Below are 121,896 nucleotides of genomic sequence, written 5' to 3'. Positions count from 1 at the left end.
TGAGCTTAGTTTTGACTCTCAGGTAAAGAGGGTTGTTCAGTCATGTTTTCTACAGCTGAAAAACACTCCCAAAATTAGACCTTTCCTCTCCCCAGCTGATCTGGAAAAGGTAATCCAAGCCTTTATTTCATCTTGAGTACTGCAACTCCCTCTCTTCCTGTGTAAACAAGAACTCCCTCAAACCTCTGCAACTGGTGCAAAACACTGCAGCCAGACTTCTTCCCTGCACTGGCTTCCGTTAACCTTAGGATTTATTTTAGGATCTTACTGTTACTTTTTAAGGCTCAACATGGTCTAGCCCCAAGTTACATCTTAGACCTTTTGACCCCAAACTGACGGTGACCGGGCTTTCTCCGTCAGAGCCCCTATGCTTTGGAACAGCCTGAGGAACTCCTCTTGTGTTTTGGGGTTGTTTCCTTTAGTTAGCTCAGATTATGTTCTCACTCCTGACAAACTGCACCACACTTCACTTGGAAGAGAACCAAGACTCGCATTTTCAGGCTCTCTGTGCAGTTATTTGGTGTGCATACTAACCCTAACCCGAGTTTGATTAAACAGATCCAAATATTTGGTGTGAAAGTGCCCTTAATCACATTTAGTATATCAACATACAGGTTCCTGGCTTTGCCTTTAATACATTTCCCAAAGGGGATTAATAAAGTGATATCTTATCTTATCTTATCTTACATACGTTTTTAGTCTCAAAACATGCATGTTTGTTTGTTTTTGATGAGCACTTACACACATTTAATTTAAGAACGCTTGCAGACTTTCGTTATTTGGTCACAAAAATATATGCCCTATCCCTCTAAGTATAACTGCAACAAATTGCTGTTATTTTTTTTTATCATTCTTTGTGCAAGGTGGTGCTAGGTTGACCTGTGTAATCTCAACACCTAGTTAGGGAGTGAAACCAAGTGTAACAGTGGTCTTCCAGAAACAAAATGGACATGTCCCTCCATATAAATATGATATGATTCACTCTACAATGAGACAATGACAAAATTATCAAGTGGTCTGGTCTTTTGTTGTGTAGGATTGATACAGTGGCATGCCTCTGAGCACCAGGACGACCATCAAGGGCAGCTAGCATTGATCCATATCACTGCATCACGGAATTAGATTAAAGAAACATTTAGTGCACAAACATTTAGACATCAAAACCTCAGCTGTTGCTTGGAGACTAGTCTCTGGTTGAGAGTGTAGGGAGAGAGAAAGAGATAGATAGATAGATAGATAGATAGATAGATAGATAGATAGATAGATAGATAGACAGAAAGAGAGAGAGGGCTGAACCTGTAGATGACATACATACTGAGAGGAGACCACAAAAGAATAAAATTGCCATTCTGTTTATCTTGATCGGTTCAGTTGTAACCTGTTATTCATTATTTGTGGTGAGGTTCTTCACATGATTATACTGTGAATTGGGTTTGGCGTTTCTCACATTTCTGTCATTGCAGAAAATGTGAAACTCTCCCCCCCAAAAAAAGGATATCATACTTTAACTCCACAGCAAAGATTTGTATATATACTTGATATAAAAAAAAAACATTTAAATAAATTGTTTGTGTCTAAGTTTTGATGTACTTGGTCAGCACCAGCATTAAATTAGTTGTCAATAGATTGTACAATATTCTATTTGAAAAGGAGCCTTTGTATGATTTGTCCATTCATATTTTATGACATAATCTCTCTCAGCAAAGCAGGACAGATGGAAACAAAAGATTCAAAAAAATAGTAAATCAAAGAAGAAAATAGAAATAGCTTAAAGCTTAGCACTAAATGTAAATGGGAAACGGGTAATCCAGATGAAAATATCTCCATGTTTACATTCTCTCTGTAAGAACTGTTGTTTGTTGGACTAAAACTGCAGAAAACAGTGGAAACACAAGAACAGCAATTGGCAAATAGGTAGGTGTTGCACTTTGCCAAGAATTTTGGACAGCCAGTTGGCCACAGAGCAAAATTTATCACAAAGTGAACTTCTAGGATATCTGAGGAAACAAAATAGTGTGGAAACACTTGGTTCAACTTACTTTCTGCTTGCTAATAACATAATGCATCACTTCACATCATATCCTATCACCTTCACTCCCAATGAGACACAACATAGCATAATTTCAGCAAAGGAAACAGTGGAAAATGTTAACATATGCATCAAATATTTGTATTTGAATCCAGGCAAAAGGTGCATGAATCGTTCAGATTAACGTAAATACACCAAATATTGGTTTACATGTACAGTTCAATGCCTTGAACGTATTCATAATTGGAGCCATCGCAAAAATAATACCGTCATTGCCAGAAACTGGGATTTTAAGAGAACCAAGAATATTACCATTTTATTATCTATGACAATCAGGCTTATGGTGAAAAGGCAATGTTCTCGATTCTCTTAAAACCACAATTTCATTGTATTTGTTTCCTTTGCATTATTGCATTACTTGGCCATCAAAACATAGGTATCAACATATTTTCAATCGTTTAATAATCAGTTCAGCATATATGGAAGAAAACCAATTTCCTGGCAATGTTGGAAAGAAAAATGACCGCCACGGCTTATCAGTACCGTTTCTGCAATGACTTCAAGTCTGAAAAAGCTTGGTCATCAAGCTGTATCCCAATTTTGGTGCATTTATGATTATGGCCTATTTCCCTCTCATTTCCCCTGGATGATTTGTATATTTTCTTGCATTGTGTTGTTACACTGTTGTAAATACATTATGTATTACAGAGGTTATCAAGTACTTTTATTATCATGTATTTACAAGACTTTTCCATAGGTTAATACACTGCAATAAAGGTATTGTAAAATGTTTAAAAAAAAATTTTTTCTTATGAGTTACAGTGAAAGTGCACTGTATTTTCACATGTAGTAATGGGACGGTGATTATTATTTTTTCTTTGAAACTTTAGAAACTGGACTCCAATGCCATCCTAGTGGACCACACATTGCCAGCTATGCCCATGTTTTCTGAATTACAGAATCACACACACAAAAAATATAGATGATATCAGGTTTGTTGGCAAAGAGTGAGAATTAAAACAATTTTAAATGGAAAATATTGTTCAAATCACTATTTGTCCTGATTGGTCCTGAGGACTTGAAAATCTCTGATGCCGAAAGATTCAAGTCTCTCACAGAATGTGTCTCAAACAGCCATAAATCTAAAACAATCCCTTCAGCTGAGGAGAAGCTATGCAACCTGTGCAGTCAGTGTCACTTGAAAAGTTGTTCCATTTTGTCTTAATATAGCGAAAAGAGGAGGAATGGGAAACTCTTCGTCAAAGGTTGTACAGTGTTATGGGATGATGGAGTACCTTTTCAAAACATATAACACTTCTCAGGTTGGTATTGGACTTTCATGGTGTTTTTTGCGGGTTACATTGGATTTCAGATATACTTGATACCTATGGCAGTGATGAATTAGGACAAAATTCCCACCAAATATGTCAGTAATGGACCTGATGAAGGACCTGTGTTGGCACTCAGCAGCTCAGAAAATGCATCAGGCCATGATGCAGAAAAAATATCATTTTCACAGTTAGACACAAGGCAGAAAGAAATAGATTAACATGGATAAATTTAAAATGAGATTGAGTTGAAATGAGTTCATCAGCAACTTAATTACATGGAATAAATAAATGCATAGAAAAGTGGATATTAAATGATTTTAATATTTTGTTGATTTTCATATCACAGATGACTATCTTGTTAACCATCCTTATGTAGAACCTTTCATTAGCTGTTCATGTATTACTTATGTCAGTTCTGACAAAGAAATTGAAAAATTTATTTAGCAAATAAATCTAAATTAAATTCCTTTTGACATTATGACTAAATGACAAAGCATTCAAAAGGGGCAAAGCAGTGGCATTTCTGTCGTCATTTAACATGTAATATGATTTAAATTTGGAGAACTGAGGTAAGGAAAAGACAGTTTGATCTTTTACTTTTCTTCATATTACAATTTCCACTCTTTTTCACACTTAGATGAATTTCATATGTGCCCAATGGAAACAAGAGAACACAAAAGTAAAGAAATCACAGATCTAAATTTCCTATTCCCTTAAAGGAAGCTACAGTTTGCGTCTACTAGCAAGGTGTACCAGAGACCATCGGCCCTAATGGCAAATGCCCAATCATTTTTAGATTATAATCCAGAATAAGTAACAATCAGAAGAGCTTTGCCTGTAGACATATGGCTGTGCTTATGTTCATAGACAAGTTTAGTTATCAACAACATTCTGAATTCAACTGGAAGTCAGTGTGAAGAGTAATATACTCTTTTTAATCAGTTCCTTGGGGCCGTCCCTGTTATTAATTCATACTTACAATATAATGGAATGACTTATGAAGATAAGGAAATATATTTAGTTCCTCAACTGATTCCTGTTATAGAATGTGTGGAGCAGCTTACAGACAAAATTAAATTGTAAACTACTTGAAAATGGATCACATAATTGTCCCCACTGAAAAAATATGATGTTTTCCATGTTGTTTGGATATTATATCAGAGAAAAAGTATTACAATATATTTTGGCAGTTTTCCAACTCTTAGTTAAGGTTAGAATTGGGGTCTGAGCAGCTGAACTCTATTCACAGCTCACACTGGAGAGCATATGACAGCAACAAAATCACGTTTCCAAGTCACCACAAGGGGGCATTTTCAGACACTTTGGTTTGAGACATTTCACCGGTTCAATAAGAATGAGAGGTACTGTGTATTATGGCTAACAATGAGCATGGCAAGCAAACAATTAATACAACAGACACAACTGTCAATTGAATGAATACTTGGTTATGTTGAAAAAGTGGAGTATTTGTATACCTAGAACATACAGAATAACTGTAAATTCATACTGTTGTACTTGTATATTTGTGTGTGTGTCAAACATCTTTTCTGAAACCCACTGATTCAAAATAAATTACTCCAAATTGTTATTGATCATGAGTACATACAGTAAGTGAACAAGTGTGTTTTATTCAGGCACAGCTTGCTTATAATAAACATATGAAAAACAAACATATAAACACAAATAAAATGTATAATATAAGCAGAATGTCTTTTGATTGAAATGAGGCCTCCCCCACTCCTATTCATTTAGCTAGTAAGTGGTCCTCACTAGCCCTTCTCTTATCTCTGAATAAAGCCAATCAGTGTGGCTGGCTGAGCAGTGGAAGTAGAGAGCCAGGGAAGCACCTGGCCTTGCAGGGCTATCTGATTAGAAGAGGTTGCAGGCCAGGCTAAGCCAGACCAGACCAGGCCAGGCAGTGGCAGAGGCAGGGCAGATCTGGAGTCAAATGAACTAAGCCTGGCTAATTCTATTGCACCATGGCCTCCCTCAGAGGCTTAGAGCAGGGAACAACGGGCTTCAAATCAAAGCAATGCCATAGCGTAGACCAACAAGGCCTTATCAACCCAGGAGTCAGCAATGAGGACACGCATCTCTTGGGACACCTTTGTAGCGGACAAACCTTAGCTTCAGTGGTTCAGAACCGCTGATTTGTGTTCTCTGAAGCATGTATTTAATAATTAATCTGTAAATATCTGTGCTGTCCCCAAGCTCCCAAACGTGTTTACTAGAGAGAGTCCCCTTGCATGTTTTTTCTCAACTGAAGATAGTAAGAATGTTGACACAGTAGAGGCTTCTGCACCGAGAAAATAAAGGGGAAAAAAGGGTTTTCATAATAAAGGGGTTTTAGGAGGTATTGTTCTGCTTTCATCTGTTTTCATCCAGAGAGGTGTTTTTGGAATAGTTGGGTCTGAGATGGTTTTTGGGGATAAAATATTTCAGGTGCATTTTTACATTTACAATCGAAAAACATTAACTTATTTGATAGACTAACTGATTATCTAAAACCCTGCTGCTTTAAGACACCTGTAGGACCACCATGTGTCCCAGAGAGGAACAAAAGGTCCAAACAAACTCTTGACAGGTTCTTGATGTGACACTTCCTCTGTGTCTTGGACAATAGTGGACAAGTCTAAAGAAAAATAAGCTTATATACCTGTGGAATATGTAAGAATCTAGGATTAGATTCAAAATCGGAGCAAACTTGCTGCAACCAGTGGCTACATGCAGAGCACGCATGTCTCCTGTGTTCGGACACGCCGATGGATAGACATATTCTGTCCGAATGCAAAGTTAGTCTTTCCCCAGGTCGATACACTTGAAGGGATAACAAAGTGTTGAAGTGGCCAGCACCAGCAGTTGAGAGCAGATGAACAGAAATCAATTCTTTACTTGTTAGGAAAGAGAAGCCTATGCATCAGCTATGTACGAAGAAGAAGGAGAACAAATCAGGGGGAAAAAACACATTGAGTAGACCAAAGTTAGGGCACTGGGGGAGGTGAGAGATTGGGAAATGCGAGCAGGCATACAGAAGGTCAATAGTTTACAGTTGTACCAGAGATAGTCAGCACCATCCTAAGATGTGGCCTGGTGTTGAACTTCGTGGGTTACTCATTGTGCCATGGGAAAAGTAGATGAGGCATATGGAAAGAAGAAGCTTAGATATTCTGAACAAGCAGGCAAAGCTGAACAGCCAAGGTACACCCTGTGGAAGTATGGCTGCTGCGGATTTGTAGCCACATCCACAACTAGTTTAGTGAGGAAGGTAGGTATTCGTCAGGGCTAACATTAGACAATAAAAGCGTTTTGGAAGCACTTGAGAGAATAGCCTGTGATGCAGACAGAAAAGACTTTGATGCTTGTTAATACAATGTTATTCCTGAGCTACTTTGAGGGCCATTTCAAGACAGAAGGGTCAGAAGTTCCATCAGTCTATTTTTGTTCAGTTTGGAAAATACTGTTGTTCAAAGTGTAAGCCTAAGTGTAGGCATAGTGTAGTGCCAGTGTAGGTCTGATCAAAGAAGTATAGAAAGGAGTCATTCTAGGTGCCAGAATTTACTGCTGGACCTCCTAGTGGGGTCATGGGCCTACTGATAACCCCATGAAGAATAGATGAAATACCCAGAAGTAAGCTGACTTGCCATGTGATTTCATCAAAACTAATTTGCGTACAAGGAAGATTACAGGGGTTTTAAATCACAGCTAAAATGTGAAGAGGTACAGTTTTATTACAGTTTTTCACAATTGTTTACACACATTTTCTGAATCTTTGGCTCATTTTCTTAAAACTCTAAACACAAAACACAAAACCATAAATACAAAATGCAAAACTCTACAAATCTCCAGCAAAAGCAAACACTGCATTCAAAACTGTTTTATCTCTTTCCAAAATGTTTTTTTTTTGCATCAAAATGACACACACACGCCATCATATGATTAGATCTTTCTACCAACCAACAACACACTGATGTGCTCAACACAAAACACTACTATGAATATCTTATCAGTAGGTTTATGCCTTTCCATTTTCAGTGTTACACTGTAGCCGGTTGTACAAGATTGTTACAGTAATGTATATCTACTCAAATATATATAAATAAACACACAAATGCAATACAGTAACAAATTTTTTTTTATTTTTTTCCAAAATGCAGTATTTTGGAACACTTGTGTTTTGTATATACAGTAACACTTTACATACCCAACAGGAGAAAACCAGGAAAAACATTCAGTAAGATAAATGGTTTTCTGTAAAAAAAAAAAAAAAAAGCGGTGTTCACACAGACTGGTCGTCTCTCAGTTCTGCAGAAGATCTAAAAACATGATGTGATTGGTTATGGTACAAGAATATTTCTATTTTTCAATATGAAATGACACATTACTGTAACATTGGCCAACCATCACTGAGTAGCACAGGCCTAGTGATATGTAGGACTATAGTGTACTATAAAGAACAGTAGCATGGGGTAGAGAGGCGTAACAGGCATGTAGCCTACTCTCTACACTATGCTACTGTTCTTTATAGTATACTGTAGTCCTATTTCTGGATGTCTGGATGATGGAAGCAGCAGCTCAGGTTGGACTGGACTCTCTGCCCAGCCTCCCTCATGCTCAGTCCATGTTGACCACATGGTGAACCAAAGTGACCTGGATCTCATCTGAGATAACTGTTCTCCTTGCTCTTCTTTGTCCTCTTCCTCCTCTTCCTCTCACTCCTCTTCCTCTAGTTCTCACTGCAACATTGGTTTCCAAAAACAAGAGAGCTCACCTGTGGCCTTTTCTATAGTGCTAAAGCTCTGATTTCTGAGTGAACAATTCAGATATTAGTGTTTATATGTGTGATGAGTGGATGTTGCCAATTGGTAAATGAATTTAAGCATTTGGGATGGCAGTGCTTCCAAATGAACATGTGATTTTAGTTTTTGATTGTTGTGCCTAAGGTAGAGAACTGTGTGTAGTGTTTTGCAAAAAGCGTGATTTAGAATTGAAAACTGAGTGTAAAGCAGAAATTGTGCTTGCAATTTTGCAGACTTGGTTTAGGGATTTGGTACATGAGTTTCAGGTTTCAGTGATTGCGTTTCAACTTCCAATTTTAGTGTGTAAACAATTGTGAAAAACTGTAATTAGATATAGAGAACAGACTTGATTTTGTACAAACAAATCTTTACCACACCTGAACAAGGTTTCATCTCACTCTCTGGCTTGCTTGACTTTGGCTCTTGAAGTCAACATTTTTTTTTTTTTATGTTCTAAAGTAAAAAAAAAAAAATGCTGTCTAATGGAAACACTTATTGCCCATGTGTTGACTGACAGAGAAGAATATATTTAATCACCTGTAAGGAGTGGTACAAGCATTCAAACATATGAAGTTCCTGTTTTGTCATTCATTCATTCATTCATTCATTCATAGTTGTCTGTCTTCTCTTCTCTTCTCAGTTGCCATCTATACTGCTCATACCGCTCTGCTGCTTATGTGGCCGCGCCCTGTTACAAGAGAGTGTGAAGGCTGTGCATGAATAGCGTGGTACTGTGGAGTGGGTTTGGTGAGTGGGTGAGCTATTTTTTGGGGGGTGAACAGTTCAGTGGCTATGAGCGGTGCTTCTCCCCCTCACCACATGCAGGAATGACAGAAAGCTCTAACTGCTCTGTGCACACCAAGATAAGAGTGGCAGGTATTCATATATCCATAATTTAGCTGTAATCATGTGGCTCAGTAACCTACAAAATGCAACCCCACCTGCGTGCGCCGACACGGAAACCTTTTCATATGATCACATTTTCTCAATTCTGTCTATCACGCGTGCGATCTACATGAAGCTCTGATGTAATGCATTGAACTATTTTGCAGTTTACTATTTATGCTGGGATCCGTTGGTGAGCTCTCTGGGCGCACCAAGCTTATGTTTAACAAGTAGCTCTGAAACACTGTCAGCTGATGAATCACCACTGTGACTTCTAAGGTGCCGAGCTGGTGTTACTTAGTGCTGCATTCATCTCTGCAGAAAAGCAGGGATTGCTCACTACAGAGGTCTTTGTTGCATTTGCATAGATACAGCTGCCTTTTGATGATTAATAATTTGTTATTGAGGGAACAGGCAACACCCAGGAGAATAGAGAGGGTGATAAGATAAGAGCTGCTTTGAAAGCAGCGACTGCTAAACTATACCATGTAGAGCATATCCAAGAGATTATGGAATTAAGAAGAGACAAGTGAAACAAAACAGCAAAATTAAATGTTACTGTAAGACAATCCTGTATTCTAAGAAAAAAGAACAGTTGAATCATGCAGCTCCCTCCCTTTCTGTCTCAGCTGAACATGCACAGACAGGTGTTACAGGTGTTGATGGATGTCCTCAGAAGGCCAGTCGTTCGTCTTCATAGATCCCTTTCTTTTGAAGGATTGGTGTCAAAACACTGGCTTCTAATGGATGACTTGTTCAGACAGGACCAAACACAGTTGTGTCTTTGACTGGGTTCTGTGTTTATAACTGTTGAACTCTCAGTTGTAATAATTATGTCTGCCCAGCTGTGCTTTCTACAACGTTTGGTACAATAATAATAAGGACTGTTTTCTCCTATTTGATTGAACATGTGTACAATTTAAGCACATAGTGGGTCCATGAACATGGTGTGACAAAGACTAAATGGCACCTGGTGTGTGTCCTTTAACTGGTGGCTTATAGTATAAACATTACATTACACTACATTTAAATAATTATTGTTGCATGAAAATGTGAGAACTCCCAACATTTTGTGGTAGGCTCAGGGATGTAGTGGAGGATAAACACACATAAACTCAGTTTACCAACCTTATTATTTCCAGAACAGAGATTATAGACCATTTGAGATAAAAGTGGCATAAAAAAACATCATGGTAAGTATCAAAGTCGTATAAGTTACATGGAAAGAGGATCTTATTAAGGGAAAAAAACATAACATTAATGCTTTTCTGAAAATATAGATTTTGTTTGTATTGGTGCCTGTTTGCCTTATGATGATAACTGATTGGAAGCCACAGTTTCACCTTTTTATTTACAAATGCATCACTGGGTGGGCTGATGATTATAAACCGACTCTTCACTAAGTTTCTCCACAGTCAATCTCTGCATGTAGGCCTGGTTTTAACAAAAGAATTCCCCTCCTCTCTCCCATTTGAATTCGCTGCGTCCTGTGAAGTCATCTGCTGCCTTCAAGTGCTGCCGGAAATATTGCAATCATAGATTGAGCGCACATAAATGAGTCGAGAAAGTGGTAAATACGACTGGGCAAGCGGGAATTTTCTGTGATACCCAAGATGTGACTTATAGGGGGCGTGTCTTGAGGGAAAAATAGCAATTTAGAAACTGTGTCAACAAGTGACATGCTATTGTCTGGTAATTATGTGAATTATTCGTATTGTTGTAGGTTGCTATTTTCACTCTTTGTCAGTTGTCATCTTTAACAAATAATTTAATTAAAACCACAACATGCCTGATGCACATTTCCTTTTCTTCACTCTACCGCTGCAGGGCAAATTAGCTCTGTGCCAGCTCATTTCTAAAGTTAAACAAAAGCTACCAAATAAACTGTTTTTTTTCCCGGTTTCCATTTTGTTATAATAATAATAATGAATTGTATTACTTTAAAATCAAACCAACAAAATCTCAAGGTGCTTCACAAGAGATAAAATAAATGTACAATCACAGTAAAACATTAAAACAGATCGGTTATACGGCAATCACGCAAGTAGAAGCTTATACTAATAATAAAGAGAATAAAATTACAGTTGGGACCCTTTTACAGCATTATTTCCGAGCACAAAAAAAGTGGGAATTTACGACTCCAGTGCTCGGAAGTCGGGACCTGCGCGGGGTCCGTGAAGGCAGCAATACTCGAGATTTTTTTGCCCCTTGTCCCCGCTGTCCAGGCTGGCTGCTGGGTTCGGGATGACGCCACCTCTCGCTCCGCCCCGACGCAAACTCGCTCTTTGCGTTCATTTCATTCCTCTTCTCATTCCGAGCATTCTTCGCATCTCTGTCAGTGCGCTAGCGATTCACCTACACCTTCCTGGCTGGCCCAGAAACACTAGAATAACTTGACATAGTTTTTTAAAAAAAAAAAAAGAAATTCAATAATATCACATTAAAAAAAGAGGGGGAGATTTTTTTTTTTTTAATATGAAATATCAGTAACGGAGGTGTTTGAGGTAAGTTTCAATGTAGTTAATGATATGCAAACTGATTGCAGACTTCTGTTAGAGCAGGTTTTTAGTTTATTCTTTTGGAAATACTGGGCAGCTGCGTTGAATTAAAAATGCTGACTTTATCCAGGTCTATACAGTTTAGCCCACAGCGGTAAATATGGTTAAGTATTTCCATCGCTGAGATAGATGGCCGATTCTTGTCGCTGTTGCAACAGGGTGCTCACTTTGTCCACTCAGTGTTGTAGCCTATTGCATTGACATAGCACGAAAATCTTTGACATTTTTTACATTTTTGGAGAAGAAGCCTGACCATACGCCCCTATTAAGCCTATAATGCAGTATGCCCTGTGCCAGGAGCTCAGAAACTCCCAGCGGGATTCAGGATATACCAAAACGTTAAAAAAAATACTGCACGAATAACAATTTTTGGACAAGATGACGGTTAAAAACGTTGCTGTTTTCCTCTCCGTAGTTGGATCAGCCGGGAGTTGGAGATTTCACCGGAGCATTTTCGGACCACCTCGAAAACATTGTGTTGAAAGACTTGTTGCTTCAACACATTTGACGGTGCATTTTTTTAATCGCCATCGAAGTTTTGTGTAAGTATGTTTTTTCTGTTGTTGTTATATTTGCCACAGCAGGCGACACCTCTCCGTGTTGTACTCTTACAAAAAAAAGCGATTCAAGCAGAGAAAGGTTAGCCCCAAACTCCTTTATTGTTTAATGTTGCGGGATGGATTAAATCTCGCCTGTTTTTAGATGAATTATGTCCACGAATCTGTTGAAAAACGACCACATTCACGAAAACAACGCAGCAAACTGCACATTTATGGGTCTCGGGTTCTTGCATTGCTGCGGGATTTTACAAATAATTATGTTATCAAGGCCTAGTCCTGTCTCAACTGAAGACTATCGATATCGACCCAGCGTTGAGGAAGAAAAGTAGCCTCCAATTGATTTTTTTTTTTTGTTGCGATTCCCTCGTTTTTGAAACAGACAAGGCCACTGTAATGGGAAGTATAAGCCATGATCTAAGAGACAAGACCGAGGTATAAGTAGACGTACAGCTGCTTAGCTTATAAGCTAGTTTACGGAGCTTTTATTTGGGATTTCCTTCATTGTTTTCCCATATCCGTCTCTCTCTCCTTTTTTTTCGGGAAATGCCTGCTCAGCTAAAACTGAAGTAGCTAGTCTAATCGTACGGGCAAGGCCAGCTGTGGCAGCCATCGGTGTGTCACAAAGTTTTTTTAACTCAGTTTTCCCCCCGACGATTTGACTCCCATCAGTCTGGAGTGTGGAGAGAAAAAAATGCCACTAGGTATTTGTGTGTGAAGGGTGAGAATTAGGCCAAAAGCTCTCATTAGCTTGTACAGCGAGAATATGGGTGGAAATCCTATTGCAGCGAGCAGTGAGAGTGAGTCTGTGTGTGTGTGTGTGTGTGTGTGTGTGTGTGGGTTAAGACCTTGGGCTGCTGTCTCCACTTTGCTCTGACACTCGACTGGAAATTTGCACTTAATGTTTTAAGATGTCAGATTTGCCTTGCTTTAAAACAAACAGCCCAGTCGGGTCAGCCAGGCCACAGCTTTGATATGCAGCTGTGATTCAGTCAAGATTGTTTTTGTCCTTCTTCTATTATTACAATTTGCTGAGGATTATAACAAAACAAAACAAAACAAAAAAATCTTGATACCACTTTGTTCATTGTACCTTGGGTTCTCCAGCAGTAAGTTTTCTCGCCTCGGCCAACTCGACCATCTCTTCAGCTGTCTCGCCATGTTGATTTTGATGTCTCATTGCTTCAATCATATTTCATTACCAGCTTGAGGGGAATGACTAATTGCCTGGTAAATAAATTGAATTCAGGGACAGTTGGTGTTCGCTCAGCTCAACAGGAGAAGTGAGTCCACTGAGTGATAGGGGAAAAAATGACCTGCAAATCCTTAAAAAAAAAAAGAAAGGAGGTGCTTGAACAAAATCCACTTTTCATCACTATTACTACTAAGTTGTTGGCTCGTCAAATAGGCTCCCCACTCCTTTCCATTTTTATGGGAAAGAGGCTGGTTTTGGCCAGTGGTGGAGAATAGAATTATTTTATGAAAACAATAATAATTTCATAATGTAAAAGATGTCCTTTGTTGCAGTTAATTATTGTCTCACATTTTAGTGTAGCTCTGTGTGGGAAAAAGAGGTCAGAGTGACACAATAGTTTTCACCAAATCCTCTAAAACGGCTATTATCATTTACAATAAACAGGTTGACTGCAGTCAGACATAATGCCAGACACATTACAATGTTAAGAAGTAAATCTGCTTGCTGGAGTGAAAAACAAAAAAAAAAAAAAATAGGGGGTAGAAATAGATGCTTTGTTTTCAGCTTATGCAACTAGTAGACCTGTTGGATGGCAGCCTGCATAACATTTTCAAGTGTAAGAATATGATGTTCTTCTTTGACCTTGTGAGTCTCTACTTTTGAAACTGGGATTATGAGTTCCTATCAATCCTCTTGCTTAATCGCAATGTTGACAAATATTGTCAGATTCTTAACTGTCACCTACAGCTTTTTTGAGAGACTATGACAGACATGTTGATTTTCACAGCTACGACTACAGTTATATCTGTGCGTGTGTTATGATATATGTTGTCCTATATGTTATCCTATATTTTTCTTAATCCATAGAATTAGTCATATGCAAGACATAATACAATCTTTTACACTGACTTATGAAATTGGCTTTTAAAATAAACTTAATGTAATATGATGTAAAGAAGTGAAATTCAACCAGATGCAGAGACTTATGTGAAAGATAAGGGATTGTGCTGTTTTGGACATACTCATATCTCATAATAGTTAAGCTACATTAAAGTATAATTGTAAATTCAGACAGCTTTTATCCATCGTTTTTTTTGTATTTTTTCATTTCCCCCCCCGCCTTGTTGAGGTTTCAGGGCAGGAGTAAAGAAAAATGTGGCCTTTCAGTTGTGAAATGTAGACAGAATAATGTGCCTTGCTGAGGTGGATTGTGTTACTTCTTGGAGCAAAATGAGACTCGTCTTTTCTCTAGTTGTCTATACTGAGAGTGTGTGAGGGTTGTTGACTTGCAGAGGACAATGTTGTCAGACTCACTCACAACTCCTTTGCTCGTTTTGTGCTCCCATAATGCAACAGTGCAAATATCAATGTTTGCTCTTGCTTTTACAATGCAAAAAAAAATCATGCTAACCGTCATTTGTCAAACTTCGCTTCCCACATACGGCATCAAGGCTATGTTATTGTTGTACGTGTGCGATCATGGCGCCATATGGCACTTGTATACTTCAGATACCTATCTCCTTACTTTATCTGTAACATAGTATTTTAAAATGCTCATTTGAAGTCAGGAACTCTTTTACTGTGTTTGTGCATGGAAGTGAATTACTTTGTCCAATTACATGCAATATTTGTAGTTTTTGTGCTGGCGCATTAATGAGAGTGTATGACCAGGTTGTACTTAAGACACATAGAGGTGTAATTACTGCACTTATCAAATAGTAGAGTTCAGGGATGGAGCCTGAAACAGAGATTTATTTTGGAACTGGCTCCATATAGCCACATTGTCCCGGATTGATAAGGAATAGGATTTTTGATTCCTCTTATTGATGCTGAAGTGTTAGAATGAAGACTCCTCGTTCCACAGAATACATCCAGACTGTCGCCCTAATGAGCATATCTAAGAGCCTTTAGCGATTCATAGTATCACCATTAGAATAGATGTCAGTACAACCTCTATATACCTGCCCATGCTGATGCACAGCACATTAAGAGATGTGCGAGAGGCAAGAGTGAGAGAGATGGAGAGATGCAGGTTGGCTTGCTTGAGTGAAAATGTGAGTTGTGAAGGGAAGCATGTGTGTATGGTGTGCTCCCTGCAACAGGTGAGAGACAACAACTGCAAGTGATCTTTTGAACAGTGGTGGTCTGCTCCCTGTAAATACATGGGATGGCCTCATGATTGCAGTGATTTTGTGGTAAAGCACGGATTTGAACATTTGATGGCCAAAACAAGTGCATGCTCACAGAAGAACAAAATTTAAAAAAAAATGTACAAAGTTGGATGCCTCCTATCAGATATCTAAATATCTGTCAGTCAGTTGTCAGTTTAAATATTGCTACAATGGTTAAGAAAGACTGAAAAAATCACACTGAAGGACACAGTAATTGAGTGGTATCTTCGGCTCGTAATAGAGTAAAAATGTGGGATGCCCAACAACTAACTAAATAAACAGCACACTGGATGCATAAAGTAATGAAGTACTGTAGAGCAGTAATGTAAATCTTCTTCAGGGTGCCTTCACTTTCAAAATAATAACATTTTATTTTAATTCTGCTAGTATTAGTGTTAAATAGATCCACAAATGTTTTTTGTGGTCACTCTGGTGTGAATAGAACTGCAATTTGAACTATATTTTTACTGTCTTTTTTATCTAAAAAGCTACAGTTAAATATGCATTTTAAAATGTTTGGATAAGGGAATCCTCAGGAACTGGAATTGTTAAGAGGAATTGGCTAGCTGCTGCATGAAAGTTAGCAATGGGTTCTGCTTACTCTGTCGTTATAAATCTGAACAGTTCTTTTTCCGCTCCAGAATGCAGTCAAAACTCGTGTTTAGCTGTCACCTACTGTGGGCTCATAGATCAAGAGACATGTGAGGCAGTTTCAGAATCAAAACATGTCTCCAGGTCTGTGTTTTGGTTTTGGTTACTGGGTTGCACCTCTGTTAACACATGGATTAACTGCTGGGTCTTTGACTGAGATGTTTTCATGGCTCAGATGTTTTTTCCTGTCAGAGATGAAGCTTGTCTCGTTCCCCATGTCCACATTTGTTGCATTCTTTATGGAGGGGAAACAGATGTTAGAAATAAAGGCTTTACCTGACTGAAACTGCACATGCATCTGAGGAATATTTTCTATTTCCTGTGTGGTAAGGCTCTGTGAAATTCCTCATGGGAATGTGAACGCACAATGTATTCCACAATTCAATTAAAATTATAATATGCAATATTCTTTTTTGTTACAAATGCATGAGTTAGTAAAAGATCTGTGATCTGTAATTTAATCTGGACACGGGGTCATTAATTGCGTAATTAGATGTGACATTTTGCAGGGGTAGAAGCACATCAAAACATCGGTGTTCTCCTCGGTCAAAGCATGCTTAAAAAAAGAGGACACGCCTGCAGGCTTCCAGACTGTGTGTGCCCTGAGGTAAACCCTGGTCTAGAAAGGGAATTTTAGAGTATGGGCTGCTGCTCAGCAGTTTGAGCAAGGCCCCAGTGAGGCCAGTGGAGAGTGCCACCAAAAAGGAAAAGCTGGCTCAAAGCCACTGACGTCATCTAAGTAAATCTGCCTCAGTACTGCAGCCATAAAATGACTGCCAGCTACCGAGTGCACTTTGGCCTCGTCAGCCACCTTAGTGAGCGCAACACCATTTCTTTCTCCATATTCATAATTATGGAAAACAGGCTATGTATAAGTCTACTCCCATTTTGCTTCAGCTATATACATTTTTGCCTCTTCATTCTAAAGAAAGTAGTGATCAAGTGGAGCCTTTCTACTGCAGAGTTTCACAGAAAGCACAAAATGTTGGAGCGTTCTGACCCTTTGAAGTCTTATAGTGTAATGAAACCCTTGAATCAGCGCTTTGCTATTATTGCCTTATAATTCATACCATCAGTCAGGCTCAGTCAGTTTCACAGGGAAAAAAATAATCTAGACAAAATAATGTCTTAATCACCTATGATTATAGTGCAGCGATTCAGAAGTTATTGGGACAGTGTGACATGTATTTTCTCTACCATCCATTTTGCCCCCAATTCCTATTTGTATAAAAAGACAAATAAATGGGCTGCCTCATGATCAGACACAGATGAAAAGCAATATATAATCCATGAATCATTAGATGAGTCAGTTTCTGAAACCACTATAAACATTTGAGTTCTTGGCCACAGTGAAAGCAGGAAATCCAGGCTTCAACAACTTCCTTTCCCTCGCTGGCCATAGTAGCGGCAGTGGTTTAGAGCGCTCAGCTTCCCACTAGCGAAAGGAAGATGTACGCCCATGGAACAAAGGCACACAGTCACTTCATTTACTGAAACTGTTTATAATTTGTGGCCTGTATTCAAATGTGGGTTAGCCAGTCTCTCTGGCACCGTATTCCCTAGTCATTGCTTGTAATAAATCCCCACAAGACCTTTCATCAATGGCTGCTGTATTGTTATCATGGCCGACACAGATCAGGCAGCCTCTCTCTGCCCTGAAGGTGCCCTGGATTCAGCCGAGGCACAGATAGACTGGAGGCTTCGCTCCCAACATTAATATGCAGCCTGTGCCCAGTGAATTAGCTTGGAATCCAAAGCAATGCACAGCTTTATTTTCTTAACTTAGTTATCTGTTTATATAGTAGGCCTATAATAGTAGGCATGTTCAACAGTGAATGTTGGGTGTGTCATGTTTACATCTTCTAAACAGGTTAGCTGCTCTATCAATGAACAATACATCTTTCATTGATTTGTTTTTTGGGCACATGTAATCTTTATCAGGCAAAACACTGTTTGCAATATTTTCTTTTCAGAGTTTCAAGCTTTCAAAATAATTAGACAAGTTGTATTTATTGGTAGCATATCCAGCTCCATCTTGCTTTATATAAAGGCAGCAGATTTAATCAGGTGATTGACTTTTCAGAGTAGCCAATCTCTGGGTCCTGGAGGAAAAATATTCAACAAAAACATGGATTAAATCCAATGTCATTCCCGAATGTTTGGAAGGGAGCAACATTGGCCACATTGAGAGCTACACATGCTGTCCAGGCATAGTGTGTAACTAAATTACTGACCTGCAGCTAAGTTACCCACAAAAATACTGTATGTCATCAGCCTTGGACCTCTTCTATTCTGATCTCCTCTAAAATTATCAGTTGAATGGCATAAAACTCAAATTACAGTAGGCTATACAAGTCGAAATTACTTTCTTGTTCATCTTCACACAATAAGTGCATTGATCGCAAAAACTCCGATTTTTTGATGAACAATAAATCATTAAAATAGGCAACTCATTGTTACTTTACTGCAGAACCTTTGTATCCTCTCATTCACCTATCCTGCTCACACAGGGAGGGCCTGTGTCTACCAGGCTCCGCTTGGCCTCTCCACAGGGGCATTTGGTGAAATTTGTAAGGCTACATTAAGCACAACATTGTACATTTGGCTTTATTCAGACTTCAGTTTTGATTATCATGCCAATGAACTTAGACATATTCAAGAACATCTCACAGTGTAGGCCAGCATCGTGGAGAGGGCTGTTACCATATGTGCAAGTCACAGAGGTTTTTAATTAATTTCCACATATTTGTCTTGATGACCTGCTTTTAACCGCTGACATCAAAAGGATCTGTCTGCTGTGTTATTATAGCTTGCCAATACAGGTAAACAAAGCATGCTGTCGTAGAGGGACAGATAGGTAAATTACCTGAGCCCCTGCAAATTTGTTTGAGCACAGAATTGTTGTACTGTGTGTGCAGACGTACTTTTTGAAGCATTGACTAACTTACAAAATCCATGTGATTGATTTCTACTGTATTTGGTAATCTATAATGAAAAAATGGAGGCGCTCTGAAAAGGGGCCCCAAGAACGATTTATAATGTGTATTTGAGCTGTGTAGTGAGTATCAGGGATTTGATAGGTTTCAGTTGGTTTTGTGATTAGTCTGCAGAGCACACTTAATCAGAAAGGCTCATGCAACGGATATAGGAAAGACTTTGTAGTAGATCCTTATTTATCCAAACACCATAGGAATCGAGAGTTGCTTGGGAGACGTACATATTCAGAACTTTGTGTAGTTAAATTGAATTCCTTTAATTGTTAGTGTTAATAAGATAATTCCAACAGTAATGCTCAGGATATATTTTCATAATGCCATATTTTTTCATCCTGCCTGTTCAATAGAGGATAGGTTTTGATTGTTTTGAGTTGATATAGTGAGTCTGTTCAGGAAGATTTATATGATGTTGTTCATGTAGTGACTCAATATCTACCCGCTATGCTGGGTCAGCGAGGAATTTTCTCCATACAATAACCTTGCAACTTACTAATAAACATTAAAAACCCAGAGAAAATCATCCACACAATGAAAAGCAAACAAATTATTTTCTACAAATAAATTGCACTCAACTTTCCTGCTGCTACCACATCTGAGGAAGCTGTTTTGTGACAGATGGATGTCCAGTCTGATATGCAGGACTTGCACAAGAGAAGAAGAAAGGAGAGGAAAATTTGGATGAGAAGAAATAAAGCAGTATTTAAGGGGAGGAAGGATGACTAGAGGACAGGAAAAAAGAGACGGGAGTCAGCGTGGATTGGCAGAGCCAAATGCAAATGGTGGCCTTCATGCTCATCACTGTGATTTGTTTTTTCATGCCCATCCGCACGCGTCCTGAATGAGCCAGCGGCCAGCCCTCAGCCTGCTCTGCTCTCATAACTGTCAGGAGATCCTTTATCTGACGGACCTTTATTTACAGCTTTAATTTCCTGAGCTTTATGTGTTCCGCTTTCGCTCCACACCAGTGTGACATGGGTGTACGCAGTCTGGAATGCACTGCACATTTTTTGAAAGGAGAATGTCTCCCGAGCTTTCATTACATTTCATGTTTGGATGGCAAATTGTGTTTTTATTTTTAGAAATTTTTGTTTTCAGATGCCCGAGGACAGTATCTATCAACAGAATGAGAGATTTTGCATCTTAGTTTTATAGTTTATTTTGCCCCCGATGTTCCGAGTGGAAGACCTTTAGCGATGCCTCTTTTCTGGGCTGCTGGCATATCTGATGTGTTGTCCAGGTCATGTTGTTGGTACCTGTTTCTGAGTCTGAGGCAGGTAGAGAGGGCTGCTTTGACAGCACCTGTAAATCAATCCCATTCACTGGCAAACAAAGATTGATCTCAGAGTGGCCTGATGGTTGTTGTGTGGCGGGATCCAGGCCTCAGATTTGAGTGGGATGATATCAGACGGATTCACTGCACCTAAGCCTGCTGGTTTAAAGAGGCATGAAATAAACACTAGGCCATTGCCAATAACAGAGGGAGCATTAGTAAGCTTTCTAGCTACTCCAATGGACCTTTGGAAATTGGTATTGAAAAGCTTGTTCATTCATTCATCAGTACTCCACACCCTGTAGATTTATTCATGAAACCTAGAGGAAAATCCGATACGAAATAGATCAATGGTTTTGTCTTGTGTACGACAAGAAATTCTTATGTAGTTTAATGATACAGGCTGTTTGAAAATGCTTCATTTATGGCTATGGTGATTAGTATATTCCCTGTCCTCCACGCTATATTTTCCTGTCTTTGATGGAATTGCAGTATGTTAAGTATGTGCACCAAAAATGTTTTTATTGAAGACTGAGGCTCATATTCATCCCTCCACTTGTTTTCAAGATTTTAATTAGTTTAGATAGTAGCTGTATGCCCTGAACTTTACCCTGAGTGGGGCTGCCATTTAAATTAACTAAATTCAAAGGATATCTCCATAGATTTTTCTTTGATTTTATTTTGGGTATTCTCTATACCCTGTAACTGTATCTCAAGGTCCTCAATCAAAGATGTGCTATTTGCTCTTAATTCCATGAACACGCTATTCCAGAGATAATTAATTTGTTTTAATGACATAAACTAAATGGAATTTCAATAATGTCTGTCATTGTAAATGTGCATAATTGGTTACGTGTTGCTCGAAGTGGAATACTTTTGACATTGCTGTAATAATTATGCAAAGGCCAGGATATGTCTTTACAACACGCTGAAAACATTGAGTTTTGTAATCACATGGTAATTATAGTTTTCCACAGCGTGGCCTTAACTACTGTGGGCCATTATGGGGTGCACAAAAGTCATTTACAGAATCATTATTGCACCCTCTGAGATAACGGCACAAAAGAACTCCACATGGAAAATTACATTTGAGACCTCTCATCTGCTATTTCATTACCTTGCTCTGTCTGATGGGTGAAATGGGTTCTCTTAATTTAAGGAGCTGGATTCCAGCTTGGCGAGTGGTTTATGTAATCTGACGATAAGTGTAATTTCCCATAATGCCATGTCACAGCTACTCCCCTGCCTAGCTACCACATTCACTTGTTGCATTGCAGGCCTCCTCTACCCCGCATCTCACAAATAAGACCATTTCCATGGTGTGCACCCTGCAAAGACAGGAGTATGCAATTATCTGTAAGCCTCAAGTGTTTCTACAGGTGACATTCATACCTTCCTCTGGCAGCCATAATTAGTCCACAGATACTGAGGCACTAAGAGACCAGTTCAATAGACAACTTGGCTATTCACACATCGCACAGCGCAAAAGCATCTGGTTGATGTCATGGGATGCAAAGGAACCAATGTATAGATGTTGGATATGGCTTTCAGCCTGCAGTATTTATATGTGTATGAGTTTTCCTTTTATTCATTTTTCCACCATATCCCACATTGGGCTGGTGATAGTTTGACATTTTATAAACAACATTTTAGTTTTGACAGTGTGGAATCTAGGAAGAGGAGTAGAAGAAATTAAAGAGGGAGATAGTGTTCTGTGATGGGGAGATAACTTTTCTCTCTGCAGAACAGTACATTCTTTGCAAAAAAAAAAATCTATATATATATATATATATATATATATATATACAGTATGACCCATTTAGGCCAAAGTAGAGCTGGCGCTGCAGCACAGGACATAGTGTCTCACAGATATCAGACGTTGACATTTAATTTTACGACGGCAATATAATGTAATTCTTAAACAGTAAAAGCTTTTCATGTACTGATGTAAATACTGTATGTATTTAGGCCATATAGGGTATTCCTCAGGTTGCCACATACTGAAAATGTTTACATAGTTCAAAAAGCATCCATTTACCCAAAGAATTTTCCTGTATTGAAATCTTTTTAATTGGAAATTTTAGTAACAAAATAACAATGGATTATAAGCTTTAAAAACTATGACTTAATGACAAATTAAATAACAATAACATATAAACATATAACATATAAATATTTGTAACTGAGTAATACATCATTAGTAAGGACAGTTAAATATTTTTAGTTGATTCATAAGTGAAGAACACCATTGCTAGTACATAATTTTGACATCATTATCTAATGTTAATACATGTATAATTAGACTTACATACCTTCGTTAGGAACCCAGTAGGCTACCATTAATTTTAGTATTCATAACCTTCATAAATCATTTACGAATGTTAAATTGTTGCACTAGACTGTACTCATGTTTTACTCATGTATTATAAATGAGTAGTTAGCACATTCTTTAAACATCTGTCATACAAACAGTCACACAGCTCACCACCAAGCTAAAGTTGCGAATATTCATCATGTACCAACATGTAGGCCTATGAGGGTTTTTAAGCCATTTGTAAGCTTTCATGTTTCCTAAGTTTCTAACCCTTCATGAATGTGTTCATAAATTGTTCATTAATAAAACTATTTCCAGCCCCTAATCTAAAGTTGCCACAAATAACAGTCTATAAACATTTAGAAATGTTAATCATCTCTTTACTGCCATCAAGATGAGGGAAAAATGACGATGCAGTGAGAGCATTCGCTTCATTCACATACCGGCATATTTGATTTACATCATCCTCGGGTGGGAAGCATTAGCCAGACAACAGAGGAGCAGATGGAAACAGGCACACTCAACCAGTCTTTGGACAAAAAAATGTAAATGTACAAAACCATCCTTAGATATCATTGAGACACAAGCAGAGCTGGAGGCCAAAATTACCCAAGCAGGTCCACATCAAAGGCTACAGCAACTGGATTGAATGGAAACAATTTGATGTTACATCTTGTATTTTTAGTACAGCATTCCATCTCTTTTCATTATCCTATTTTTTGATCGTCAGTCCACTTTTATAGACTTCATTCGTCATTCCTTTTTTTGTTGACACCTTATTCACTATCTTTATTAGGCTACATAATCTCTCCATCTTTAGAATATCTTATTTTTTGATTATCACTCTGCTATAGCTAAAAGTATAACAATCACACAAACGCCCACATGCATGCACACGCACACACACACACACACACACACACACACACACACACACACACACACACACACACACACACACACACACAGAGGTAGACTAATTTATTAGACATCTTTGCTGCTGCACAACTGCTTGTTGATGTTATGTGTTTGACACTGTTAGCTGATTCTTTTGGACAATGCAGTGGGCCATATTGTTTGATTATCATTTATAGGTTCTGAGCACTGATACCTTTACAGTAATCAGGAGAAATGAGTGTTGGAATGCATTTGCTTGACAACATATTTTACACATAATAACCAAAACAGAATAACAATAGCTAACAAAGTAGCACGGAATCTTGATGTAAAAGCAAACCTGTGGTAAATTCGTTGTCAAGCTAGTTGGCAAAGTCAACATATTCATTGAACTTACTTAACATCACCAATCCCTTAACCTCTGCAATCGGCACCCATTCAGTTTCTTTGTTGAATGGATGTTATGGGTCACACAGAATCCACCTGGTCTGTACGATAATATTCCCAAATTTGTTTCAGATCTCATTTTGAGACATTTTGACAAGAGATTTTGATTGGTATTTTGATTGGTATTTGCTGATACACTGAATTGTGTGTCATGAGTCAATGTCTTTACTTCTTCACAATATGATTCTATTGACAGATGATAAAATGATAATACTGAATTACTGTCCATCCTCATGTTAACGCCTGATTGGGAGCCCTTAAAGGAGTGCCCTGACACCTGCATGTCAGGGAATATTGCATATTGGTTAACTATCTCATAATACACAAAACTAACAGCTGTTACTCTCAGAAAATGTAAAGGAAGTTGAAAGGTCAGTCTATCCAGTGTTGTCAGGTTTGAGGTTTTACCGCACCGTCCTTTTAATTTGATTGATTTTCCCCCTTAATCTGGTCTCATTTCCCCTCAGATAATGCAGGAAATGATCAGCATCCTGAAGACACATTTGATCTGGTTTTAGAGAAGTGCCCTCTTGAGAAATATTGCTTATGAAATAATACCTGTAGAGGTAAATTATTCAAGTTTATCTCTTTCAGAGTGAATGAGTACAGAGTGATTTGAGACATGCTCGGTGATTTAGCTGCTTCAAGATTATTGATTTTTTTTTTCTTCTGTTTTTTCCCCCCCAGATGTTCTCTAACTCATGTTCAGGTTAATCGTCACATACATTGCCGTAATACATTGTTGTAATGGCAGCGGAAGGTTAAGCTCATTAATACTGGCTACAGACAGGGAGTGCTTTCCCCAAAGCCTTTCGGACGGAAGAAATCCTCAACATAGCCCCCGAATCTATATATAAATGAATTTGTTAAAATCAAACTAAGTAGGCCTATGGTGATAAATGACACAAACATGAATGCCTGTCTGAATATTTTAATGCTTTTAACCTGTACGGTGCTGATTTTTCCACTAGCAAAGACGGGAGCACTTAATCCTTTGCACTGTCCCAGTCTTTTCAAGTCTCTGTAATTACATGGCTTTGAGTCTGTATCGCCACTCCTCTCACTCAGATTAATGCTCCAGCAGATGTTTTTGAGTAGCATCGTCAGACCGAAAAGAGACAGATTTTGGGTTTGCCTAGATACGTTTAATTTGCAGTTGCATTGCCCTCTCTTAAAGGTAAACTGCTCAATCCTGCGGGTTTAACCTATTTTTTTTTATGCATTTCCCTTTCATTCTCTAAAACTAAAATGAAAACATAGCTTTTTTTCCCACATATTCCTGTATTTACCAATACGGCATTACAAGCACAATATTTCTCTGAAACAGCAGTTAAATAATGGTGGAAGTGTAGTTCCCAGTTGTGTGTTTTGTTGTCAGATAGAACAGAGGGTGGGGCGGAGGGTTCAATAATTCATTGCATGCATCACCGTAACAGTATTCATTTCCTGGTGTGACGTGTGAGGAAACCACCTGTGAAAGAGAAGAGGAAACAGTGCGTAAGAATCAAGCTGCTGTGATGGTCAGAGGGTTAGGGTTAGAGTCACTAAAGAACTCTTAAAATATCACTGCAAGTTTTATGGTTTAAATAGAAATGTGTATTTTCATAAATGATATGATTTAGCTAGGATTATGTCACATGAAGCGATAATGGCAGTGGATGTACACAGAATAATTATAAACCAATTCCATTCCTGCAAAAAAAACTTTTAAAAATGCATATGCTTTGCTGCTCATTGAAAATAGACAATGACAAGACAAGACAATGAGAAATAACCTTTTGATGTAGCTGTAGTTATGTATAAATGGGCATGTGAATAGATGTACAGTGTTACTGTCCTTTGGTAGGTTTGGTAGAGGGTTTGGGGGAGAATTGGTGTTTTTAAAAAGTTTTAAATAAAGCTTTAGTGGACTCGGCATAATAAAGCTTCATTCAAAATTTAAGAAAGAAAAAAAAAAAACTAGGGGAAAAACATATCTCCAAAGTCAAAGGATACATTTTTCAATGCTACTTCTTACAAACACTGTTCAAATTCAGATGTTTGGACTTGTTGAGGGTCAGACCAAATATTTTCTAGAACTCTGTCTTGCATCTTGCTGTGAAAGTGTAAGCTGGAAGTGATTACCAGTGTAGGTCATTATTCAGTTGGGATGAGGGGAGCACATCTAGAAAGAGTCCCAGCCTTTTAGTGGTTGAAATGGGAATTTTTCCCCTCCCTCATCAGTTTGTGAGTTAGTTCTGCAGTGTCAGCAGTCAGCACACAAAAACGGAATTCAGTAAAAGCTCTCTCTGCTCTCTGGGAGTTTTTTTTCCAACAGCTTGCTCCCATCCCCCCTTTCCCCCTCATGAACTGACATGCTAGAAGAAACATATGCTACTATTCCCACTTCCTGACAGCTTGTGCTGCTTGAATAGAATCTTGCTCAGAGAGGAAGCCGTTGTCTGGAGAGAGAAGGAAGAGATTAGGTATGGGGAGAAGCCTCAGTGAAGTGTTGGCAAAGTTTTTTTTATGGAAGCAAAACATAAAAGTAGGGTAAAGACAACAGGTTTGAAGGCTGTAACATGGAAATGGCTAAAGATTAGGGCTCCTCTAGTGCCACTAATATTTTTTTGTTTGAGGTACCAGCATTCATTTGATTAAAGTATTGATTTTGAATGTATCCAGTTATAATAAGTAGTCTATTGTTGGCATACCTCTCATCAATCTTGAGAGTTTGAGTGAAGGCATACCTTAAATAATAAATTACTTTCTTATTTTTGTACCAAAGGGGCTATCCAACACAGCCAAAACAGTATTTGCCTGCCATAAATGACAGGACAATTATCAGACATCTTCATAAATCCTTCTCAGGTAGATATATCACTTGCCTAACTAGATGTCACTACTGACAGCTCTGTGATTCTGTAATAAGGCTTGTCAGCAAAGTACAGTTGCTTAAACAAGTTCCCTTGACATTTTGCACCTCATAATCTGCCACAAAATGTTTTTAAAATGCAGTTTTCTTGTCTGAGACCTGCACAAAGTACCATTTTCTTTCGACTCAATCAAAGTGGAGCTGAAACTTTTGACTTTTGTGTGAAAGTATAAAAGTAAACTAACAGAAAATATAAGTTGTCAGACAGGTGTTGCTTTTTCGATTTTGTAGAAACTATGAATGGCTATGCAGAGTAGCAAGCATTTGTTTTTGAGGAATTGGTATGACAAGATGAACAGGAATATATTAAAGTGCGATGGTAATGTGTATCTGTGTAACAGAGCTGTTTGTGGAATGCTGTGTGAAGGTTGTGTGTGTGTGCTTGCAGGTTGTGTGTGTGTGTGCTTGCAGGTTGTGTGTGTATGTGCTTGCCACCATTGTTGCACAAAACGCCAATGTGGACTCTCTGATGCAAAGTGCCAAAGCAGAAGTCATCAACAAAATAAAAACATCAAATGATTTAAAAAAAACAACAACTGCTTAGTACAGAGCAAATAATTTCTGTATGTCAGGGAAACAATTGTCAAGCATAATATTGACTCGCATCAGAAAGACAGCCACCAATGACCACACTAAAGGGATATTCCATCTGTGAAAAACCATTTCAACCTTCAGTTAAATTGATTTAGGGAAACACAATATGGATGCGCTCACACCAAGTATGTTTGGAGCAATTTATTTGAACTCTGGAGCGTTTACTCCTTTAGTTTGGTTTGTTTGGGCAGATGAGGACAATGCCATTTCAACTCAAGTACACAGCGAATAACCACACCAAGACAAGTCACAAAATGCGGGTCTCGGTCCTCTTCCAAGCAAACGATAAACCAAACCAACTACAGAAAACGACCCCAAAACGCAACGGTTCTATGGGTATAAGGAGACAGATGTTGACGTCTGATACTCAGCAATTACTCTTGCTTGGAAAGCCTAGCATAATAAAATGAACCGGAGGCAAACCGCAGTCTGGACTCATGCTCATATTCAGCTATTTCTTTGTGTGTTCTTAACTGGTATGAGCACCAGAGAAGGTAAATTATGGCAAAGAGCGCAGACCACACTAAAGGGACACACACACACACCGCCGCCAAAATCTCTGACCTCATGGGATAATTGGTTAAAACTCTGTCCAATAAACAAGCTACTTGTGAGTCCATGTGACTTTTGTTTACAAGGCCTGGTTCACTTGTAATTGGGCAGTGTGAACCTAAACAAACACAAACACAAAAATGCAACAAAGTAAACTTTTCCACTATGGTTCAAACCAAAGAAAACAAACTGTAGGTGAGATCGCATCCTATAATACAGTATAGTGTGACCAATAAGATGTCTTTGAAAATGAATGTGACATGTCAACAATACTCATAGGAGCAGCTACATGAATATCACAGCAGGACATAAGAATGGATGGGAAAACTGAAGTTGCGCTTTCATTTTTAAAAGTGCCTCAAATTCTTGGGTGATAGTAGACAAAGCAACTGTGAGATCATGTTGAATTTCCAGTCTGTTTTTGTGTTTGGTCTTGAGCTGGACCATAGCTGAGAAGCCATTCTAACATAGAGTAGACATGTTGTGCTGAAGGGTAGAGTGACTTTTGATTGCATGAGAGGAAAGGGAAGGATTCTCTCTCCTAATTCTCCACCAGAAGTGTGGGAGGCTCACCTCAGAGAATGTCTTCTTCAGTGAGCGGTCAAACGAGAGCTGACATTCCTTGTTACTTGGTAACGTGATGCTGTGAATCTCCACTCCAAATGGATCTCGTATCCACTCGTTATCTTGCCTATTCCCCTCTGGGAAATAGTCAGAAAACTTAGCATGCAGTTTCATAAGATGAGCCTTCATCGGTTTTTTAAATGTATTTCTGCCTGCTGTGTCCAGTTGTTGTACCATGTGGCAAGTACTGGGAAACATTCAGGGCTCTATTTTTGTGATGGCACATTGGCGGGGCTTTGCACTGGTGAAGTGGCATTTTTGTTGGCCGCACACAGGTTTTTTCTCGGCTGCGAATTTCGAATTTTGGTAACTCGCCATGAACTTGACTAAGTGGGAGGCTAGGCACAGTAGGGGGTGTGTCAGCAGTGATCGAGCAGCGCAGTGCAATTCTGGTGTCAAGGATTTGTGCTTGCACCACCCGCCTACTCAGACCAGGTCAAAAGCGCAAGGCGCAATCGTGTTCTATGCTTTTTTGTGTGGCTTTACCAAGCGATGCACGCATGAACACATTGTATTCAAAAGCCTAAGCCCAAACCCTTTTGTGGATGATTTGTTAGCCAATTTCACTTTGATGTAAGTCCCTTAAGCAGGAGAAAATAAACATTTTCATTTGAACTATATACACATATGGCAGCGGTGAAAATGATTGTCATCCAACATAGAACTGTCAGTATGCACCATGACGCACGGAGTGGGGATTATGGAGGTGGTCGCATCCTCTATAGACGTCAGGGACTGGCTGGTGGATGCTCCCCCCCTCTGTCCCTGTTCACCGCCAACTTCTGTTTGGCTTTTCTTCCTACATTGGGCAACGACACTCCTAGGACCAGAACAACAAAGTAACCAAATGTGTCATCTCCTCCAAAGCTAATTTAATTTAAGGTGCCATATATTCACTCGTGGCAATACTGCGCCTCCCGCACAAGGATGTCAGTTTCCTCTTGGGAGAAGCTGTTGTGGTGCATCCGCTCCGGACTGTTCCCTTCCCTCACCAAATTGTCAGAGGGCCGTGGCACAGAGTGCATTGCTTTTAAATGGAAGGAAAAGAGGTGATTTGATTGGTCATGACTGATTCCAGCCGCTGTCACACCTACTGATAATGTATTCCTCCTAATCACACCCCGTTTCCAACTGCGTCACAGTTGTGCCACGCGCCTCTGGCCACGAAAGTACCAACAATCAGTCGCCATGTCCTGTGCGCTCACGCCATGTGCCTTTGACTGTGCTTTGCACCGTGTGCCATTGATTCACGAAAATAGAGCCCTCAGTCTCCTGTTGCCCATAGTAAAAACTATTTTCTCTGAAACTTGTTGAATTTATCTTCCTTTACTTGAACTGATTGTGTCCCTTTCCTTGCATAGACAAATTGATGGTGTTAAGAACCTGTGCAAGCCACATATTGTTGTGAAACAGCGCAGCAAGTAGTGAGTTGTTTTCTGAAAGAAAAGCTGTGAATTCTGTCCAAAACAACTTTCATAAAAGTATGATAAGCAGAAAGTGCCACAAGTCCATAAGAGAAAATGTTTAATTATTTAAACCCATAACATCCTTGGTAAATCAAGTCAACAACATGCTTGGCGACATCTTAGCTTGTTTGGCTGCGTCCCTTCATATTGTGCTCTCAATTGGGCAGCGGCAGCAGTGTGTTCTGTGTTTTTTTTGTGGAGGCAGATGTCTCTGCTGTTCTGCTGTGGAGACTGACGGGTTGGTTCTGTTTGTTTATTGGGAATTCCAGGTCTCTCCCTAGTCTGCTCCAGGCCTTAGCTTGGAGAGCCCAACCGCCACAATTGATCCCAGCAGCTGGAGCGGCAGCGAGAGCCCTGCCGAGGACATGGAGAGGATGAGTGATTCGGCAGACAAGCCCATGGACAATGATGCAGAAGGGGTGTGGAGCCCTGACATTGAACAGAGCTTCCAGGAGGCCCTGGCCATCTACCCTCCATGTGGGCGCAGGAAGATCATCCTCTCTGACGAGGGAAAGATGTATGGTGAGTACAGACAGAGTGTGTGCATGTATGTGTCTGCGTGTTTCATCTTTTTTTGTTTGTATGCATATGTCTTTGTAACACGTGAAAACTAAAGAAGCTTAAATAGGAAAAGTGCATTAATAAATGAGTGAACCAGTATAATATGTGTGAGACTGCCAATCACAAATTAACCTAAGATATACAGGCCCCTCCTGGCTCTCTGATGGTGGCCATACAACCACTACTCACACAAGTACAAGTCTATAAGTAAAGCAGCATGAACTATTAGTCAGTAGCAGATGGCACTGCGGCTGCCACCAGCTGTGCCCCCTCTCCTCCCTCCACTTCCCCCATTCCTGGCTGGGTGATGTCATGGAAAGAGGGAATATTTTCTCTCTGTGGTGTTGGACCGTCTCACAGCCTGTCAGTGTCAAGTGAAAGCAGAAAGCCCCTCAGGGCGTTTGCTTGCAGCTGTCATGTGACCCCTCCGGCCAAACAAAATGTAAATTCTAAGAGTTGCAGTGAAGCCCCTCAGCTGCCACTACAAAGACGTGGCCTCAGACAACAGGACCCTCCCCACTGCCCCTTCCTTCCCTTCCCTCCTCTCCATGCAGACTGAGAGTGCCAAAAAACCTGACTCACAGTCCCTCTGCTCTGGATTAGAGCATGACGATTAGGTTTCCTAGAGAGTTTTAAATGATCAACACAAAGTACAAGCCTCGCTGTTGTGCAGTGGACATCCTCAATATGATGCAAATGTTCAAAAATATTAAAATATTCATTTTATAAAGTTATGGAGCCGTTGGAAATACAGCCTGGCACATACTAGATATATACTTTCTTTAAAAATATTATGTGAGAGTTTCTTATTAATATGTTACTATCAAATCAGTTGATAGATTCTAATTATTGCAACAAACTATCATTGTTCAAAATAGGAGCCACAATTATCTGCATCATGATTTCAATGTGGGGTTTTGCAGAATAAAACAGCATACAGGCTCAAAAATGTAGTGCAGAACTCATTTGACATAATATATTTTATGAAAATTGTAGCACCTTCAAGTATAGTGCATCTTTCAAAGGTTTCGAAGTGTTATTTGAAGGTGCAATTATTAAGATACTCCCATAGGACAAAAATGACCATAGTATATCTGTGGGAGTCTGGTAGGGTTGTTGATCAATACCAATAACTTGAGTACTTGGCCATGTGCTGAGATATCTGGCCAATACTCTCTTTGGAACAAAAACTCCCCAGCCACTGGAATTTCAAGTCAACCCCCCCCACCCTCCCACCTACTCGATTCAGCTGCTCAACAATGGAGGACGGTGCTATGAACAAGCAACCAGCGTCGTAAGAAATTTTGTTTTCAAGCCAAAAAAGTAAATGACAAAGCAGACTTATGATTACAGTATTTTTCAAGACTTTACAAGACTATTCTTTTGGATCTCTGCTCTAATTCCTAGCTTACTTGTTTCTGTTCCGACAATGTGACTTTATTATTCATGCCAGTTACAGGCCGCTGTAAGCTGTGCCAGAGACCTGTAGATGTTTTTGCAATTCCTCAGTCACCGATAGAGGTTGATGAAAGTCATAGATTACTTAATGCACCTTAAACACGATAAAGCATGTTTTATGTCAATACAAACCTTGAGAGAATGGATAGGCCTAGTTACTGTAACAGGAATATGATAGAGACATTAGGATAGTGATTCATTTTTAAGAAGCCTGTTGTTTGTTAACACTGACCTTTAAAAGTAAGTGCACACAGAATTGTTTATTGCTATGTTTTTTTTGGTTTTATTATTGGGCGTTTTGAATGTACCTTGACCTGCTGAAGAGACATGGGATTGAACAGAGGTCAGTCCTGCCAGATGTGCTGGTTATCTTGTTGCATATTTTCTTGCCAGCAGGCCAATCCTTGGACTGGTCTTTCCTAGTCTGACTGAATCAGAACTGTTAGCCACTCACAGTAAAATGCTTGTGGATCTCTTCAGGTGTGAAAACGGAAGGGTCTGTAAACATAATGCATGGGGCATGGCAAAATGTGATTGCTACGCCTTTCTCTCTAATGAAAACAGAGTTGAGTGCCAGTGTTCAACCGTTGGAAAGAGCTACTGAAAGACAAGGAAGGGGAAACTACTACTGTTTTTTGGAGAGTAAAGGCAGAAGCAGGGGATGCAGTCCTCTCTCTTGACCCAACAGAGTTTGGTGGGACTGTGTAGCAGGGAACAGATTGAAACCAGTCTAATGTATGAGTGTTTTTTCTGGGGAAAGGGCTTGTTGCTCAGCCCTGCAGCTGTTGCTGGGTCCCAGTGCCAATCCTATCATACCATGAACTGTGACAATCCCCCAAAGCCACTGAGGCATTAAAGGTGCCGTGGGTCTTTCTTGAAGAAAAATTGGGCAGCGTTTTACTTTGAATAGTTTGAGTCAATTCATCTTGAGCACATACTGTTTACCAAAAGAGATTAGGGTCAGTAAAAAGAAATATGAATGTGATAAAATGTGAACAGACCCTATCCAAAGTAAATTTTATTCATGAAACATTTAATTTGAGATGGTAGTATATATGTATATTAGGATGGTTAGTTACTATGTATTGTACTGTACATGTATAGCCACAGGTGTTGTAAATAGTAGGGAACTTCATCAGGCATCAGGACAATCCAGCAGTACAGTGTTGAGTGTCTAGACTCACTGTAAAATTCTAGACTAAATGGTATGAAACTATTTTCTGTAAAATCACTAAAAGACAAAAAAAAAATAATAATGAACTCAGTCCTCCAAATCCTTCATGGAATGCTTGGAATGCGACTCGTCTCCTCTCTCGCCTTATTCCTTCGACGCATACTCATACACAACTTCAAGGTTTTTGTGAACAAATCTCACACAAAAGTGAGCATTTCACACAGTTGTCCGTTGCCTTATTCCTTGGCACTGCGTCTTCTCCTCTGGAGTGATGGCTGCGAGATGTGTGTGTCAACATGTGCAAGTCACATAAACAAAGAAAACACTCTGTGTTTGTTCTACATGTTGTTCTTGTGTAGTAAGTTGGGCCTTCTGATTATTAGTATGTGAGTATTATGTGAAGGCAGTCTTACAGATCTGTTCAATCCAAACAGCGCTTTCCTGTGTTGTTTCCCATCTAATGCCTCCACCCTTGTAGAGAAAGTCTTCATTATCCTCACCGCACTATTGTTCTGAGTGCTTGTGAATAATCATATGTGTGAAAATAGTCAATAGAGTTTTGATGGTGCTAATTCTCTCAGTGGATTTATGTAATAGCTATCTAATTGTTGAAAAGCACATTGAAGGAGAGGAATAGATACACACTTCTGGGTACTAGCACTATGTAGCCCATTGTTCTGACACTAATGGAAGTATTTTGTGTGGAGAAAAATGTATTTAAATATATAATCTTTAGGTAAAGCCATGGAAGGCAGTTAGAGTGTTGGAGAAATTTAATTTTTACATAGCAATGCTCAGTGATCTGGATTCTTGGCCTGTCTAGTGTTAAACTTCACTAATATGGCCTCTTAGGAGCCACTGTGTCTGACAGGAGAACCAAGAGGAATCTCACAATCGAGCCTCTTCATCTCCCCCAGGAATCTCACACCTACCCTCCTCACTGTGAGCTGTTGGGGTATAAGATGCCTGTTGCATTGTTGCAAGAAATTGAAAAAATAATCATAAAGAATTTGATACCTCTACAGTTAGACCCGCATAAAGCCAACATTGCTATTTAGAGGACTCAACTGTAAATATATTACTTACACATGCAAGCCCTATCCTGGGTGCATTTCTCCCTAAAAACAAAGCTTGCTTGTTTTTGTGAAAGCTCGCTTTGTTTACCACGCAAATGTGTGTTCCTTACTGCATGCCTCAGATTTCCATTAGTGAGGTGCTCCTTGCTAGCAGGGCATCTCTTTCAAATACCATCAGAGATGATGAGAAACCCATGAAGTGGTCCTCCATGCTGATACAAGGGATTGATTTGTCTAAAACATGACTGTGATTTGTCTTTTAAGAGGGCAAGGGCTCAACCAACCAGGGTGAGGCTGACGTGGCCTAGTAATCCAGGTCCATAGGGTTTATAAGAGACATAGACAGACAACACACAAAACCTCTCGTGGCATCTGAGATGTAAGTTGGGTAAAAGGAGACAGGTATTTTGTAGTGGAGAGACCCTGGGGATGGCATAGTGTTCCATACACAGAGTTCATCACAAGAGGAACCGCCCTGAGTGCCCTTAAGCCCTTTGTTATCCTGGGGCAGAGTGCAGTTAATTAGCAACAGTCTCTATAGCAACTGTCTTGCGGTACAAAACAATGTCTAATTTCTGCATCTTAGCGTATTGTGGTGTTTACCTGAAGTGTTTTCTGATGTCCTGAGACTAATGTAGGCTGGCACTGTGCCCATTCTGTGAGGCTAATTGTGACAGGGATGGAAGACACTACAGCTGCATAGTAGGCATTGCCCAGCACTTGCCGCGGCCCCTGAGGTTACTTGGGAGAATATCTTAAAAAGTAAAGGGAAATGGGGGGCACTGGCCCCTAGCCAAGGGCCTGAGACTCTGCACTTACATAATTCACCTGCTGTGCAAGGCTGCATTCATTTATCCCAGAAATAGGGTTGATAAATGAAACATCACGCTTCACTCAAATTGTATGTTTATTCATTGTGTTATGGATTTGCACTTGCCCCGCAAGCTAAATGACATTGGTGAATTTTTCCCTGTTACTGTAGAAAAAAAAGGCCAGAACTGATATTTTTTACTTAGTACTGACAAATAAATATGTAAATACATACTCTATTCTCTAGGTTTTCCCACACCCATACATAGTGGTTTTGTTCTTGTTTTTATTGTTTGAGGAGTCCAGCCCCTCAGTTGCGTTTGATACATAACCTTGAAAGCCCTTTCTAACGGTTATGATCGGTGAAACAACTGGTGACATAATCACCTCTCATGGGAATTTGGAGGCACTCTTTATGCCTATGTGATTGGGTCTAATCTGGCTCTGATCAGCAGCAACAATCATCACAATGCATCCAGTTAGCTTAGAAATATTCAACACAGTGACCAAATCAGTGCCGTCCCAGTAGGCTATTATATTCACCTTGTAGGCTGGCTGCTGGACACTGGATGGGATTCAGCCCATGCATGCGTCTGTCCTCACGTGTCTTTTGATGTAAAGCTTTTCCTATTACCACTCTGCTGTTTGCTCTGCCATCTCATCAGTGATCCAGCCTAGACCCCTCCTGTGGGAACTAAGTGGCACTTGGTTTGCAGAGATGCCAAGGATGAGTTAGATATAATGAGCAGACCTGGCTTGCCCCCAATGGCCCAGCACTGTGCTCCTCTGGGGCTCGTCTCACTGGGCCGAGCATGCTCCGAGACAGAGCGAGCGGACCTGAGCCTCCCTGCTGGGCGGATAATGAGGAATTCTGGGATCAGCTCAGGCTCCCTGAGTCACCTGCATTCACTCAGAATGGAGTGTGAGGAACTTCAGTGCAGGAGAGACATCACACACCTCCAGAATAATCCCTCATTTGTTCCTGTGCCATTGTCAGTGTAACACTGCCGTGTTTTCACACACATGGTAGGGAAAAAAGTCCAATTATTTTATATCTTGCTTCCCCAATAGGAGTAAGTCTCAAAGTGTAAACAGTATTGATGCTGGAATGATGAGGGAAGTAAGAGGTCATGCTGAATAAGGATTCGGTATTTAAAGGCTGAGGTTGTGAGGTTCAGTTATTTACTCATCATGGGCCACTATGGATGTGTCTCTCTTTCTCTCTTCCTGTCTCTCCAATGGTGCGACTGCCCCAATCATTCTGTTTAATTTTGTGCTGGGGACAAAGCCTTCAGTTGTTTGTTTCTTTTAAATTGAGTTTGACTTTAAAAGAGGCTGCGCTGATGCATTATTAAGGGCTCAAAGGCACATGACAGCCTAACTTGTAAAATTCGAAGAGGGTACCTTTTTCATGCGGTCTTTATACTGTCACTTTAAACAAAGCTCTTTGCTGACAGTCCTGCTGGAGCTTGTCTGCACCTGTTGTTTTGCACCCCTGGCAAGAGAGAGGAGGGAGGAGGAGAGACACACATGGCTCTGATATGCCAGTCAGAATGTTTGGACGGTGGGTGAGACAAACATCCAGATGATAGATTGCTGAATTCACCATAGTTGTGGAACCATACTTGATTCGATCCCTACATGTCTTTGGCCTATCACCCATTTGTGTTTCTGTGGCAGTGAGAATGCAGAATTAATGAAACTCAGCCTAGGAATGGATCTACATTTAGAGCTCCCCTGTTGCTGAGCAGCAGAATTGATTTTGAAGTGCATATTATTTCACGGCGGTCTGTTCAGGGGGCAGATTTCATTTCTACCTTGTGTCCATGTTGTAGTGACCAGGCAGAACATGTTGGCACTTGCCTGAGATTCCAGTCTCCTGCCCACTGCCTCCAGTTGTTGGGGTTTCATGCTGCACATGGCTCATGTTATTTGTTGACCAGGCTGTGATGACATTTTATTGGCAGGGGCTTTAATAGTGCAAAAGAGTTGACTTTCTTGCTGACACAACATGCGAGCCAGAGATGGTGTGTTGTGCGTTTGAATTTTGCTGAAAAAATACATATGGTGTGTTGAAATAAACTACAATCCTTACAAATAATTTCCACTGGTTTGAATTGTTTGAGTGTTGGGAAGCATTTTGCAATGCAAAATTAGCTGCATTGTTTGGTTTACTTCAATTTTTGTTTTTTCTGGCCCTGCGGCTTGAGTGCTTCAGTCTGTCCTGGGCTATTTAGTAATTCTAGTTATTTATTTAGAGAACTTTAGATCCCTGAAAATTACCTCTGGCACAATCAAATGGTATTCTGTATCACCCTAAAAATCTGTGGAAATGTAAATATGTCTTGCACAGATTATTTTACATTTTCAATTATGTTAAAATTTTAGAAGTTAATTTCCAATTTTTAATGCTTTTAACTGCTTTGGAAAGAGGCCAGACACAATGATCAGTGAGTCTGTGTGTGTGATTTGACCACATTTTCTGACACTCTCTGTGTGGAACTGTTTGCACTGAATGGTTGGATAGCAGGCCATAGTCCTCTGCCTGAATCAGGAGTGTTTGGGGTGTGTCCCGGCTCTGAGGTCTGTGTGAGGCCCTCAGAGCCCAGCTTCTGGTTTCAGGTTGCACGTTCCCAATTGGCTGCTTTTGTTTGACTAAAACACAGTGGAACTCTGGGCTTCTTAAAGATGCAGTGTCACTTTCATGCTCTGTTCAGGAAATCATCCGTTTCATACTGATGACATCATATTCCATTGATGAAACACTTTTATACTGATGAGATCATTTCATACTGATGGAACCATTTTGTGTAATCAACATAAGAATGGCATCTGACTGACTGTATTATTCTATCATCCAGAGCACTGGGACTACACTCCAGCGCTAACAGACACTGTTGATGTCCTCTCTTCCTACGCTGCCCATGGAAAAGAGAAAGGCTCTCAACTCAGAACAGCATATCTGGAAACAAAGAGCGGACTGAAGATTATTTTGTAGCCATAAAATTACTCAATGCCACATTGTGGTCTTACCCTAGTATTCCATACGATCATTCCTATCAGCATCAGTGGAATGTAGACTATAACAGAGACCATAAGAATGTGCGCATTGGCCATGTTTATTATGTTGCGACTGTATCAGGGTTATTTTCACCATTGACAATGCAGCGGCTTTACTATTTTGGGATCTTTTCTCTGGTCAACGTTGGATTCAATTACAACCTTGAGAAAAGACCCTTCTGCTCGTGCTTGTGATAACAAGAGAATGGTGAGACAGAGGAGCACATCATGACCACAAAGTTTGACTTTTCATTTATACATATTGGTCACTGCCAACACGTCTTCCTTTGTGCTCAGATGCCGAATTGATCCTGAGAGATTGAAAATATTGATTTGACTCTGTGTCTTACTTTGTTGTGGAGAAGAAGGGGGGGAGTGCACCTTCCTGACTGTCAGCGTCATGTTCACACATTGGACTTGCCACACAGCCAGTTGCTCAGGAGACTCATAATTACAGCCGTCCTCTCAGATTAGTCCAGCAGCCTGTCCAACTGTGGCTTGACTCCCTGGTCATTTATTTCATCCCTTCCCCTCTCCTGAGAGGCACACCTCAACACAATGACCAGGCCGGCCTCTACAGTAATGTACTGTATGTGATGATAAACTCAGTGGCTCCTAATTGATAGAGTGATTCAGACAAGGGCTGGCTGCGCAAATTGGTCCCCTGTGAGTGTATTGCACCGAGTCGGAACGAGCGCGTTCAGCTCTAGCCTCGTCTGAGAAGGGTAGACCAGGGAGAGAGGAAATAGAATGGACTGGACCTGCTGAGTGATAAAGAGGCTGCCTTTGCCTCCTTACCCCTGTCTGAACACAGGCACAGTTCAACAGAGGTTGGCTGCTGTAATGCTCTCTGTGTCTCCAGGAAGGCTCAGGTTAGTGACCTGCTGCTTTCTGATGTCTTGTAAGATTTTGAGAGAACACCTCACCTTTAATCCCCCACTGTTCAACTAACACATTATCTCAACCGCTCCTGACCCAGCCCCTGCAATAAAGCCTTTTATCCAGCTCAATAAGGTCATTTTAAGCTAAGTATTGATTTCTTTTGGTGTGCAGAGAAAAAATGGATTTTTAAAGAGCTGTTAATTACAATTGCACACAGCATTATAAGGAGAACTTAATTTATCAATGGTTGGATTTTCAGACCCAGAGTGAAACTCGGAATCATTAATTAAGTTTAAAGTCTAAACAGCTTTGATGTTTGTTCGTTGAGTTCTATTCAGTTGACTTGAATGTGTCAAGAAACTAAGCAAAGCTTATTTAGCCAGCCACTTTCTGGAAGATAAGAGTGATGGTCTATTACAACTGAATGCTTACACCTAGGTGTTTGCATATCATGCAGATATTGTAGGATGCTTTACAGCAGAATGAGAATCATTCAGAGAATCGGATTCGGGTCCTGCAGCAGTGTTTGTCCTATGTTGTATTTGAGCACAGATATAGCTAAAGCAAGGAAGAAGCTCTCTAATCACCAGAGGGAACTGCTTCTATTTTCTTAACCACTCAAGTAGTATGAGGAGAGACCAAAGGAGATTGGTAAAGAGCTGTCTGTTCGAATTGATAAAATAAACCTCCTATTCTGTACTGTCATTTTCATAAAAAAAGAAATGTTTTAAAATCACATAGCATCAAATAATACACAGTTATACAGTGGATTCAGATGAAACAGATTAAAACCCACTGAGTGATTTTTCTTTGGTCTTTGCTTATGAAATTCCGAGTCTTTGACTGACATAAATGAACTTATTGGTGGGCTTTGTCTGGATACAGTTGTAGCATATGGATTTAGTAGGAATACCCAAGTACAGTGAGGCCAGAACTGAAAGAGCCAGTGAGGTTTTTATGAGACATTAAAGAGACTGCGCTGCATAAATTACACTGAGGAACACAGCATGTTCTTTAAAAAAAACTTGGTTACCATAATTAAAAACTTCCACCATAGTAAAAAACAGTATGAAGTTCCACCAAGTAAAAAAGCTAATTAAAACTACATTGCCACACACACTGCAACAATGAAAAGTTAAAGTATGTGAATTTCCAGGAATACACAAGTGGTTGTCACATTGAGGTGTGTGTGTGTGTGTGTGTGAGAGAGAGAGAGCGATAGAGAGAGGGGGAGAGCAGAAGGAAATTGGGGACTGCCCAAAAACACATAATAAATGCAGTGACAGTTTATTGGAAAGATGTATGGGCTTGAACTTTTCTGTTTCAGCCAGCAGGCATTGAGATGGTTTAGAATTGTGTGTGTGTGTGTGTGTGTGTGTGTGTGTGTGTGTGTGTGTGTAGGGGGAGGGATTACTATTGTGTCTGTGAGAATAGCCCTAGTGTGTGTGTGTGATCATCATGGCTGCACGCATGCGACTTTAGCCTTGAAGTCTTTCTTAGGGACCCACGCTTCCAAAGTGAGGGCCCCACAATACAGGAAGTTAAGCCACCCGTAATAGGCGGCTGGCGGCCCGGAGTCAGATGTTACAATCAGCAGACATTATCCTCTGTCATTCACAATGGATTTCGCTGCAGCGTGGGCCCGAGCTCCTAGCAGCCCTGACCCTGATTATCACCGAACGGAGATGTTGGTGCTTCACCTTCCTTTGGGAAACACCTGCAGGATCTGGCCCGCTCCAGCCCTTTATTTTTAGTTGGAAGTGTTCATGCTTACATCATTGACCGATTGTGTTTTCGCCGCAGCACTTACGCATGATCCATGCCAGTGAAATTTATCACACAGAACTTAGATGTCAGCCGCCCAACCTGGGCTAACATGATGACAAACTGATATCATAGATTGCCCCCTCCTCAAAAAAAAAAAAAGGGCAGCGTCGTTTTCCTTCCAAGCCACAAGTCACAGGTTCTCCTCCACTTGGCAAGCGGTGGTTCCCCATTGATATTGTGAGTAAAAGGCTTCCTGCCCCTGCCTGCTATTCCCAAAACCTGGGACGAGGGACCCTCCTGCTGAATGCCTTCATATTGTTGGTTTAGTCTATTGTGATGCTAATGTCTGCCTGAGACCCTTGAGTCATCTATCACGGATGACAGGAAAGCTAGGGCCATTGTGTGGGCCCACTACTGCACACACACACACACACACACACACACACACACACACAAATACAATCTGGGCTCTGGCCTACATAAGATTCAGGGAGAAGAAACCAAACGGAAAGGATTATAGTACTGTAAATGAAAGGTTTTCCTCCAAATAATACAATTGAAATAATACAGTTGAAAAAAATGTACAAAGAATCTGACAAAATGATTGCTTGCGTGAGGGTAAAAGTCATTATGAGCTGTCGAAGTTATTAGCTGTTAGTCGGTTAGTTTAGAAAGTAGTAACATTGTTGGGGATTTAATGTGATGCTTTCACAATACTGATTAAAGGACATCAGATGTCTATTTTCCCTAATTGGCCTTAAAACTCAGATCTAGCAGGAAATATCTTAGTGTTTACATTCAAGTAATCAACATACACAGATGTCAGAGCAAAGCAGGAGGCATTAGTCTCTCTGGAAAGAACCACTGTGTTGGATTTTTCATTCAATAATTCATTAATTCATTTTGAGTGTGAAAGGTGAAAATGTGAAATGTGCTTATATTCTTTGGTTCTCCCAATATTACAAGGTCATAACTATTGTGTTTTGATAATAACTAAATACATCTTCAAGCCTGTTATGCTTTAGCATTTCCAATTTATGTCATATTGTAATGATAAGTGTCAGTTGAAGAAAGCAACTGAAAGGAGGATTAATGATAGACGAGTCTTAACGGGCGGGGCAGGGGTTCGCTGCCCTCCCATGCCCTGCAGAAAGAGTAGAGCGGTGGAAGCCACATGAAGCGATCCGCTGCGTGTTCGACTAGGCAGTCTGCCGTCTGACTCTCGGCCAGGCCGGCGCTGTCTCACATCCACTGACATCATGGCAGAGCGCTGGGCCAGATGTGACTGTGGTTGTGCTTGCGTTAAACAAAAGTGCTGTTACAGGAAATGGCCGCTTTTAAAAAGAAGAAAGAAAAAAAAACCTAGAGCGAAGCGGCAAAGTATTGTTCTTGCCACTCAAAGGACATAACCAAGGCAGTTAAAATGTTTAATATGCCATTACTTAAATTAGCCTCAGTGTTTATGTTATGCGGGTGCGTAAGGCTTTGGTGCTGTATTCATATCAAGCCTTTGTGTTTGCATGCCAGTGGAGACGGTACACTGCTTCATTTAGGAAAATTATGTAAATCAAAAACACACAAAATTAATCTATAGTATGAATTTGCCTGATAATCGCCACCTGAATATTCCTATACTTACAATATTGTAAAGCTTATTTTTTAATGGACAGATGAAATGGCAGGTAAAAGTGGAGCATCACCTTGTACAGATAAAAACATTGCTGAAGGACATGTAGGATAACCTCATCATCTTTTTATGTCCCTCAAAGCTGGATTCTCTTTTCTTATTCATCTGTGTATCTGGCTACTGTAGGATGATATATTTATATAATAATCATTATCCCCCAATAATTTTGGCACATTTAAGATGTGTGGCAGTCAAGATATGTTTTAAAAATACATGTAGATATTTTTAAATGACTATTAAAGGTTTAACATGATCTATTAAAGGAAAAATATAAGCTAAAACACTTTAACACTGTTCAAAAAGCTAGTCACATCTAGATATTTCCAGCAGGAAATAGCAGAAATAGCAGAAAATTCTTCAACTACCCAAAACATCAACGGCAAAGGTCAGGTTTTGGTATCAGTCCCTCAGATTTGAAGAGAAAGGGCTTCTTTGTAGACTCACCATTTTGCACCAACAATCATACAGGCAGAAATCCATTGCAAAAGAGGAAGAGAGACCAATTTCTCCACTGACAGTAATCTCAACAGACCATAATGCAATGCAGCCATAAGACATGTTGCGTTTTGAGTAAGAGGGCACGACTCTCACTTTCTCTCGGCTGGGAAAACTCTCGCTCTCTTGCTCTTACTATGCTATCACTATCGCTGTTGCTCTCTCCACCTACAAGTTTAACCCACAGGCTGAATGCCCGTTTTCTCTGGGTTGTCAAAAGGCATTCTGGGAAATGTAGGAAATCATTAACCGAAGTAGGCTGGTTGAAGGAAAGTGGTTACACCGAAAAAACGAGGGTGGATTTTTCCTTAAATGTTTTTTACTTGGTAGCACTGATGCTCCCAACCTCAATATAAAATACATAACTTTTACCATCAGGTGTTGAAATGGCTTCCATGCTCTCCATCCTTCTTGGCAACTTGGGTATCATAGAAAATCCTGACTGCTGAGTCGAATCAAACTGGTGAGTAGGGCAATCTGCATTGTATCAAAGTGGCATTGCACTCATATTCACCTTATTCACCGAGTGTTGGGCAATTTTACATCTCTTCCAACTGAAAAATGTCAAGTTACTGTCGAGCACAGACAGTGACATTTGAGCAGTTTGAAGCACAGAATCAGTTTTGCTTTTGTTTTCACAGTAGGAGGTTCTGTCAGACTGGATGAGATGCAATAGGGCCAAAAGCTCCTTTCTGTTGCACTGGCACAGCGCTAAAACAAAGTGTGGAGTTACATCTCTCTGATGCGCGACTCCAAGCCTCCTAACATCAATACGGTGATCGGGGGAATTGCTGTTATAAAAACAATATTGACCTTTAAAATAGTAGCCGGCTAGAAAGGAGCGTTGTGTGTGAGAGTGCGTCTTGTGAGAGGAAAGCTTAGGAAGGGGATTTCATTTTAGCCAATTAAAAGAACAGCTTTGAGGTTAACAGAGTCAAGTTGGCGTTTGATTGGCTAGAACAGAACAGATCACAGGAGGGGGGTTGACATCCTTGCTCTAAAGAAGTTACTCAAAACAAAGTCGCACCAAGACAATTATTATAGGCAGAACAATGCCCCAAATTTAATTTCCAGGTTGCACAATTTAAATCATGGTCGCTCTTAAGAGTCGTGACATTGTGTATCTGACGAACCCACAGAAAACCTCATAATTAAATGAGAGGGAAATGAGCACTGAATAATAATCATGAATTTGATGGAATACTATTAGAAAAAGCCTCAAGGAAATTGTGGAACAGAAATAAACATGCTGTGGTGTCGACTTTTTTCTTCTTTGCTCAAAGCAGCAGGCACAGAGGACAGGTTTCAGGTAGGGATGCTCATAAGTCCATTTTCTCATGGTCGACTATTCAGTGTGGAGTCTAAATGAATATTTGAATATTCGGTGCATGTTTAGAAAGGTTAAAGTAGATTATGGACAAAAATAATCATTACTTTCTGACCACTGGCAATGAAGGCAGAGATTCTCTCAGCTCAGCCTCTGTCACCGTTCTGAGGAGCTTGTATAAATGGTGTCATGCAAGTTTGGCTCGGTCCATCTTCCCCGCTAATAGAAATAGCTGGATGCTTTTTTAGATGATTCAGCATTGTTGCCATGGAGCCATCATACAACAGCACAGTTCCACATACCTTACACTGAATCAAATTGTCCTTTACTTTCTTGAAGTTTGCTCACACTGGGCTTTTGTTTGGCATTGATAATAACATAATTTCTACTGAAAGCAGCGACCAGAGGATGAGTACAAAACAATGGCAGAGAGAGCGTGGAGGTTTTTATTCTTATATGACACAAGAAGCCATCTAGTGGCTGGTCTACAGCCATAGCTCTTACTCAGCTTGAACACAACATACTGTAGCTAGTTCCACTCTGTTAAAGTTGTTTCAGTGACATATCTCAGCATTTACAAAAAAATGTTAACAGCCAGACTACAGAAGTCAACGTTGATCTCCGCAAACAAATATTTGAATATTCAGTTTTTATGACCCATCCCTAGTTTTCTGGGAGGAGGAGGAGGAGAAGGAGGAGGAGGGGGAGGAGGAGGCGGCTGGGTTGGGGGGCTGAGGAGAGGCAGAATAGATGGGAACAAGCACACACAGCAGCTGTGCAAACCCCATCAGTCCAGGGAAGGACTGAGAGGGGGGCTTTGCAGCCAGGTTGGGCAACAACTACTCTCTCTCTCCCTCTCTCTCTCCTTCCCTCCCTCTCTCTCTCTCCCTCTCTCTAACTTTTGTAAAAAAGAATGTGTGCATGCTCTTATTTTGTAATAAGGTTAAAATTGTATATGTTCTTACAGTTGCACAGTTTAATGTATAGAATGCTGATTTAGGCACCACAGGCCTCCTGGGGTGTTTTATGTGGGTGTGGTTTCTCTGAGGTTGGTCCTGAGTGGACTGCGACAGTACACTCTGCCACGGAGAGGCTATTGTTATTCACAACAGAGGGAGCCTGTCCCAGGTTCCTTGGAGAAAGGATGCTGAAGGCCAAATTGGATTTCTGACTGAATGAGGAATCAGCTGCTAGGGGGACGAGCAGGGGAAAAGTTGAGCTACCAAGTCTTTGTGGGCTGCTGTTGGAGTGCCATTCAAATGCCCCAGAACCTCCGGGGTCATTGAGATTCAGGGGAGAGTTCACTGTGGCCAGGTGGAAGGAGCACACGCTCCTCCAGCTGCCGAGCAGCATGACTGCTCTTGGGGCTCACACTATAAATATCTAATCCTTTTCCTGCTGCTTTGAGTGACAACAAGAACACCCCTTAAAGAGTTAATTCTCTCGCTGCTCTCCAGCCGTCGCCGCCGCAACTGCAGGGCTCGACTCAACCAGCAGGGATCGACTCAACTGTAGCAGAGTAGCTCTCTTTCAAAACTAATAATGATAATAAAACTACATTTTAAACGAGAAGGCGGACTTAGCTGCAAAAGCTGTGAAAAAAAAGGCACAAAGGACAGAGAATTCAAATAAACTGCCAAAATTCAAAGTTCAGATCTTCAGCTTTGCCCAAATTATTTCCTGCAATTCCTATTGAAGTCCTAGCCATGCTGCATTTCAAACAGTATATTATAACTTTCTCTCAAAGAGCTTAATTCATAGATTTGTGATTTTTATGTTTTTCATTTCACTACTGATAATATTAATACATTATAGTTAAAGGGGCAATAAGTAATCCATGACCTTTCTGAACCTCTATCAGCGACCAGTAGGAACTGCAACAACATTGTCTCAAGCACAGCACCATCCCCTCCTGTCTCCTCCAGTGAAGTCACATTTTCACAATAGAGACCACTAAAGTTGTTACTTTAAAACTTTTATAAGAAATCACAACTACTATTTTGGAACAGACTCCAAAATGTTCCAAACTGACATTGAATACATTTTTTAATTTCTGTTATCAATGTGTCACAACGAAGGCACATTTTGTTGCAAAATTTGTTTCATCTATTGCTTAATCAGGCTGTCAAAAGTGTCGTTTTTTTTTTTTTTTTCATAATGCAAATAAACAAATCTCCTTGCCTTTTTCATGTGCAGCATGTTCATAATGAAAGAGATGGATCTCACAGGTTGGAAAGAGAAACTGAAACTAGAATATTCAAAAGTAGTAATTTCTAACCTGTGAATGTGTTGTTTGTGGGTGGTGGTACTATTCTCTGTGGGCTGCTGTTGGAGTGTTGTTGGATACTGTTCTGTTTGAATACGTTCGTTGATACATAATAGTGGCATTGTTTTGGAGGCACTGAAAGAGGTCTGGCACGTATGCTGTTATCACATTTTGATCTAATGCCAGATTGTCCAAGCCATGTTAGTGATTGTAGTGTCAGCCATGAGCTTACTTTTCATATCACATTAGCGATCACAAACCCGCAGTAGGCACTGATGGTGCTCATGGCTCCACCTGGCTGCAGACATCGTCTAGGATCACTTCTGGGACAATAATCTCGATTGGCGTTGTTTGGTAGACATGGCCTGCTATCTAGCTGCCATCAAACATTGTTAGATATTAAATGAATGTCAGCAGTCAGCAGTGTTGGTGACACTAAGGCTAGAACGTCTGTTTCGACAACTCATGGTAATTCTGTGTGCTTTTGGTTGTGTAAGATGAGGAGCAATCTTCATTGTTAATTGATTTGATAAAAACGACTGAGTGCACAAGCTTTTCTAGCTGCGTGCATGTGAACACAGCCAATGGCACAGCAATCCCAGCAAAAAATGGCAGAAGATGGGAGTGGTGTTAATGTAGAGCCTCAGGCATTGCCAAATGTTTTCATATCGCAAAGCTAATGAGCCCAAAACATGTATACTTTTGCTAAATGTAGATTTATCTCTCTGAAGCCAGTATATTACGTGAAAATGAACTCCAGGCGTTTCCCACTCTAAATGCTCTTCCCAGTGTGAAAATTACCATCAGTGTGTGCATCTAGAATGTGAAACTGCTGATCCCTTGACTTTCTCTTACACGTCTAAAATGTGTAAAGCCTTTCAAAGTGAGTGTTGATCAAATTCAATACTAGAATCAATGGCTCAAGAGGAAGATTAACAGGTGAGAGTAGATATGATTCAACACTATTTCCCTGCTTTCCCATATATAGGAAAATAAAGCACCTCTGAACTCATTACATTTTGTTCAAGTACCATGAACTTTACTGAACTTGTCTCACAGTCAGCTCCAATTTTGCATGTGCAAATTTGCTAGTTACACTGTAATAATTTTGCCAGTGTATTAAGCATGGCCTTCTGGATTTTTGACCAATCATCAACTGAAATGTTTTCATTAAGATCAATCTTCCATTTATCTAATTTAGGATGGATTGATCATAGCAAGATACAAGCATGTCACACAGCATGAAATCAAATGGAGCAGACCTAAGACTTTATCTGTCTTTGTCCCTTTTCAGCTCACTTTTGAAAGCCTGAAATACTGTACCAAGTGCAAAGTTAATATTTTTGCTGGCTTTTCTACCTGAAAAAGGTTAGAGAATAGTTTGATTACCAGTTTTGAAAATCTTTAGATAATCAACATCAACCCAAATTGTCAAGGCAAATCAGAATTGGCATTTGAAATGATAAAATCATATCAACATCCACATACATTCACCCGATATCCCCAACCTCTACAGAGGTAACTTTTTTATTCTGCCACAAAGGGTATTAATTCTCAGAAGTTTGTGGAACATTATTACTGTATTTAGTTTGTGGATCAATATTGCACCTAATGCATTTCAGGTGGGAGGTGTGGGGTTGTGTCTAGAGCATTTTTAGTCCTGAATGTGGACAGTCACATTTTTTTTCTGCAAATGTTTTGCTGTGCAAACACAGGCAAGAAGAAAGAATGCAGGCTGGCCAGGACCCACTGAGCTTTTTTCCAGCCTGGTGAAAAGAATGAATTATTCAACAGTAAGCAAGCTTTCAGCTGGCCATTTGTGTGCTTTGATCTAGGAATCAGGCGTTTGCATGAATGCCTGTATTGTCATGTTATGTGTACACAGTGTGTGAATTATTGAAAATAGTGAAGGCCCCAGCTTCATCTGGTAAAGTTTACACTGCAGGCACACTGGGCGACCAGGCTGGAATTGTAAATCCCCAGATGTTGTTTATTTGTCCTGGGGGGTCACATGACTGGGTTCACCCAGGCTGGCCTCACCTAAATGTTCAGTGTGAGAAGAGCTTCGGGGTCAAAACTCCCCCTGGGGCCCCACCTTTAACAAACTACCCCCCCCCCCCCCCCGCACAACAGATGTCAAGGTGTGGCAGACACACACACACAGACAGGTGTTGCAGGTACAGAAAACATTGCCTGTGCTTGTGAAAATGTGTGTATATGCTGTAAATAAACTTGGATTAAACTCATACAGCTTAAGCGTTACAGTTAAACTCATACAGTAAGCTTTTACCATTTGTTGGCCAAGCACCTATAAAATACCATGTCAGCCTGAAAAATGATCCCATCTGAAACTAAGGTGATTTTCCTATTATTTCAGTGAATCTCCTTTTGAATGGAATTGTTCATGTGGAAATGCCCCATGCATTCAGAGACCTTTAGCTTCACAGAAAAAGAAGTGTGAAACAGAGTAAGAAGCAGGAACAGAGGTGGAGGGCTGGTCGGCAGGGGGCGGGGCGGCGGCAGCGGTGGTGGTGGGGTGTAATTCAAGCAGCTGTACCCAGACCAGCCCCCTCTTCATTTGGCACACCTGAGCAGAGCACAAGCCCTGCTCCCACAGCAGGCCGAGGCTTCAGGCTAGCTGCCTTTATGTTTCCATTACACAAACAACGGGCAGACAGCACATCACTCACGGCTCTTCTCTCGCCTGTGGATCTAACTGACATCTCTGCTATGCTCCTTTATACCTCACATATTTACTCAGCCGCTCCGTTGTCACATTATGTGATCCATGTGCTGCCTTTGAGAGGAAATGCCTTTTTTTCTGATAACCTAAGATACCGCTCATTAGCACACATACAGTGTATTGTGATCCCCAAGTGAAACATAGAAGCAAGGCCTTTAATTGAGAATGAAGTGAAATTAAAAAATGTTTCATTATGTTGAGGACTTGGTGCATTACATAGAGGCGTAAAGCAGATCCATGGCATTGGTTGGCTACAGCTGGACACATAATTAGAGTGCCTCCTTACCTATAATTTGTGTAATAGTTTGGGGTTGGCGGCATGTTATTACCATATGAAAAGACTAAGCAGGGGTCATGTGCATCGCTACAGCAATTAGAGCAGAGCTGAGGGCAGAAGAATGTTTGGAGCCGCTGTTAATTGGAAATCTCTACAAAGCTATGCTTTAATTATAATTTAGTGAGAGCTGCACTGTTATACCAATATATTCGGTTGCCATTATTTCCTCTAATAGTATGAATGACTAGGTCTGTTTCCTTTCAAAGCATTGGGCTTTGAAGAGAATGGGATTGAATTAGATTAATTTGAAAGGCTGTGCTGAGGTTTTTCATGCTAATGTAACATGGTGTTCTCACAAGAAAACTGGATCCTGTTTGTTTATTTGTTGAGATGTACATACTTTATGATATGCATGCACTTGAAATGTGCTTATAGAGGTTTCACTCACAGATTTCATAATATCTATTGTGTATGAATGTATTACTTTGAAAAGTTATGGTTATGAAAGCCACACAGGGTTTTGGGGTTACAGCCCATATTAGAATGATGACTATTCAAAATTCATTACTCAAAATTATTATCGTAATTATTATTATAGGTAAAATTCATGAGAATGGCATCTCTGAGAATTTGACTGATAAAGTGATGATTGCCAGTAATTATTTAAATCAAAATCATTGCTATCAAAAACAGTCTATATTCTGGCAAAATTAGCAAGCAGTTGTTGCTGGAATTCCTGTAAACCGTTTGGGAATTGTTCTCCTGTTTACTTTGCAGAAAGATGTTTTTCTTTTGTGTATCTCTCCTTTTGTAAACTGATTCAAAATGAATTATTAATATGTGCCGTAGTTATCGATTCAATACAGCAAAGATATCTTTGAGCTGGTCAGTGATTTTATACAATTGCATTCATTTTTGATTTGATTCAGTGCCATGAAGAGTAATGCTGAATTTACTTGTTGTGTTGTCCTTATTGTGACTCTGGTTGGGACTTGTGGTTTAAAAAAAAAAAAAAAAAAAAAAAACATTATCCAGCTGAGTCACTATTATCCAAATAACTGAAAGTCTGACCAATTTCACATTTTACTGTGACACATAATGTACCTTTGTTTGATATTTTTCTGGAGCTTGACAACATAAATTAACTTCTCACTGCCCTGCTACATTTTACATTCTTTCAGCAATAGGAAAATATAAAAATCAATAATGTAGGTTCCAGCATACAGTAATTTACAAAAGAGCATTGTTTTGGCTATTTTAAATTAAATATATTTCTCTCCTATTTCCTGTTCATGCAGGTCGAAATGAGCTGATAGCCAGATACATCAAGCTTCGGACCGGAAAGACGAGGACTCGGAAACAGGTAAGAGAAGAGAAGCAATGTCTGTACTGCATGAATGTCAGAGGGCTGCCACATATGAATGTGCTAAGACTGGTGCCTTTGCTTCTGCAGGAGAGAAACAAACCTAGTCAGAGAATCACACACACACACACACACACACACAAACACACACACACACACACACACACACACACACAGTGGAAAGCTATAAGATAAAGCCCTGGATATAAGAAGTGCAGAGGGGTCGTCTGAGGCTGACAACACCCCTCTCACTGTTGTGTCCCTGGATTATGGGGTTCCCAAAATTGTCCCCCTCAGATGCACTTAGGTACAGTGCATGTAAGAACAGGACTGTAGTTGTCAAAGATTTATACAGGAGCTGGCTATAGTTTGCATTTACAATCCTTTGATTCTCCCCTTTTAAAAGCTTTGAACAGATGCCAACTTTTTACTTAAAATGTAGCCTTTTGTTTTTGTTTTCTACAATGAAACAGACATTTGCACACAATAAATACAAAGGCACCAATAACTATGCATGTGCAAAGAGAGCGGCCACTTAAAAGTGCAAGTATTCTTTCATGTGACTGAATTATTGAGGTTGCACACTTGGCTGCAGTAGAAGCTTTTATTTATGGGCAGGTGGAGGCCTAAATAGATTGGTACCATCTCTGATCACAGAGACAGCAGAGTAGTCAGGGCAGTCAGTGCTGCAGAGTGCATCCTGGAGTGGTATATGTCCTCTGCAACACGGTGCAGGCACACTGCATACCAGTCTTATCAGGGACTTGGCACCCAGATTTCCAAATCAAACTGTGACAAAATAGATTACAATACTTTGCGCTGTTACATCTGTCTATATTTACTATAACATACCAAACTTCTTAAATAATAATCTGAAAAATGTACGGAATTGTGCTTAAGCTTTCTGAAAAAATACACAGTTCTTCAGAAGTACAATTCATAGGATTTATAGTTCTTCAATAAATTGAGGGATAGAGTTGATTCTTGCATTCAAATTGCCCAACAGTGAGCAGTAGCTTTGATGATGCTTTACTAACAGTATGAGGTCCTCTGATCTCCTCCCAGAGCAGGAAATTCCCAATATGACCACTGACTTGGACGACAGCGATAAACAAGCCTGTGTCTAGAGTGACATTCGATCACTGTGTGTGAATTGATCAGTCTGGACCAGAAAGGCCATGTGGTTTCTGTCTCTGTGACTCTCCCCCTCAGTGGGGAATCAGTACAGCCAGAGAGAGTTGTTTACCTACAACAATACAGTTTAACACAGGTCTGGTTCTGCTGTTGCGGTCACTTTAAATGTATGATGCAAAATGTTTAATGGCTGTGTTATTTATGTGTAAAGATCAATAGTGATGCATGTGTTAGAATATGAAGAATATGGATCTTTTCTAAATGCTTACCTGCAGAATAAGTGCTTGACCACCATAGTGCTATAGTGATGGGGATGACGCTATTCCCATTAACCTACTCCACTCCTGTTAGCGCGCTCACCTAGGGTGTGATCTGCCTGATTAATACCAGAGGACAAAGGAAATCTGCCCGCACAACATGCACTGTCATGACCTGAGTGAACACACGTTGCATCTCTTCAAACTGCAATTTGCACTGCTGAATATTTCAGATTGAGAACATGAAATATTTTTGGACTGTGTGAACGTTCAAGGCAAATTTGGCCAGTGAAATGCCTTACCCAGCTCCCTTAAGGATACTAGACTAGCCAATTCTCATTCAGTACACAGCAGATCACATCTGCGCGCTCTTAATGTGTGCTAAAGGGGCCTGCATCCTCCTTAATCAGTTCACTTAAGTGACGACAACAGACAGCATAATGCTTTATTGGCTGTAAGCTTGGTGTATGGTTTGGAGATGCTTCTGTTATAGAGCATATCTCCCTGAAGTGTTTTCAACAAAGAGATGTGTAATCCACTTTGTACTTTTTGGTTTTTCTTGTTTTTTCCTTTTCTCTTTTTTTTTTAATGGAGGTGTCTAGTCACATACAGGTCTTAGCAAGAAAGAAAGTTCGAGAAATCCAAGCTGCCATTAAGGTACGTCTGGCTTTGCCCAGTTGCAGGGGGCTTTTCATTGCCATGGTTACAGGCTGTTCCTTTGTTTTCCTCCCCTCCCCTACCCCGCAGGTGTCTAGTCACATTCAGGTTCTTGCCAGAAGGAAATCTCGTGAGTTTCATTCCAAGCTAAAGGTATGCGCTTTTCTGCTTTTGGGCTTGTGGTTGCTGTGCGTCTTACTTCCTGTTTCCCGTGGTGACAGAGTGAATGCCTGGTGCTCTGATTTCCCCTAACCCAAATTCTCTGCTTATCATAGTCTCTGCTAATCATAGTCTAGAATTTCTAACCCCCCCGTTTCTCAGTCTATCACTTACCCATACTCAAACACGCTAAATTACTGTCGCTGTCTACTTGTTTTCGTCTACGTTTATTCATCATTCAGCAAGTGCCTTTGCTTTGAGAACAACTGCTCATCATACTCATGATTTAGTGTAAAACTAAGTAAACAAGTTCTATTGTTGTGGTCATAATTTGAAAAACAACAATACTGTGATAACAACAATAATAAGACAACAACACAGTACGTCATACATTTTGCAATCAAACAACAATAACATTAACTGTATGGATTAATATCAAACACTTCAAAGCAAATGGTACTGGTAGTTTGTAGATTTTTTTTTTTTTATTATTCTATGCCTATTTGGAATAATAATGTGAAACCAAAATCAAAGGATGGTACTGTGTGCCTATGTTGGGAAGCATGCTGGCAAGATGCATTGGCTGTTGGTGAGTGGCTGAGAGCTGAAGGTCAGAGGTCATCAGTCTGCTTACATCTCTTACCAGGCAGACATTGTTAAAAGGGCATGTTGAAAGGGGTCTATATTTAAAAAATGAAGATGGGTTTACACCTCTACTTCCTTTGACAATGTAATCCAACTTTTCCCCGCTGTCAAAGGCTCTGCGGTGTGCATTCAGAGTGGAGAATGGCCGTGAAGCTGGCTGTTTCTGAAATACCCTCTCTGCTTTCTTGTTCTCCCTTCAATCTGTTGATAACTCCAGGCTCTCACAATGACATGGCTGTCAGTCGCTTTCCTTCCCCCCCGGTTCAGATGTCGTCATTTCAGAACATTCTTGTCAGTTATTTCAGCAATAGCGAAATCTGTTAAAATCACCGAAGAAACCCTTTCAAAATGACAGATTAAAATGGGAAAAACCATTGTGAAAGAAGTAATCTTGAATTATATTGACCTGTAATTTAAGGCATTTTTATAAGGTAATGCTTGTATATCAAAGGACACTTTTACCTTCACCCATATGCCATTTTCTTCCTTTCATGGGGAGGCGACTATACTTTTTGACTTTCACACTTTCCTCCACTCCCAGTATTCAGCAAGGATTAATGGCCCCTCATTAATGTGTGTGCGTGTGTGCGTCTGTGTGTGTGTGTATGTGTGCGTGTGTGTGTGTGTGTGTGTGTGTGTGTGTGTGTTGAGAGAGACAGAAAGAGTCAGCCAGGCAGCTAGCCATGAATGCCTGGTCTTTCAGGGGCACAGGCGGCTGTCTGAGTAAAAACAGACAGCTTTTGTATGAATCTCTGTCTATTCTCATCTAAAGCAAATTAGAGTTCAGTGGCAAAGAGAAATACAAGTGCCCCCTTCATTTTAGGGGGTATCGATGAAAAACCGCTGCTACTTCTCTTGTCTGTGGCATTTTGAGTGAAATTACAATCATTATGTTACTGTTCTCTTGTGTTGTCTTGAATGATAGCCGACCACTGATCAGATTGTGAATATGATAGAGGGCAAGACATTCGCCACGGTGACTCGGTATATGTGACTCATTTGCAAATCCAAATTTCATAATCCCTTTGTTATTAAGTATTCATTAGCAATCTTTGTTTGTTGTATTGTGTGAAGGTGGTGGGACGTTGACAAATCAAAATACAGTAGAATGATTGTTACCTGATGTTTGTGGGTGTAACTGTATGAGACTCTATGTTTATGCATAGCCCAGACTGTTACAGATGCTGAAGTACTTAGCCTCACAGCAGATGAATTGCACATTTACAATTAAACCTTGTTTGTTTGTATTTAGGTTACAAGCATGGTAAGTATTTATTTATTTTCTGTGTGTGCTCCTGGCCCTGCTTCAGCCAGGACCTGCATCCTCCTTCAGCTGCTAGTTTAGCATCTGTGCTTCTGCCATAGCTGCTGCCCAGTGTTTCCCCGGTCTGTTGGCATCTCCATGTGTCATCATACTGTCATCATACTGTAGCTTCATTTTGCTCCACCAGCAGCCATTGCCAGCATGCTTACCTTCAGCTTCTGCCACCAATGAGTCTGCATGGTTTTGTAGTGCTGTACGGCTAGACCAAGTGCCAAGTGCACTCTACTGCAATATTAATGTTGAATTTAGCAGTGGGCTTGTATGACTTTATATAAATACGCTAATTTACATTAACAAAGGATTGTGTCTAAAACATAATGTACAATGTCTAGTGTACTTCTGCAGGCTTTTTTTTTGCTCCCTTTAATTCACTATTCCATATATTTGGCCTTTAATGATAGAACATGAGATGAAAACATTCAGCTGAAATGAAGTTCATATTGACCTACATATTACCTACATTTACCCTAATTTAAAACCTCTTGTTCAACGATAAAAGAGAGGGACTAACGGGAGCTGCAAAAAGACTCTTAACCAAGTGGGACTTGTGTCCTTCAGTTTTCCTTCAGAAATTCTTCTGCAATGTTTGGACATGCAGGCAAATGCAGCCTTGATAAAAGTGCTGCTGAATGAGGTTTTATTGAAGTATTTTAGTGGTAGATTAGTCAACAAGCAAACTTTCTTTTAAGTGCATACCAACGCTAACCATTGTATATAGGAATTCAATTCTTATTGTTTGGCACATTCCTTTTTTGAAAACTACACTTAAATAGCTATGGTGATGTATCCTCTTTTAACCTGCTTGCTGTTTACCATTGTGGGAGAGAGGTCAGTAGTGCTTTCAGTGTGTTGTTTAGAGTGCGGTTGTTGCTACTTGTGCAACCATGCCCCACCCCCCCCTTCTCTGTGAGTGCTAAGCCTTTTGTGACTGCTGTTAAAGGACCAGACCGTGAAAGACAAAGCCCTCCAGAGCATGGCCTCCATGTCCTCAGCTCAGATCGTCTCTGCGACTGCTATTCACAACAAGCTGGGCCTGCCAGGCATCCCGCGCCCAGCCTTCCCTGGAGCAGGGGTAAGAGCCCCACCGGCACCCCGCTATTGATCCACCCTGTCCAGCTTCACCGAGGCCGGCCAGGGGGCCAACCGCACTGACACCCCGGCCAAATCACATTACACACCACAGCTTTGCACAACTGCCCCTATCAGATAAGCGCATGATCAAAAGGAATGGTAGTCAAGATAACTACATCTATTGAACGTGGTGCTGAGAGCCATTTTGATCTCGTTGCTAACAGCTGTACATGATTGGATGCTCTTTGTTGTTTGTTCTTTGTTGTCTATTTACTTATCTAATTCTCCAGTTTTGGCAGGGTATGATATCCACTGGTCAGCCAGGATCCTCACAAGAGTGAGTATGATATTCTCTTCTCAGAAAAAGACAAGTTAAGTTATAGCCATGTTCCAGAAACTGAATCAATGGCTAAAGAACACATTTGCCTTAAGAAGCCTTTACTGCATGTCAGAATTAATCTATTCAGTATGTTATGCTGTGTGTGAAGTATTGTTTTTCTGATGGGTCCCTCATTCTCTGTTTCAGCATTAAGCCTTTCGCCCAGCAAGCCTATCCTATCCAGCCAGCAGTCACAACAGCCATTTCAAGTGAGATTTTACCAGAAAAAAAAACTTAAAAGGAAAAAACAGCCCCAAAAATGAACTTAACACTTCTTGTGATAGTTTGTTGAGTCTGAAAACTGAAAACATCACCTTTGTGCATATAGTGCATCATAGCAGTTTCCATTGTGGCAGGCTTTTAGATGCCATGCCTGCATAATGCTAGTCTTACTCAAAGAAAGGTTCATTTTAAAAGGGTGATCTCTGTAGCCAACAGCGCTGCCTTTGAGAGCTCCAGCTCCCATTAGGTTTTACTCAAAACTTTGACATGTACCTTGCTCTTCACATCTCCTCTCCACCCTAACCTCTTTATCCAGTGCGATAACAGTAATTTCTATGTACAACAAGGCAAAAGGAGCTCACAATGTTGGTTAACTATGTCAAGCTCGACCCCCTCTCCACTTGACCACTTCCCTGCTTAGTGTAAAACATTTCAGAACCGCCCCAGTTGTGCCTCCTGTCCCTTTTATCTCAACAAATGACAAATGCCAGATTCTCTTGCAGTGAAACAAATGTGCTGATAGAGAGAGGGCTATCTTGCCTGGGAGATTACTATGATAATGGAGCAGAGTCTTTACACTTTGACCCCACCTACATTTCCCACCTTGTCTGCTCTGTTGGTTCCAATGGGCAGGCAGCCAAGTGTATATTGGGATTTGAGGATCTGGTATGAGACCAAAATCGGATCAGTTTCATCAACCTTGATTTTTAGCAGTGACGTTCAATTTTGAAACTTATGAAAGTGGATCGCTATTTGGGTTTATTTCTCCTTTAGCTTATATGAAAGAAGCAGTTTGTTAGATTTTAAGAATCTAATGATTGCTAAAATGTTGTGAAGGGACATGAAGTTATGATGTTATGATGTTCAGAAGGGAGCAATCAATGAAACTCCTTTGCAAATCCTGTTGTCAGAGAACACTGTCCCTTAATTCATTTCGGTTGTGCAGTTTGTGTATAGCTGGGCTTTTTCACCATTAGAAAATCAGTAGGGAAGCTAGTAACAACGTCAAAGAGAGCATGTCCAAACAAACCTCCACTCGCAGCAACACTTCCCCAAAAACTTACAAACTGCATCTTTGCCATGACATGAAGCTTTGATTTGCTTTAGGATTTTGTCTTAAAATGAACATGTTCATACTGTGCCTTGAAACGGCTCATAGAGAGGGTGCAGCTGTTTGAAGGTTTCTGATGTCCCTGCAGGCTACGAGCCCACAGCGGCCCAGGCTCCCACGGCACCAGCATGGCAGGGCCGCTCCATTGGTACATCGAAACTCCGACTGGTGGAGTTCTCCGCCTTCCTAGAGCAGCAGAGAGACCCAGACTCAGTAAGTGGAGCGCCGTGCTGCACCATGGAAAATCACTATCTCATCGTTTTTATTCCCAGCTCTTATCATCCAGTCCCTTCCCTTATAAATCCATAGGGACAGTTTCCCAGGCATAGAGTCAGCTGAGAGTTGGCCAAAACAATCTCAATGGAGACAAGAGAAGCGCAGCCTGAAGAAAACCTGAAGCAATAATGAATGACTATATATTAATCAAGTCCTTAAAAGATATGCCAGACTATATTTACACTACAGACTAAGGCTTAGCAAGACAATCCACAGACCCACTGAATCATTTGAAAAGGCTCACAAATCAACAGCCTCAAGTCCGTGCCTCACATTTTTTATTGTTTGCTTTAGATGGGAGCAATCTGTCAATGTGTGTCTACATTTTCCTGAGAATTTTATTTTGCTATTGATACCACATGACAACAGCCATTTATCTTATATTTAGCTTAATATTTGGAATTCTTACATTGCCCTGGCGGCCACATGTTAGAGAGATTGCTGTGAAACTGCTCTTGAACTAAAGTGAAATAACCCTCATGACAGAATTTGATATGGTTGCAGCAAGGGCAAGGGCCCCGTGATAATGATGTTAGGAGGATATTCCCTGAATTTCTGGTATTCCTCCTGTTTTTGGTTATGCATCATACGTTTGAAGTGTGTCACAACACAGTTTCCATTTACCGTGTCCATTCTCTCAAAATGTCCTTGGTCAAAAACAGTGCATCTGATAGAAAATGAGGCTCCAAGTTAGAATGGGTTGACTGCATACGTTCTTCAGATAAGACAAAAGATGCACAGGGAAAAATATTTGTGCTCGCACTTGGTATTAGAAATATTTAAACAATCAGTCTCCACTGCTTGCCCCCTGGGTTGCCAGGTTTTATTATTAAAAAGTTTTTTAGGGAATAGGGTTGTAGGCTGTCCTTTTTTTGATTAACTGCTCTAATGCATATTTGCCACTGCAGTAGGCTCATCTACCATTAGTATGTAAATTATTTGAGATGATAAATTATTTTACTGTGTGACTTCTGCCTGTTTTTAAGCTTGATATAGACCTATCTTTGCTGGATTCTGTGTTTTCTCAGTTTTCTAGCCTATCTGAAAAAAAAAAAGAAAAATGTCAAAATATGAGCTATAGGCTTTTGGATGAAGCAGCCTGGCTTGGCTGGCTTATTTCAATACAGTTAGGTGAATCAGTTTGTTTTGGGTTTCAGTGCGGAGAAGGTCTTGTACATAATGAAATAGAAATGTTGCTATTGTCTTCAGCCGTAAATGCAGATATCCAGAATAATGTTGCGTAGGCCAATTTCTCATCATCAGAGTCTATTGTTAGTGGTCTAATTCTGGCTACCACTTGTCTGGGAGGCCTTCAGCTACTATCAGTATTTATTTATTTGTTTATTTTACATTACTAATCCTTTTAAAATCAAAGTGAAATTCAGATAAGAATGATCAGTAATAATCTTCTGCTATTCAGAATCGCATCAATGTTAGCCCTCCACTCCAAAAGAGGACACTTAGCCTGCAGTACCTTTGTGTGTGGTTCTGGCATTTCAGACTCCATAAATTTACCTCAACTCTGAATTGCAGCCTTTTTAAAAATGCTATTTTTTTTGTGTTTCTGTTTATTCTTTCAGTACAACAAGCACCTCTTTGTGCATATCGGGCAGACAAACCATTCCTACAGTGATGCCCTGCTAGAGTCGGTGGACATTCGTCAGATTTATGACAAATTCCCTGAAAAGAAAGGAGGACTGAAGGAGCTTTTTGGCAAGGGCCCCCAGAATTCCTTCTTCCTCATAAAATTCTGGGTGAGTGTCACATGTTCGCTAAGTACTATAAATACATGCTCTTTTTCTGCTGAATAGTAGTTGCATGAAAAAGGAGGTAAAGAAAATAAAAAGGATATTTTTCAAAGAAAATAAAAAAAATAATAGTGTCTCAAATTGATTACATTTTACATACATTGGTGTCTATATCATATCATAGCCAGTTTCTAATGGCAGATTGTCAAACATTCGACGGCAGAATCCTGTCCAGTCTGTTCAGGTTCATCTTCAGTGAATGGATGTAATCAGTCTACACAGAGAAGATTGCACTCTTAATGTTTGCAGAATGCACTCGGCTATATTTGGACTTGCATAGCAGGAGAGCTTGTGATCAAAGCACTCTCTAATTCAGTGTAATATCTCAAAACAATGGAGTGACCTGGTTGCACTCCTAATGGCTGTTTAAACATTGCATGTATTTCCTCCCTGATGCAAAATGCTAACTAGCGGCAGTCAACAAAGTACTGCCGTATGCACTTGGACCAAGTCCCTTCAAATTCCTTTTGAAGTGACCGACCAATCTAAATTTCAAATGAAAGGCAGAATCTGCACAATAATGAATGTATAACTGCTTTGCTTAATGAAGGAGGAGAATGTTGTAGAAGGATGTCTCCTCTTTTTGTATCCATAATGAACAGGATGTTCTGGGCATAGAAAGGCTGCCCTCCGGGAGCAGACCCTTTCAGCCTTGTAAATCAGCCTTTTAACATAACTTCATTTAATCCTCTTTAGAATCTTGTTTCCAATGTGGACGCATTTACATGCTTATTCAGATGTTCTCATTTGATATTAGATGTACATGGATAGGCTAGACAGCTCTGTAATGAGGCCCAGACAAGCAAATACTTCATTCAGAGATTTATCTAACGCCTTTTTTTTTTTCCAAGATACCACATGCAAACCCAATTCTGACGTCCTGTAAAAGGCCAGGAGCATAAAGATATAGAGTCTAGTCATGTGACATAATTTGGATCTCCTGACACATTTCTACTTCGTCTCTTCCTCTCTTTCCAAACTGACAAGTGGATTTTGACGCTTTGATGCTTTGCACTGTTGGATAGATATGCAAAATCATGTCAGACAAGCTGGCACCATCTTTATGCACCTGCTCCATTGGTCCTGCAAATCACTTTTCGCTAGAGGGCAGTATGCTCATTTCTAATATATTCCGCTTTTGTTTTTTTGTGTTATGTTTTTGTGTATCGTGCTACTTTCATGTCTTAGATCCCCTAAAATGGACCCTAAAAATAAATGTTCTTTCACTGAATGTTCTTTCTTTTTTCTGGCTCCCAGGCTGACTTGAACTGCAACATTCAGGATGACACAGGAGCTTTCTACGGAGTGACTAGCCAGTATGAAAGCTCGGAGAATATGACCATTACCTGTTCGACAAAGGTGTGCTCCTTCGGCAAGCAGGTGGTGGAGAAAGTGGAGGTACGGACCCAACTGTTGACTATTTAAATGTTCCAGTTCTGTGAATCAGAATAACTGTTAATAACTGTATTAACACAATCAGAATCAATCAATCAATCAGAATAATATGTATACAGAAGTATTTCAATCTACTGTAGTGTATTTCTTCATGTCCTATTTTTCATTCCATGTGTTTTCGGTCTTTTTGTTCTCTTTCTTTAGACTGAATACGCGCGGTTTGAGAACGGACGTTTCGTCTACAGGATAAGCCGGTCTCCTATGTGTGAATACATGATCAACTTCATCCATAAGCTAAAACATCTGCCAGAGAAATATATGATGAACAGCGTGCTGGAGAACTTCACTATCTTATTGGTAATCATTGCTCCTCTGCTGCCCCTCTGGCTGTCACTCTTCCTTCCAGCCGTCTCCTAATAAGCCCCAGCGCAGCGCCTCGCTGGCTCTAAGCGGGCGAGGCGAGGCGCTCCGTAGGACCCTCATTCCTCCCGTCTTTGCTGCCGGGTGTGTCGCTGGGCCCTGGTGGCTCCAGCTGGCTTGAAAAAAAGGGGTTCTGGCTGGGCCTTGAGATGAGTTTCCTCTCCCTGGTCCTGCATTCCTCACATTCCACAGGGGATGAAACACAGTGTGAGGAGCCTCATTATCTGCAGGGGAGGAGGGAGGATAAGAGGGGGCAGGAACCCCTGTTATTAGCCATCACATGGGGTCTTAAAGTCTCATTCTCCTCTGCCGAGAAAGCAGGGAAAAAAAGAGAGGCATAGAATGTCCTTCTGTCTGATGCGTATGTGGGTATGTGCACTCAAAATAATGCCCAGGTTTCTTTAGGCTTTTTTTTCTTTCTGTCATGTTGCACTGTTTCTCTGGTTGACAACTGTGTGGGCTGGTTTGAAAATATAGCGATACCTTTACTCCTTTCTACTCAGATTCAGATTCAGAAAAAGCTTTACTGGCAGGAATCAAGTAGTACTGAGTGTTGCCAAAGCATATTACAATAGTACAGGATAAAATATGGTACAATTTAGATGAATATAGGAATTATAGGAAATATATGAATTAAAAATTAAAATATAGGAATTCCTAATTGTAAAAACTCAATTTAAGAAATTGTTTATATGATAAATATGGTTCTATGCAATGCTGTGGACAATACACATATGCAATGCATCCTAGACAATTTAGTCACTAATTATCATCCTTGAGATTATAACACAATGAAACATATCTGGCAGCAAGTGTCTTTGTTTTCTCCTCCACTCTTCCACTCTGCTCACAATATTACATTGAGCGTAATGCTTTTCTGTGTTTTCTTTATGTTGCAGGTGGTGACGAATAGGGACACCCAGGAGACTCTGCTATGTATGGCGTGTGTGTTTGAGGTTTCAAACAGTGAGCACGGCGCCCAGCATCATATCTACAGACTGGTAAAGGAATGAGAGCCCCAGCACCCCCCCACCCCACCCCACCCCTCAACCCCCACCCCCTCTTTTCATAGACTTACCAACCTCAAAACAAGTGGCAGTGCCTCTACCTGAAAGTCACACCTACAATGCTTTTTGGTCATAGTATTGGGTGAAGTCAGTTGTTATAAATTCGTTTTGTTTTTTGTTTTAATTGTATGTGTTTGTTATTTGACTGCAGCTGTGAATTGCGGTACAGTTGTTTTATGTTTTAATACAAGAGTTATTTCTCATTTAAAATATGTTGAGTCGATCTCTGTTGGATATACATGTGGCCGTTCATAAAGAATTTACTGGTTGAGATTAATTTGGTAAACAGAAACGTGTGTGTCGTCTTCTTCTGCTTTGTCATGTACACTAAGAAAAAAAAAAAAAGGACACCGGCCTTTTTTCCCAACGGCCTGACGTGGTCTGTGTAATATGTATGAGTGTGTTTTGTATGTCTGTGGTTGATAACTTGTGAGCATACATACTGTAGACAAACATACACCCACAGCCAATAGATGTTCCAAAGAAACAAAAATATCACAACACAAGACTAAGATAGTTGAAGGCAAGTGACAAAATCAGTGCTCAAAAAAAAAAAAAATCAGCTTTCAGGAGAAGTGTTTATCCCTGTTGAAGCACTCCAAGTCTTAGACACTAACAACAGAATGAATGCACTGTGAAAATACTACAAAGTTTTACCTGCATCTGTTCCATTGATCTAGCAAGTCTTACCACCTGCTAAGCGGTTCTGTGCTGCAAATGAGTCTTTCTCCTGTGACAACCGATAAGAGAATTATTTAGGTTTTTAGATCCGTGAAAAGCACTACTTCAATTACTCTGACTGGGCTCTCAGCTTGTCCAAAGCACTTTGTTCCCCTTCTTGGACATGCCTTAGTGATGCTAACTTTTTTTTTTTTCTTTCTGTAGCTCTGTGGTTTTTACTTAAATAATCATGAGACAATAGATCACTTCTAGACGGCAGGCCTTGTTCAGTATGCTGTGGCATTGACCCCCTGAATGATGCATTTTTCAGCCTCAGAATATTTCTCCCTCTGGGTATCGCGGTGTGATAAGTCCAAGCCAGAGTGTTGCTGCCTTTATGTTCACACTCCCCCATGTTTCTGTGGCCTACACCAATTTCCGAGCCTTAAACATGCTATAGCTGTGTGAACTCCAAAAGATGCCACTAAAGCTGTGATCTCTTTGCGGGAAGACTCTTTATAATGTTTGCATTGTGTAAGAAATTCACAATACAATCTGCCAAAGTGTAAGTGTACAGTGCCTTAGAATATATTGTAACATTACCCATACTTTGTTTTGAGTCTAAAAACAGTTTTTTGTGGATGAGAAAGATAAAAAATCACCAGTATACAACTTGGTACAACATTTCCACATCTCTGAGAAATTATACGTTGCTTTTAAATGGTACACTCTTAGAAATACAAAGGTTTTTTTTGTAAGGTAGTACACTTCTGCTGCATGAAGTTTGCTGATTGAATGTTTATTAACTAGGGTTCTTCACATCTTAAGAGTTCTAACATAAATTAATACAGGTTCTATTTTTTGAGTCTCTAACTCTAAAAAAGTTTAATAAAATATCAACCTTTTTCTAAGAGTGTACTATATACACAAACTGACTTTGCCTTTCCTGTTGTAAAAGACCAAAAATACAGAGATACAGTCAATCTTTTGTCAAGTCCTGCACTGTAGCAAGGAAGTGCCTTTGGTTTAAAAAAATTCCAGCTTCAAAAAGACAGAAATTATGAATTTAATGTTGCTAGACCAAATATGAGACATAAGTGAAACCAATCACCACATTGCCTTTTTGAAGGTTTGTAATGATGGCAGGGGACAGCTGGTTACTGGTAAAATAAATTATATATTCATTCTTATGACAATGTAATTTGATTTCAGAACTGATGTATTTGAAGAAAACCTATTTCTTTGTTGAGGTCAAAGACTGAAAGACCTGTTGACACGTACAGCCACTGACTGCATGCAGGATGTCAACTCATAATAAATGCAGCTGTCGAAAGTCATATGCTTCGTACACACTTGCAGGTTTAAAGGGTTAAAGGGTTTTTACAAGGTTTTGGAAACATTTTGGTTTTGTATTTTCGGCATTTTCGCAACTTTACAGTGACGACATATGCACAAGATCTGAAAACCACACAACATTAGTTATAAGAATGTTCATGATGTTACTGTACTATATAATGCAGACATAGCTACGTTGTCAATGAGGCAGGCACCCAACACGTGAGCTAATATCGCTTATGAATCTTTCACTGTTTACTGAATTGAAAGCAAAGTGATTTGAGAGTAGGCCATAATTAAATCTACTAATACTAAAATTAAGTTTGGAATAAATCTAATTCAGTGTTTTGGAGTCTACATGATATAATTTAATGGACAACATATCAATAACAATTCTTTGGACAAGAACGCCACTGAAAATCGTAAATGGCTTTCAAACTGTTTCCAAAACCAGGTCCAAAGTGGCTGAAAGTCAGATTTGTTGGATTTAAAGAATCATTTCCCAAACGTTAGAAACTGCTAGTGTGGACGAAGCCATAGAGGTTAATACTTTTCACCATAAAGACCATAGCTACTCACACATATATTTACTGTTTCTTACAAAACTATATTCATCTGAAAGTATCTTAATCTAAGAATTTCTAAATAATTACAGACAATGTCTCTGGTGGATGCAGACAAAGTAAGTTCAATCATTCAGTATTTTGCCACAGTCCTATGGACACTGTGGAGTTTTAATAGGCTTTTTTTCTTGTTATGTTTACCCTGTGTATCTGTTCACATTTATTGATTACTTAGTGAGATGTTCCTGTTTTCTTATTGTACTTGTATACAATTGTACTTGGTTTTGTGATGACATTGTCTGTATATTGCAAGCCCAATAGGATGGTAATGATGTTACTGCTGCACTGCTGGTACATTTTGACATGTCATTTCAACCCTAAAACAGCAGGACTGATGCCTTTGATGGCATGAATGTCTGGTGGACTATTTGAATACAAAATGGACACAAAACACGGCTAAGTCGAGGAATCATGCCACAAACATATCAGCAGTTTAGCTCTTGTTATTTGTAATTTTGTCTAAGAGTAGGTACTGGTACCTTTTTGTTTCATTACCATTTTCAGATGTTGGCTTTAAAGTGATCTTTCACATAGCTCAGATAGTATCATACACACATTTGGGTTTTGTGTGCAGACTTTTTTGTAAAAAGGTGCTTTGTACAAAATTATATCTTAGCTTGGTACAGAAGTGTGATATCTTTTCATATCCATGATGACAGTAACGTGTGGGAGCAAGGGAGAGAAAAGAAACTCTGCTATGTTTATGTGTTCTGCATATGGTCTTGTTTTTGCTCCGTAACATTATGATGCCTTCTTGATAATAGTAGATATTTTGTAGCTTTCTAGATCCTTTGTATGTATGCAATATTGAAGTTAAATAAATCTGGAAAATATTGTCTCTTTTTTGTTGTCACTTTAACAAATAATAATAATACTATAAGTAATTTCTGTGCACCAGACATGAGCACAACTTGAGTATCCACACAGCCAGAAGTATTTTATAGAAATATGGATTGTGCTGTATTGTATAAACTATATATTTAGACACCATTTTATAGTATACAAAACTTACCAACAAACGTTAACTGCACAAACACCAGATTAACAGCAGATGGAGCCTCTCACTTGCTTTATCTCAGTGTGTCTGTCCTGTTCATGCCTCTCCTTCACATTTTAATGCACAGTACTGTAGTAATGGAATCCAGCAGCAGAGGGAGACATTGCTAAATTAAAAGCAATTGCATTAAGATTTCCTTACCTGCTAAACCTTCTGTTACACCAGCTGTTTGACAGCTGTTTGACATTAAAAATTGATTAGGCAATAAAACCTTTTCATACTACCCTTACTGAATCTGTATGGATGACCTGAAAGCATGCATTAGTCTAAATTGCCATGGTCTGTATAGATTTCAGCTGCAGTGGGACCGCCTGCCTGGTCCCTTATTTGCTGTCTTTTATGTGATGTAGGGGGTCTGCCTGAAGAGAAATGCATTGACACTTGGCATTTTTCATTTTGAAGCAACAGAATTTAAGTCGAGGAATAGGCTATACCTTAATATATTATTCACTGTGTCATATCTTTAGTAAGACCTACAGGGGTTTATTAAAAAAAAGCAGAAAATCATAGGAAAAACAGAGCTGGGATAGCGTTTTACAAAGATCCATTTTATTTTGGTTCAGGATTTATTTAGTAAAGAGAAGAGTGGCAGCCTGAGCTTAGTGGAGCTAGAAGACAACTTAGGAAAGGTATAAGGTATATTGAGATTGTTGTGGAAGCTCATGAAGTTAGCATGGAAGAAGCAGTTTATTCCTTGATTGTGGTGTACAGCAGGAGGGAGTTTCATTCCCACTGAGGAAAATTCTGTGGATATTAGTCTGTTTCAGCCTATTTGCTTCCTTAATGTAGAAGAGTTTCTTTAATGCGGTGGCACAGAGGCTGTCAGGTTACTTAGAAAGGACAAGGTATATACTCATAGTGATGATTGGAAGTTTGAGTACTTTTATTATGTTTGTCTACTGTTTCTGTTGTTTCTAAAATGTGTCAAGATGGATGACTCTCTACTGCAAACCAAATCTACCTACGGGTACAAATAAAGTAACCTGAACCTGAACCTGTATTGATACAAGAGTGAGGTGGAAAGGTGGAATACCACACTTCTGGATGCTAAGAGCACACAGGTGTGATGTGGCACCAAATTCAGTCAGCAAACTGAATTTGATTCATTATAGGTGAAACTTATGCTACCAGCTCCCCAGAAGCTTAGTCAGTGGGTAGGTGAGGACCCTCCCTGTTCCTTGGGTTCAAGCACAGCTAATCTTAGGGTGTGTTCACACCAATCATATTTTATTCAAACTCTGGAGCGATTACTCATTTAGTTTGTTTGTTTGGCCAGCTATAGACAATGCCATTCAAACTCCAAAGACCCACACCAACACCACCTTCCTACATTCAGACCAACTACAGACGGATGTTGACATCTGACAGCTCGTCATGCTTGGAAAACTGGAAACTGGCAAACTACAGTCTGGACTGATGCTCATATTGGGCTATTTCTTCATGTGTTCTTAACTGGTATGAACACCATGATAAATAGGGTAAAGAAGAAGGTAAAGACCTCACATTTTTCTACAGCCATTATAATATGCTTTCAAAATTAATTTGAGCGTGATATATTGAGGAAAACATTCTACATATTTAAATATTTAAAAACATCACAGTCTTTTCCTGCTGCCACCTGGGGCCGTCAAAGTGCAACTATCAGTATAATCATCATCCCTTTAATGTGCTCACATCCTTCTTGACATCATGGTTGAGATTATCATGTAAGCCTCTTAAAGTACTAATTAATTTGATCTGAACTAAAGATGAAATTTATAATTACTAAAGAGGCAGCGCCTTCACAAAAGCTCAGTCATTAGGAATACATGTGTGCAATTATTTGTTTTAGTTCTTTAATTCATAATTAAATTTTCTATTGTCCACTCATCCTCAAATTATGAAAGGCCCATCATCATGTTGATGCTGTTATTGCCATGAATATTTTTGTAAACACTCAAGTAAAACATCTGTAATCTTTGTTGGATTACAGAGTCTCACGCCTACTAAACTCTCAAGACATCTAATGTATAGTCTTTAACATTTTTTCAAGAAACAATAAGCATCATTGCCGTGATCACCACCATAACACCAATTAATTGCCAAGATGCCACAGAAGATAAACTATGCTGTGCACTTTGTATCCTGCAGAAGATATTTACCTGTCCTCTCTTGCTGACTCTCTCAACACATCATCACACAACACAATGTGCAGGCCTCTTTACCGGTACTTGCCCTATTTTAGGAGCAGTCACGTGGTCAAAGCAAAGGCAGTCTTGTGAAAGCGCAGCATGTAGGCAGCGCAGTTAAAACCAAAGTGTTTACTTGGAGGAGTCAGCCACAGGAAAGGAAACTGAACCAAGGGACGCATGGACCTGCAACATCCAGCCTATCAGCAGCTTGACAGAGATGTTTCTTGCACATAGAGGACACACACATGTCCATGCATGAAATAAGTATGGGGAGTGTTGCTTTTTATTTTCGACATGCGGATTTATTTCTATTTCAAGAACTGTTTATTCTCGTTTTAACTCATTAGAACATACAGTTTGGCTTCAGTTAACGATGGAGTCGGAGGAAAGTAAGATATCCGTGTGGGTTTGCCGCGAGGAAAAGCTCGTGCTCGGCTTGTCAAAGCGCACTACCTGTGCTGATGTAGTCAAGGTGCTTCTGGACGATCAAAACTTGCTGCTCAGCCTCTCGGCGGCGATGCTCTCCGGATCGTCCCAGTCCTATTGCATCGTGGAGAAATGGAGAGGTTTCGAGAGGATTTTGCCCAACAAAACCAAGATTTTACGCCTGTGGGGCGCGTGGGGAGAGGAGCAGGAGAATGTCAGGTTCGTGCTGGTGAAAAGCGAGGCGTCCCTGGCGAACCACGGCCCCCGGAGCGCAGAGGCGCGGGTGGTGCTGAGCAAGCAGAGCCCCTGTGTCTTCAGGGGCCCCGCAGCGGCTCCCATGGGCCTCATCTCCCCGGAGAAACAGCGGCGGATTGTCAGGAAAGCTTTCAGAAAGTTGGAAAAGATCAATAAGAAGAGAGCGCAGGCGGCGTCCCGAGACACGACGTCCTCTGCGGAGAAAATTGAAACTTTGGTTCACCTTGTGGTTTCCCAGGATCACACGATCCGCCAGCAGCTCCAGAGAATTAAAGAGCTGGACACGGAGATTGAAAAGTACGAGGCAAAAGTTCACTTGGACAGAATGGAGAGGCATGGGATTAATTATGTACAAGACACGTATTTAGTGGATGCTGCTGGGACTGTTGATGCGCCCTGCAGCCACGAGGGAGAACCACTGTTGGAGACTCTCGCCAAGTTTGAGGACTACGCGCGGCGATGCGAGGAGGTGGTGAGACTACAGGAGGAGCTGTCGGAGCACGAAGCCCTCATGGACAACATCACCGTGCAGATCCAGGAGGAGCTGAACCACCGGTGGATGAAGCGGAGACAAGAGGAGCTCCACTGCAAAGACGCCGAGCCCAGGACCGGCGAGAGCGCATCACCCGTCCCGACCTCGGACAGCGAGGCGGACACTTCATCAGAAAACGAGCTGGAAGAAGAAGAGAGGGTCAAAACGCAGCTTGATACGAGTTTATACATTGGGCTGCGCCTCAACACGGATTTAGAAGCTATTAGGGGCGATTTAAACCTGACCCAGGAGATTTGGGGGGCGAGGGAACAGGAGATAAAGGATTTGCTGGAGAAAGTGAACACGTTGGATATAGAAGAAGGGACACCCGGTGAGGAGAGATGTAACTCGGTGACAGCTAAGACAGGGAGGATGTGCACTTTGGAGACGAAGAGCGGGTGGGTGGAGCAGGCCAGGGGTTTCTCCAAAACTCACAGTGTTAACGACGACGACTCAGACACAGGTTTAAGCTCTTTGCACAGTCAGGACTCAGACAGCCAGCCTGTGTGTGAGTCACTGGTCTAGGATTTGACCAGGAGGGACTGTGGTCATTTTTGACTAAAATAAATAAAGAACGTTTGTATCTATACAGTCTCAGGGATCTGGTTTGCTTCAGATTTATTAGAGTTTATTTCAAAAACAGGTCTCAAAATTAGGTCTCTTGTATTTTAAGGCTACCCTAACGAAAATTCACTATAATATTCCTATAATATAGGGACTTGTGTCAATAGTGAGTTTATAGTGACTTTATGGTATTTTTGTATCTTTGAGATGACTGTAATATTCCCATGATATTCCTGTAGGATATTGTGATATTTGTATAATATCCTTCTAAAACTTATTATAGAATTACTATAGTTCTTTTTCGTTGGGGTAATGAGCGTTTATACATGTCCAAGGAATAATCAAACTCATCACTTTGTTAATATGCACTTATGGTTTCTGGTATTTGGTTGGGGGGATTGATTAGGAAGTGAGAAAAGAGGAGAGTTTGCTTCACATTGATTTCTATGGGCACACTGATGCCTTATATATGAAGGTGTGTGACATATCAATAAATCTTTCTTATGAAGCATGTTTATGAGTTCAGTCATTGACATTCCCTTTAATTTTTGTTATGAGTTTGTTGGTATAAAAACTGATGTGATAGCTGAAAAGTTACATTAAGGAAAAGTATATGTTTGTGGAAGTTAGAGTCACTTGCAGAAATATGAAACACACATCACAGAGGTCTGCAGGTGCAAGTAAAGAGGTGCAATGAGATGAAAATGTCAAGCAGATGCCAAATCGCCACTATGATAAAAGCAGGACATTTACATAACATCTTCTTGCCAACATACACTTAAGAGATAGCCCATAGGGAAACAATGCCAAACAAATAAGGTGAAGTCACATAGAGGGAAAAACAAACAAACAAATAAAACTCTCAAAAATCTATAGTCATGAAGAGGCTGTAACAACATGTATGAAACTCCCTTATAAACATTAATAACAAGCTAAAGCTACAGTATGGTACTCAGTGTATCTGCAGGTTTTGGCATGGTAAGACTCTTTCCTACATTGACTTTATTATTTCACCATGAGGGTAATAATCCCAATGGGAAGTGAAACACTTAAACCTTCACACAGGGAAACATTATGCATACCTTTGTAATTTTACTAGGTCAAGAAATTAAAAGAACTAGAATGCCTCAGAATTACTTTTCCTGTTCCTTTCTTTTCTGCAATCTCTCTCTCTCTCTCTCTCTCTCTCTCTCTCTCTCTCTCTCTCTCTCTCTCTCTCTCTCTCTCTAAATAATAACTCATAAAAATATATGAGTTATACTCTGTCTGTTTATCTGTTTTCTCTGCAGGATGAATGTTTGTGTTTAGCAGCCAAGCAAAACATCATCAAGCCACTCTACTGTCCACATCAATAAGCTCCAAGCAGCCTGATCCTCTACATTAAACCTTTTACATAATTAGGCTACAGTCAAGTTGAATTTGCATAGTTTTATTTTACTGTGTGATTATACCTGGAGTCTGCTGCACAGTGGAAGCATGGGAATTACATAGTAGACAAGCCATACACAGCAGGCATGTAGCCACTGATCTATCAAAAATCTACAATCTGTTATATGAGGACACTATAGTTGGACTGCGTTGATCATTATTCACCAAATTCATCTCCATCCCCAAGGATAGAGACACAGCATTTTATACATATGAGAATAAATGTCCGTATGCCTGTTTCTGCCTTTTTGTACACAGCTTTTTATTGAAGAATCAGTGCAGTGTTTTATAAATGATTCCTCTATCACCCACTACAAGAGCCATTGATAAACAGGTACCAATTGAAATAAAAAAATAGTGATATCACTGCTCACTGCTGATTTTATCTCCTGTCAGAAAAAAAGTTTCTAGGCCTGGCTCTATTCAAATAAAAACACATAAAACAGCAATAGAAACTGCACATGTTTTCCAAAGTACTCCACCCTAGATAAACCTGTCCATGTGCTGTACTGATTGCACAGTGAGAGGCAGGACTACATAAGGGCCTGTATACATTACTACCTGTATAGTCTCATGGCCCTGGAGGGAGTCATCTGCCTGCTTGATATGTAGAGTGAATAAATCAAAACCACAGGGAGGACAAAGGCTGAACAAAGCGGTTCCTGTGACATCTTAACACAGCTGAGTGGCATACTGGCAAAGGAAATGTTATATAAGTCCTCTTATGTGTGAATATTATAGAGGAACATTAGGGATAATGCCCTGTCCCTAGTGTACCATATTATACAAGATGGAGTTTTGCATTGTTTAATATTACAATGATAGTGATGAAGTCATGACATGACACTTATTATACCTTCAATTTTTACTTTGCCTATTGTATGACAGTGTTCCATGTCATTAAAGCCGGTAAACATAATATCTAAGCTACAGTAAATTAACTCTTAAAATGTTCTAATTTCAGCAATGCAAGGTAAAAAGTACATGCACTGTACCTTTGTATCAAAATATGGGAACATCAGATAAGCTGGGTTTAATGTGTCTCATATAACAAGTTATCCAGTTATCCGTTATCCAAACATCTAAATATACAATAACTGACACTTAGAGAGGAATTAGCACTGAGAGCAGAGAGACAAGCCAGAGAAAATCAATAAAAAGCTATTTACACTTGTAATTACTCTCAAGTAGTTTAGAGAACTCAACTCAGTCCCTAATAAGTACTCCATTCTTTAGTGTTTTTCTGTTTGTCACCTTACATCATTATCACCCATCTTTGTTTCAGTGTTGCTCCAGTAAAATTCTTACAAGATCATAGAAGTAATCACTATGCTGCATGTGAAATTCAGATTGTCAAAATATTAGAAAAACAAAAACAAAAGTGACACAGTTACAAAGTTAAAAAGGGACACAGATGCTTAAGAACAGAATTAGAGCCTGGAGCCAAACAAATTGCAGCTCTTGGCAACAGCAGTGTGTGATTCAAGGCATTGTTGTGCTGAGTTTTGATTATTCAGCATATTCTGTCAGGACAAGGTTTTAAACATTCACATTTTGAAATAGAGAACAGGAAATTGTGATTGTGTCTTATCTGAGGTCCTTGACAAGTTAAATGTATAGATGCTAAATATGTTTAAATGTTAAAAATATATGTCAAACTAAGTCATACGACTTCTAATAAACATCTTGCATGTAAAGAAACATTTAACGCTTCCCTGAGAGCCAGAAGTCCTGCAACAGTCATTTTACATTTTACAAAGTTTTACTTGTCTGACAAAATGAAGCCTGAGAAAAAAAAAATCTAATGACAATCCATAATGCATGTTACATTTCAAAACTTTATGCAAAAAAGCAACAACACAAAAAAATAGCATTGAGACAGATGCGGACAGGCATCAGCTGCATGTTCTACACAGGGACAAAATGCAGATGAAATCACTAACCACTCAACCTGAAGATGACATAGTTCTACTGACAAGAGAGTTTCACTAAGGGTCAAAAGGAAAATAATGCTTGAAAAAAAAAAATGAAATTAAATCACTAAGACATAGAGTGTCCAAAATCCAAAGACATTAAATTCACTATATTGTCCAAAATCTTTAAAACATTTAAAACAGCTAATGTGCACCGACTGAGGAATCTATAATCTACCACATGAATAACACTCTCTGAGGCCTGGACTGCACTTCAAACACAACATCAAGTGGAAGAAAAAAAGAGCAACACTATACAACTGGCAAATTAAAAGTAATCATGATAGTAGTATGCCAAATGTGACAGTGGCCCTATAAGCTTCTCCCTGTCTTCCTGTCTTCTCTGTTCCTGCATTTGTTATTTGTTTTCAAATCCTTCTGTCATTTTATAGATGTTTGAACAGGCATCAGTCCCCACATGGTGCCAAACTGTGCCAATCTCATTTGCATGAGAGATATTGGTAAATCAGGTGCTGAAAGACACCAGCTGCAGGTGCTATGCGTCTGTCTTAGTAGATACAGGCATCAAGGGGTTAAATAGCACCTAGTCAAGGTAAATTAGCTCCCTCTTGCTTAGTAAATCATATGCAGAGGGTCATTTGATTAATCTCTTCTCTTTCTGTGTTGTACAGCTAACACATGTCCAAATGCATATTAACCAGCTTAGAAGTGCAACAATTCTGTGTCTGATTCTGTTCCATATTTTACATACACTAAATCCTTCAGTATCTGGTTCCTACATGAGAATCTTTAATTTTTACACACAGGAGGTCCAGCGCAGTTCTTTAGTAACTCTGGGTCTGAGTATGTTAAAAACACCTGTAGTTGGGTTTACCTTCAATTCCCCCTGCAAGCACCAGTTTTCATTTTAGTTTCACTGCTTTTTTCTGGTCTTTCAAACCACTTTTCAAACAGTGGACAGCACCCACAGATCATCTAGACCTAAACAAGCACCTCTCTCTTCATGGAAATCACTGTGACCTGAGTGCAAGAGCTTCCAGCCTTGTCTGCCCTGTGTGAGGAACAAAACATGAGGGAGTTCAGCCTTGAGACAATATCTCTTTTTCCCATTTATATATGTGTGTAACTAAACAAGCAGGCTGGTGATCCATCCTGAATGGGTGGGTGAACGGGACGTTATCTGTGTCTGCAAGGTCTGTGAGCAGGCTTTGGGTTTCAAGCAGAGGAACAACAACATCCTCTCCTTATCCTGGCATTGGATGGTTAATTGCAGCCAATGAGTGGACAGTATTGGGCCTGGAACATTTTGTGATAGTGAGGTAATGTTCCGTCTTCAGATTTGATTGTTGAAACTCCATGACCAGCGTTCCAATGTGATAAGTTTTAATAATGTTTGAGGAAAGAAAGAAGGCTGAGAGAATGGGACCTCATTGGGATTTTGACTAAGGGAAATTACAGGAACCGAACAACAACAACACAGCTTTAGTGTGTGGTATAGCAGAGAAGTGCTGCGTGAGAGCGCTCCAGGCAACTCATGTTGAGTAATGTGTCCCAGATCTGCTGCTTCTCAGAGGTTGAGATTTGTTTGTGTTCTGTGAGTTGTTTTTGTCTTGCTTTGCAGCTGATGTCTCGGTGACAGCTCTCTTTAGAGGAGACAAAAAAGGAAGTGATCTGAGTGCAAACAAGTTTTTTCTGAGAGAAAGCAAAGGCACAGCGAGTAGGAGGCGGAGGGAGAGGGAGGGCAAACACTCGCATGAAAGGCAGAGGCTTTCAGCGGAGCCACCGAGACACTCTGTGCACCTCTCAGTGAGAAGGAAACACACGTGACACTTGGCTGAGTCATAGCTGGGACAGTCAAAGATCAGCCAGAGGAAGTTAGGACCACCTATAAAAACACAGGTAAAGGTAACAGCTGCAGTCATTAGTTTTAACCACAGTACTGGACCGATCACCAATAACTCTGATTCTTGTCAAGAATGATTGTCGTCACAAGAGAATATACACAGTATACTCACTGACTTTTTAAATTATACACAATGCTTTCTCTCCTCACGTTAAAACTTTAATTTCAAAACAATATCCAAGTGACAACACATAATTCAAGCATGCCAGAATAATGTCAGTTGTCATATAACGAAAAACCTTCAGGAAGAAATACACATGTGAATTTCTTTGAATAATTGAGGGTCTAACTTGTAAAGAAAGATTAGATTTCCATCTCTAAATAGATAAGGATGTAACAGCGCTTCAACTTCAGGAAGAATGCAGAGGAGAGATATGGAATTAACTAATAAATATCAAACACAGTTTTAAAATACAACATATACATCTCTGTCAGAAATTAGCATAGCAGACAGACTAATATTAAGGTTAAATGTAAACTGGGATTATTTGCTTGTTCAGAAGCAAATGCATCAACATGTTGGATCTACTCTATCAAATGTTACTGTTGGTCATTCTCCCAGGTAGTTCGGCCATGTTGAGAAGGGACCTCTGCTTCATGTTTGAATACTGCACATATTACACTATTTGCCCAAATATCTCATATTTTTACTTTCCTGCTTGGTATGACAAGCGCCAACATTTTGGCATCCGTTGTTTATGACAGGTGAAGTCGTTTTCCATCTGCCTGCTTCCACTGAATCTTGTGCGTATCGTTCTCCACAAAGGAAAGAGATGTGAGTTTCCAGACCTGATGGATCTAACAATCTGTTGGGTTAAGCCACTGTGAGAATTGACCAGGTTGACCTACTGAGTCCCAGTGGCTCTGCACAGCAGGGATTACATTACTACCTCCGAGCCAAGGCACGTCTCTCCATCCTCTGTCAGCAGATTGTAACAAGCTACTGCCAAAGTCAAGCTGTAATACTTTAAATAGAGAGAGAGAACAAAGAGAATTAAACAAAAGTAAAAGAGATGATAGAAAATCTAATCACTTTTGACAAGCAATTATGAAGATTTAGCTGCAGAGAACTCCTGCGTTACTGTCCACTGGACAAACATATTAATATTAAAATATTACCTTATACCATATTACACTTAGTCATAGGTTTTGCATTTGCAGGTTTTGCAGTCATTGGTATATGAAGCAACTTGCATAGTCTGTAACATGATTTGTAAGTAAAAAAAAAAAAAGGTTTGGACTCTACCTCTTGAGAGCAAACACTGAAACACAGTGATGATGCAAATCTTCAGCAGGGGAAGAGTTTCAAAGTGTTTAACTTTGTCTTTGGAGGGAATGTGGTGGAACAGTGAGGAGGCAACTGAGGAGGCAAAACGCCTTGGGACCATGCAGTCTGCTGTTCGACTGCTTTTCTGTGCAACTGTTCCAAAACTATGTTATTGGACAACAAACTTTTTTGCTCTGGCTCCATAATTTAATTTTTGGTAAGAAATGACATAATGAATGAAAAGATCATCCCCCATCAACCAGAAAAACATTTGGAATTCATACTAAAATGATTACTTTACCAAATATAATCTTAATCTGTCCACTTTTGGCTGCCCTGAACAAAGGGGCCATAGACTTGACTAAAAAAGAAGCCTCACTACAAAGAGGACAGATTGCACTTAAATTTAATTGTAATTATCATATGATTTCACAAGAGTATAGTGTCAAAATGAATAAGTGTGTTGCCGTCCAAACGCTTTGGGGCTCACTATAAACACTACTGAGAGAGGTTTCACTTCCTGATGTTCTTGGTGAATTATCCATTGGAGAACCTCACCACACACACACACACCCACACACACACACACACACACACACACACACACACACACACACACACACGCAACACACACAAACACACATTAGCCATCTTAAGTATCTTTGTCACAGAGGGAATTTAGGGCAGCATCATTATGGAACAAGGGGAAGTACTGTATTACACGGCCTGTGAATGGCAACTGTCTTCCTGCCTCTTGATATACGGCAGCACTTCCCACTGTGCTCAACTCTCTCATGCGGCTCTCTTTTCATTTGACACTGCTAACATCATTTAGCCACCGGACCTGAGAGAAAAATCCTTTATACCATATGTGGCAAGCGAGATTTAATACCTATACCGAATATTCTCTGAGCGAAGAACGAGCACATTCTTTCCCTTTTTGTTTTAGAGGTGCAGTTGTTGCAGAGTGTTTCCCACACCACTGAATGAGGTTACATAGGGCAAGTTTTGATTATGTGGAGTTTTTCCAGAACACTGGAGCCACTTGAGAGAAAATGGAGGAATCTGGAGGGTCCTAGTCTCAAGCATTTCTCCGAGCCGGCCTGATTAAGGAGACAAAGGGTTTTCACCATCGTCAGTCATAATTTTCCTGCATCCTGCCTCTTTTCTATATCTGCATCACAAGCTTTCCACCACACAAGCATATCCCACATTCTCTGTCTCTTCTGCTACCACTCCCTGGTGTGTAAATGTACATGCACAACTCACATCCCTCTGCACACACAAACAAACACATGGAAGGCCCTGACAAAGAAAATGGCCCAGTCTTTGTTGTGGGGTCATCCTGGGGTTCATGGGTCGGATTAGCGGAGGTTAAAGCTACTGAAGCACCACTGCCTTCTGACTCGCTCTGCTGTGGGGTCACACAGGCCAACAGTTGGGAAGTAGGAGCCGATAAAGGAAGCACACTTTGAGCGGCAGGACTCCCTGACTCTGGCTCTTCACAGGCGGGGCACGGGTGTCCTGTGGTGGGGCAGGAACAGCGGGGCCCCGGGGACCAGAGGTCTCTACACGGCCACTACATCATTATGTCATCTTAATCAACTCCATAAAGAGCGGTGAGAGCCTTCCCATGCTCCTCTCTGTCTAATTAGAGAGGAAATGACAACCTAAAGAATATCCTCTTCTCAGTAGGTTTTCACCAGTCAGCATCTATCGGCGCAGGAATTCATTTTGTTGTATTTTATTTTATTTGTTGAGATGTTAAAAAGGAAGCTGAGGATGAGACAATAATATACTCCAATCACTCCATATAAACCCAAACACTTGAACTGTTTTTCTTTCTCAGGACAGGAAAGCAAGTACAGACATAACACAGACATGTATGCATTGCGACATTCTGCCCAGTTATATCTACACCAGGGTTGGAGTCAATTCATGAATAAACTCATCAGTTCCAATTCAAGTGAGGAATTGGAATTTGAAAAAAAACCCACATATGTGTTATATACATTATTATCAATACTGAATATCATAAAATGTTAAAGGTACCTTTAGGTGGTATTTGATGGATAACATGTAAACGTAATAGGCTACATACATTATGATTGAATGTATTTGATATGTTTAAGTGTCTTTTATTTGATTCATAATGTTTGATTTAATGTTAAGTCACGATAATCTCTCTTAGAAGTGGAATTTCATGAAATTTAATGGAATTCAGTTCTGTTTCCTGTCATTCCAATTCAATTCCGATTCTGTTTCCTTAGAGCTGGGTGACATTCCAATTCCAATTCCAACTCCATGAACTGAATTGGAATTTACCATGAATCCTCAATTCAATACCATTCTCAGTTCAATTCATGAATGGCCCCGACCATGATCTATACCACTTTCAACTTTAAAAGCTGCTCCAATTAAAGTCTTATAGACACACAAATACCTGTCTTATGGCAATATATGTCAAACTACATTAAACTACAGACTGAGAGAAATGCTGCCTCCTCAAATTAATTAAAATGAAATACATGATTTTTCTATTGTCAAAGCAAATTCCTTGCATGTCAGGAAAAAAAATCCACCTCTTTTAATGGTACAATCTGTCAGTGCTCCCTAATCCCTGGAATGTGTCACTTTGTATTCCTGCAGCCTTTGTTCGGTTTCAGAAAGCGCTCTGCCACGAAGTCACTAATGAAGGTATTGACTGGAGAGCCAGGACTTCAGTTAAAGTTCAATAACAGCGCTGAGGTGCGAGCCACTCAGAAAGCACTTGGCCTGCTGGTGACAGACCGGGGCCGGCGGTGTGCGCTCATTAGGCCTCATTGTGCTGGTGGCAGGTGTGTTAATCCTGCAGGACTGGGTGCTGACCCCGGACCCTGGCCTGTGGGGTACTGTACAACCCCTTTCCTATACTGAAGGGCTGTCACATCCCTTAGGAGCAGACGCAGCCCAGATCTGTCACCAACAGGCTCATTACCCTCCACTAGCCCCCTTCAGACGAGAGCTAGTTCGCCATTACTCAGTGTACCGAACCTCATAAAACTGTATCACAACTGCTGCTGCGGAGATCTACGTACAATCTGAATGAGTCATGCAAAGTCATTAATGAAGAATTGATTGTTTTGGGAATGATTCATGTTTGTGCAATCACTCCCATTAGAAGTAGACAGACAAATCAACAAGTCATCATGATTCATGCCACAACAAAAGAAATTATTTTCTTTGGCTGATTCAAAGTATCACAGGCACACGCACATCGTCTCATCACTAGCATTGCTCCATAGCAGACCTATAATTCAACATTTCAAGTAAAAGCTAAATAATATACCATAATACAAAGCACAATAATACCAAATATTGTGCTTTGTTGGTTACTGACTATGGTTACTGAGACCCTGAAGGTTATTAATGTTTCTGTGACTGGGAAAAGTAAATACAACACTGGAGTCATGACACCAGACAGCAGCTAAATCTCCTCTCCTCACCCCGATCCCATTTAGGAAATTTCTGTCCTCAACTGTCGACATGAGAATGGTTGAGAATGTCAGGAATGTTTCTCTGTTACTGAAAAGCTCACTGAATGTTTTGTCTATGTTAACAGATGTGTGTCTGCTGTACTGTGAGAGTGTTACTGCATAAGCCCAGAAGAAAAATGAACCTGCATGGCTGACACCTAACACTGCAGCAGGAGAAAAAGTCATTTGTCACTACAAGTTAAGACTTATTTGTAAAACTGGCCCTGTTGCATGAGCATTTAACAATAAAATATAGCAATTTTTCTTTAGAGGTGGTTTAGAGTTTTTCTTTTACATCAATATTTCATTGTCAAATTATTTTGATTTTAATTAATTTTGTTGGCACAATGGCAGTGTCATTTCTTGGGGAGCATGAGGTCATGGTTTGTGCCCAGTCCCTGCCACATGTTACATTGATGTCACAAGTGGATGGTGTGGGGCGTCCTGGTGGCTCAGTTGTCTAAGTTGCGTACCATGTAAACGTGACATCCTGGGTTCAAATCTGGCCCAGTTGGGATAGTGTAGCAACCCTGGAAGAGCCCACTAGCTTCTCTGCCAAATGGGAAATCCCTGTTGGCACGGTGTGGTGTCGTTGCTTCAGGAACATGAGGATGAGATTCTGGCCTGGTCCCCACCAGACACTTAAGTATAATGAATGTGAACAACTGAGAAAAATAGTAGCCTGCACATGCTGTTTTACATAGAAACTGATGTAATTTTTGTGTTATTTCAACATTTATTAATTACAAAATGGTTACCCAGTCCATAATTTATACTAATGACCAGTCAAATATGTAATAATTTTTAAATGTATTACATTATTGTTTTTATTTGTTATTATTTTAACATCTTTAGTGCATTTATAATTGCCAGTGCATTATCAGCATTTATTGGGAAGTTATTACATTAGGATGTTGATACAAAATTGGCTGTTATTATATTCTCCTAGGTTCACTACTAAACTACAAATACATGTTTTACTTTCATGTTTTAATTTCAAGGAGGAAAAATGGTTTATGCGGTATAAGGACACTCTGTGATTGTGAAAATGGTGATTTCAGCAAAATGCACAATGCTAAAGTAATCATATGAGGCCACACCCATCACTGAAGAAAGGACAGCTGTAAGTATTTTACAGCTCAGCATGTTGGCTCAGTTATCTCTTCCAACAGCACATAGATATTCTCTTATCATGCATAACAGAGGATTTCATGGGCGTGCTTGGTGTATCGGTTACAGAAAAACCCATGAAGACGTCTGGGTGTTTCTGAAATTCACAGAATTATCTTCCTCTCCATAAAAGTGAATGGATTCTGCCCCAGGCGAAACTCACAAGATCTTGCTCCAGAACAATTGCTGTAGTCCCCCTGCTTATCACTTAATGGGAAAGTTTGGTTTCACATACAATGGGAATGGATCGTGTTGCAGTGCTTTTGTGGGTCACACTATTTCCCCATCCGAAACACACACTATGTACAGCGGAGGCTGGAACAGGATCAAAACAATGAGGATGTAGCAAATTTCCAATTATGCTGCACCACTTAGCTGCAGTGAAACATTATCATGGCAGCAGTTGTTAATGTGTTCACTCACAAGTGAAGTGCATGCATCTAAGCTCAAGCATCTGAGGTATATTTAACATCGTAACTTCACACATTTATGCACATATCCATTCGATATGTGTATATTCTTTCACAGGCTTTCAGATCTCAGAAAGAGCTTTGGGCAAGGTGGGAAGCAATAAAGCAACAGCAATAAAAATGCAACAGTGAGAATGTAACAGTATCCATGATGACATAAATTAAACATGTTGTACCTGCTATTTACTGCAAAATAAGATTTATATTGCTATCCAATCAGGTGACTGTACAGTATAATCTGTGAATAGACAATAGTTTAGAAAATCCTAGGTGTGTGGATGATTTGTGTTATCACAGTGGAGTCATGAGTTCAACTGTGTGCTGCAACTCACCACTGTATATCTCTGGTACAGCCTTAGACATTAGACATTGGAAACACAACCAATTATGCAGCTATATTTCTGGAGAAATTATGTTTGATACATTTTTAAGACTGAATACCTGTTCAGCCGTGCTCAGCATTGCTCCTATATGGCAGAGACAGCAACAAAAAACTGGACTTGGTGCTACGGCAGAAATAGCTGCCACCATATTGACTCAAGTCCTTTCTATGGGATACAAGACTGTGATCCTCTGTCCAAAACCCCTGTCGCAAGTGAAAACTGCAACCTGGCCTCACTCAAACAGATTAGTCTCATTCTGATTAAGCTGAAGAGCAAGAACCTCTTATATCTGACTCTGAATTGTTTTATGATGAGCTTCAACCTGCCTGAGTTGGTGAAGCCTCTGTCTCATACAGATATCAACTGCAGCTCAGTTTGCATCTTTGCCCTGTGCCACTTTACAAACAGAAGATGTAGTAAAATGCAGATATTTCCCCCTCAATGATGAGCTTGTCATCTAGACTCGACCCCGGCCTCTTGGCTTTGAGCATCCCATGAGCACCAACACATTGGAGCTGGTGGAAAATTTACACCTGCTTAATGCACAAGCGAATACTGCATGGACATGTAAACTGTCCATTATTATACCAGTGTGTATGTCTCTTCATTGGTGGGGGCAGGACAGGACTGGTTCTCTGAAACAAAATACAGACTATATGGCTAAATAAACATATAAACGCAGGTCTTACACTCTAATGAGCATTGTCATGTTTGACTTGCCTCTTGCCAGACAGCGCAGTGCCACACACCCCTGTGCACAATAAAAGCTCACATGAACTAGTCATTCCACATATTTGGAAACAGTTTAAAGTCTATTTTTTACACTCCATGACACAGGCAGCAGCCCCCCACCTTCACAGCTGATGCTGTAGGCTACTCATATAAAATGGTAGATATATTTTAATTTTAAAGAAATTCATTGTTGTGCGTTACAGAAAGTAAAGCTTTCAGTGGAATGTCACCATTGCCACTTCTTGTCATTTCAGACATAGTCAAGTTTTTATCAATACATTCTTTGGGGGTTTATGTGAAACACTCAAAGTTTGTTGACATAATTTGTGACACATTCATGAATGAACATTCAATATTTACCATATTCATGACATTATGGGGGGCATTGTTTACTACACCTTGACAAAGACCAGCATAATTGAAATATGCAGGTGTGTAAACTCAGATTTTCCATTAGTAGGCCTATGCCTTGACTTAACCATAACCATTACCAGGATATGACCAATCAAAACAGAAAATCTCAGTGCTTTGGAACCAACAGAGAACACTCCACTATGTAAACAGTGACTTTTTATCTCTCGTTGCTCTATGATAGCATGTATTTGTGTGACCCAAAGGCCGTCTTCATTTGTGTAAACTGGAGATTATACAGTCAAAACCATATGTTAGTATAATTTATCAGAAAAGTAAAAATAGATAATCATCAAAGAGGAAAGGACTAAGGATGTCACAGTCAGTTCTCTCACTGTCAGTATGAATCATAGGTCGTTATATGTGGTGATGTTACGTCATTGTTTGTCTTATCTGCTCCTCCCTGTCCTTGGAGCCACGCAGGGCGCAGAGTTCTGTGTATCCAGACGGCGCCTGGAGAATTGTTGATGTTAAGTCTCTCAATGTCGATAGTCTCTCAATGTCAGACTGAAGGCAGGGAGACATATGGTAGCTCACAACTGAATATTTCCTCCGACTGCACTTCTGCTATTAATTTGAGGAATTATTCTAAATTTGCTGTAGAAAATAACACTCTGAATATTAGCTAGTTATTTTCACAGGCCATTTGTGAGGAATACTGGGGAATAAGTTTCTGTAGTTGGTAGTTCAGTTTACCAAAATACAGCTTGCTAGCATCTCATTAAAAACAAACTGCAAAATGTTACATTTCATTGGTTGCTTATTTCAAAGAGAAACGCTAAGGATCTTTTTTGAGATAGGTGAATGACAATTATAACATTTTCTGTGAGAAAGGGCCCAATGAACGAAAAAGGAGGCTGCAATTCAAAATGTCAAAGTATACCTTTAAAACTCCTATCTTCTCTGGACTTGCGTCCTATGATATTTTCCCACCATGTTGCATCAAAATGCATGATATTATATAGGGGAAAATTACTGATTTTCAGCATTCAAATATGCTTTTCTAAGAATCAAACAAAGATCAAAAAAGATTTTGACAGTATCTGGGTTGATTTTCTGGATATAATTTTCTCATTCAAAAAACTTAGCATTTATATAGAATAAGCATATTTTCAGTGTAAAATCTCAAAAACTGAACATAACCATGTGTCTGCGTCCACAAAGTCAAGCTCACATTGACTGTCAATGGCACTGGTGGGAGTGATTCATCTGGTGACTTATTTGGATGTGAATGGACTTAAGTTTTTCTCTTGGGCTTTGTGGAATCTTTTTCATTCAAGCTGCATAAGCATGAGCACAGAGGAGAAGAAGAGACAGCCATTGTTGCGATATGATCTCAGGTACTCTGCCTTCCACAGATGGGCGGTCCCTGGTTAAATAGTATTTAGAAATGACAGATTGGAACCTGCAACAGAGTTCACTCATTCAGGCCAACATTGGAGAGCAGGCTGAAAGCTCTTATGCTGCAATGAGAATACATCTGAAGTGTGTGTTGCGTGTTTGGGGGCCTCTCGTCAGTGATTATTACATATAATGAACACCCAAGTGCACTTTCTTATCCTCTCCTTCTCTCTCATAATCACAGAGCCCCGTAGATTTGAGACCCAGCTCCTCCTGGGTGAATTGCTAGGGAGGATGGAGGCACTGCTGTTTGTTCATATAGAAGAAATAGCATGCTTGTTAATCAGGAGTAGCTGTTCTCAGTTGACACCAAGTAGTGCTTGGGTTTTTCTATAATCTATTGTTGTGTATTCACTTACTTTGTTCTACTCTGGTATTCTATATGGTATATTTATCGATTCAAACATTCTTGCAATATTTGCAATTCTGTCCATAGAGTTCAGGTTAATAACGTTCCTGATGACAGAATATGCTTTGAACCCAGTCCAAACTACTCATTTTTCATCATCATAACAAAAACACAACATACAAACTTCATTGTATGCACTCTTAGTATATGACAAAAATGCAAAAGTTATTTCATGTAGCGTAGACCCATTGGTATATTTTTGACGATTCACAGTCTTTTGTCGAAGAGCACTCCTCCCACATCCTAGTGTTTGAGTGCAGAAGCCACACAACAAAAAACACAATATAGTTTGATTTTCTTTCTCTTTTTTTTTTTCAATAATCTATTCTAATAAATCCTTCTAACGCACTGTATGTAACCAAGCCCATCTTATTGCCACCTGCTAAGTAGATATTTGATCAAGAAAGATTTACACAGGAAATTATAACTGCCACATCACACAAAAATACTCTTACCAGTGAGGTTCAAGAAAACTGATGTTTATATGAGAATAATGAAAAAAAAAAACTAATCACGTATAAGCTGTCATGAGATAATCATGTTGGAATGATAATTCCTAAATAGACAGTAAGTTAATGTCAAAATACACTAAACATGAGCTATTTCCTTTGTCATTTTTATTGCTCAGTGGAAGGGAGAGATGGTGCTGGATAGTGTGTATTTATATTGGACTTATCAGTGGAGGAAGATGGACCAGACAGCCAGACTCAGGGTGGCTGCTGACTGCTGATGTCTGACCTCGAAAGGTATCGCTTAGTGACCTTTCCTTACAACAACACATCCGCTGCATGGCTCAGCAGCACTCTAAACTTATCAAGTCCTGGTCTACGATCTAATTCCAGCTGAATGTGTGGGGCTCCATCCAAATCCCTGACTGCTGATCCCCAAGACAGAGAGTCAGAGATGTGGGGTCACACCTGGGGGATGGGGTGCAGTGTTAGGGGTTCAAGCCTGTAGGCCTGAAACCTTGTTCTTCTTCTTCTTCTTCTTCTTCTTCTTCTTCTTCTTCTTCTTCTTCTTCTTCTTCTTCTTCTTCTTCTTTTTCTGCCCTTCCATCATGGTAGTTTTTCCACCATTTCAAATTTTATGCATCCTATTTCTCCTGGACTTCCTAGATTCCAACAATTTACCTAGAGTTAACATATAAAGCTGAAACGTGAGTTTATATAACTTGTGCCAGTGGTCTCCAAAGTCCAGAAAAGTCAAATACAATGTGGATGTGACTGGAAAAGAAATAGATTGAGCCATACTGTGGATAAAGCTTCAAAGTCTGCACATTTCTATCAAAGTCCTCTCCTTCCTAGCCCCAACCATAACTCTTTCCCAGATGTTTTTACACTATTGGACCATATTCTATGATAGAAAAGGAACTAGGACCCACAATAATAATTTTGGTATGTCTCTAGAGTGGGATCTATACTGAACATCAAGTCAGACCTACAAAATCACACTAACACAGAAGTTTGGGTTTGTCCTTCTTGGTTTCTCATCAAATAACTCCATAGATGACAAATACTTGAACTCTTCCAGTCATAGAGAGGGCTTTTGACAGAGAAACACAATCATCTCCTTCTAGAGGCCATATTGTAAAGCCAATTGTAGCTGTGAGTAAACCCAAAAAACACAGCTGTGAATGCAGAACAGCAGAGACGATTATTAACAGATGTAAATAGTTCTTTCATTAATCACACCTGTTGAAAGGTAATATGTCATGTAAATGGGATACAATTGCATTGCAGGAAATCGAGCAATGTTGAGCAACACATTTAACTGTGAATCAGTTTTACTTGATTATCAAACGCAATATGCTGCCTTTACATATTCTGCTATCGAAAATGATATTGTTGTAATTGGGACATTTCTTTTTTTCTCTGTTTTGTCTCCCTCCTCCTCCCCTCTCTCCTCCCTCCAGTCAAGAGTCAGACTCCCTCATGGCTGTAGGAGTCTTAGTGCCTCCCAGCATCTTATCTTCAATCCAGAGAGAATCTTAATCAGTTGAAGCCAAGGTTGGGGCTTTCAGGAGCTGCAGTCTCTCTGCAGACTGGGATGAAGAAGCGAGTTTATTAACATGAGTATTTATAAAACACATATCCAATGGTGCTCATCTTCTGTCACCAATGTTCCATTTAATCTTTATTCCTCATATCATCACTTTCAGAAATTAAAAAAAAAATATTGAACCTAGTTCAAGATAATGCCTCAGAGGACAAGCGCTTGAAAACAACATGCCGGGATACTGCTCCTCAAAACCTCCTCCTTCAAAAGCTTTTCTACTCAGTGTGCAAATGGGAAGAATTTCAACACGCAGAATTTCAGCCAGAATTTCAGCCAGATCAATATATGCGAGCAGGAGAGTGCTCTTGACGCTCAAGTGCAAACCTCCCTAAGACCACGGAAGGTGAGGACTCTTCTGAGGTGAAAAGGTAAAGACGTGTTGTCCTGGAAACCAGTCATCTGGACATCTGTGGGAACCCATGCACTAGAAAGAAGCTGAACTCCATGAAAGGAGATCACCATCTTCAATCCGTTTAACAATTGTGGGGAAATATCTAATGCATGCCTTCTTTGAGCCGTTGGGTTTTCTGCTATCAAACTGTGTTCATGTGGCCTTCCTCACTTCATGCATTCATGTCATCTACAGCACAAGTCTGGACCTTCAAACAACTCAGAGGGATGACTGGGATTGCTGAAAATGTAGGAAGAAAATACTGTAATTCACTTGGATGATCTGAGCAATTTCATACCAAACTGTTGTTATATTCTTATACTGTCAATATAATGTGTTCAAAGCCCAAGGTTAGGTTGTGGGAAGATTCAAATGTTTCTCCAGATTATTCTAGAAGTCTGAAAACCACTAGCTTTAAGACACACATTATATACCTCTCTGATTTCAGATATGCCATGTAACTGCAGTTGGGTTATATTTCCATTTATGTGCTGAGTGTCATGAGCCTTGGACCCTTGAAACCTGTTAAAACCCCAATATATATATTTCCAAAAATACATGGGTGTCAGTGAAAAAATAGGTATTATTTATTTAATTCCTGAAATAAAATAGTTTTTTTGTCTGTCAATATGCAGTTCTATACACACAATTTTGACTTATTACTATATTTACTAAAATATGACTAATATATGACTTAAAATGAATAATACAATATGACTAATATATGACTTAAAATGAATAATACAATATAACTAATATATGAATTAAAATGTATCCATGAGTTTGTTTTCAAAAATCCTGTTTTGTACGCCATAGGTTAGATCAGCTAGGCAGTTAAAAACTATATTTTGTATATCTGTCCTACTGGATACCCTACAGTGAAAAGTGTCAAGATAGATGGGACAGAAGAGAGGGCTTGCAAACCAGAGAGATCTGAACACAGTGCTGCAAGCAGATTGCACTATATGTGCTAATTAGTCAGAGACACCAACTTAGCATGAAAATGTGTCCTTTTTGTTATTTGAGTGCATTGACTCTCACTTTGAAAACTCCTAAGCCTTCCTAAGCCAGATAAAATGGAACCTGAGCTCCACTATCATGCAGTGTTGAGAAGCAAATACACACAGATTGCAATCTGCACTAAACACAAGATTTAAGGCGGTCATGTGACCTAACATGACAGCCCAAACTTCCATATGTTCGATAAAATTATGATGCATTTGGAATGATGAGCAAGGCTTTGATGGGATACGTATGGACATGCTCACATATGTTTCTCTATTCAACAAATAAATGGTGCAAAAACACATTTATTAATAGCACATTTCTTAACTTTTGTTAATAGATGAAGCTACAAAATAATGATCTGTTGTACCATATAGCAGGCATCAAAAGGGGCTTGAGACTTGTCTCACAGCAGGTTATGCTTCCTCATAATCAGCCTGATGAAAGCAGTAGTGCAGGACAGGGTCTTAAGAGTGATTTCATCAGGAACACAGGACCTGGATTTCCATTACCTGAGAGTGGGACGAGACCTGTTTCATGTCTGGCTGCTTGATGGTGTGACGGAGATAAGAGACCACTGAAGAAGTCATAACCAAGCTTTAATATTGCACATTCTTGTGGTTGTATTACCAGCACAGTCTGACTGGAATACCGGCACAGTCCAATTTCAGCATGTATAACTACGACCAAAAAAACAGCAAGAAAACGTAGTGTGAAAATAGTGTGAAGTGGAATAGTGTGAAAACTACAAGCATCAAGCTATGAACAAGAATATTTAGTCTTAAGATTTTGTTTTGACTAGTTCTGGATCAGATAAACCGTGTGATTCAATTTCTTTAATTAATCAGCCTGCACAGAGTTTTGCCTGCACGACATGGGCAGACAATAACAGAGTTTACTCATCAGCTGGTCCCAGTTGCCAAAGAAAGTTTCTTTGAACAGAATTTCTCTAAGAATCCCGATCCCAACATGCCCGTGGGTATAGTTAGTTTACTTTACTGGGTATGCCCAGAAGGATCCTGTGGGTTTTTTGCTTTTGCCTTATGACTCACTCTTGCCAGACAGATCGTGCACACTAGGGTCCTTGATAACAATTAAGCTTTTCTTTTCAGTGGTTGGAACGGGGTTTTCCACTGAACAAATGTTTTGTATTTGCTATGCAGCAAGAAATAAGCATTTAGTAAGTAAAATGTTAGAAATTTACAATGCCAAAGGTTTTCCAACAGCAAAGAAGACTAAAATTTAATAAAAGTTTGGCAATATGCTGTAGGTTCTCTTTCTGAATTTTATGTAGCTCAATCCATAATCATATGGAAATTGAAAATGAAAATTGCACAACCATGCAACAGTCGTCTTAGTTAAATAAACTCCTTAATGTTTTTCACTGTGAGGCTGTGGCTATATAGCAATAATCATTAATGGAAGGAGGCACTTCACACACACACACACACACACACACACACACACACACACAACAGAAACATTTCAGGGGAAACAAGCAGGAGTCTCATCAATTGAAGTGAAATTGAACAAAGGTTTTAAAGGATAGGGATGTTCAGTGTATCAGTGTTCAGTAACAGGACAGACTCTCCAAATGTTTTTAATGCAAAATCATGCAGTTTACCATATAGCCAGACGAAACCTAATGCACGTAATGATAGTTAACATTCTTAATGACATTAGATTTGTTCATGGATCTTACTCTGGTGCAGCACTGGGTCTATCAAGGCTTTATTTTGATGGGCGTTACCAAACATATGTGCACACAGAGCCATCTTTGTGTTTGTCCCTCTAGAGGTTAGCTAAACAGGTAATGACTTTCCTCTTCATGAAAGGAGCCTTCTACAGACAAGAAGGGATGCACTGAATACTGGACATGTTTGACTTTGTCAACTTCTGCTGTGGCATGGTCAGCAGAGACAAAGCTGCCCGTCGGGAGAACACGTCTCAAATTACTTTTGTCTCACTTAGACACTTGACCTTTTGTGTGGTTGCCTGTTATCTGGTTTCACATTGTGTGGTTCCACTGGTACTCTATAGGGCATTTCACTAGCAACAATATGACTTGCCTCTTTCAAAGTTTTGGCTACATGAAGGCCGCTGAGTGATTAAAACATAAACAAAAAACCCATAGTAATTGTATGTCACAGTGTTACCAAGGCTGCAGGCAGACTCCTGACTGAGTCCCTTTGATACACAAGACAGAACTACTGTACATTGAATATGATGATTTTCAGGTAATGGTAAATCAAGAGCAGAACCTGGTGCAGAACTGGGGGGCAGCTGCATACACTTTTGTGCATGTGGAAATGGTTTGTGCCTTTCTCAGTTGATCCAGGCCTACATGGCTTAGCCCCAGCTCATATTACAGAGTTTCTAACTCTTCATGTACAGAAGTGTCATTTTAAATGTACAGACAAAGCTGTTTTGACTGTTTCAGGTGATCGAGCATTCACTATTAGGGCTTCTGAAACATCTGAGCAAGTTTCCTGTCTATGTATCTTCTTTAAAACACGACCCAAAACTCATTTCATATTGCATTTAACTAATATCCTGCTATGCCCACACTATCCTGTATGAGTGCTGTTTTACCAAGTGAGCCTTTAACAGAACGCTTGAAATGTAAAATGTAAAAAGACCGATAAGAAACAGATCACAAAATGGGAGTGTTATTTAATCCTAGAGGTTTTTTTTTTAGGATTTAGAAAATGCTGCATTAACACAAGCTATTTTCCAATTGATTTCACACTTGTCAGTGTGTGGTATAATGACACTATATCTTGTAAAAAAACAAAAAAAAAAAAGAGCAGATGGGTTGAATGGGTGGGAGTTAAATAAGGTATAATGTTGCTTGTTCACATCACTCTGGCTGAAATATATTGAATTAGAAGATACAAGAGCCCGTCCTCGCCCAGCTGTTGACAGAGAGAGGGAGAGAGAGGGAGATAAAGAGAGCAAAAAAGCAAAAAACACTATTCTGAATCCATCGATTATATACAAAGCCATTGCGTCATGTTTTTGCCCTGCAGCTAAAACGAGACTGGTTGGCACCACTTTTAGGCCAGTCCTTGATTATTGTGATATTTAATATTCATGTGACTCTTCCCAAGATCTTTGTGCCTTGGAGGATGGGGTTTACTACTGGCTGCAAAGCTTTCACTCATCATTGTACCTTGTGTTGATTGATCTGCCTTATTATTTATGCTCCTATGTCTTTAGAAAATCATTGTCTGTAGTCACAGGACTTGGTTTTGCTTTCTCTCCCAGACTGCAGAACTGGATGTAGGTAAAAGGGCTTTCGTGTATTCTGCTCCCTGGAACTCACTGAAAAATGATTTATCAAAATAGTCGTTGCAAAATGAAACAGCTGATCTTTCTTGGTGAGTTTAAGATGATTACTGTATGAAGCATCTGGAGAAAGGCTCACCAAGAAGCTGCATGTGTTTTTTTAAGCCAAGATCTATTTAGGCTCTGCCTTTGATCCTGCTAGTCTGCTATTGGAGAACTGGGGACTATATGGATGGGTCTGTCTGTGTATTATTCACATGCATGATATCTTGGAAACTATGGACCAGGTTTTGACAAAACTTGGGTGAATGATGAGTCTTGCCTTTCAGATGGCATTTACAAATTCAAACCAACAACGGCAAAGTGACAACATTCTACTCATTTTCCATAGAGAGGAGTGTGGAGGGAAGGAGACACTTCTTTACTCCAAAAAGTCAATCAGAGCATAAGTGAATGAAGGCCTTGTGATGTGTACAGATATACATCAAGCCCGGTCCAGCTCTGCATGATTCCACTTTCTATAAAGATTGGAATAAAAAATCGGTTGTGGGGAAGAGCGTCCTTGAAATCCTATAGGTAAAGTATATGCTATGAAGATAGCAAAGCTGTATTGTGGACTGTGTTGTGTCTTCTGCAGGCTAACTGTGTCTTAGGGAGCAAACTGACTATTGACATGAAGACAGAAACCAAGTCACTGTCGTTACATTGTGAATTACTGAGGTACTGAGGGTTTCAGTGAAGTCGTCTTCCTTTTAGTCTATTTTTAGTACAACCACCTTCAGTAGCTACAGTAGGTAATTTAAGAGCACTACAGCCCATATCAAACTTATTTTCTGAAAGTCTCTGCAAGTATTTCGTAGCTGATACATGAACTGAAATGAAATAAGTGGAATATATGAGTGTAAGACACAAATGGCTCAGCTTATGCCGTTCCTATTTGCATGACCTGTCATCTGACTAGACGCAGCTGACTCTGAGCCCATCCAACCGCTCTGCTTCACTTTCCAGCCATTGTGGCATATAACACACATGTGCCCCACGTGTATGTGCGTGTGGTGCATGTGGTGTGTGTGTGTGTGTGTGTGTGTGTGTGTGGTAGATCAGCAGCTTTCAAAGTAGGATATGTGCTTACATTTGCTATATTAGTTAACCATCCACAGAAGTCTGCCTGGGCATTTAGGAGCCTCTGGGCTGCTTGCGCCCGACTCAGAGACAGAGAGGCTGCCAGGCAGTGGAAACGACACGGACAAAGAGATTAATGGATTGACAAGCCCGACTTCAAAGCTTCAAATACAGTTGAAGTGGCCAAATATGTCAACCTCAGCCATCAACCACCGACCTCAAAAGTCTACCATAAACTCTTTGATGCCTTGTAGATTACCAACATTTTCCTGCATCTTCTGTGGCACGGCTTCCCTTTTGTTCATGTGTGGACTGAAGATTGCACCTTAGATATTTCATTATATTTCATTATACACCAGCGCCACCATCTCAAAGAAAGAATCCATAGATCTCAGTAGATGCCAAACTTAATTTGTCATCTGGCTCCATTATCTAATGCTATCCAACCAGAGCAAATCTTCTTCCCAATAAAAGTAAATGCAAATGAATGAACAGTGGATTCAGAATGGTAATTTTTCCAGCTTTGTGTTCTTCTCTCTGTGTATTACAATTTGCATTTTTGTAGTTTACAATCTTATACATTAATTTGCTTAAAGATTTTCATTCAAAAAGGTGGGAAATACATGTTAAACCTCTTGACGTTTAAATAAATGTAACCTTCAGTATAATAGTGGGGGGAAATGTAGATTCTTCATGTGTTTGTTGGACTCTACTGCCGGCCGGTGGTGAGAGGAGGGTAAGAGCAATGATGCCACCAGTTGTTGAAGAGATGATCTTTGTTCATGGTCTCAGGATGGAACAAGATCTCAGGATGCACAATAATAAATGTTTTATTTAATGACAAGACAATGAGTTTGCTTGACTTTCAGCTTTCTGAAACTTTAATAGCCTGAGTGTGCTCAATTCTTTCTCTTCCTCCTCTACCTCTTTTTCTTTTCTTCTTCTTACAACAACAATAATATTACTACTACTACTACTACTACTACTACCACTAATAATAATAATAAATAAATAAATAAGAGTAGGCTAGTAGTATTTAGTGGTAGTGATGTGTTTGTGGTGTTCTAACGTTTTAGAATAATCATTGATCATATAAATAATCATCATTGATCTCGTGCTTCCCTCTCCTAAATGACAGTTTTCTTATAGTTGGTCAGATAGTGAGATTCCAAAGAAAGACATGCAAACCTCCAGTCAGGGATGTAATGGAGTGTAAACCCACTTAACCTCTCCTTATACAAACCTTTTTATTTGCGGAATATTTGTCCTATATCCTACTGGTTGGCATATGACGTGAATCAATATCAAACTGATGTAGAATATGGGCTTTTAACGGGTGAAGCACAGATTGACGCCTCTCTGTAAACACCGCCTCACAGCCACTGGTCCAGCTCGTCTCATCCTCTGGCTCATCGGCTGAAAGTGACAACACGAAATCAGTTGATTTGCCGGAAGCTGCCTTCATCTTGAAAGCAGCCAATTGGTCGAGAATCTGGGTTAGTGGTGCAGCGGAGAGAAACTAGGTCACACTGTGATCTGACTGTTTATCTGTGCCTTATCTGCGCCCAGGCGACACTAACGTAAGTATTACCATTTCGTATATTACGCATTGTGTACCATTACTTCATACGACCCCGCAGAGGATGTCACTGTGGTGGTTTTAGCCTATTTATTTGTCATATCTGGCAGGGTAGGCTATATAAGCCTTTTCCGCAGGCGCAGCAGTTTTACAGTGGATAGGATTTTTTCTAAATACCTGCTTAATGATTGCCTGTAGAGATTTGCATTTTGATAGTGTTGATAGTAGGAAAACGCCTACGACAGCCCCGAAGTGTTTAACCAATGCAGCTTTAGGGAATTATTCACAGTGTGGGTGTAAGAGCTTGTTGTCGGCCATGGTGAAATTACAGGATAATTAGCCCATCAGTCGATGTGCAAATGTCGCCTTCCTCCAGTCAAGCCGCTGGACAGCGTCTGCCCCCTTGTCAACATGCACAACACGTTGAAATGCAGGATGATGTCTATTAGTCTAGCAGCCGCGGAATTAAATCATACACCGTGTCACTGTAAAACAAAACGCTGAATCTGAAGTATTTTTCCTCCAGTTGTGTGCAAATGTATTCAACATTAACCCCCACATCTCCACCACTAACAGATAGGCTACACCTGCTGGGTTTAGGGCTATTGAAGAATTCACCAAGGCTATAGCTATTATTCCCATGTTCTAGTTGACAGCATTTGTGAATGTGAAATACTCAAGTCTCAAGCTTGTGAAAAGAGAACCAAGTCTCTAATGATGTCATCAAGGTCTGGATCCGCTCTATGATTATGTGACTTGAGGGGGTGAAATCTCACTAAGCTGACTGTGGTGTCTGTCACCTAATGTAGGAAAGTGATAATAATATACAGCTAGCAAAACAAAATGAAAGTAGATATGTAAAAGCACTGCTGTTTAAAGACGTAAACAGAACAAACCTTTGACCTACTTCTGAAGACTAAACTGTGAGCACAGAGTGAAATATACACACAAGATACAAAGTCTGCTGCCACAAGTTGCTGGTGCATGCAACTGAAGTATGCACATCAGTTAAGTTAAAATCAAAAATAATGAGCTGGTGGTTGCAGACATTAATTCAAGACAAAAATCAAAGATGAGCTTCTTTTCTTACAAATGCTCGTAATTTTAATTAATTTTTTTTCCAGCTCTTTGAGCCCCTTCTTCTTCCACACTTTTTTGTATATTTGTAAGCCTTTAATTCCAGACACCAAAGGCTCTTTGGCTTGACAGCTGTTCATTTAGGCTTCATTTATCTAAAAATATATTTATAAAAATATATATATTTATCTATAAAAAAGTGAAAGAAAAACAGGCTTTACTCTAGCATTGGTATGCCTGTCCTTGGACATTAGTGATAAAAACACTTGAACGTTTGTAGCATTTGTAGTACAAGAGATGCAAAGTAACACAGCTGTCTGCAAGTAATGAAGTTATTATGTTGTGTGCACCAGACAATACGCACACATTGTATGAAATTGTTTTTATTTATCAGTGAATTCATGCCCACCAAATAATCAGATCAAGAGAATGAAATGTGTCATCTGCACAGGCAGTAACATGTCATACAGTGAAAGAAAATCATGGCTATGACTTCAGATATAATTTCGATGCCCACAGCACAGATCGCCCATCTGAGCCATCGAGGAGAGAGGCCACTTAATCAGAGCTCCCATCTCTGCTCCTGTTGATGAATCACTAAATGAATCACTAATCGCTGCTTGTGCGTGTGTGTGTGTGTATGTATGTGTGTGTGTGTGTGTGACACAGCCTGATATCTCCTCCATTACCGTCACTCTCCTCCTCAGACTCTGTTTATCTCCCTGCATCTGGGAAAATAAGTCATCAGGTAACACACACTGAGGTATCCGCTCCCCAACATCCACCAGGGAGAATATAAACACAAAGGTCTACAATTTCCTCAGCAGGAAATATTGTCATTTGTTTGGAGATGATTTGGTGTGTGTGTGTGTGTGTGTGTGTGTTTTTAATCAGTGACACACAGTCATCTGTTTGACTTCTGAGCAGCCACATGAGAAGTTTTGGCCTAAGGATTATTGAAGTGAATGAGGCAGACAACCATCATACTTAAGGACATCGTCACACACAGTCTTGGGAATAGACGTGCTTCTGATTTTAAATGCCCTTGTGTGTGTGTGTGTGTGTATGTGCGTGTGTGTGTGTGTGTTTGTATGTGTGCACAGGATGTGTGTGTGTGTGTGCCTTGATGGCACACTATACAGTATAGTATCCTCTAGCCACAGTAATTACGTGGGAGCAGACCTACTTTCACTCATAGTAGAAAGGATTGAGAGATAAATTCTTACATATAAAACAAAGTTTTCACATGGAACAACACAACAATCCAGGTTCAGTAGTAGATTATTAAATGTTTTTGAATTCTCTGATGCAGATACCAATGGTCCCCCCACAATTTTTCAAGAAATATGGCAAACCTATATCCAAATCCTCCACCGAATTTCCAGAAAGGTCATGTCTTTCACCTATATGCCAGTTCTATTAGACTTGATTATTTCATCTCAACTGCCATCTCTTTTATTCTTTCATTCAGAAATAATTACCTCTTTTACCCAAAACAAGACTGAATAGTGAACCCTCTCTATTTTCCCATAAATTATCAGCAGGCTGATGGTTGTTTTTCTTTTATCTTTCTTTTTTTGGTACATGATGAACTATACTTGAATGCATCAGTAAGAATCGCATTCTACACACTGTATTCTGAAAAAGTGCACCCCACAAACCCCATTAAGATACTGGAGGGGTGTGGTATGTGGTTTGTTTGGTTTGCCAGAAGGAGAGACTGGGAATAGTTTTAAAAAGAATATACTGTTTAAATCTACAATATATGCAAATATACAGTATATGAACACTTCTACAAGCTATCTTATTTTAATTTAATACCAATTTCTAAAAAAGAAATAAAAAAAGTTTCACTTTGATAGAATATAACTGAGACAACAAGTTCAAATAACAAATAACTTTGTAGCTCAACAAAATGTGCAGAAAGTCAAGACGGCTGTTTTGTTTTTTTACCCCCTGCAGGGAAAGTCTCTTTGCGTTTCCCTTCATACACAGAGAGGTCAGAGGTCAGGATCAGCTGCAGAGCAGCACCCTGGAGCTGGTAGTGCCCGACATTTAGCACTGAAAAAATTGCAAAATTCACTTGCAGAGCATTCCTTGCTAACGTCAAAAGGGCATAAGTTCACTTAGATCTTTGTGGCTCGAAATGCCAAATGCCAGTAGCACTTCAGAACAATAAATTGTGTTTGATGCTTGTTATCCTGTGACTAGCTTTGATAGTTATGCTATGTATCTGAGGTCAGATCAGAATGTGATGATGAGGCTTGTGGTGATAAAGTATCTGGCACTTCCAGGAAATGACTTGGTTTGAAGGTCCCATATTATACTGTTTTCAAATGCTCTGAACTGGCCTGATTGGAAGGATTTCAGCAATTATGCGTTTACTGAAGTTAGTCTGAAACTGCCTGTAACAATTGGAATTTTGAAAATGCAATAACTTTAAATGGAACCACTCAAACAAAATCTAATTTTAACAGGTGCCTTCATTAAACATCCTTGATAGAGGAAGATTTGAATTCCTGTAATATGGGACTTTTAATTCAGTTTGATTCGATGAAATCACAGATGCTGGCACATAATGCTGAAACAGTGGAGGAAAAATAGGTCAGTGAAGAACCAAATTATGACAAGAAGACTTTAAGGCAGAAGGGAGCATTAGTTCTGGTCTGATTACAGCAGCAGCAAGCTACGCCACATTAACCTTTAGTGTCAGTGTTTTTAATGCCAATCAGCTGTTTTTCAAGACCTGAAAAGCTCGCCATCTATGAGGCTAATAACATTTTCTAATTGGGCTGAAAGGAAAAAGGATTGTCATGTTTGGTAACATGAGGCGGTTGTGTTGGAAACTGCGAGGAGCAAACATTGGTGTTATCCCAGGAGATAAAAAGTGAGGCAACAAAAAGCTCACATTACTTACTTAGATAATGTGAAGATAAGATACACAGGCCCGTGATGAATGTGATCTCTCCGGCCCCGTGTTCACTCTTGATATTTCCTGATATTTCCTCTGGATTTTCTGGTCATATATGAGATACTGTATATTTTCTATATGTTTAATGTTACATGATTATTTCCCGTGATTTGTTTATTTGTATTCCTTTGGCATGTAAACATTTTGTATGCATATGTAAGCATATCTTTGTGGTTCATGCTTGCTGGGGATAATGTGAATAATGCTGTACAAAACCACAACAGAATGAATGCAGATTTAGCCTTGGTTATAGCTGTTTCTATTGTTCATATTTTGATAGTGTGGTTTTGGTCGTCCGCCCGTTTTGCCTATGACTGTTGGTCCATTGCAGTGTCTGATCTGATAACATTTGTGTTTCTAATTGGCAGGTTCAGCCAACCCTTCACTCTATGATTTTTGCCACATTGCATTTCTGTTGTTGAGATTCATGTAAGATTAGAAATGATTGGGCGAGATGTTATGGCCTTTAATGTAGAAGTCACATCAGTGTATTTTAGGTGTGGTGTGGTGCGACTGTTGCTGAGAAGAGAGCGTTACTGTGAAGTCTTTTAGACCTGTTGCGTTTCTCCGTTATTCCTCACTCTATTTTAATATTGCACAGGATAGTTACATCAGATCCTGCGTATTGGTAACTGTTTTTAATGTTTCCCTCCTTATGCAAGGCTGATTTTGATCTCCAGTGCAGAGATGCATATCCCCTTACATCATTTTAGGCTCCTGAATTAGTCATCTTACTGTATCTACCGGACTCGCTCAGCTTAAAGGGCTTTGTCATATCTTGATCGGGCTTCAGTTTCCTCTTTCTTATATATCCCATGAACTGATGCTAAGCTGCCTTGTCTCTCAGGTGGGAGTACTGGCAAGCGGGCGAATAAGATGAGAGCCGCTCCCCCGATGAAAACTTGAGGTGAGTGTTACATATAAAACAGCTGTTGTTCACCATGTGGTGTTTTTAACTTGATGTGAAATCTGAATTCCACTCTCTGGTGCTCAGCTGCTTTACTTCATGTCCTCAGTACTCGTATCAAGTCATCTCCACATGGATGATCTAATGGCAGACCAAAGAATGGACATTTCATCCACCATGAGTGAGTTCATGTCCCCAGGATCCACCGGCCTGATCAGCAGCTCCATCGGCACAGCGAGCATGGACTACACTCGCAAGAGGAAAGGCAGCTGCACTGTGTACCAGTAAGTCAGATGCCAGTCTGTAGACACTGTCCTATTGCCACCGGCATGATGTTAATGTCATGTCTCTTTCTTTTTGGGTTTGTTGTAATTTATTTGGATGTTTGTTACATTTTTCGTTGTTTGAATAAACTATTTACTTATTGTTAGTAAAAACCCGTCTGTTGAGGGGATAAGGATATTCCAAATTAAGATTTAGTAATGTAGACTTTTTACTGGATCTGGTTGCAAAATTTGGAATGACTACTCCTTGAAATAAAATATTTGGAGTTTAAGATCAAATATTCTTGCCTTCACAGAAGTGATGGATTTTGTTTGGATTTGTTTATAGATTAGCTCGGAAGCGGTATTATTGCATTCTTATGCTCCGCAATAGGTGAACTCATTTATCAGACCTGCTAGCTTCACACACAAAAAACAGAAAAAAGATAAAGTTGCATAAAAACTTAAAGTTGCTTGTGGCTAGACTGGCCGGTGGCCCATGGAGGCCAATTCCATCACATCACACCTCAGCAACTTGGTTATCAGAATTTGCTGATGCTACATTAACACATGTAATGACTAATGACAATGTAGTTTAAGGTTACAACCACATGATTTATTATGTAATGTGTTTTTAAATACACATACTTGTCCTTATGTGGTTTACAAAAAGTGTGAAAGCTGAATGTGAGTAGAGAGTAGTCTACTACAGCAGATCAGATGTGAACTATGTTTAAACAATGAGCTTTAGTACAAAATCTTTCACTTTTGCCAACATAAAGGCGATGAGGTCTGTAAAGACACATTGCACTGTTTTGACACCTTTGCATGCACCCTTTTATAGAATAAATGATTTGAAATAATAACCAGTGTCAGATGGTACAGTCAGAAACAAATTGAATGCAGTATTGCAGTTCTTACAGCATGTTGATCAAATACTCCATTTTGTTTATTTTATTCTTAGTTATCTTCATTTTTTCATATTACAATTTATTACATGACAAATTTTGTTGGGATTTGAAATCGTGATAAGTTGTTTACTAACATAGCTGTGCCTTCTTAAAGGGATGGCACAGACACGGACAAGGAGAAACATATTGCAAGGTAAAGTGATCTAAACTATCTGTTAAAGATCAGAATACTTGATATACTGTTTTTATTTCTGTGAAACATGGATTCAATTATTGCTTCACTGTAGCTTACAATCCATCCAAAACTAACTTTCTTAAAGGAGGCTGATAAATTGAACTCTATTTGTTAAGTCTAACATGCTTTTTGAATCCCATCTTATCTCTGCAGAGACTGTGGTGACCAGCAAGGCCGCATAAAGAATGCCAGGTAACCAAAGATGCTTTTCACACGCAGAAATTAATGTGGATTTCTGTATTATGCCATGTTAGTATGAAAGCAAGTATGGAAAACGCTGTAGTAGCCTACTATGAACAATCTCTTTACTCTTTGTGTTCCAGGGAGGCTCACAGTCAGATTGAGAAGAGGCGTAGGGATAAGATGAACAGCTTCATAGACGAGCTGGCATCATTAGTGCCTACATGCAGCGCTATGTCCCGCAAACTGGACAAACTCACAGTGCTGCGTATGGCGGTCCAACACATGAAGACCTTACGAGGTGAGCGAATGAGAGAAGATGGATTTTTACGGTTACTAATTGAAGATGATTGATTCCTATTAAAAGAGCCGTCTAATGTTTTTTCTCTCTCTGAAAACCAGGTGCTGCTAACCCTTACACAGAAGCTAACTACAAACCTGCCTTCCTGTCAGATGATGAACTGAAGCATTTAATACTGAGGGTAGGTCTGTCATGGTTGTCTTTGTTTATCAGACTGAAACGCATTCTATGACTCAAAGTTTTTTTCCACAGCAATCTGCAAATAAATATCAGTACAAGCCTTTGTAATCTTATCTCATACATGTGATGCTTTGGGCTCATTTGAGTGCATGCTGTCCTTATTTATTTAAAAAACATTACTCTGCTCACAGTGGCTTGACATAATTTGCAATAGTTTCTGAGCTACTACAGACAATGTTGCTCAGTGCTGCTGGTTTGAAAAAAGTGCATAATTACCCAGTTATCTAACTATAGTAGCAATTCTAGACTTGCTAGACTTGCTTCAAATCAGTCCTCATCATTCATCTTTTTTCACTCTTGTGGCTTTCTCTCTTTTCTTTCCTTACATCTCGTTTCATTACAGTTGCCCATTAACAAAGCCCATTGGATTAATATAAACTGCAGTGGGATGTTATTCTAAGACCTGGCTAAAAAAAGACAACAAAAGTTTTGTCTTGATTTCTAGTTGTCCCAAATTATGAATAAATTAAAATATTAAAAAAAACAAAAAAACCCACATCATCTGTTAGCTCGACAGCATACTCAGATTTGAGTATGCAAATGACTCCAGATTCCAGGTCCAGATTCACTCAGATTGCATTACAAGGGCAATTTGGGAATTTTTTGCACCTCAATTGCTTGAGCTAAGAGCAACGATTTCATCTTATTTACTCAGAAATGTATGCAAATCAGGTTATGGTGCAAACAAGCCCGAAAAGACCAGTGTGCGAGCAAATACCTCCTGCAAATACAAATTACATGCATCTGCTATAATAATAATCCACCAAGGCACCCTTGCGCCCTAAAGCGTCTTTCATAATTTGAACGTTCTCTGATCTGAATTGAGATTCTAGTTAGAATACCTTCTTGCTTGCCTGACTTTCTGGTGATGATGCTGCGTCTTACTGCAAAAGATTTAAATGCCACTGAAATTTTATAACTATTATGTGGACAAAATAATAAGATTGTGATATAATTTACACCTATGTGACCATGACAGGTGCAAAAAGGCTTTATTTTAGTCTCTCCTGTTCTTCTTCTTCTAACCCTCTCCATCTTTCTCCACAGGCATCCGATGGCTTTCTGTTTGTTGTTGGCTGTGATCGAGGGAAGATACTGTTTGTTTCTGAGTCAGTCTACAAGATCCTAAACTTTAGCCAAGTATGTGCTCTTCAATATTTTGTTAATGTTAAGTAAATGAAAACACAGCTGTATTCTTTACCGCAATGTGTGACTTATTTATCACTAATGAAGTAAATATTCCCACAGAATGTCATAATGTGTTGTATTGTGTGTGTATATATTGTGTGTATAATATGTAGTAAGGTCTCATCTTGCACCCTCATTCCTTACTCCTGCCTGTTCTCTCCAGAACGACCTGATTGGCCAGAGTCTGTTTGATTACCTGCATCCTAAAGACATCGCCAAAGTCAAGGAGCAGCTGTCGTCATCAGACACCGCGCCGCGAGAGAGACTCATCGATGCCAAAAGTAATTCTCATTGATGCCTCATTGATTCTCATTGAAGTTTTCTAGCGTGCCTCTGTGTATGGCTGAGTGCATGCAGGCTTCACCTCAGCCAAAAGAATGTCACAGATGGAAACTAAGATGGTGTTGGATGTTGGAAGTTGATATTAAAGTTATAATAAAGATAAAAGCAGAAACTCTGAATAATACATGCAATCTACCTTACATTTACTGGTGATAGTATGGTCATCTTTCTGAGATCTAAACTATTTTGTTTTGGGTTTTTGTACGTTTGTTTTCCAGCTGGTCTTCCAGTGAAGACAGACATCACTCCAGGTCCTTCCAGACTCTGTTCAGGAGCCAGACGCTCGTTCTTCTGCAGGATGAAGTGCAACCGACCCCCGGTAAAAGTGGAGGACAAGGACTTTTCCTCCACCTGCTCCAAAAAAAAAGGTACCCCCCCCCCTCCCCTTTCTTCTTCATCTGCCTCCAGCTTCTCTTGAACGAGCTTATTGTGTCGTGCTGCTTCATCAAAGGCTCACAGTATCCTACTCATTTTTTGCATTACATTTTTTCTCCTTCATACGCAGCTGACCGGAAGAGCTTCTGCACCATTCACAGCACCGGCTACCTGAAGAGCTGGCCTCCCACTAAGATGGGTCTGGACGAAGATAATGAGCCTGACAATGAGGGATGTAACTTAAGCTGCCTGGTGGCTATCGGTCGGTTGCATCCCCACATTGTGCCTCAGCCAGTAAACAGTGACATCCGGGTGAAGCCCACAGAGTATGTGTCGCGCCACGCTATCGATGGGAAGTTTGTCTTTGTAGATCAGAGGTGAGAGCCTTTACCACAGAAACGGACTGAAATTGATTGAAGTTTTCATATCATTTTCCACATAGAGCTGACACTCACAGTAAAAAACAACAACATTGAATTTAATGGTTTTTTTACATAGATATTTCTTGACGGCAGCAGTCCTTTCACCCCACCGCCGCAAAGAAAGACAAAATGACACCAAGTTTAGTGTTTTAAAGCACCACCAAATCTTGGAAGGGTTGCAGGCAAACAAAACAGAATATGAAATAATAGAGGTGCCATTTGACTCTAGAGGCTGCTTCTTTGGCTGGGTGCTATCAGCAGTCTGGTTCTGTATGGAAGATGACAACTCATTGCATTTCTTTTTTCAACATCCACATTTAGCAGAAGAGAAATTTTACCACTGGATGTGAAAATGAAGCCCAGAGGGCAGAGTTCAGACTATGCAAACTGAAAGTACCACACCACCTGCCCTCAGAAACAATACCAGGGCCTCAACATGTTTCTGTGAAAAATTAACTACTTTGATACATGTGGAATGTCTTGATAGTCTTGATGTTGTGGTGTAATTATATATATTTTGGTTGCAATTCAACAAGGGGTTCACAATCAAGTTGCAGCTAGTAGTGCTTACATTAAAATGTGTTTTTTGAATGAACAAAATCTCCACTATGACTAATCTTTAATGACTAACCGTCAACAGACAGGAATTTTGCAAGTGTATAATCTGCTCCTTTCTTTTTCAGGGCTACAGCCATTTTGGCTTATCTACCCCAAGAGTTGCTTGGAACTTCGTTTTACGAATATTTTCATCAAGATGATATCGGTCATTTAGCAGAATGCCATAGACAAGGTATGTATCTCAAGCAAGGACATCACATCAGAGTTATTGCAATTGCACATAAACGCTTTCATAAGTCTGCGCCAAAAACAAGGATTGAATTTTAGCTGAACGCTGACGATGGCAAAAGAAGCATTTAGTGTCACAGAAAGGCTAAAAGTCCAGATAGGAGGTCTAGCCGGCCTCCATCCATTACCACTCCAACCTCCCCTCTGTCGCTGTCTCCTTTCAGTGCTGCAGATGAGAGAGAAGATCAATACGAACTGCTACAAGTTCAAAATAAAAGACGGCTCATTCATCGTGCTCAGGAGCCGCTGGTTCAGTTTCATGAACCCTTGGACCAAAGAGGTGGAGTACATCGTCTCGACCAATACTGTAGTCTCGTAAGTACACCTGTCTTTTCCTGCTACAAATCACAACGACCTCGTCATAAATATCATGTAGTATTGCCCTTCTGTTACAAGGTCATTGTGTTTTCTTTTGCTGTTTCTTCCATGATGATACTGTATTTTCAGTTGTATGTTACTACTTATATGGAGAGGATTGGTGTCCAATGTTAGCGTTTGTACTGTTTCATATGCTTTGTACTTTTATAGATGTAGTCATTGTAGAAATCCCACTTTTTACAGTGCAGAAGCCTTATACCATAGAGGAGGTTTGGAAAAATCAAAATTTTCTGTTATCAGCCGAGAGACAAGTTTTGTGTTATACCAATAATCAATGACAATCAAAGGAAAATTGTTTTCAATTTTCTGCTGGGATTACCAGTGCAGGGTAGATGCAGGATGGGGGACTTCTACAATGACTACTACTGTATAACTACTGTATGTCAAGCTAGAACTGTAAACTAAACGAAAGTACTTAGGTGTGAAATGATGAGCAATCACGATAGCTTCCTCTTTCTTTCTCTTTCTGCTCATCAAAGCAGTTCTGCTGTTGACGGAGCTGATAGCAACCATCAGCTCGCTGCCTCCCCACAGAGCATGGACAGCGTACTGATGCCAGGCGACGGTAAGACAGCCTTCTCCTTTGGCTGTCTGTGTTTAATCTCAACCACCACTGCAGAGCAATAGATGTGTATCTCATGGCCTGTTGTTGTTACAGGTGCGGGGAAGCGAGCGATCCAAACTGTGCCTGGAATCCCTGGTGGTACGAGGGCAGGAGCTGGAAAGATCGGCCGCATGATTGCAGATGAAGTGATGGAAATCCAGAGGTAACAACATCCACCTCTCCCAGCTAATACTGAGAATATTAAATCATAATAATGAAGCAGGTATTGATAGACATACTGTAGATTTGTTATGTTAAGGCCAGAAAGTTCCTCAAGTATACAAGGGACACTATTTGGCAACACACTGATGTTTTGTCTCCCTATTCCTGTTACTTTGGATGTGAAATGTTAATGAGGTTGAAATGCAGACTTTAGTTTGTGGGTATAAACTGCTTGATAGTGGATGTGGAGTCGAAGAATGACAGCTCTTTTAGCTCTGGGTCTCCCGTGTTTCAGGATGCCCTAAAGAATCTGGCTAGATTATATTTATATAATGAGAAAGATGCACAGAAATTCAAAAAAGATGGAATAAGATATGAAAAATCAGATGTTTCTAAGATACAGACTTCCAGAAGACATTGAAATACGGTTTAAAAAATTTAAAAAATAAAATGACTATTCACTTGATACTGAATATAATGTAAATGCCATAGTCCCGCAGAAAGCACATTGGAGCCAAAGAGTCATGTCTGCACTTAAAGCAAATCTTGTATTGTACATCAGGTTGTTTTTCAGATGGGAAAATGGCCTATGTATAAGCTATTGATATTGGGATGCAGATTTGAGTCGTTTTCTAATAGGAGCAACATAATGAGCACTTAATTTACTCACGCAGAGATGACATCAAAGGGAATTAGGTGTCCATGGTGCCATTGATGTATATTACTAATTTGACATCACCATTACCATACTATTCTTCAATTTTCATGTTTAGAATTGGGCTTGGCTAAACAGGGTCACTATGAATTCTGGACCCAGATGTGAAAGATGTGACAAACTTGACCATCTCCCACCTGCTGCACCCAGTGTGCCATCCTCAATCCCCTTCTGTTTATGTGCAGAAGTTGGATATAATGTACAACATTGCTGATGTGACTCTTGCAGGATTCGAGGCTCCTCTCCGTCGAGCTGCGGCTCTAGTCCACACAACATCACCAGCACTCCGCCCTCAGATACTTCTTCACCAGGAGGAAAGAAGGTAACGGCTCCTTCCACCACAGTCCTACGCCTCTTACACATGAAGTCTCTTAACACTCCTGCTCTTCTGCATTAGAAAACCTCAGATAGAATCAAATGTTAGATATGTATACAATTCCCTCTTTTTGAACCTGAACGCCTCAGCTCATCACAACTCCACTCATATCACAGATCCAAAATGGCGGACCTCCAGATGTTTCCTCAGGAGGAATAATACCGGGACCCGACTCCATAGGCTATCCTTACTCCAACAATTCCATTTTAAGTATGTATCATTTTTAGTTTTCAGTATTTCATTGAAAGATATTATTTTCACATTTTTAGTACATTTCTGTTTTTTTATTCCCCAAGCACAAGAGAACACTTTTTCACTGTTGTGTCTGTCTGCACAGGTGATAATTCCCACATTAGTATAGACATCATGGATGAGCCGGGATCCAGCAGCCCCAGCAACGATGAGGCAGCGATGGCTGTAATAATGAGTCTGCTAGAAGCTGACGCAGGCCTGGGAGGCCCAGTGGACTTCAGCGACCTACCCTGGCCCCTGTGAAGCTGGACATGTAACTGGGTATACTGGAATCGAGGCTGGGTCATGTAGCGTCCAAAGTTTTCAGTGTACGAGTGTGACCTGCATTAGCGTCTTATACTCCACGAACTGGTCTTTTGCGCTGATCTCACAGTATGGCCGAACTAAGCCAGGACAGGATGAGCCATGGTGTACAGTCCTGTTGTGTGCAGTATTATGCTGAAGTGGAAATGCCGCATAATGTAAAAATGTAACAGCTTTTCTGTCTGTTCACCCGCACTGGTGTCGAAACTAGCGCATTTGTAGACATTTCAAATTGTTTTGGTGTCTTCTTTTTACACTACAAATTAGAGCTACTGTGTTCAGTATTTCTAAATAAATATATCATACATGTACTGTGTAAGAATGCTTCTATCTGAATATACAGTATATGGTGAATTTTATCTGAATGTATATGGTAAATGTATTCACAGGTGACATTTTTAATACAATCTTGCATATCTTCCTTTGACTCCACTGTCAAAATCATATTGTTCAGTAATCTTTGGTATAAAGATGAACTAGTAACAGGCTTTACACTGGTGATCAAACATACAAAGAACCATGGTTTTAATGTCTTTATTTTATGATTTCAACTTTTCTTTTTAAACAATGATTTCAAGCTTTGCACAAAAAGATTCTGACCACAACAGCCTGTGTTCTGCTGAATATCGTGGCTGTGGAAAGAGCGAAACATCACATATCAGATCCAGCCAATGACTGCCCACCCCGTTACTAGATTCAAAAGACATCTGAGGGGAGTTCAACTGGAGATCATGACACTGAGTGGTGATAGCAATAGATTTTCCTCAATGGCCAGAAAGTCGTATTTTCTCCATAGCCGGTCTTGTGCTGTTCCCCAAAGCACATTCACTAGTTAGGCCACCCAGAATCAAGTCAAAATTCTCACTAAGTGAAATAAAACCAGGGAGAAAAGACAGTAACACCACATAAGAGTGCACAGCCAAACTCATCAAAATAAGGTACAATAACCATTGTAAATTTTAAATAATAACAATAATAATGTTAATAATAAGTGTTTTACTGAATTTATTTCAAACAGAAAAATAAATTCCTTTGGTCAAGTAAAAAACAAAATGAAAATAATAGAGAGAACTCTGCCTTTCGCCAGTCTTATGTCCCTCTTGTATTCTTTTTTTTTTTTTCTTCTACAGTCAACCAGGTTCTTGAGGCTCTAAGGCTGCAAAGGAGGTGTCAAGGCAATATGGTTATGGTGCCCCTGGCGCTCCATGCTGCAGCATGCTGGGAGTAGGGACTAGAGGAGAAAGAAGAGGGGCAGAGGCATTGAAAGAGGACGGGTTTGTCCTCAGAGAGCAGGCGAGGGTGCATCAGGGTCGGGCTCGTTGTTGTAGTTGTTGCTGTAGTGATTCCCACTGGGTGGGTGGTTAGGCAGGATGTCCAGTTCGTCCACTTGTGGGCCAGGGTGCATCACCACCAGCTGGTCCTGGGGGATGTCTGCCGCCGCCGCCGCCAGGTTAGTGATGGACTTGGACTTGACACACTGGAAGTCCACATGGCGGCTCTTACCCTCTTCCTTTTCCCAGGACATGCGGATGAAGGGCCTCTGGACATAGTTGTAGATGACTTCTGGACGACCTCCTGGACGTTTTTTGACTTTCTCTTTATATGTAGGGTAGCCTGCCCAAGGTACAGCGAGGACAAACCGTTAGCTCAGTTAAAGTTAACACAGATTTTGCTGATCTAGAATACCTAAAACACCCCGAAGTGCTGGGGATCGGTACACGATACGATATTTCAGTGCTTAGAGAAGAAGTAGTCCTGTTCTTCCTTTTCTGCTGTGACCTCTTTTGTTTCCAGTCCAATGAGTAAATCTTTCAGAAAAACTCAGGGACAGAATGTAAACATGGAGGTGCCAGCATTATGTCAACTTTATTTTAGTTACAGAGGAGAAAAACTGGCCTCCAACAACAGGAGCAGCAGTGCAACCACAAAAATAGTCAAGAAGTATGAAATGTATAGAGACCACACACTCTCCATTAAAAGTAATTTAACTGGTGCTTATTAAAACATGACAATTCAGAACAAGGAGGCCTTCATCAGACAACAAGAAAATGCAGCAATATATATTTATACACCCACCCATCTCTGAAGAGACGGAGATGAGGTGTGTATAGATATAAAGGGTAGAGTTAAGAGAGAAGCAATACTGTCACACTCAACCAGGTCCACTGTTTCGTTAACTTTGTTTGCGTGTAACCAAGAAGGATCATTTGAGACTTGTAGCAGTGGTTCACACTCCAAAACACTGTCTGTAGACTAAATTACCTCTAACATCTTTTATTCAAGATAGCGCAGGGGAGGAAAAAGAACACAGACGTTTTTGGCTCTAGGCCTTCCTGAGTGTGTCATGACATGAAACGCCTGTGTTCTTTTTCCTCTCCTGCGCCGTCTTGAATAAAAGATGTTGGAGGTAATTTAGTCTATGGACAGTGTTTTTGAGGTCGAACCACTGCTACAAGTCTAGACATAAAGGATAAAAAGAAGGAAAAGTTCCAACGAAATCTGACAGATCACTATACAGGCGAAGTATACTCTTGGCTGTACAAGATAAGTAACTGTCCACCACCAAAAACCCATAGGCAAATCCAGCCATCAATACTGGCTCCTATTCCAACCCCAAAGCCAGATCAGGCCCTGAACATGCTGGGAGGCACCGTAATATTGAACCATAGAAATCCCAAAAGCCTCCGAGGCTTTTTAGAGCAACAACCAGAGGTTCAGGGCTCCTTGGAGTGGCAGAAGAAGACCAGGAGGGGCAAGCGGCGTAGACAGGAGATTAATATATTCCCCAGGGTCAACCAAGTGATTAACTTACCTGTCAAGTGCTCACCCATCCCTCCTGACATTCTTCACTGCCAACCTAGTCAAACACTTTTTTCAGGAAAGTCAGATTGAAGAAATTCTTTGCTGATACTAGCAGTCACACTGGTGTCCTAACCCCTTCAAATCTGAAAGCTCGTTCAACCTACATAAACACCACAATCAATCTACTTAAGCATACTGCTGGTGGATTTGTGAATTTGGAGTGAGAAAAAAAGTGAAAAAGCCTAATTTCAGGAGGGATGAGCAACAGACTCTAACAATTGGTCTGAAACAACAGACCATTTCATTGGTATAAAACCAGACAAGGGAAGGAGAATTGTTGGGATGGATAAAGACAAATCCATTGCTGAATGCAGCAGGCAATTGGCACATACCACATTTTACATTCCTCTGCAGTTCAACTCATCAAAGAAACCACTGATTAAGGTTTCAAGAGTGGATACATTGATTCATACATCAAGAATCTCCCACCCCAGAATCTCTTTTTTCTACACCTTAATAAAAATATGCAAACCTTTCTCAGATGTTCCAAAGGGAAGACATACATAGTCTCAAGCACATCCTCAGCCAAGGAAAATATGTCTCTTGATCACCTAAAACCCTTAGTTGCTACTTGAAAGACACTGGTGAAACTTATTGATGGCCTTAGTAATGTGACAGTAGTAGTGCCTCCTCCTGGTCTCCTTTGATGTCCAACAGCTATATACAGCAAAAGCACATCGTGTTCACTTTTTAGACACAAGAAAATCTGTAGATCCCCCATAATCATTTTCGCCTCTGTGATGAAACTAGTTCTTACCCTTGCACTATCCCATTCTTTGGCAACATCCTCATATGGAAGAAATATACTAATGATGTCTCCCTGCTATGGAAAAGTGACACACTGGCTTCGCTGGCAGTGTTTCATGATTATCTGAACTCTATGACAGGACACCTCCAGTGAGACCAACCATGAATTTGTGAATGCGGCAGTGATGAAGAACGGCCCACATCTTTCCACCAACCTATACCGTTAGGCGACTGACAAAAACAATTACTTACATGCCCACAGTTGACACCCACCAGCTCTTAAAAAAGCCTACCTGACAACCAACCACACAAGATCAAATGGATCTGTTCAACTGCGAATATCTACACTCACTGTAAAAAAGGAAATGATGGTAGATTTAGAGAAAAGGGCTATTAAAACAACTGGCTTGATGCAGCAGAAAGGAATTTGAAGAACATACAAAAATCAGAACTCCTAGAAGGGAAACCAAAGAAACCTCAACATGTTCCATTCCAATTCCTTACCACCTACTCCCCCAATGTCCCCCTGAGCTTCTATCTATCCTCAAACACCGGCTTATCGTATCCTCAGATCCCTCGCCTGGCCCCCTCTTCAACACAACCATTACATAGAGAAGAGGGAAAATATCGCTGGTGAAATCACTCCTGATAAACACCCCACCACATTAGCCAATCTCCCTTCAGGGAATTACCAGTGTGCTAACTGCGCACAACGCAATTTTACAAAGAAAATAAATCAGTTTTCACACCCATGATCTGACAGGTCTATTCCCATAAGATGCATAATCAACTGCAATGTGACCAGACCACAGCCATATATGCCATTAAGTACCCATGCATCTTTATGTAGGTAGGAGGAACGCCAGCAGCAAATCAATCGTCTTTGTGTTTCTCCCATTGTCTTTGGTGTGTATATATTGCTGCATTTTCTTGTTGATTATTGTCTGGTGAAGGCTGAAACACTGTGTTTTTAATATGCTCTAGGTAAATAAGCATTACTTTTGACATAGAGTGTGGTTCCCATACATTGTGTACTTTCTTTTAATTACAATTTTTCTGATGTCCTGCTGTGGTGCTTTAATCACCACCTCAAACCATGTTCGTTTGTTTAAGCAATATGCATTTCAATGGAAGCTAGCTCCTCCATTTAAGTAACAATGAGCTCATTATTTTAATGAATATTCTGTCAAGAGAGATTAAAAGCTTGGCTATTTACCATTCAAAACTCCAAACTTACCTTCAATGCCCAATCTGATTTTCTTCAATCCTCTCTCCTTTAAAACGGATTTGGCAACATCTCGGTTCTCGATATACTTGAAAAATCTGTACAGTTTTGTGCTGTATATGACTGCAAAGAGAAGACAAAACATAGAAACTCAACGTTCATTATTATCCATTTGTGTTTTGTATATCAAACTGGACTTGTATGTGTATGTGTGTATACGCTATACTAAGTGTGTATCCTCACTCTGTGAGTACTCCTCTCCCATTTGTGGTGGATATTCTTCGTCCCAGTCCACCACATCATCATCAGTAAGTACTACAATGTGACATTCCCTCTCTCCGCTCTGGGCACTGGCAACCATCAAAGGCAGAACCATCTCCTCCAGGTAAAACTCAAATTGCCGCCGTGCTCCATCATTTGACAACTCATGCATCAGGGCACCTGAGAATAGAAGAGACAAGGTTGTCAGTTAGGTTGCCACTGCACCGACATGTTGCTGACAGGAAGCACCGACGAGCAGGCAGCAGCTGCTGCAGTTCAAAGCTTCTACATCAAAACCATATGAAAGCGTTAGCAAAATGTGTAGTGTGTAGTGAATATGTTTCACACTCACAGTGTTTCATGCATTTTTATGTCAATATGGCACATTACCATAAATGCTGACTGTGGCTGCCATTAATTATGCACATTTGGCATTTGATTAAAAACACCTGTTTAATGCCAAGATGGCTGTGCAGTGACACCTGAATAAAAATTGAGATGCTTACTTCTGTAAGCAAATGTTGGTGATATGTTGCTTAACTGCACATATAGGCCTAGATCTACTGATGCTCCATTGCATTGTAAGGTGGGGCTTTACATACAAAACAAGCTTTCAGTGCCCACAAAGTTGAAATTCATGACTACCTAAGATCACTGGAGACCCAAACGTTTCTAGCAGAGACGCGGTGCACCAATTCCCGAACATCTCCAGTAACGGCTCAACTCAGGAAACACATTATTAATGATTTGATAGGTTAGGCCTACCCATCACATTTGTGGCAGCTTTCATCAAGGCAGTGAGTCACAAAGGCAGGGAAAAAGTGGAGAAGTTTTATCTAGGCTGGAGGCGTCTCTGGCTGGAATCCTAAATGGGTCGCTCAGTCGCTGCCCACTAAAGATCACTATAGCAATTGGCTGAACAAAATAGAACACGGGAGATTGAGAAACAAATATATATGTTAACAATTTTGTATAGATCCCCATCATTTTACTTAGCAAGAGAATGTACTGTTCAGAGGGATCTTTAGTAGACTGTGCAGGTCACACAGGCAGAGAGTAAAGCGAGATGTGGCTGAGAGCCTTTGTAGAGTTGTCATGCACTAATTATAGGCAGGATTACCTCAATCGCCACATTAAGACCGAGCATCATAAGGCTTGTGTTCGTCTATCAACTTATTTTTCTTATTTGAAATGAGATGTGCAAACAGCCAGCAATGATGCGTATGCGTTAAATGACAGTGTTTGTGGTGTATTCAAGAGGGATATGTTTCTGTTTTTATACTTATTTCAAATGTTCCAATCCAGGATGTATTTGATCCGTCCATTCCCGTGGAGCATGTGGCCATGATTGGCGGCTTTAGATGGCTCTACTAGCTTTTCAAATATGAATGGCACATCACACCAATTACACCAATTCGACTCCTCACTCTGAGGCACTTGGCATCTGCAGTAACTACTTTCCTGGGGCAAAGCTTGGGGTCCCGAGGGAAACAGGTTTGATGCTACCATTGATACTTCAAATGAAAAGGATGATTTATTTGAAACTTGCAATGCCACAGTTATGAGCTAAAGGAAATTTCATGAATATGAGGACTGATTTAAGGAAGTTGATTTTAAGAGGGATAATCATTTATCTTATAAATGATAAGAGGGAGCTACCATGACTAAAAACTGCTATTTACCAATTGAACACCATGGGACTGAATTGCTCCATACTGGAGTACAAAACGTGGGCTCTATATGCATTCTGATGCTGATTTGGCAAACTATTCAAACAGAGTTTGACTCTTGAACCCAGCAAGCACAGAATGTTTACATTATGCTATTTGACATGGCCAATTTAAAAGATAGTGTATTGGTGGAAAATTGCTAAGAAAAAAAAGTTACGCCCCACACCAAAATAAACCATTTAGTTTGGTAACACTGATTGATGTTGTACACATGTTGATTAGGGCAATTAATGAACATCTTTATTAGTGACTGCACAATCTAAACAATTATAGGCCAACTTAAGGCTACCACTTGTCCCATTGGCCCCAATAAGGTAACCTGTACCAATCTGGTTGCAGGATTACGTGCTTGTTTAATGTGCTGTTGCTCTACCCTTATGACTTTGGATGTGAAATGCTTTATTAACTATGAGATAAAGGATTAAGGGTTATATTATTGAACCCTGTTACACTGTCTCAGAGAGGATACTCACTAAGGTCTCTGCACTTGATGGTGCTGTAGTCGAAGGAGATGCACAGATAGTCACACGCCTCCCGCAACTCAGGGATGGAGATTCCATCAGGGCAACGGATTATCCCAGATTTGTAGTAATCCTGCCAATTAGATAGAAATCCCAAAGACAGCCATTTTAAAAACCACATTACTCTTTTACTAATAACATAAAATATCAACATAAAATCACTTGCCTAAACCTACCCGAGCCTCAAAGCCAATGTTGCTTCTCTTTAGCATTATTTCACTTTGGTCTAATAATGATACTTCTAACACATATCAAAATATGCCTACATACATGCAACATATGTCACTGAATACCAGTGGTGAGCACACAACCTTCATGTAAATTTGAAGGTGGAAAAAGCAAAGTTAAATCAGGTTAGCATACTGAAAAATGAATATCTTATACCAAAGCAAAATAATACTTTATGTGCCAATACTGTCTTGATTATTGTAAAAAAAAAAAAAAAAGAAAACAAGTGGTACACTTGTTTCTGCAGCCTGAGTGAGGCTCGATTGTCAACCATTTTAACTGTTACAAATTCCAGCTACCATTTTCACCTCAGCAGCCCAGAGACAATGCACGTTGATGTAGCCTAAGTATTGATTTCATGAGGCAACAAAAATCAGCTTTGAGAAAAAAAAACATTTTTTCTTACACTATCAGATGTGGTTACGGTGAGCAGCTGATGTGCAAGGATTAGATGGTTGACAAGCATTTGAATCTAGTGTGTCTACACTTTTACTATTTGAAAAAAATGATTGACGTTGACAAGAAAAGAGCGTTGGGCTTGGTAACCCAGAGAAACTGACCAGAATGGCTCGGAAAACTGTGGAGCTGATGCCCTCAGCCACCTCGTACTCCCCTTTCTCATTGGGCCGCGTGAAGTTGTGCTCCCTTCCAGATCCAAACATCCTGAAAGAAGGCAGCTTTGGCTTATTCACCAAATCACAGAAAATAGCAATGCGAAATATATTCAAATACACTACTGTTTAGTAGGATACTTCAGCTACACTGAGTGAGGACAAAGAATGAAGATGTTAAGTTTGTGCTCTACCTGCCCAACATGGTATTGGGTTGTGCAGTGAAGATGGAAGGGTCGACCACAAAGCGTGTGTTGTCAACAATCAGAGTGACCCTCTCTGAGGTCCTAATGCTTCGGGTTCCAACACTGGCGCCGCCTCCTCCCTCCTTGGGATTCTCATAGACAAAAACCATTTCTCCGACTCCCAGGCTTTTGAAGGTGCCTTCTGTGCTGGACAGGCTGCTGTTGCGACTGCTGACCACCCCGCTGCTGCTGGAGCCGCTGGGGGAGACTCTCTGAGGCCGTGGGCTACTGGGCCTGGATGACGTGCCGCCATCCCGTTCACGGTCTACACACAGACGGGCAGAACAAAGGCTCATGGAGGGAGACTTTCTCCACCAACTTAGCACATAGACTACAGAGAACACATCCCATTAGAAACAAGTAATTACTGCATTATCAATAGAAATTTTCGATCATTTATGCAACATCAATGGCTGAACACCTATCGCGACTTGACCCATGATCATATTAGAATATCCATTTACACTTATTCTTGCTCTCTATACAGAGGCTTTTACAGTTGCATCAGAAATCTCCTGGCAACCACAGCTGGTGCCGTCTTTAATGTCTATTGGAGAATTGGCCATTCGCTAGTAATTCTTAATATAAAACAGCCAGGATAGAAAAAGAGAGACATCTGAAAAAGACACGTGTCGACCTCCAATATGACATCCATATAAGCCCTCTATTCTTTCAGTACATACTCACCACTGTTGTGTTGGCGGGTGGGTGAGGTGACGTTGCGAATGCAGGGGGTGAGCTGGCCTTCTCTCTCATGCGAGGAGTCCCGGGAGCGATCGCTGGAGCGGCGGCGGTCACGTGAACGGTCACAGCCCCCACTGGCACCATGCAGGCTCATCTTCCCCTGGTCGGCCTCCACTCGAGATACACGGGCCTGACTGCTGCTTTTCAAGAGAAGAGCAGAAAAGCATACTTAACATTCCTGCAACATTCCTCTGTCTCTCAAGGCTCTGCATAACATTCCACTTTTTGTTTCACAGCTTTACACTGAGGAGTTGTGAAGATATGTTGACAGACAGGCACACCCAGTCTTTCCAGTGGTGTGCACAACTTGTGCTTGACAAAAATCAAGACATGATTAAAACAACACATCTGAACGGATAGAATTACCCACAACATTTGGCCTCAATCACATGGAATTTGTGTAGTCTTTACCTTAGCCAATAGTTGATGATTCAACAAGTAGCCTAGCACAAGATAGACTTTGATCATTTCCCCTTATACTTTAACAGAGTCTCATATACCTTTGTCATCTGGTTTACACACATCTATTTGCACTAGGGTTGCACGATATGGAGAAAATATGCGATGTGCAATAAACTTTTTGGATATTGTGATGGTGATATGAAATGTGATAAATACAAAGATTAAGGCATACTATTTCAATGTGTCTCTGATTGCATGTGCTGAAAGTATGGACCCCAACAATGAATATTGTTTGCTGTGTAATGAAATAAATTTCTAGCATCAGTGCAACCGGCAAACTTTATTTGTGAAAATAATAGGCCTAAAGGCCAAAACCTAAAGCACAAAAGATGCTTTGTCATCCCGCCCACCATCTTCTCCTTGTCTTAGATAAAATCAAAAAAGCTGTAAGAAGGATTTTAGCCCTTCCCATAACGCTTGGCTTTGCCAGTTGTTCCAGTCAATACACTGCCAGCTGACTGCCGCTCAGTCGTACTGAAGAGAGTGTAATACTGTCGGTGTAACAGCAAGTAATATTAACACTGATTTAGTTGTTGTCACTTTATTTACAGCAGTTACAGCAACAGTATTACACTCTCTTCCACTTATTGCAGCCCTTTTATTGCGGAAATTCATATCACGATAACAATAAAAATACGATACATCTTTCAGCCCTAATTTGCACACATCTATTTTCTTCAAAAATCTAAATCATAAGTTGAGTGAGGCAATGCAGGTGAAATGCAAAGAGATTCCAAAATTCTTCTTTTTGAACTCATTTACGGACTCATCAAAAATACCAATTAAGGCAGAAAAATCAGCTGTAAATGAGTTATTCATTAATTTCATAAAGAGGAGAAAAAGATGACAGATGATGGGCAGCAGCTGCAGGACAATAATGCTGGCAGGATTATTGTATTTGGAGGACGGGTGGGGACACGGAAGGGCAAAAAGATTATATTAAAAAAAGAAGAAAAAACAGGAGATATGGGAAATATCCCTAGTTTGAACCAGGTAGACCACTGTGCATGGTTCCCATGATTAGTTATTGGCCAAAATGAATAAAATAGATAATAAATCACCAAGTAAGATTACCATAGCATCTACATTTCTTCTTAAGTATAATAATAAAAAAACTGTATGCACTACATCACTTATAAGGCAGTAGTGCTCAATAGGTGGACTGGATCTGGACCCAAACACAAATTATTTCAGACCCAGAGTGAATGTTTTTTCCACCCATTGGCAGGTTGTTTTTTTATGTCTGCGTGCAGCACGTTGAATATTCCCAATTTGTCTATATTAAGCCATCTATTTTTACTCTCCTATCTCAGTCTCGCTTGCTGCGTGTGTGTGAGCTGTCAGTCTGTCAGTGACACACGTGAGCTAGCTAAATCTGCAAAAGCAAATTCAAACAAAAGATGCCGTGCTCAAAAACAGCAAAGATAGGGAAAGGTGACAGTGGGAATCGTGCATTTAAAGATGAAAGGTACAAAGTACGCATACATTCTCCCCCAGTCAAGCACCAAACCAATGTGTTTGATTTGCAGTGGGACAGTAGCCATGTCAAGAGTGGCAATGTGAAACACCATTATGAAACAAATCAGTTATTTTGAGCTACATCCCCAGAACACAGAGGAAAGGACAACAAATCTCAATCAGCTGAAAATGTAATTTCAAGCCACGAACAGATTCTTCAAACCTGTCACACTACGAGGAAGAGTAACAGAAGACTCTCTAGAGTGGCTTGGGTCTTGGCAAGCACAAAAAGGCTTTCTCTGATGCACTGATGCAGAAATGATAGAGGAATGCTTCAGTGAAATAATGGTGGCTATGTTTGAAGGAAAAGATAAACAAGAAATAGCACCATCCCAACTTGGTATCATACCACTGCATCATCCACCAGACAGTCCTTTATCCCAGTCTTGGGAAAGAGTACTGAGACTTGTCAACTATCTGAGAGTCTCTTCTGCACTGCAGCATCGCTTGCTACGCACATTCCTGACAGGGTTCAGTACAGCATATTTTGTGACCACAGTTTATTCTTTTTTTCACCTTCCAAAAATGTCATATTATTTTTGATGCATAGCCAAATGTTCTTGTGTCTTTATGGAGTAGTCTGTCTTTTTCACTTAACCATGACCTGCCCTGACAGATACGGGCCAACAACATTATAAGGTGTTTACAGACATTTTGTTTATATACAGCTACATTCACAGATGTGGCACCAAATAATAAAGACAAATAATAGCAAAATGAAGCCTTACGCAACTGGCAACTGTTGAGAATTGGCAATACAGCATCTGTCCAGCAGAGAGCTCTATCACCACAGCTAGTAGGGTCTCAGAGGTAAAGAAAACACTTCAGTGCCAGAACAGACTGAGCTGCTTGCCAGTTTGTACAAGGCTAAAAAGTAAATAAAATTGCTTGTTGTTTTCTATATATAAAACTAAGGTCCAAATGACATTCAACCATCAGTCATTTTGCCAACACTGTCCCCAAAGGAGTCACATTCTGTGTCTGCCCCACTGAAGCATATAAACCTAAATTCTAAACCACATTAGTGTTCAACAGAAGAACTCTACACACAAATTAAAGGGAGAAACAGCTGCTGAAGCATCTTGTTGCCAGAGTCTGATGATTTGAGGCTGGTTTGATTACTCAGACCCTTGTATAGTTCCATACTCCACATTGCACCAGAGTATTATCAAATTAAGTGTGGTCCACAATTAAGTTCTCCTACGTAGGGCTGTTTCATTCGGATATTTTTAGGTCTAATGCCGGTAGTGGTATCTTGCATTTGACACAAATATGAAAAGGATTATCGTTGTCATAAAGCCAACGATTTGCTCCTGCAAATGAAAAGGTGTATAACATGTAATAATGTTTTCCTAAGAAATGTTATTATGTAGCAATTACCATCTCTGTAAAATGATTTTGCAAATATACTGATAAAATGTAAATCGCTCAAAAACATCTAATGAATCAAATTGCTGTTGCACAGAGGGACTGAGATGGAGTAACAGAATATATATCAAATATAGCTGGTAAGGTCTCACTCCGGTCACACCAGGCTGCTGGGGTGATGTCTGTTGCTGGCCACGGCTGAGACAAACTCGCAAAAACACATCACACTAGGTGTATTTCACTTGCTTGAGTCAGTTTTATAGAGTGCAAACACATCCTCAACAGCATGTCTATATCATTGTGGAATGCTAATGAAACACCCACTCCAACAGCGTGGTTTGCTGAGTCTTATATATTATGAAACTGTACATATCTATCTATATATGGGTACTTTGTAGCTTTGCCTATCACGAGTAAAGCTGAATACAATCACCCCAGTAGCAACTGGCTGTGAAGCAAATAAGGCCACCAAGCATTTAAATGTTTGATGCTCAGTTGATGTGATTTAGTCAGTACCTGGAAAGCACCAAATTTTATACATCATAACAATCAGGGAGTATTTATTGGTTGCCAAATTCTAAAAGTTACACGTTAATTTTTGACAACATGCGAAAATGACCACTTAATATAACAATCTGACCACGTACAAAAACTGCTGCACTTCTTTGGGCAATTGCTGATCTGATATGACTGAAATAGCCTTGGATTATAGCTGACAGTCTGTACTTTAATCCCAGTCATAATGTCATTTCACATTCAAAGTAATAAATGTGTGACGGATCTAAAATCCAATATCAGTCGGATGATAGCTAACATCATTCTCTCCGTGAATATTCCCTTGACCTTTTCCTAACAGATCAGATGTTCAGCTGGCTCACCTCGAATGCTTGCAGAGTTTGCGAGGTCGGCTTGTTGTTTTTCGTTCCCAGTTTTCAGTGTCACTGGAGTTGCTATCATATGACTGTAGACGTGCTGCCATCACCCGTACAGAGGGGAGTCCAATCTGGATCTTTCACCGTTCATAATCTAGTTAATGGCGAAATCAACAAGTCAGTTCAAAGGCTTTGAACAATCCCTTGCGAACTGCGGGGCTAACGGTTAACGAAATAGTTCGTCATTAAG

The 121,896-nt window shown here is 40.1% G+C and overlaps 4 protein-coding genes across 10 annotated transcripts in view; 3 read left to right on the top strand and 1 right to left on the bottom strand.

Annotated features, from left to right (window-relative positions):
* Window positions 1–12,078: 12,078 nt before the first annotated feature.
* tead1b (TEA domain family member 1b) lies at window positions 12,079–66,572 on the top strand. Of its 2 annotated transcripts, XM_078286310.1 has the most exons (13): window positions 12,079–12,141; window positions 30,517–30,769; window positions 51,129–51,193; window positions 53,179–53,241; window positions 53,332–53,394; window positions 56,310–56,441; window positions 56,731–56,777; window positions 56,967–57,028; window positions 58,241–58,365; window positions 60,009–60,182; window positions 61,494–61,634; window positions 61,836–61,988; window positions 62,951–66,572. In XM_078286310.1, the coding sequence occupies exons 2-13, from the start codon at window positions 30,613–30,615 to the stop codon at window positions 63,062–63,064; spliced, it is 1,296 nt and encodes a 431-aa protein (XP_078142436.1). In that variant the 5' UTR covers window positions 12,079–12,141; window positions 30,517–30,612; the 3' UTR covers window positions 63,065–66,572. The 2 variants fall into 2 exon arrangements, with proteins under 2 accessions (XP_078142436.1, XP_078142414.1); XM_078286288.1 differs by having other exon boundaries at window positions 53,179–53,394.
* A 2,765-nt stretch (window positions 66,573–69,337) lies between these two features.
* rassf10b (Ras association domain family member 10b) lies at window positions 69,338–70,830 on the top strand. Of its 2 annotated transcripts, XM_071910043.2 has the most exons (2): window positions 69,338–70,273; window positions 70,319–70,830. In XM_071910043.2, exons 1-2 carry the CDS (start codon window positions 69,338–69,340, stop codon window positions 70,700–70,702), a joined length of 1,320 nt encoding a protein of 439 aa, XP_071766144.2. In that variant the 3' UTR covers window positions 70,703–70,830. The 2 variants fall into 2 exon arrangements, with proteins under 2 accessions (XP_071766144.2, XP_071766143.2); XM_071910042.2 differs by having other exon boundaries at window positions 69,338–70,830.
* A 24,363-nt stretch (window positions 70,831–95,193) lies between these two features.
* bmal1b (basic helix-loop-helix ARNT like 1b) lies at window positions 95,194–108,192 on the top strand. The gene is made up of 18 exons (XM_071910004.2): window positions 95,194–95,205; window positions 100,100–100,159; window positions 100,269–100,443; window positions 101,488–101,526; window positions 101,722–101,760; window positions 101,892–102,049; window positions 102,151–102,230; window positions 103,337–103,429; window positions 103,641–103,758; window positions 104,038–104,187; window positions 104,325–104,571; window positions 105,300–105,406; window positions 105,627–105,777; window positions 106,320–106,405; window positions 106,499–106,607; window positions 107,550–107,643; window positions 107,814–107,907; window positions 108,035–108,192. The coding sequence occupies exons 3-18, from the start codon at window positions 100,292–100,294 to the stop codon at window positions 108,190–108,192; spliced, it is 1,875 nt and encodes a 624-aa protein (XP_071766105.1). The 5' UTR covers window positions 95,194–95,205; window positions 100,100–100,159; window positions 100,269–100,291.
* A 578-nt stretch (window positions 108,193–108,770) lies between these two features.
* The window catches only part of btbd10b (BTB (POZ) domain containing 10b), a 13,734-nt gene continuing 608 nt past the window's right edge, over window positions 108,771–121,896 (bottom strand). For 2 of the 5 annotated variants that reach the window (XM_071910025.2, XM_071910026.2), the window contains exons 2-9: window positions 121,653–121,800; window positions 117,370–117,566; window positions 116,632–116,947; window positions 116,387–116,489; window positions 115,551–115,671; window positions 113,330–113,527; window positions 113,099–113,209; window positions 108,771–109,866 (exon numbers count right to left, since the gene is read on the bottom strand). In XM_071910025.2, the coding sequence (XP_071766126.1) occupies window positions 109,535–109,866; window positions 113,099–113,209; window positions 113,330–113,527; window positions 115,551–115,671; window positions 116,387–116,489; window positions 116,632–116,947; window positions 117,370–117,566; window positions 121,653–121,753 (1,479 nt within the window). In that variant the 5' untranslated portion in view covers window positions 121,754–121,800 and the 3' untranslated portion in view covers window positions 108,771–109,534. The remainder of the gene's footprint in view (window positions 109,867–113,098; window positions 113,210–113,329; window positions 113,528–115,550; window positions 115,672–116,386; window positions 116,490–116,631; window positions 116,948–117,369; window positions 117,567–121,652; window positions 121,801–121,896) is intronic. The other 3 variants (XM_071910027.2, XM_071910029.2, XM_071910030.2) reach the window with 3 other exon arrangements.

The sequence above is a fragment of the Centroberyx gerrardi genome, chromosome 1 (assembly GCF_048128805.1).
Source record: "Centroberyx gerrardi isolate f3 chromosome 1, fCenGer3.hap1.cur.20231027, whole genome shotgun sequence".
Taxonomy (NCBI): Eukaryota; Metazoa; Chordata; class Actinopteri; order Beryciformes; family Berycidae; genus Centroberyx; species Centroberyx gerrardi.
The sequence above is the reverse complement of the archived record's forward strand: the minus strand, read 5'-3'. Positions and strand labels throughout refer to the sequence as shown.

Excerpts from the sequence above, each read along its gene's own strand:
- tead1b (XM_078286288.1), top strand. The coding sequence starts at position 30,613 with ATGGAGAGGATGAGTGATTCGGCAGACAAGCCCATGGACAATGATGCA. Across the intron at positions 56,442-56,730 it reads CAGCCTTCCCTGGAGCAGGG|TTTTGGCAGGGTATGATATC; the intron begins GTAAGAGCCCCA and ends CTAATTCTCCAG. Across the intron at positions 58,366-60,008 it reads AGCAGAGAGACCCAGACTCA|TACAACAAGCACCTCTTTGT; the intron begins GTAAGTGGAGCG and ends TTATTCTTTCAG.
- rassf10b (XM_071910042.2), top strand. The coding sequence starts at position 69,338 with ATGGAGTCGGAGGAAAGTAAGATATCCGTGTGGGTTTGCCGCGAGGAA.
- bmal1b (XM_071910004.2), top strand. The coding sequence starts at position 100,292 with ATGGATGATCTAATGGCAGACCAAAGAATGGACATTTCATCCACCATG. Across the intron at positions 103,759-104,037 it reads GAGACTCATCGATGCCAAAA|CTGGTCTTCCAGTGAAGACA; the intron begins GTAATTCTCATT and ends TTTGTTTTCCAG. Across the intron at positions 105,778-106,319 it reads TCGACCAATACTGTAGTCTC|CAGTTCTGCTGTTGACGGAG; the intron begins GTAAGTACACCT and ends TGCTCATCAAAG.